The sequence below is a fragment of the Acomys russatus genome, chromosome 31 (genome assembly GCF_903995435.1).
Source record: "Acomys russatus chromosome 31, mAcoRus1.1, whole genome shotgun sequence".
In the NCBI taxonomy this organism is placed as follows: domain Eukaryota; kingdom Metazoa; phylum Chordata; class Mammalia; order Rodentia; family Muridae; genus Acomys; species Acomys russatus.
In genome coordinates, this window is record NC_067167.1 from 32,714,013 (window position 1) to 32,834,721 (window position 120,709).

General features: G+C 40.3%; 3 protein-coding genes across 3 annotated transcripts; 1 reads left to right on the forward strand and 2 right to left on the reverse strand.

Annotated features, from left to right (window-relative positions):
- Positions 1–21,262: 21,262 nt before the first annotated feature.
- Positions 21,263–31,100, reverse strand: Glipr1l2 (GLIPR1 like 2). The gene is made up of 4 exons (XM_051139666.1): positions 30,867–31,100; positions 24,352–24,603; positions 22,460–22,563; positions 21,263–21,356 (listed from the first exon to the last, which is right to left on the reverse strand). The coding sequence occupies exons 1-4, from the start codon at positions 31,098–31,100 to the stop codon at positions 21,263–21,265; spliced, it is 684 nt and encodes a 227-aa protein (XP_050995623.1).
- A 5,312-nt stretch (positions 31,101–36,412) lies between these two features.
- Glipr1l1 (GLIPR1 like 1) lies at positions 36,413–45,220 on the reverse strand. Its single transcript, XM_051139707.1, has 5 exons — positions 45,026–45,220; positions 41,740–41,982; positions 38,075–38,175; positions 37,244–37,329; positions 36,413–36,495 (listed from the first exon to the last, which is right to left on the reverse strand). Exons 1-5 carry the CDS (start codon positions 45,218–45,220, stop codon positions 36,413–36,415), a joined length of 708 nt encoding a protein of 235 aa, XP_050995664.1.
- Positions 45,221–49,060: 3,840 nt separating this feature from the next.
- On the forward strand, positions 49,061–86,851 carry Caps2 (calcyphosine 2). The gene is made up of 15 exons (XM_051139708.1): positions 49,061–49,105; positions 54,080–54,139; positions 55,582–55,755; positions 57,941–58,063; positions 60,370–60,437; positions 66,577–66,696; positions 71,153–71,227; positions 72,132–72,227; positions 72,310–72,403; positions 75,995–76,113; positions 76,966–77,045; positions 79,121–79,275; positions 83,128–83,253; positions 85,839–85,935; positions 86,588–86,851. The coding sequence occupies exons 1-15, from the start codon at positions 49,061–49,063 to the stop codon at positions 86,761–86,763; spliced, it is 1,608 nt and encodes a 535-aa protein (XP_050995665.1). The 3' UTR covers positions 86,764–86,851.
- The last annotated feature ends 33,858 nt before the right edge of the window (positions 86,852–120,709 follow it).

A 120,709-nucleotide genomic window follows, 5' to 3' on the forward strand; every position in this document is an offset into this window, starting at 1 on the left:
TTACAAACATGTCATACCAGTATCTTCACTGCTGTCACTCTTAGTGGTGTAAGTAGGAACCAGTAGTCTCTGAAGAAATCCCTGTATGGCAATGCCTACCATGCCTAGTGTCTGATCCACGGGGCAGAGCCTAGGGACCAGGAGAGCCCTGGGTGAGAGGGGTCCATACAGTGCAGAGCACAGGTGGGTTGGCCATCCAACTGGTCTGTGGAGGATGGGTTCCCAGTCCCCAGAGACTGGCTACATACCTGCCAGTGAGCTGCATCTGCACTCTATATCTTGGACTCTGTATCTGGAACTGAACTGTGGGTGGTGAAGTGCCAGCATCTGGATATGGTGGCCAAGGAGAGAAGCCAGGAGAACAGGTAGATCTGACCTCAGATCACCTTGCTAGTCCACAGAAAGCCCCATGGGCCACTGGCCCAGGTCAGGGTCTCCAAAGCCCAACACAGCCTGTGGGGCTGTACTTGCACTCTCTTGGACTGAATTGTGGGTTACAGAGCACCAATGGCAGTGCCAGCTGGCCCAGCAGGGGATCAGAGTATGGATCTGGTATAGATCTGACTTCAGATCACCCTGCCAGTCCATGTAGGGACCCAGGGCCCATGACGGGGGTTGGGGGTGGGTATGAGGTGACTGTGGTCATGTTCTCTGGCTACAGTGTGTTATCTGCACTCTCTAGCAGAGTAAACTGAAGTCCTAGAGCCCCAGTGGCTGAGGGCGGGTCTCTAAAACCCAGCCAAAGACAGATAGTACCTACACTATCTCAGACTGAACCTTGGGTTACAGAGCACCAGCACCAGCCTCTGCTGACCCAGTGGGGAGCACAGTGTGTGGAGCAAAGTCACCCAGAGATGAAACCAGGCCACCTGCCTGATATAGGGAAGGGTTCTCTGATCCCCACAGGTGAGGGGTCTCAAATTAGAGACACTCACCAACGAACTGCTCTCAACACCAGAAGGACACCAGAAACTACCTCCCAACATCAGAGACAGCAAGATGACTAAAGTCCAGCATAAAAACATAACAAAAGCCAGAATAATATGGTGTCTCCAGAACCCAGTTATCCCAAGTAATTCAACCCTGGGAATGCAAACACATTGAAGCACAAGAAAGTGACCTTAAATCCTTAGTAATGAAGATGATAATGAAGGAAATCAAATCTGTAAACAAATATAAGAAGCAGCAGCTAAACAGATTGGTGACCTTAGAGAGGCCATGACAGAAGCCTATAGAGAGGAAACGAAGAAAGTATTGGAAGAAAACCAGGAAATGCAAACAATCACATGAAGGAAATTAATAAAATAGTTCAAGATCTGAAGATAAAAATGGAAACAATGATAAAAGCATAGACAGAAAGCTGGGAATGAGAGAATTTAGAGAAGAAAAAAGGAAATGCAGAGGTAAGATTCACTAACAGAATTCAAGAGATGGAGGAAAGAATCTCAGGTGTAGAAGATACAATAGAAAAATTTGATGCAACCATCGAAGAAAATGTTAAGTCTGAAAAATACCTGACACAAAACACTCAAAAAATCAAGGACACCATGAAAAAAATGAAACCTAAGGATAATAGGAATTGAGGAAAGAGAGGACTCCTGGCTCCAAGGCTCAGAAAATAATTTCAACAAAATCATAAAAGAAAATTTCCCCAATTTTAAGGAGATGCATATAAACATACAAGAGGCCTACAGAACACCAAATAGAATAGAAAATCCTCTCGCCACATAATAATCAAAACACAAAATGTACAGAACAAAGAAAAAATATTAAAAGTGGCAAAGGAAAAAGGCTAAGTAACATATAATGGCAAACCTATCAGAATTACACCCAACTTCTCCGCAAAGACCATAAAAGCCAGAAGGACCTGGGCAGAGGTCTTACAAACCCTAAGAGACCACAGATGCCAGGCCAGACTACTATATCCAGCTGAACTTTCAAAAGCCATAGATGTAGAAAACAAGATATTCCATGACAAACACGAATTCAAACAGTACCTACCCATAAATCCAGCTCTACAGAAGTTACTAGAAAGAAAACTCCAACCCAAAGTGACAAACTACAACCAGGATAACACAGGAAATAGATAACTTCACTGTAGAAAACCATAACCAGACAAACATTCAACTACAACCAACATCAAAATCAAGGAATTTAATAGCCACAGGTCATTAATATCTCTCAACATCAATGGTTTCAACTCTCCAATAAAAAGATACAGACTAACAGAATGGATGCATAAATAAGACCCAACATTCTTCTGCATTCAAGAAACACATCTCAGCCACAGTGATAGACATTACCTCAGGGTAAAAGGCTTGAAAAAGGTATTCCAAACAAATGGACACAAGAAACAAGCTAGTATAGCTATTCTAGTATCTAATAAAATAGACTTTCAACCAAAATTAACCAAAAGAGATAAGAAAGGACAATTCATGCTTATCAAAGGAAAATTCAACCAAGATGATATCACGGTTCTGAACATTTACGCCCCTAATACAAGGGCACCTATATTTGTAAAAGAAACATTAATAAAGCTTAAACCACACATTAATCCCCACACATCAATAGTGGGAGACTCCAACACCCCACTTTCACCAAAGGATAGGTCAATGAAACAGAAGCTAAACTGAGAAATAACGACACTAACCAGTGTCATGAATCAAAAGGATCTAACAGATATCTACAGAACTTTTCACCCAAACACGAAAGATTATACTTTCTTCTCAGCACCTCATTGACCATCACAAAGCAAGCCTCAACAGATACAAGAAGTCTGAAATAATACCTTGTATCCTATCAGACAACCATGGACTAAAGCTGGACTTTAACAACAACAGAAATAACAAAAATTCTACACATACATGGAAACTGAACAATTCTCTACTCAATGACAACTGGATCAAGGATAAATAAAGAAATTAGGGACTTGCTAAAATTCAATGAAAATGAAGGTATAACATACCCAAATTTATGGGACACATTTAAAGCAGTGCTAAGAGGAAAGTTCTTAGGACTAAGTGCCTTCATAGAGAGATTGGAAACATCTCATATAGGCAACTTAATGACACATCTGGAAGCGCTAGGAAAAAGAAAGCAGAAACACCCAAGAAGATTAGATGGCTGGAAATAATCAAACTCGGGGCTGAAATCAATAAATTAGAAACAAAGATAAAAATTCAAAAAAATCAACAAAAGCAAGAGTTGGTTCTTTGGGAAAATCAACAAGACAGACAACCCATTAGCCAAATTAACTAAAAGGCAGAGAGACATTATCAAAATCAACACAATCAGAAATGAAAAGGGAGACATAACAAAAGACATTGAAGAAATACAAAGAATCATTAGGTCCTACTCCAAAAGCCTATATGCCACAAAATTTGAAAATCCAAAGGAAAAGGCAATTTTCTTGACGGATTCCACTTGCCGAGGTTGGATCAAGATCAGATAAACAAATTAAATTGTCCTATTTCTCCTACAGAAATAGAGCAGTCATCCCAATCAAAACAAAGCCCAGGGCCAGATGGTTTCAGTGCAGATTTCTACCATACCTTCAAAGAAGAGCTAATATCAATACTCTTCAAACTACTTCACAAAACAGAAATGGATGGAATATTACCAAACTCATTCTATGAGGCTACAGTCACCTTGATGCCTCAACCTTACAACAACCCAACAAAGAATTTCAGACCAATTTCTCTTATGAACAGTGATGCAAAAATACTCAATAAAATACTCACAAACTGAATCCAAGAACACACCAAAGATATCATTTACCATGACCAAGTAGGATTCATTCTAAGCATGCAGGGATGGTTCGATATACAGAAATCCATCAATGCAATCCACTATATAAACAAACTGAAAGAAAAAAACCCCACAAGATCATCTCCTTAGATACCAAAAAAAAGCATTTGACAAAATCCAATATCCATTCATGTTTAAAATCTTGGAGAAAGCAGGGATACAAAGCACATACCTAAACATAATGAAGGCTATATACATATAGCAAACCAATAGCCAACATCAAATTAAATGAAGAGAAACTCAAGGAAATTTCACTAAAATGAGGGACTAGGCAAGGCTGCCCTCTCTCTCAATATCTCTTTAATATAGTACTTGAAGTTCTAGCCAGAGCAGTAAGATAACAAAAGAAGATCAAGGGATCCACACAGGAAAGGAAATCAAATTATCCCTATATGATAGTGTACATAAGTGCCGCCCAAAATTCCAGCACACAACTCCTACAGCTGATAAACACCTTCAGTAAAGTGGCTGGATACAAAATCAATTTAAAAATCAATAGCCCTCTTGTTTAAAAATGACAATCATGCTGAGAAAGAAATTAGGGAAATTATACCCTTCATGATGGCCACAAGTAATATAAAGTAGCTTGGTGTAACTCTAACCAAGCAAGTGAAAGACTTGTATTAAAAAAAAAAAAATTCAAATCTCTGAAGAAGGAAATTGAAGATGATATCAGAAGATGGAAAGATCTCCCTTGTTCATGGGTCAGGAGAGTTAACATAGTAAAAATGGCAATCTTACTAAAAGCAATTTACAGATTCAATGCAATCTCTATCAAAATACCTATATATATTTTTAAAGACCTTGAAAGATCAATTCTCAACTTTATATGGAAAAAACAAACCCAGAATAGCTGAAACAATGCTGTACAATAAAAGATCCTCCATAGGAATCTCCATTCCTGATCTCAAGCTGTACTATAGAGCAACAGTAATTAAAACAGCATGGTACTGGCACAGCAATAGGCTGGTTGATCAATGGAATAGAATGGAAGATCTAGACGTAAATCCACACACCTATGGATACTTGATTTTTAACAAAGCAGCTAAATCTATACAATGGAAAAAGGATAGCATCTTCAACAATGGTGCTGGTCTAACTGGATGTGTACATGTAGAAAAATGCAAGTAGATCCATATATTTCACCATGCATAAAACTCAAGTCCAAGTGGACTAAAGACCTCAACATAAGACCAGAGACACTAAATCTGTTAGAAGAAAAAGTGGGGAAGAGCCTGGAACTCATTGGCAGAGGAGACAACTTCCTGAACAGAACTCCAACAGTCCTGGCTCTAAGGTCAATAATTAATAAATGGGACCTCATGAGGCTGAGAAGCTTCTGTAAGGCAGGAGACACTGTTAACAGAACAAAGGACAGCCCACAGACTGGGAAAAGATCTTCATCAGCCCTATATATGACAAAGGACTAATATCCAAAATATTTAAAGAGCTCAAGAAATTAAACACCACCAAACCAAACAACCCAATTAAGAAATGGGGCTCAGAATTAAACAGAATTCTCATCAGAGGAATATCGGATGGCTGAGCAACATTTAAAGAAATGCTCAACATCCTTAGTCATCAGAGAAATGGAAATCAAAATGACTCTGAGATTCTATCTTACACCCATTAGAATTGCTAAGATAAAAAACTCAAGTGACAGCACATGCTGGCAAGGATGTGGAAAAAGGGGAACACTCCTTTACTGCTGATGGAAGTGCAAACTTGTACAACCACTTTGGAAATCAATCTGGTGCTTTCCCAGAAAACTGGGAATAGGGCTTCCTCAGGACTCAACTATACCACTCCTTGGAATATACCCAGAAGATGCTCCACCACACAACAAGGACATATGCTCAACCATGTTCATAGCAGCCTTATTTGTAATAGCCAGAATCTGGAAACAACCTAGATATCCCTCAGTTGAAGAATGGATAAAAAATTGTGGTACATTTACACTATGGAATACTACTCAGCTATTAAAAACAAGGAAATCCTGACATTTGCAGGCAAGTGGATGGAACTAAAAATTATCATTCTGAGTGCGTTAACCCAGACCCAGAAAGACATACATGGTATATACTCACTTATAATTGGATACTAGCCTAACATAGATGTCCTCTGAGAGTCATCACTCAGCAGGGGATTGGGACAGATGCTGGGACTTGCTACTGGGAGTCTAGGTGAAAGGGGTATGGGAGAATAGGGAGATGGAAGGACCCAGAGGGTTCAGGAGCCCCAAAAGGTGACCATCAAGGCTGGCGGATCTGGACCCAGGGGGGCCTGCACAAACTACTGTATCAACCAAGGACAAAGCATGCAGTAAATTTAAACCCCCTATTCAGATCTAGCCAATGAACAGTGCATTCTCCACAGTTGTGTAGAGAGCAGGGACTGACTCTGACATGAACTCTGATGCCCCATATTTGACCACTTCCCCTTGGTGGGGAGGCCTGGTGACACTCAGAGGAAGGGGAAACAGGCTACCAGGATGAGACATGATAGACTGTGATCCTATGGTGGGGGAGGAGGTCCCCTTCTGTCACAGGCCTAGAGGAGGGGAATAGGGAGAAAGAGGGAGGGAGGGGGGAATGGGAAGATACAAGTGAGGGGATAACAATCAGGGTGAAACCTGAATAAGTTATTTAAATTTAAAAAAAGAAAAAAAAAATCCCTATCACCTAATGAGTGCCCCTCTTCTACAGGTGCATGTGGGCCATATGCAAATACACACACAGTTTAGAGAGCTTGGAGAGATGGCTACACGGTTAATACTAGTGGCTGCTCTTTTAGAGGGACCTGGGTTTAATTCCCAGCAACCACATGGTAGCTTACACAACTGTCTGTAACCCACTTCCAGGGGATCTGATGCTGTCCTTGGCACACATGTGGTACACATACGTACATGCAGGCAAAATAGCTATACACATTAAATTAAATTATAAATGAAGTAAAAACAAATTTGGAGCATTTGGGAGGCAGAGGTAGGCAGATCTCTGTGAGTTTCTTATGATGTGGTGCCCCTCTCCCCCACCATAAAAATTTTTTGTTGCCACTTCATCACTGTAAGTTTACTACTTTTATGAATTCTGATGTACATATACAGATGCAGGCTGTCTGCTATGCAGCGCCATGAAAGGGTCATTCAACCCCCAAAGGGGTCGAGAACCATTACTGTACACCAATCTCCTCGATAAAAGTAGACGGCAAAATTCTCAGCAACGTGCTGTCAAATCAAATTCCGTAAAAATATCAAAAAGGAATGTAGCATGATCAAGTTGGTTTCATTTCAGGGATGCAAGAATGGCTCAACACAGTCCATCACGTCAACCAAGTGGACACCGTCCAGTCTCCATGGACACAGAAAAGGCGTCTGTCACAATCCAACATTCGTTTATGATAAAATCCATGGACCAGTTAGACAGAAAGATCAATACCCTAACATAATAAAGGCTATACATAATAAATGTGTCGCCAGAATTGTACTGAATGTGGGGCCAAGTCACTTGGAATACACACTAATTATTTTTCAAAGGTGCCATCTGCTTCTGTGGAGCTTGCAGGACATGCCATGTTAAATCGCTAACAAACAGGACTGACTTTAGAAGGGTTGTATAAGCAGTTGAACCGGGGCACACCTGAAACAATGACAATCTTCAAAGTACAGGTCGGCTCATTTTCACCTTCACCCTTTTGAAGTTGTCTTCAAAAGGGAGAGAAAGTATGTTCGTCGTACAAAAACTTATTATTTGCTGTGGCTAAATGACACGTCACTTTTCTCAGCTCAGAAGCCCAGAGACTGCCGAGAGCAATCTAGAACAAGTAAAGCAGTAATAAGAGACCATCAACAGCCAGGCACCATGGTGCACATCTGTGATCTCAGCACTGGGGGAGGCAGAGGCGAGTTCTGTGAATTCGAGGCCAGCCTGGTCAACAAAGTGAGTCCAGCACAGCCAGGGCTGCAAGGAGAAATTTTGTCTCAAAAAACTAAAGGAAAAAAAATACCATCAGCAGTTTAGGCTCTCCTAGTATCCTTGTTTCATTCTTAGCAGCACATGGCTTTTCCACTCACACTTTTTAATCTCATGGTCACCTGACTCACTGCAGCATACAAAGGAAGGAAAGAATAGTGCTTATCAGAGTAGAGATACAACAGGGAGTGTCTACTTTGCACGGTGTGTGGAAAAACAAATTCCTTGCCAAAAAATTATTCAGAGAGATGGCTGGCATTTTGAACCAAACCCCCTATTATATAGGTTGAGTTTTGACCCCCTGTCCTAGATTGCTTGTTGATGCCGTGATAAACACTATGACCAAAAGGCAACCTGGGTAAGGAAATCCTGATTTCATCATGGAGCTTACAGTCCATCACCCAGGGAAGATGAGGGAGAGACCTAGAGGCTCCAACTGAAACAGAGACTGAAGAAAAATGCTGCTTGCTACCATCTTGCTAAACTTGCCTTCCTGTAAAGCCAGGACCACCTGCCAATGGGTGGGCCTGCCTCCACCCCCACCCCCACCAATCATTAAATAAGATAAAGCCTCAAGGACATGCATACAGGCCAATCTGGTGAGGGCAATTCCTCAGTTGCAGTTCCCTCTTTCCAGGTGTCTCTAATTCGTGTCAACTGGACAAAACCAACAGACGTAACTTACAAAAAGGTGAAATCCTGATTTCTTCTAGTTCAGGATGAGGAGGATCCTTGCAGGTGCAGTCAAGTTAAAAGGGGGCCATTTGGGTTGCCTTGCCCAATGTAACTGCTGCCCTTAGAAGGAGTCCAGACACAGAGAGCGTGAGCCATATGTAAACAAACCGGAGGAAAGGGTCACAGGAAGACGGAGGCAGAGACTGGGCTTATTTACCAGAACTCATGTAACTTCTGCGGCCAGCTCAAGAGTCACGGAAGCATCCATGCCCTCAGTGGCTTTGGAAGGAACACAGGTCTGGCCAAGACCTGGATTTTAGGGTTCCATCCTCCAAAAATGTGAGCAAATACATTTGTTGTTAGTCATCTAGTCTGCTGTACTTTGGTACGTTGGTTTTAGTAAATAAATATGGTAGCTAGTTCTGATTTGGAGGGTGAGGGTATTACTTCCTTGTGCCAGCACATAGCTCAGGATCTACTTTGAGAAAAGGTTTTCTTGGGTGCCACTTGGGGGGGTTTATAAAGCAAAGCAACACAAAAAGACCATTGCTGTACCTCTATGGTCTCATCATCGAAGGGACGGTCCAGAGATCATTAACAACTCAGCGTTGAAGTTTATATGATGAGACAATGTTTTCTCATTGATCTGCAAAAGTATTTTCTTGCTTTTAAGCTACATAAATTGCTTGATAGATCTGATCACATTAAAACTGAAATTATAGTCTACTTTTAAAAGGACAGTTAATAATTCCTAGATGCTTAAAAATGCTGATTTTTAATAGCTTTTTAGTATTTAAATGAGATGAATTGTCATGCACAGGCAACTTGACTGTTAACATACGAACTATCATCAAATACAACTTATAGGAACTATAAAATTGTTAACATACAGTCCTCGCTAGAATGCATCATATCAAGGGAAGAGGGGAGAATTTAAGAGTCTGGGAAAAATACTTTACATACGCCTTTAATCTCAGCGCTTGGGAGGCAGAGGCAGGCGGATTTCTGTGAGTTCGAGGCCAGCCTGGTCTGCAAAGTGAGTCCAGGACAGTCAAGGCTACACAGAGAACCCTTGTCTCAGAAAACAAAACAAAAACAAAACACCAAAAGTAAACCCAACAACCATGAAAGAAAAGAGGTTCCAGGCAGAGAAGAAAAGTACAGTTCCCACAGAGGGAAGAAGAGATGGCTGGCAGGGAGGCAGGGCAGTGGTGGAGCGCTTGCTTACTTTCCTGCATCTGATGGCATAGAAATTAACTGAATAAATAAGGAGCTAGATTCCTGAACTGGAGAGCTGCACTGAGATTTGCTGACTTTCACTATTTACAGTATGGATTAACTATAATCCCAAATAAAATCACATCCATTCAAAGCCAGTGTGGTTTTCTAAGGTCCTTGGAAGTGAACTACTCTGCCTTAAAAAGAAAAATCGGATGGAATAAAAAGTCAGCAGCCCCTTTTGAATCCACTAAAGAACCCAGGCAGGACCGGGCAAGGGACTGAAAACTTACCGGGCGACTAGAGAGCAGCCTCTGCCTCGGAAAGCTGTAACCGGAACTGATGAACTGCTAGAGGCTCGAAGGTGACTAAACCTCCACATCCGCAGCGCTCTCGAGATTGGGCCGATCGTTAGTGAGTCACAGGCTGGGAGAGGCTTACAGGGCCCTGTCCCTCCAGGCTTACTATGAGCTACTACTAGTGGATTCTAGGGAAGAGGCAGCCTCTGGTTTTAGTTGTTTATATACTGGGGCTTGGGGAGAAGGGGGAAATAGGGATGCAAACCCACTAGGATTCAGTGGACAGTTCCAAACTCGTGATCACAGGGGGGACCCTGGATAAACAGAGGGTTACAAAACAGAACGAAAGGCCATGAACATGAGGAAGGGATTTGTAGGGAAGAGGGTGAGTTAAAACTGATGGTGGGAGGGAGATAGGAAAAGGCTGAGGGTGAGAGATACCAGAATGCTATCTATATACATTTAGAAAATTGTCCAAGAATACAATAAAAAATTAAAACAACCAGCCTTCCGGGAACCCAATCAAGGGAGCCAGGGGCCTTGCTTTTTTTTTTTTTTTTTTCTCCTAATCTCCAGGAACTCTGCCAGATCCTAGTTGTAAATACCGCAGGAAAATCCCTAGGCTTCTCAGGTAGGGGAGCAGTCCCGTGAAATGGCCCTGAGAGCACCTTCATTTAACAAGGTCTTCTCTCAGCAGAGGCTATAGAATAAATCTAAACTCCTACACCTCAGGATCAGAACTCAGCTGGACTCACTGAGGGAAATACCCTATTCTGAGGCCTCTTCCCTGCCAACCGCCCCCCACCCCCTCCCATCCCCCACCCCCACCCCCGCGACGTGCCCAAGGGCAAAGGAGGGCCGAAAAGCACTGAAGTTCACAGTCCAAAGACGTCAACCTGAGTCTATGTCCTAGGGCTACACCGCCTTTTCCCTTCCTCATCAAGGAGGACTGAAGTTCCCGGAAACAGTCATATCTGCCTTGACACTTCTGTGTATTTTATAGCCCTCCAGAGCCCGATTTGCGTCAGAGTAGCTTTAGTCCCCTTATTAGGCATTTGTCATCAACCCCTGTACTGGGCTTACAAATATCTTTGTAATTATTAGATACACCATTTAGAGTGTGTTAATTTAGCAGATGTTAAAATTCTTGTGTGTGTGTGGGGGGGGGGGCCGGGTGTGGTGGCACACGCCTTTGATCCTAGCACTACTGAGAGGCAGAGGCAGGCGGATCGCTGTGAGTTCGAGGTCAGCCTGGTTTACAAAGTGACTCCAGGACAGCCAAGGCTACACAGAGAAACCCGGTCTCGAAAAACAAAACCAAAAGACAATAACAAAAAATTTTCTTGTGGAGGACATAAACAATATCCACCCTCCTTCTCAAGACTCAAGGACAGACCAAAGTATTAGTTCCCCCAAAGCTCACTCTGGGGGACTGATGAGGTTATTGTGCTTCCTTATAAAGCACGGGTGACAGGGTTACTTACTAGAGTGTAGGGACTGTCCCTGCAAATGCCACAACATAACTCTTTATCAAGGAAGGATGACCTTCCCTAGCTGCATGGATGGAGCCTCTCCATCCCCTAACCTCTAGCCCTTTCCAGAGGCCTTGCACAACTAGGACAAGGTTACCTCGTACACCAGGTGGTCGGGAGCGACTGGATACGCAGCTGAGTCTCCTGATCCTCCTCACCCCTCTGTGAAGAGATGCAAGCCGGTACAGCTCCACTCCTCAAAATGGCGGTTGTTTAGCCAGGAGGATAGTCCTGTACAATGTCCAGCCTCTCTGCCCTTTCCTCGTCTTCCTTCGTTTTCCTGGCCTCCTCTTCCACAAGGTCCCCAGAGGGCGGTGACATAGATGTCTGTCTATCCTCATCTAAATCCAATGAGGGAATGAACCTTGTGCCCTTCCGTTGTGGCTTTACCTCACAGCTGTTAGCAAGTTAGGGGGTGGGGGTGTGTTTACTACAAAACAAAATGTGAGGAAAAGAATGAAAACCAGAAACAGAATTTTTCCCAAATGGGCACCGGCTGCGGGAATAAACGATGCAGTAATAACATGGCCTTCAGTACTGAACAGAAACGTGGCAACCGTAGTAGCTGCTTCTCCACGGAAACCTATGACTTCCCTGGCTATTGATTTCCAGTTCCCTGCGCTAGGTACCAGATTGATTTTCCCCCGTGTGAAGTTGTCCTTAAACCCAACCAGAACTGTGGGTCTATGCATAAGCACTTATGTGCTTGGCACTTTCAGTGTGAGGTATACGGGACCTCTTAATTCTCCCCAGCATCTTTAGTAAAAATTCAGCCACGACAAGAGCTGGCTGACAGGGAGGGGACACTTGGGGCCCAGCCCTCGCTTTGTTTCTCCAAGCACGGCAGACAAAGCATGCAATGCCTTTAGCAAAAGAGTCTTAAACATCCAGTTCTGGAATACAACTAACAACTGCGGCAAAAAACCTGTACTGTTTCAGCGTCCTCTGTAACCAACAACCCCACGGAGAGTAACTTGCACTGAGATTACCAGTCATAGTTAGGGTGACTATTGCTTTGGAGAAACACTGTGACCGAAAGAGACTTGAGGAGGGCAAGGGTTTTACTTACGGTTCCATATTCCATATCACAGTTCATCATTAAAAGAAGTCAGAGCAGGAACCCAAACAGGGCAGGAACCAGGAAACAGGAGCTGATGCAGAGGCCACAGAGGAGTGCTGCTTCCTGGCTTAGTCCCTCTAGGCTTGCTCAGCCCAGCCTGCTTTCTTAGGGAACCCAGCCATCAGCCTAGTGGTAGCACCACCCACAGTGGGATGGGCCCTCCCCCTTCAATCACTAATTAAGAAAATGCCCAACAGCTGGACCTCACAGAGGTATATTTCCAATTGAGGGTCCAACCTCTTCTCAGCTGACTCAAGCTTGAATCATGTTGACATAAAACCCAGCTGGCATAGCAATCAATCTTCTCGTGGCTTCTAGGAGCACCTGTTTTTTTTTTTTTTTTTGGCTACTCTTTAGTGTTTGCAAGTGCAGGCTACTGCAAACTCTCCCCAGATACCTTGATGGTTATCACTTGTGTCTTTCCCAACCATACCAGGAATTTCACAGCAACACCTTTGCCCCCACACTTGCTGCCTCCGGTGCACTGGCCTGTCTCTTAACCAAGTGTCCAAATCAGTAAAATGCTCCATGTTTAGCGTTATGCTGCGCCATCTGTAAGAAGACGTTTAGACAGAGGCTGGGCAGAACAGCCCTGTGCCGCCTCAAAATGAATAGTGGGAGTGTGGAAATAATCCTTGGTGAGGCACTTTAGAGTCCACTGGTCCCTGGAAATGTCAGGTTATTGAAGAAGATTTCCCTTTCTCTGTGTTAAAGGTATGTAGGACCCGAGGAGAGCCTTCGACTGCTTCCAGGATTCTCCCTTCCTCAGCTCCCTGACTCCTCCCATAGGGTTCCAGGGTTCGGTGTCCCAGGAAGGGTCCCTGCTGTAAAGGACAGTATGCAAATCCCTCCACTTCTTCACTATTGTCCCATTTCCCTGCCAAGTCAGAGGCCAAGACCTGAGACTCCGACCTGAGATCCACTTCTGGCTGCAATTCCCCCATCGCGCCTCCAGTTTGCTTTTCTTACTGCACACAGCAGCATCCAGGCTGCCGCCTTTGCAGCTGCTTGCTGATATTTTTTGCCCCTGATGTGCTACTTTCAGGTCTGGTAGTGCCTGCTTTTAGACCTTTGGTTGTTATGCTAACCACATTATGTTATCCAGGGCAGACCTCACCCACCCATCGCTAAGGTACCATTCCATCCCTGGAAGACTGCCACCCTGAGGTTTCCCCGAGAGACTGCTCCTGCCCAGATGGCTTGACTGTAGTGACATTTCTTACTACTCCCTGCCCTGTTCATGTCTCAAGCACTACCCCCACAAGTCTGACAGGGGTCAATCACCACATCAAAATGTCCTCTGCAATTATCCCCCCAAATCAACTTCACTTCATTTGTTGAAGAGGGAGTGAATTCTCCCACTTAGGGACAACAGCACTGCTCTGCTCAAACTCATCCTTAGCTTTGTCATATCCTGCCAGCTGTGCCAAGTGTTGCTAACGCTCTTTCCCAGAGGGGGACTTAAGCAATGCCTACCTCTCTTCCTTAGGTGCCAAGGACAAACCAAGGCAAAATGCCCCCAGCTTCACTTGGAGGGAGCTGACGAATTTATTGGGCTTGCTTACAGAGGGGTTACTTAGTAGTGTATGGGGACTCCCCCCAGTCCCAAGAAAAAGGCCACCACAGAAGTGTACCTTTCTTTCTCTGAGCCTAGACATGTGTTGGAGCGTTCCTTCACGAAGTCTTCTACAGACACTTGCTAGAGATTACATGGGCCGGCGGTATCTCAGTACACTCTAGAGTATCAGGATGCAGGATGGAATGCACAGCACTTTAAGGCTTGAACCAAATGTTTGCTTATTCCCCCCACGACAAATTTCCAGGCCAGGCAAGGATACTTAACTAAAGTGCGTCCTTCAACTCCATACCACGGAAACACACACACAAAAAAGGTTAATTCTCCCAGACATCTCTGGGTTTTGCATTGTCAATCTCATGGGCTCACTGAAGATATTAAACTCTAGTTTGTTTAATAAAAAGGAAAGTTAGAAACTAAGTGTCCCAGAACAAGAGGTATAAGAGCTTGCAGGGAGCTAGAGCTGACACTTAGCACGTACTTGTGAAAGAAAATTCAAGGACATGAGATACCAGGTGGTGATGTGAAAGGCACTACCAAGTAATTTATTATTGTGCAGAATAACCAGTGTCCTGAAGGCTATAGGACACTCCAATTCAAATTCTCTGAGACAAAACAACTTGGCCAAATGTGGAGATTAAAAATGGGGTCAAAAAGAATTGATAAGTCTAAATGCATCAAAGTGTACAGAGATGAAGATGTTGTTAATCCTGGTTTAGCTCAGCCACTCACATGCCAAAGCCAGATGTCTCACCTCAAATGCAGAGAACAATGACAGCTCCACACAATGGTTCTGAGGATTAAACAATCATATGGAGGCATCTTGGGAGGCTACCAAGTAGAACACAAACATGCACTAGTAACAGTCAATTCAGCCACCAGAGAGAACCATCTCACTTCCTACCCAACCCTTTTTCCTAGGATGCTGGGTAGAAGTGGATAACTTTATAACAGAAAACACATCGATTTCTACAATTTAGATCTCCTGAAAAACAAAGGAAACAAAGCCAACAATAAAATCCTAGAAACTTAGGTCAAAGAAGGTAGTCTAGGCTGGTAGTTCTTTTGTTTGTTTGTTGTTGTTTTTGTGTAATTATCATTTGCCTGATTACAGGACAAGCTTTTAATATAATGCTAGTCATATAAAAAATGACTACAATGGATAAGAACAGATTTGATGACATTTTATATTTTTTGCCAGGCTAAAATTTTATTCAATTAATTTATTAATATTAACATTCATATGAAAACTTATTTTTCCCACAAGTGTGTAAAGTTCTACTAAACATACTGCGTAATTATAAGTAATAACTTGAAATGTACTTTTTATATAAATGTGGAAGGAGCTATAGCACTCATTTACAATGAATTACTTTTGCATTTATTGAACCTACATGACAAAATTTTCAGAAAGTTTTTGAAGAACTACTGACCATGAAGTGAAAATTATACATTTCTCTTCTGATCAGTGGGACTAGTATCAAGTAAACTACTTCACAAATACATATAAATACAGACAATATCTGATGTGTTGATATCACATAGAAAATACAACTAGTCACTATAATAGTAATATTAAAAACAAGCTAATGCCTATCAAATGGGTATTCTAAACTTGGAATGGTCCTAAGCATCTTGCATGAATAATTTCATCTAACTTAACACTTCAGATAATTATTAACTCATATAAAAACTCTACACAGAAAAATAGACCATAAATATTCCCTCTTTTTATCAGATACCGTAATGAAATCTTAAGACAATTTTTGTTGGTGGTGCTGTTCCTATTATCGGCTCTCTGTGTCTTTTAAGAGCTTAAATATTTTCATTACAATAAAAGCTTTTTTATTCCTAGTCAGTTTTGTTTCCTAATTTAAGTTGGTTAAATAAGTATAGAAAAAATAAAAAATATTATAATTGAGGTTTATACAGCACTCTATTTTCCAGTGTTTTGGGATTTCTTTTCCTATTGGGCTTTGGCTTGTTTTGGGTTATCCTCATAGTCTTCTCCTTCCTCATCCACCTCTGTTTCCTCATCTTCCGTTTTCATTTCCTCCTCTGCTGAAAACCTTTTACTCTCATATAGCATCTGTTTTTCCGCTAAGATATCTGGGAATCGAGACTGTATTATCAGAACGATGACAACACACAGCGCAAAGGATGCTATTCTCAGTAAAAAGATAAATAAGCACAGTGGGTCACACACAAGTGGGCGGGGTGTTTCCCAAGGTGGGTACCAGAAGTGGTAATCTGTAAGTGAAGAAGAAATTGAAGAAAGCTATATTTCATGTGAAATGGTGAACTTGTTTAACAAATAAAAGACAACAATACATACATGTGGCTTGGTCACGATCTGCATTACCTAGAAAGAAAAATAAAGACTACTAAATATATACACTCTTTTTTCTACTTCTATAAGAATTTTCCCGAAGTTAATGCTACCATTTGTCATGTTCACAGAATCTAAGGAAGCAGTTTTCAGTCTGTGGGCTGTGGCTTGTTTGGGGTTGCCTATCAGATAGCCTGCATATCAGATACCTACATTACAACTCATAGCAGTAGCAAAATTACAGTTATGAAGTAGCAACAAAATACTTTTATGGCTGTGGACCACCACCGTAAAGGAATTTTAGTCCAGCCACGTGGCTGCTCTGGCAAGGGATCACACTCAAAGACCTCCTAGGTCTGTGTGCTCCAGCTGGAAGGCAGACACGCCCTGGATTACGGTATGACCTGGCTGGAATTCAGACATGCCCTTAGTACACATTTTAATCCCTCACAATGAAGGTAAGGTTAGTTTGTAGAAGGAAGCAGCCATTTTGAAAGGACGAGCTAACTGCAGGCGTGGGGGGCGGGGGCAGACAAAGTAACAAGTCAGAGAAAAAATTGACAGAATGAGTCAGAGATAGGACACACCCAACTTTCAGAAGAACACTGTGGGAAAGAGAGGCTACTTTAGAGAAGAGAGAAAGAAAAAGGGGTGCGTATGTATGACATTTTAACAGACAGGTTGCTGAGAGAACAAGCTAAACACAGGTGAAGACAGAACGAGCCAGGGAACGAGATGGAACCAGAAGATTACAACAGGTTGCCAAGGTTAGTAGGAGGCCAAGCAACAATCCAGGCAGAAGCAAAGAAGCTGGACTGAATCAGTCAGTTTGGAAGATTAGACTGTATGGGAGTGTGAAGCTTCCAGGCCTGGGTCTAGGGAGAGTTAGACCAGAGAAAGAAATGCTCTGGGCTCATTCTAAGGTGTGTATTCACACAGTTTGGGTGCGACTCTCACGCCTTCATCAGAGGAAATAAAAGACTACACAGCACAGCGTGAGGAGCTGTATTAAAGGGTCACAGCATTAGGAAGACTGAGAAGCACTGCTCTAAGGCATGACGGTCTTTGATGTCCTGCTCCAGTTCGTAGCCACGCATCAGTACCCAATACTCCTCTTTAGTAAAAGTCAGCCTGGCTGGCTAGAGAAATGTAAGACTAAGCAGATGTGAATTCTAGTGCTGATGGCATCTCCAAAGCACTGTGTCACCTTAGCTGAGTCAGCCACTTCTACACTCTAGCGATCCCTCCCACTCTCGCAATGGAGAGCGCCAGTCTAGCGATCCCTCCCACTCTCGCAATGGAGGGCGCCACTCTAGCGATCCCTCCCACTCTCGCAATGGAGAGCGCCATCTTTCTCCACTTATACTGCTCCAAATTACTACGGACTCACTTGTTTCATTGAGGTTCGTTTTCATTTCAGAGACAGCAAGGTTAAGCCTACCACCTGGGTTTCACTGGTTTTAGGTTTTTTTTTTTTTTCCAATGAGATAATTACATTTGAAAGTAGACAATCCTCGTCTGCTTAACTGGGTGGAGAGGGTCAGACAATCCTTTTTCTCCTTTTATTGAAAATAGATTCTTTCCTCACATAATATACCCAGATTACTGTCTCTCCCCTCACCCCCCCCCGGTCCGCGCCCCCCCGCCCCTCCTCCCGGTTCCTTCCCACCTTCCCCCCCACCTGGATCCACTTCCTTTCCAAGCCAATCATTCTGGACTTCCACTAAGAGGATAAGTGAGTAGACAATGTATGGGAAACACAACTCTGTTGTGGGTTTTGCCTCGCATTATCTCTTTGGTGAAACTTAGAATTTATTTGTTAGGGTCCTTGGAGACGGAACTGAACTCTGTTGTACCTTTGATGTCACTGTAGTGTTTTGTACTTTATACTTTATGTGCTGAGTCCGTCTCTAGAGGATGTGTAGCTCTCTTGCTGAGGCATGTGTATTTATTGATCCTTAAGCAGAAGCAGGACTGTCACAGAGCATTCTTTTTCAGCATGTTTCTTCACTTACCACCAGTAGTTTTTGCTTATTACATTGTTCATTTATATTTGTTTATCTGCATTTGAAGAAAAGATTTATGTATGTTTATATATGATATATGTGCATGCACGCATGCGCATGCCTGTGGAGACTAGGGGTTGTGTCTCATGAGCTAGCTGTCCACTGAGTCTTCTCTCCAGCCCATGTCTGTCAGCTTTTAAACCTTATTTTTGGCTCCTGGATATAAAGGATATGAAAATATGAATCTATATCTTTCTTCTCCCATTTTATTAATTGCATGATTTTTATATTTTATTATTTTTTGATAATTTCATGTATGTATGCTATGTGTTAATTAGATTTTTCTTCTATTATTTATCTATCATCTATCTATCTATCTATCTACCATCTATCTATTTTTGTTTTTCAAAACATGGTTTCTCTGTTTAACAGCCATGCATGTCCTTGAACTCACTTTGTTGACCAGGCTGGACTTGAACACGGAGATCCATCCACCTCTGCCTCCTGAGTGCTGGAACTGAAGGCATGCACCCCAAGCTTGGCTAAATTATGTCATTGTTTATCATGCTAAAATTTCTTGTTACATTTTTCCTGGTTGCAGAGGAATTTTAATCCTGCAACATGGCTACTCTGGCAAAGGATCACGTTCAAAGATCTTCTAGGTCTGTGTTATCTAGCTATGACGACACACCTGTAATCCCCCTGGCTGGAATACAGACACACCTTTAGTACACACCTTTAATCCCACACCCTGAAGGTAAAGTGACCTTGTAGAAGGAAGCAGTCAAGTTTGAAACTGGTATCTAATTGAAGTGCAGACAAAGTGATGGATCAGAGAAAGATTTGAACGAAGGAGTCAGAGATAGGACACATAAAACTCAGCACAAGAACAGACAGGAAACGGAGGCATCTTAAGAGCAGCCTCGTGTGAGTGCAGTTCAGTTGAATCCAGTGAGTGCAGTTGAGCTGAGTTCATGCAGTTTGCTTAGTTCAATTCAGTTCTGGTCTGTCAGCTGAGTTCCATCAATGCAATGGTGTCAAGTTTGGTTGAGTTCAATTTAGAGGCAGTTTTTACTGTGACAGTTTTACAGAGACAGGTTATAGAGAGAACAAGGTAGGCACAGATGAAAGCGGAAGGAGCCAGAGGGGCGAAGGAGCCAGAAGATTAGAACAAATTGCCAGAGTTAGTTTGAGGTCAACCAAAGCAATTCAGTGAGAAGCTGAGAGAAGCCTGTTTGAATCAGGCAGCTTGGATAGGAGTTTGGGCCAGAGCAGCTGAGTCGAACCAGCCGGCCAGCCAGAGAGAACTAGAAAGTGTGAGCTCATTCAGTTAGCCTCCAAGACAATAACTACATCTGGTGAATAGTGTTACTTTTACACTTGGTAATAATAACTTGCTCAGATTATCTTTTCAGTCTATTAATTAGGATGCGATTCCTAAAAACATCTTTCATTTCAGCTTCTTCCCTTCCCATATTTTTGGTGAAAGTCATCTTCACGAGTTTGTTGGAAAAGTACTCATGTGAACTATGTATCAACAATTCCTGCATGCTCCCCAATAAGAACTGTTCGTCTAGAATACAAAGTTTGGCTTCAATTCCTTTAAATATATTGAGAGTTGAAAATAAAAGCATCCCTGTGATATGTTCAAGGCATGTATGGAATACCTGCAGCTGTGGGCTGCAGAGGAAGGGCCAGGGTAGCTCTGTATTCCAACTGAAGGGGCCAGTTACTGATTCTAAGTAGAATGAAACATTAACTATGTATGTAGTTATTAGTGAAAGAAGTACTGAAAGTCCCATACAGAGCAGTATCAGTCATTGTAGATGAGTTGAACAGAACATAAAGAAGTTTTTAAAATCCAAAGAAAAAGCAGAGAAAAGGAAATAGGAAAAGCAAATAAGCAGAAAACAAAGTGGAAGACTTAAGCATAAGCACCTGAGTCACCATGTTCCTCATTGGCAGTCTGAGCACGCCGTACAGCAGCAGGCTCCCTGCATTGTGATTCAGGAGAACTGAAGTACGGCAAAATGAGCATGCACTCAACACAAAGTGCCACACGGAAATGGTCCCCCAGTGGTTTTTAGTTACACTCAACACAAAGTGCCACACGGAAATGGTCCCCCAGTGGTTTTTAGCTAGTGTTTTTTTTTTTTTTAATTTTTTGTTTTCCCACAAAAGTAAAATGTGCTTGGAGTTTATTTCTCATGGCATTCTTCTAAATGCTGTATATTCCAGCTGTAGTTATGGCTTTGGACTATAAGTTCTTATATTTGGAAGAAGTAAAAGAAAAATTAATTGGATATACTTCTACATTTTTCTCTGAATACATACTACTAAGTATTACTAAGATAATACTAAGTATTATCTCCCCAGGGATGGAGAACAAAAAGAAAAGATTTCTTAAATACTCCTTTTTCTTTTTATGGGTATGTTGGGTACATTCTTTGCTTTAAAGAAGCCATTGTCAAACTGGGCACTATTTAGGGAGTTGGCTGTGAAGCTCTTTCACAGAAATAACTGTTAGTTCTTTTGTTTTTCTTAATTTGCAATTCTTGTATTTTCTTGGGTGAGTGTTAGGACCATGGAGAGCCAAGAAGGTTTTGCAGCGTGTAAGCACCTACAGGCGACACTGCTTTGGTAGTACAGTGACAGCGTCAGAGTCAGAGCCAGTAAGTTGTGCGTCAAGCTCTCTGCTCTCTTCCTGTCCTATGTCTTACAGGTTTATTTCACTTACTGCATAGGAAGTCTGTGCATTTGTCCTTAGCGCTACACCGAGTACATGACGGCCCCGCTTGATAAGGCCTCCTTGTCAGGGTTCCTCTAGAAAAAAGCAGGGAGTAAGGAGAGAATCAGTTTTTATGTTACACAGTGTGAATTAAATGTATGTTAGTTATATTGTTAATTTATGTTAATTAAACATTGTTGTTTCCATGTTTAACTATTTTAAGATGGTTCAGTTAAGAAAATTCATTTATTTTCTCTTACCTAGGAGAAAACAACCAGTAAACAATGAGATTGATTCATAAACCTTCCTTCCTTCCTTCCTTCCTTCCTTCCTTCCTTCCTTCCTTCCTTCCTTCCTTCTTCCCTCCCCCTCTCTCTCCCTCCCTTCCTCCCCCTCTCCCTCCCTTGCTTCTTGCTTTTCTCTCTTTTTTTCCTCTTTGCCCTCCCTAGTTTAGTCCCAGGGAGTATTCTGTGATGTTAGGAGGCAGTCAAGTCTTTGTTTCTGTTTAAGATGTTCGTTAGAATATTTCCCACCTATTTGGAAGTTATAGTCCTGTTACTACTAGTGTTATGTGACTTAGGACTTCCAGCAGGCCAGCAGGAGGTGGCTAGTTGCCGTGAGTGACAGATGCTCAAGTACAACGAAAATAATCACCTGGTGCATAAGTAGAGGGAACTCAAGCTCCCAGTGGGTAGACTGACTTGAAGACTTTCAAAGCGCTTTTCCAGCTCTGATGTTAATGGACTCTTGTATGGCTTATATTAGTCCACACAGCCATCTTGTGGCTAGTTTCAGTGTACTTCATGTTACAAGACTGATGTATTTCTAAAACATTCTTACTACATAAATTTCAACATAGCTTGGGTTTTAAAACTTGTATTAGAAATCTGAGAATACACTACTTTGGAAAATAGCTGAAGGCCTGGAGCAGCTCCTCCATTATTATAAATTACTCAACGCCAACTTCCTCCCTATGCGTGGTAACCATTAGAGAGCTTGTAAGTAAAGCAAATTTACTCAAAGTGTGACTGACCCCATATGAAATTTAAAATATGCCATTATGAAGTCATTTATTAATAGCATGTATTTAAAGTTTTTAGAGTTGGGAAAGATTTCAAAAACATTACAAGTTAGGAAAACTTAAAGTTGGAGTAGTCTCATCTTATTTCATATATTTTGTTACTTTAAAATCACTCACCCTGGCGCATAGTTGCATATGAAGAGTGCTGCATATCTGATATTTCCAACGCTTGAACAGGGAGTTACAGCACAACCAACTTTGTAGGAGCTGTCCCAAACAAGCTGAAAGCAGGTCAAAGGTCAAGCTTATTCAGAAGTCCGTGGGTTATAAATACTGCATTCCATTCAGACAGAATCTTTAAGCAAGAAATTCAGGGACTATCAAAAACCGTCTCAGACACAGGTAGGGCCCTGTCATGAGTTTAGGAAGCATTTCCAGAGCTGTGTTTAGGTGAAGACTGCCATAGTGTCACATCCTAGGAAAGAGCTGAAGAGCCTGACCCAGCACAATGCTCTCAGCCAGTGCAAGTCACACCTGAAAAGGTGATTAGATTAGAAGGTTGTAGGAAGGAAAATTAGAGAGAGAAGAGGAAGAGTGGAGGTTTCTAGTGGAAGGGAGAAAAGAGGAACAACAGGGCTACAGATGGGAAGCCAGCAAGATGACAGTGTAAACAAAGGCACCAGTGGCTCTCTTTCCTTTTATAGGGGAAGTTGGATCAGGAAATGAAACAAAGTATTGGCCTTTTCATTAGAAAAGACCAGGAAGAGATCTGCTCTCTATAACAGAAAAAACAGACCCTGAATTGAGGGGTGGGGAGTGGGGAGACCACCAGGAATAAAGAGAGGCACTTCAGAAATTCCCTTTGTGATCTCAATGTTAGTAACTAGTAAGGAATAGATACAAAACTCCGGCCAGGAAGTGGTGGCGCACACCTTTAATCCCAGCACTCAGGAGGCAAAGGTGGGCGGATTTCTGTGAGTTTGAGGTCAACCTGGTCTACAGAGCAAGTTCCAGGACAGTCAGAGCTTTATAAAAGAAACTCTGTCTTGGAGAAAACCAAAATGACAACAGAAATATGAGGGTGGATCAACTTGCCTAGTAATATGTATAAGGCTCTGGGGCCAATTCCTACACCTGCAAAAACAGCACAATAAAATAGAGTTGAAGCAAAGTCTAGCAGGTCCAATATAGGGAACAAGTATGGCTTGCTGGCTTGAATTACAGAGCAGAAAACAGTGCAGCAACAGGAAAAGGATTAAAATTATATGAAGAAGTTTAGCCTTCCTATCAGTAAGGAAGAAGGAGAGACTGATTTAAAAAAAAAGAGCTGATCAAAAACTCTTTAAACAAATCATTTGCTAGAAAAAAACAAAGTAGAATTAAAGCAACGGATACATTTCAAAATTATGCTTTACAGGAAATATAAGCTGACCGAAAAAAAAAAATCAAGTTATGTTTTTCATAAACTCAACCTCATTCAAAATCTCTTTGACGCCTGACGTAAATATTTATTGAAGAAATTAAGTAGAGCCATGTTGTTTTGAGACTATGTGGGTAGAAGACAAGATCTCTGTTTTTGGTATAGTATGAGCTACTGAAGTTACTATGTGAAATCATAAAGGCGAGCACACAAAATAAAAGGTGGCTGATTTCCTGGAGGGGAAGGTGGGCCTTGGAGTGCTGGCATGAGTCATGGAAATAACACTAGAAATTGACCCATTAGCCACATAGCCTGCCCCCTGATGTGTGGGGAATTAGGACGCCTTTCAAGTTTGCTCACAGTCCATGACTTGTAAGGCATTTTCTTTAAAAGAGCCTTTTCTCCATTTTTCCAGTGCACTAGTTTCGGAACAGCCCCCTTGGTCTTGAGGGTATGAAGACGATGACAATTTCTTGTATGATTCACATAATGGATGGGTTGGTGGATGTTTAAAGGCTCAGAGAAGATTAAATTTTTTTTTTTATTGTATTGAGGGAGTAATTTTATCACTTGAGCTTATACATTTAAAACAGAATAGGTAAAGCAATTAAGTCTACTAATTTAATAATCATATTAAAAATTCAGATACCTGAATATAGTGAGAACAGTCATCATCATCAACGCAAGTGTCATTTTGAAAATTATAACTTTTCCTTTCTTCATGCCAACTTGTGATAGCACCACTCGTAGTAAATTCATTTTCAGGACCAACCCACATGTTTTCACCAATACCATTAAATATGGGATGGGCTTCATGCACTTTATCTAAATGAGTGTTACGTTGATACAAACACTTTTTCCCCCAGGCTCTAGCAGTACGCGATAAAGCTACATCCCATGTCTGAAAATAAACACACACAAAACAGAGAGAACAAAATAATTAAAAACAATGTCTTAGTGCTACACTTTATTCTCCTGGTGCTTACTCTCTTAGGGAGAGCTAGACCCACTTTGTATTATTAGTTCTTTCTGAGCAACATTTGTAGGTAAAACTTTTTTCACATCATCAAAGACAACTACTTCTTAGGACAAAAGCCACCTGTTTGTAACTGACACATTCAAGTGGAAGCTTAACGACTCCTTGTAGTACTCTTTCATATGGCTTTACAGCAGTCAACACAAAGACTCCCAGCTGGCCAAAGCCCAGGGAATAAATGATTATGTAGTGCTCAGTGCCAAATACACCATCAGTACCACACCTTTTCACTCCCAAGACTCAGCAACACAAAGATGCTAAGAGCCAGAGATGGGGAAAGACTGCTGTGGAATAATAATATCTCCTGGACATGATAGTATCTTTGTAGTGATAAAACTCATAGCAGCTGGGGTTGGTAGCACAACACACACACACACACACACATGAGATCCATCCAGCCGACACTTCAGCACAGAGAAAGGAGAGGTTCATGAGGCCCCACACCTAATTGAGGAGCCACTGGCAGTCACTGGCCACGGAGGTTGGGAAAGTCAGTTTTCTGAAGTGAGGTTGCTCACAGTAAGTTGCCCCTGCTTTGGTAGGTGACTCCCTATATTCTTGGGCTTAATTTAATCCAATGGGTTAGAAGAAAGAGGAGAGAATCGTTGTGAAGAAAAGAGGAGTGCGTGTGTGCGTGTGTGCGTGTGTGTGTGTGCATGTGTTGTGTGCATGTGCATGTGTGTGCGTGCACGAGTGTATGTGCGCGCGAGTGTGCGCGTGTGTGTGCGTGTCCATGTGTGTGTACATGTGTGTGTGCACGTGTGCATGTGCGTGTGTGCATGTGTGTTTCCCAAGAGGCATTTGAGGGAAGAAGGGGTGGACATGATTTAAGTACATTGTATTCATGTATGAAATTACCAGAGAACACATTTTAAAGTTTGCTTATTACATTTTTCTTACTATACACATCTTTTATTTCATGAGTGCTTTCTATATTTCAACACTATGTCCAGTGACATTTAGAAATAGGATCAGCAAGTCAAGGGGTAATAAGCCTGTCAATTAGGTGTTAGATTCCTCTCTAAACAAATTGTGTTATTTTGTTCTCATACAAACAAAGAATGACAAAAGTTGCCATAAGCAGATAAAAATGAAACACACGAGAAAACAATTACAATTCATATCACAAAATAAGGAATGATTTTCCATATACAAAAGTGAAATGAATATTTAAAAAGCACTAAAAAAGTTTTAAGAAATAGGTAAAGGACAATTAACAGACATTTATTTACAAAAAATAACGAACCTTACTCATGGTGAAAGAATAAAATTAAAACCACTCTCAGAAACTGTCTCACCCCTGAAACCCCAAAAGTGTAGCAGCACTTTTCCTGCACAGTCTCCAGAGCGTCACTGGCTGGGCTGCAGTTTATACTGCTGGACGCGTGAAGCCACATCACGGTTCCAAATGCCGTACCAGCTAAAAATACCATCAAAAGACGGAGACAAAAGAAGTCACTGGACAATACAGGAGGTAAACTTTAAACCCCTTCCCAGATCTAGCCAATGGTCAGAATATTCTCCACAGTTGAGTGGAGAGTGTGATATGACTTTCTCACGTACTATGGTGCCTCACATTTGACCATGTCCCCTGGAGGGGGAGACCTGGTGGCACTCAGAGGAAGGACAGCAGGTAGCCAAGAAGAGACTTGATACCCTATGAGAATATATAGGGGGAGGTGATCCCCCTCAGGAACAGTCATAGGGGAGGGGAATAATGGGAAAAGGGGGGGGGGGAGGAATGGGAGGATACAAGGGATGGGATAAACATTGAGATGTAACAAGAATTAATAAAAAAAATTTAAAAAAAAACAAAAACAAAAACTAACAAACAAAAAAAAGAAGTCACTGGAAAGCAACTCCACGGCACTGAATCAGAATAGAAAATACAGAGAAAAGGGAAATATAAATGAAAGAGAACAGCTATGGATAAAGAGAAAGCCAAACACATACTCTGTACGATGAAGGCATGACTAAGGCCGTAGTAGAGGCAGCTTTCCCTGGTGAAGAATTTCAGGTTCACCAATAGACATAAACACACAGATTCAAACGGAACAGGGTCTGGGGAGGACAGGAACAAACACATATGTAGAAGCAGCTCAAACTACAGAGCAGCGAGGGAAAGAAGAAACAGTAATCCCAAGGGGCCTCACACCAGTACCTCTCAGAATCGTCGATACGACTTTATTTTAGAATACAGACCACTGCACTCTTAAGCTGGCTTCTGGATTCAGGAGAATCAGGGGCGGGCCTGAAAGCTTTGATTTCTAACCAGTTCACTGGCAGTTGCAATGTTTTAGTCTAGGGCCTATACTTCAGCCATCTGTTAGGTCGGCGAATAGCTGGAGAGTCAAAAGCAACAGAGGAACCAGTGCTGGGGGCAGAGATGGGGACTTCTGGGGCTTGCTGGCTACCAGCACAGCAGAATAAACTTCGAGCTCAGTGAGAGATGCTGCTGTCTCAATAGATTAGGGCTGAGAGCATCAGAGGAGGGCACTGGATGACCTCATTTGGCCTTTATATACATGCAAATAAATGCACACAAACACACACATACACACACCTGCACATATATATATATGTATATATATATATATACACACACACAAACATGCAAATAGCACATGAAGGCTATCTCGGATATAGAAATATGAAACTTATTATTCATACCCTGATTGAGAAAACTATTAAAGGGTGATTTTTTTTTTTTTTCCGAGACAGGGATTCTCTGTGTAGCTTTGGCTGTCCTAGACTTGCTTTGTAGACCAGGCTGGCCTCGAACTCACAGCGATCCACCTGCCTCTGCCTCCCGAGTGCTGGGATTAAAGGCGTGCGCCACCACGCCTGGCCTAAAGGATGAATTTTTAAGTGCAAGGAAATTTAGAAATGATTTGAGTAAAATAGGATGCCACAAAATTAGCATGTGCAATTATGTGCATTTCTATACATTAACAATCTGAATGAAAAGTTAGGCAAATAATTCCACCATGATAACATTAAAAAAAAAAAAGAAACTTTATCCAAACTGGCCTTTTTTTTTTTTTAAACTACAGAATGTTGTTAAAGAAAATCAAAGAAGACACTTGATTAGTGTTTGGTATCTACAGGCAGGAACTGGGGGACAATATTAAAATGCCCTCACCACACAAAATATTCAGTAAAGCAGTGTGACTCCCACCAGAAGCAATTCTGATAGACTCTTAAGGGACATTAAATATAATAATAATAATAATAATAATAATAATAATAATAATAATAATAATAATAATAATAACAATAATAATAATAACAATAATAATAATAATAATATTAAAAGTCCCAGAAAGATAACAAACCCAGAGGGCTTACCAGACTGTAGAATGAGATAAAGAACTCAGAAATAAATTCCTGCACACACAGGAAACAGACTGTCAAGACCACTTAATTGACAAATACTGGTACTTTAAACCATGCTTTGGGAAAACTGGATACCCACACACAAAAGAATAAAATCAGGCCCTTATGTTATACCGTATCCAAAAATTAGACACTAATAGTTCAAAGACCTAATTGGAAGACCCAAAATTATGTTTCCCCCCTCAGAAAATGTAGAGGACTGACAGGCAACCCACACAAGAAGAGGACGCATCTGTACTCTCTCCTCTCTTCTACCCACCTCCCCACTGTCCTCCCTGCTCACACAGTTCTAGTCTTCCTCCTCCTCCTCCTCCCCCCTCTTCCTCTCCCCCTTTCTGGTTGAGGGGGATAAAGGAAAGCATTGGAAAGGGGAAAAGGAACAGAAAAGAAGAAGAAGAAGAGGAGGAGGAGGAGGAGGAGGAGGAGGAGGAGGAGAAGAAGAAGAAGAAGAAGAAGAAGAAGAAGAAGAAGAAGAAAGAAAATACTAATAAAACTCACACCAACTTTTACTCAGAAACAAGTACATTCAGGGTAGAGTCTTCAGCTACACCTAGAATGTATCAGCATCTCAAATGTTAAATTACATGGTGTGAGTGTACAAGTCTGGTGTTTTCTATTCTTTTAATTGAAATATTCTCTGTTTCAGAGATCACAAATAGAGATCACGCCAGCAATGACTGTTTACTCATCTTTGCTTGCTTGTTCGAGACAGGGTTTCTCTGTGTAGCCATGGCTGTCCTGGACTCACTTTGTAGACCAGGTTGGCCTCGAACTCACAGAGATCCGCCTGCCTCTGCCTCCCATGTGTTTACTCATTTTTAAGAGGAAGGACAATTCGAATTTGCTGAAGCAGCAATAAGGAGCAGGAAATACAAACCACTGGCTGGGAACAAGATACCTTCAGCAAATAGGACTGTGTGAAAGAATACTGACTACATAAGACATAGGAAAGTGAACAAGAAACAGATGACTAATCAAATCAGCATTTCAAAAATTAGCATGAGGCCCTACAAGATGGCTCTGCTAGTGGAGATGACCTGACCACTTGAGTTCTAGCTTTGGAGGCCACAGGGCAGGATGGAACCAACTATGTAAGTGGTGCTCTGACTGGCTGCTCTTGTGTGTGTGTGTGTGTGTGTGTGTGTGTGTGTGTGTGTGTGTTTGCATGTACACACATCCAAAGTTTTTTAAATGTAATAAGAATTTTAAAAATTAACATTAAAACAAAATCTCATTTTGTGATTAATTTAGCAAATGATTGAAAATACCCAAGCCAGTGAAGAAGTAGAAATAGGACACTGCTATTTGCTGAATATGCCATAGTCTTTGACAATAGTAACTGCTACATTTCAATTTTTTTTAAACATCATACCTTTAGTGTCCTACTCTAGAACTTTTTATGAAGAGACTAATGCTGAAGACAGGAAAGACATATTTCTAGGGACAGCAGTCTAAGTAATTTACAACGTAAATTGAAAGTGCTTAATTGGCTAATAAGGAAAGTTATTTACCTGCTGGATTTTTGCAATCATTTTAAAATGACAATCAGAAAATCATGATTTTTTTTTTTAAGAAAATGACAATCATGAAATCTCTGTATCAATAGAGAAATAGTTGATGTCAAGTGAAAACAGAAAAAAAAGTATGATGGTGAGAGTTAAGACTTTCAAAGAGAAAAATGAGGGTTTGTACTAAGGTGAAGGAGTCTCAAGATTCTCCTTCCAGACTTCCCTTGACTTCTCAATCCTTGTGACTTCAATGAAAAGAATTCAAAGACAGCCAGTTTGTGTAGCAAAGAAGAGAGAGAGAGCTGATGCCTGTGTTCAAGGGGGAAAGGCAGGCAAAAGCCAGAGGAACCATGTGTCAATCTACCTGTAGGCAGGCTTTATTTACTCTAGTCTGTAGAACAAACAGCTTTCCTAAGGGGTATTTTCCTCCCAGACGTAGGCCCATTGAAACTGACAGTGGGGAGTTATATAGGCTCCTTCCTTTGCTATCATGTGTCTTCTTGGAATTAAGTTTAGATAACCAATTAATGACCTTTTGGGCAGTTCAGGAGTATACATGAAGGGGAATTCCTCTCACAAGTAGTTAAGAGTCCTGCAGTCCTTGGCTTTAGAAGCTGCTGGTTTTGTGCAGTCTCCCAGCCCCAGTGCCTTCTGTTCCTGGTAATGTTCAACTAGCTAACTAACAAAGGGCCTAAGACAAACCCTTGGGAGCAAAATTCAACGCAGGCATAAAAACAAATAAAACTCTGAGAAACAAAACAAAGCAACCACCATAACAAAACAAAACAAAACCCTTAATAATCAAGTTTTTTTTTTAAGAGGCAGAATTAATGTGAAAACATTTACAACGGAAAAAAAATTCAGTATTTTGAACAAAATAGAATCTGACCCTGAGCGTCTCACTTTCTACTAATTCACATTCGAGGATTCTCTCTTTGTTCAGTATTGCTTCTTGATTGATCATGGATAAGGTAGCATCGATTCTTAATGTTTGAAAACAAAATTAAAAAACAGTTGCATTAAAATAAAATTTCTAAGTTGGCATCCCTTAAAAATTTGTACCCCCGGGGACAACCTCAACTTCTTCCACACTTGGTCCTATGCAAAACCACGGAACTGATCAGTATCAGAGAGGCAGTGGTTACGTATGTTATTTAAAAGTATTTCGCTTTGGAGAAGCGGCCTAGGCGGTGGGAGGTCTGGGCAACAGCTTTCCGGCCTCACCATGAAGCGCAGGTTAGCTCCTGCAGGGAAGACGGAGCCTCGGAGACTATTATGGAGAGTCACATACTCATTGATAAAGTCTACATCCTCTTCCTGCGGCAGAACTTTGGCAAATAAACCACAGCCCATCAGTAGAAGCCACAGCTCACACAGACACAGCTTCATTACACCCCCTAGTGTCAGGGGATGCAACTGAGCACACCACACCGTGGGAAGAGGCAGGCGAGCCTTCATGGTCACCCACCGAGGACAAGCCAGTGCACATGCGCCAGCCTTCCCCACCCCACCCCTTCCTGTCTACGGGTCGGCAGAGGCCCCTAAGTGGGAAGACATGGAGGGACGAGAAGTGGGCGGCGAGGAGAAATATATTAATGTCCGCTGAGAGAACAAAGGCAGGCTGCTTTTTCTCAAGGCTAACTGAGCGCCATCTAGAGTCGATTCCTGACACTGAAGGGCGTGGCATCATTTACGGATCAAGCATCAGTTCGCTGTACAAGTGTTGAAGGATTAACAAATCTGAGAAACCGGGCAAGGGTTTTTTGCTGGCTCACTTTTATTTGTTTATTTCTATCTATTGAGTCGTGAGAGTTTTTATTGCTCTCTCTGGTAGGGACAGAACATTCTCATTAAGATTTATTCAAAAATATCTAAATGTTGTTAAAAATTATCTTTGATTCGTTTGATGAAAAGCAGTTAAGACTACACAAGATGCTTTGAGTTGTGCATTAATGCAATGGAGAACTAAACAGATACGAAGTCAGAAAATAGTCTTTTATTTAGTATTTAAAGATATATTCTGAATAAAAATAACAATCACAGTATTCTTGGAAGAATGAGACCCAGCACGAGTAGCTGGCATGCTCTGTGCTGAGTTGCTCTTTCAGTCAGGTGATCTGTCAATAAAACACAGTGATTAAAAGTTCAATTTAATTTAAAAAAGAAAAAAAAAACCTAAAATACTTGTATATGTCCTCCCATGAATAATTTATGCAATTTTAATGAAAGAAGAAAAACTGCATAAAATTAAAAAAAACCAATTTGTTTTTCTGGGTTTTTAGTTCTTTTATTTATTTTTTATTTTTATTTTTATTTTTTCATTTTTTTGAGACAGGGTTTCTCTATTTGTCCTGGACTCTAGACCAGGCTGGCCTCGAACTCACTGAGATCCGCCTGTCTCTGCCTCCCAAGTGCTGGGATTAAAGGCATGCACGCGCCCGGCTGTTTTTCCTGGGCTTTAAAATGAGCTAATCAATTTAGAAAAGACTCTTGAACTTAAGAAAACAAAAACCTTCAAGCCTTATGGATTTAAAATCTTTGCAGTGCTGCCTATCAATAGTGTCTGCCAATATGTATTTCTAGAATGCCTCTTGTGTTAGAGGCATACATATCTAAAATAGGTAAAACTATAAAACCCAAACCAAAAACTTTCTTTTGGTTTTCTTCCATGTTTGATGCAGCGCAGTTTGCGTTGTGTTCAGCCGGTGTTTGATGCTTGCGCACTTTGCGTTGTGTTCAGTTAGTGTTTGATGCTTGCGCACTTTGCGTTGTGTTCATCTAGTGTTTGATGGTTGCGCAATTTGCATTGTGTTCAGTAGTGTTTGATACTTGCGCACTTTGCGTTGTATTCAGCAGGTGTTTGATGCTTGCGCACTTTGCGTTGTGTTTCATTAGTGTTTGACACTTGCTCACTTTGCGTTGTTGTGTTTAGCTAGTGTTTGACACTTGCGCAATTTGTGTTGCGTTCAATTAGTGTTTGATGCTTGCGCACTTTGCGTTGTGTTCAGTAGTGTTTGATGCTTGCGCACTTTGCGTTGTGTTTCATTAGTGTTTGACACTTGCGCACTTTGCGTTGTTGTGTTTAGCTAGTGTTTGACACTTGCGCAATTTGTGTTGCGTTCAATTAGTGTTTGACGCTTGCGCACTTTGCGTTGTGTTCAGTAGTGTTTGATGCTTGCGCACTTTGTGTTGTATTCAGCAGGTGTTTGATGCTTGCGCACTTTGCGTTGTGTTCCATTAGTGTTTGACACTTGCGCACTTTGCGTTGTTTTCAGCTGGTGTTGAAGCTTGCGCAGTTTGCGTTGTGTTTAGCTAGTGTTTGACGCTTGCGCAGTTCGCGTTGTGTTCATCTAGTGTTTGATGCTTGCGCACTTTGCGTTGTATTCAGTTAGTGTTTGATGCTTGTACAGTTTGCGTTGTGTTCAGTAGTGTTTGATGCTTGCGCAGTTTGCGTTGTGTTCATCTAGTGTTTGATGGTTGCGCAATTTGCGTTGTTGTCAGCTGGTGTTGAAGCTTGCGTAGTTTGTGTTGAGTTTAGCTATTGTTTGATGGTTGCGCAGTTTGCGTTGTGTTTAGCTAGTGTTTGGCGCAAGCACTTTGCGTTGTATTCAGTTAGTGTTTGATGCTTGCGCTGTTTGCGTTGTGTTCAGCCGGTGTTTGACGCTTGCGCACTTTGCGTTGTTTTCAGCTGGTGTTGAAGCTTGTGCATTTTGCATTGTGTTCAGCTAGTGTTTGATGCTTGCGCATTTTGCGTTGTGTTCAGCTAGTGTTTGACGCTTGCGTACTTTGTGTTGTGTGTAGTTGGTGTTTGATCCTTGCGCACTTTGTGTTGTGTTCGCATCACCGTGTGTCATTTGTCATCTCTGATTCCTTTAATCACCTCTCAAGTTAGGTTGTCTGACTCTAACACCAAAATATTTAAGCATTACCCATATTCCTATCTTTTTAAAGCAGAAATAAACCAAAATAAAAAGTTTACTAATAATGGCTGACCAGAAGAGAAGGAAAAGAACACATGCCAGAAGTCACAGGGCTTAGATGAATTATACTTACAGACCAAACAGCTAAAAACCAGAGCATCACGTAGTCATTAAAGAAATTAATTCGGTAACTAACACATATATAACACGAACAAGGCAGCTTTATAGAGATTGTCCCCCAAATAGTAAAAGAAATAAATTATCCACATTCTAAACATTGAAACCTCAATTTCAAAACCAAAAACAAAAAAGACACCAATTTTCAACCTCTTTTGTAGCTGTTATAACCTGGAAGCCAAAGTCATTTAAAGAAGAATGAAAATGGAAAAGTATATGGCAATCATAACTCCTAAACTAAATGCAAAAAATTATAAAGGAAATGTTCATAAGTGAGGAAACTTTGTGACCAAAATTGGATTTGTCATTGAGAAGAAATGATTCAGTGTTGAATCATTGGCCAGCACAACTCTTAACATCTTTACATTTTTACAGTGTGGTTGTGTTTTATTAGATATTCTTTGAAATAGTTTATAGCATTAATATATCAATGTTGGGAAAAAACCTTTTATTTTTTTATTTTTTATTTTTTGAAAAAACCTTTTAAATTAAACATCCATTTGAATTTAAATCTTAGAAAAAAAAAGAGTACTTCTTTCAGCCTACAGCAAGGCCAAATTAAAAACAATGTTTATAATGTTGAAATACTTTTCTCTTCAGTCATGAACAAGACGAAGTTGCCTGCCATTACAGCACAAGTTTAGCAGTGTCGGAAGATGAGTTGTCTATTTCTATCAGCGAAATGAATAATGGATATAAAGATCGGAAATATGACCAAAAGTCACACTGATTTCTACAAGTAACAGGACTGTTGTAGATAATTCAAGTGAATGTGTAAGATATTAGAAAGGGATAAATTTGGTGACTGACTCAGAGGACAAGTAGGGTAGAACATAAGCACACATACTGTTTTAGATCAGAAAAAATAAGAAATATAATTCAAAATGTTTATAATGGCAGCATGTCCATTTCAGCAAAGAATCTGTTTTAAAATGCAGCACTGCTCCTGTGAGCACTTCAAAACTTAGCTAAAAGCCTAAAAAACTTCAAATCACTGTTTTCAATAAAGATAGCCCATGTGATGATATTTTATTTCCAAATTTATCATTTTTAAAGATTTTATTTTCAAGTATGTTTCATGTTCACGTCTGCGTGTGGGTTTGTGCACACGAGCACAGGTAGTCTCAGAAGACGGAAGAGAATCTGGGTCCTCTGAAAGAAGCAGGTCACACTTTTACCCAATGTGCTACCTCCCCAGCCTTCAATTTATAACCTCATATTAATTTGAAGTGAACATACAAAGTCCAATTTATCTCTAAATTATATGCGATGAACGGGGTTTCTCTAAAATGAATTTGCAAGACCAAAGGGGTAAGAAAAATCGAGTAATTTGGAAAAAGACAAAGATGGAGGAACATCTTTCCATCAGACATCAAACCTTAGTACCTTCTCTGCCAGCGCATTGCATGGCACAGTGTTATGTAACTCACCAACAGAGAGTGCATATTATGAACACCAAAAGACAGGCTTGGACTGTCACAGACGCAGATCTATGGCGACATGCATATTGCAGTTTGAAGGAAGGAGTTTAATATTTGGGGGTGTTGATAATGGAGCTTAGCATTGATTTCAAAGAAAGGAGAACAAAACATGTGGTTGAGAGAGAGGAGGCAGCAGCCCTGTGGTGCTGGGATTTTAGTAATATGGTTTGGAAACAGATTTTTCCTTGTCTTTAATAATTAATAATAAAAAGTCTGAGCCAGGTGGTTAAATGGCATATACCTTTCATCCCAGCACTTGGGAGGCAGAGGCAGGTGGATCTCTGTGAGTTCGAGCTCAGCCTGGATTACAGAGTGAGTTCTAGGACAGCCAGGGCTGTTAAACAGAGCATCCCTGTGTCAACCTCCCCAGCCCCCCACAAAATATTTTCTTTGTATAAAGCAGTAATATATACATATATAAAATATACATGTATATATAGTATATATACTTTATGTATACTACATGGGTTAAGTTGTACTGGTTTAGAAACTAACATAAGTTGAATAAGTTGTTCTTGGCTGCATAGTTAGAGGTCAGCCTGTCACTGTGTGTGTGTGTGTGTGTGTGTGTGTGTGTGTGTTTAATGAAACATAAGCAGAAAAGGAAACAATCAAGTGAAGAAGCACCCTTCAGAATGGGAGAGAAATCTTTGCCAGCTATACAGTAGATAAATATCTAGACTATTTAAAAAGCAATAGCAAGCAGCAAACAAAAACCCCCCCAAAAAAAAAAATCAATACAAAGGTAACCCAACAACAAATTGATATAAGCCTGAGTGGAGAACTCTCAAAGAAAATACAGAGGGTTAAAAATACTCCTAATATTCAACACAATTCGCTACCATTAACTACTTTGAAATTCCATTTTACCACAGCCAGAATGGCTATCACTAGGAAATCCAATGATGACAAACGCTGGAGAAAACGTTACTTCTCTCAGTTGGCATAGTGTCAACCTGCTTTCTAAATATTTATGTTTACACCCACAGGGAGATGATGGCCTCCGCCTTAGCTTCAGAAGCTTCTCCTGTGTGATAGAGAGAGAGAGTGATAGAGAGAGAAGAAAATCCTGGCTGCACCAGGTGAGGAAAATAAGCAATAGATGAGTTCTCAGCTGTCAACAGGGCACTTATAGCATACACCCCAAGGGGCAGCACCACTGTGGAAAGGTGGGGTGGAAAGAACGTAAGAGCTAGAAGATGGAGCGATGTGCGATGTCAGTTTTTGGATAAAACACAGCTATCGCGGTCATGAGCTCCCAGCAGCTATGTAGGCCTATAATGGGTCCACGAAAGAGTAAGCTTTCTAACAGTCAAGTACCATGGAGGAAGGACTCAAGGGGCCCTATCCCTCACCCCTGCTTTCCGGTGATAGGCTCAGGGAATGGGGATGTCACCACCTCCCACTGCGTACATGCTGATGGCCTTCCCAGGCTTCAGTGGGCATTTCTAATCCAAATGGCTCACAAAACTGTAAGTCACGTGTGTGAGGAAGAAACTGGTAGGAATGAGGGCAGTTTGATAGGGAAGAAAAGGAAAATGTATGTGTGTGTTGGGGGAGGGGGGTAAATCAGAATGGGTTGCATAGAAGTATGAAACTGTCAAACAGCAAAAATAATAAGAAAGCTGATGATAGAAAAGAAACGTTTTTTTTAAAGTCATAATTAATTTGTCCAGGGACAGACTGACATTTACTTCTGCATGAGTCACTGTCTTAGTAATAACAAGTAAATGACAGTGCTTAGAAGTGTATGCAAATAAGCATCCCAATTAACAGCTTGAGCAGAGCAGAAAACCAGATCACAGTTGTATTTAATTTCTTTTTGTCTTCTTACTTGAAAGGAAAAATGTCAGGGAATGGGGGAATAATCTGAGCTAAATATATTTGTATATAATTTATGATAAATGGTTTATATTCTTATAGAAATAATCAAGTCATCTAGAAATTTAAAACAGAGGGGGGCCACGTTTTAAAATATAATGGAATTATTATGTCTAATATTATTTTTTCCTCTTTTGCTTACGGCAGAGATTGTCCATGCAGTCATCTTTCCCACACATAGAGCAAGGCTTTCCTTTTGTGTAAGGGTTCACGTCTTTATAATTTCCTCTGAAAAAACAGAAAATACTCATTAACCAATGTTGCTATTTAAAACTTTTTTTTATTGATGCCTATGCAAGATGTTTCTGTTTTTCAGTAAAGGCATGAATGTTAGAAAGAAAGAAAAAAAAAAACCAATGCATGCTGTTCGATAGATGGTTTATTTCCTATATGCCAAGAAACCATTAAACATTTTCTTTTTAAATGTTATTTTCATTATTTAACTTCTTTTAAATTTAAAATTATTTATTTATTTATTTATTTATTAACATTAAAACATTAGAATATTGTGTGACTGTACAAGTGTGTAATCCCAGCACTTGAGAAGCAGAGACAGGTGGATCTTTGTTCTATATATAAAGAGTTTTGGGCCAGCCACAGATACATGATGAGACCCTATTTAAAAAAAAAAAAGGAAACAAACAAAAAACCCAAATAATTGATGATGATGATGATGATGGAAAAACAAAGAATATAACTACATCATTTCCCCTTCCTCTTTCTTCCTTGAGCCCCTCCTAACCCCCCTTGCTCTCTCTCAAATTTATAGCTTTTGTTTTAAATTGTTATTGCTACACACAATTATGTAGACTAGGCTGGCCTGGAACTCACAGAGATCCAACTACCTCTGCCTCTCCAGTGCTGGCATTAACAGTGTGCTCTATCATGCCCAGCTTTGTCAACATTTGTTAACAGCAGCTATTTCAACTTAGAACATTTTTTTTTTTTTGCTTGTTTTAGCAAATTAACTTACGCTGGCGAATAATTACACACAAATAGTCCCGCTGAGTTGCCAAGGAGATGAGGACAATTTGCAACTGCACAACCAACTTTCAGTGATTTGGCCCAAACTACCTATAAGAAAAGGAATTTAAAAATATTAAAACAATCCATGTAAGCAATTAGTTATAAGAACATATATAATCTTAATCAAGCTGCAAATATATATATATTTCTAACATCTAACACATTAAGTTATATTTTGTTAAGGCTGCTGTCATACGGGACAAATGGGGTTTCTTCAGAAATAATTATCATAACCCAAAAGGATAACTTAATAAATGTATCATAATATAATATATTGTTGGAATAATAATTTCTTCTAGATAACTTAGGAAACATATTTTAATTCTCTCCGTGGTCATACTACAAGAAACATCAAACTCAGACTAGGACTGAAAACAATAATTTACTTTTTTTTCTTAGGAAAAGAGCTGATGCTAAATTGATTGTCCATTTTAAAGTTTGCAGCTTTAAAAACATTCATATCTTTTTCAAGTCACAAGAACATGTGGTTTATTTAGAAGGTCAATGGCAAAAATGTCACTTTTTAATATTCTTTGAGCTCCAAGGAAAATGAACTTTTCTTGAGCTAATTTCAAAAGAAGAAGCCTTGTATGGAAAAATGAGCCATGAGAGCTAAAGCTACAATGAACATTTCAAGTTCTTTACATCAACGATAGGACAGAACGTTTCCTATTCTCTAAATGAAAAGAGAAAGGGATATTTCATTTATCCCTCTTGTAAATGAAATTATCTAAGGAAAAAAAATTGATCAAACAGATTTTCTAACAAAATGAATCAAGCTATTTCACAAATTTTGATACCAATTACTTTTTTCTCATGATTGAAATACAGCTGTAATCCATCATTTTGCTGAACATATTTGAGTGGATCTTCGGCTGCTTGAGAGATAGCAGTTCAGGAACAGGCATGGTGACCCGAGGACTAAGACGTGAGCTTACTCCTTACCATGTGTCCGGCTCCGAGCAGCAGATCAAGTCTGAGCTAGTTTCTCATTTGATAAAACCAAGGTTAGGCTGGTTATTAAAGGACCCTTTTCATTTTCAATATGAAAAGCTACTTAACAAACGCAAGTGTTTATATTTTCAAGAAGTAGTTAGAGTCCGGTTTATTAATACCTGTACCTCAAAGTCCCATCGTTTGCTCAGTGTGTCTCTGTGGTATGTGTGCTGCTCATGTGTACATGCATGTACATGGGTTTCTGCATGCATGCAGGCCAGAAGTGGATGTCAGGTCACTGCTTCATTGTTTTCCATCACATTCTCTGGACACTAAGTCTCCCATTGAACCTACTTTAGGCTCTCTGTCTAGAGAGCCTAAGGGACTTTTTGATCTCTGACACGATTCCCCTCATCTCTGCCAGTGCTGGGGTTATAGTCACACATGGCCATGCCCAGGTTTTTCTGTGGGTTCCGGGGACTCAAGTTAAGGTCCTTATGAGTGCGCATCAAAGTGCGCTTAGATATTGACCCACCTCCCCAGCCCAGCTAAGTGTATTTAAGCTGTGATATTTTTATGTTTGAGGGTGATAACAGTATATACCTTTTAAAGTGCGGTCCTCTCATGAAATGGACTAGATCTAACTTTTTTTTTTACTTGCGTTGAATGCAAGTTTAACATGACATAAGTAAATGACAAAAGCAAGCCTTTTTTTTTTAATTAAATCTCACTTTCTTTTAAGAAAATAAACATCTATAAATAAACATTATACAGTTGTTGAGCTAGTAAGAAGGATGGATTTGCTTCTAGCTATTTAATATATTTTATCAGAGATTCAGTGAAGAAGAAACCTTCCAGGGTCCATGTTGTTATTCCATTTAAGTTTATGTGTCAGTGATGAACACCTCCCCCCTGCCCCCTCCCCCCGCCCTGCATGTCCCACATCCAGTGCCTTGACTTATTTTTGGCCACCCCTGTGTATGGAATTCCAGTTTCATGTTCTGGCTTGGACAAACACTAGGTGCTTTCAACCTACAGCCTGCTCTGGTATTATATTCTAATCTCCCTACTTAGTCAGATCCTACACATCTTGCTAGAGGGACCTGGAGGGTTAATCTGCCTAATTCTCCCTCCCACGCACCTTTCTTAACCGGAGATCTACCCCTAAACTTGTGGCTTGGACCAGGACTCACATCCTGCAAGTCAGGCCAACCCATGTGGACATTTGACACCATGGCAACTAAGACATATCCAGCCTTAGGCCCAACCTTTTCCTGCCCATATCAGATACCTGCCTCACAGAAGTTGAAGATAAGTACCTATTGCTGAAGACACAATGCGCTTCAGGCACAGGGCCAGGATGATCCAAGCTGGATCTGTTTTGACGGCCTCTTTGCTAAGGACCAGCTTCCATGGTGTGAAAAGGTGCCAGTAAGCTTCCAGAGAGGCAAGCAACCAATAGTCAAATCCAGCTATGATGCCTATGAACCATGAAAACGACTAGCATGGCACTACATCCCTAAGGGTACAATAGTGACATTTGTAACTTGGCAGTAACCAACGGTTCTCCAATTGAACTAAAGCCTCTGTCAGCAAGTGTGAAATCATGCTTGGTACTGGAAACCTAGCCAACCATGTAGAAAGCGAAGTCATGGATCTTGGAGGAGAACCTACATCTGACACTCTACAAAAGCAGCACGATTCTTACCTGCTTAAAGTCTAAATACTCATCCCAATAGCCACAGAAAAGTATAGGTCTTACCCTTCATCTGAAGAAAGAGGGCACGAACAGACACACCAGCAAGAAAGTGAGGGAATCACTGGGCTTCAACTCTAGACTAAGACATGCGGGTGACTAAGGAACACTAAGAGGAGGATCTGGAGTGGTTAGCCCCCAAGTCACATACACACGAGTAACATTACAGAGACTGACCACAGGCTGTATTTATGTATTTAGGAACATGTATATGTGTATACATATGAAAGAACAATTAAAGAGACAGAGGTCATAAATTTGAGAGACAGCGAGCCAGGGTACAGACGTGCTGGATGGAAGGAAGGGATGGAGGAATATGATGCAATTATATTTTAATTTCAAAGAGAAAAAGAAAACTAAATCAAATTAGTGAGACACTAGCATATGGAAGAAGTAATAAAGTTATCAAGTTGATCACAGGGGGGAAAAATTCCATTAACGTCACAGAGGCGTCAAACTGCCGTGATTCTAAACATACTTCCCACATTGGAAGCTGCCACTAGGAAGAGAGCACTGTAAGAGACAGCGACCGATATTTGTCGAATGGGTTTTAATCTATAGATTTAACATACAGATTTAATCTATAGATAAAGCTCCAGGTGCCATAGCACAAGGAATGTGAAGGCCAGAGCACCTTATGTAGCTTATGTAAAGCTGATCAGGACCGGAAAGAAGCAAAAGCAACCACAGGTGGGGAAGATACAAGGATGAGGCACAGTGGATTTCCTGTTGTAAGTAATGTAAAGAAAATGACAGCTGAGTAACATTGTCAAAGATTTGAAAATCTAAATTCAGTACATGGAACACCCAATAAGATGGAGGTCTATTACTTTTTTTAAATGGGTGTAAAAGAAAATACTAAAAAGGTTATCTTGGAACGAAAATGAATGCAGCTAATTAATAACCCAGTAAATACGTACCTGTGTATAATGGCCACATGTTTTAGAACAGGTCTTATTGTCAAAATCATAATCTTTACTTTCATTATACCAGGCATAAACAACTTGTCTTGGTACAGTGTTTATTCCACCTAAATATATATTTTCTCCAAGATAGTCATAACCACTGATACAACCGTAGCGTTTGCCAGTGCAGGGATTATGGGAAAAAAGGCACCGTTTAGCCCATGTCCTGGCCACTTCTGCTAATGCTTTGTCCCAACTCTGAAAAAATAGAAAAACATTCAACTGATTAGTATATATTTACTTACGATAAAACCATTTTAATAAATGTAATAAATTAAATTTCAGCTAATTTTAGCCCTTTCAGTAAAGATATCATTTTAAAAATTTTTGTATTTGTTGTCTTGTCTTAGCTGTTTTCTTATTACAACCAAATACCTGACAGAAGCTGCTAAAAGAAGAAATTACTTTGAGATCACTATTCCAGGACATGGTCACTTGGCACCATGTTTCTGGACCTATCATGAAGCAAGCATCAGAAGGTTCTTCACAGTGAACCGGAAGCAATAAAAAGTGGACACAGAAAGTGTCCAGGGCAGGGCCCAATGGCCCTCTCCAACCTCGCCTCTCTAAAGATTAACAATGTACGAGTGTAAGAATATAGAATAACAAAGCCTTCAACTTCTTGCAATAATTTTTTCTATTTTTCTGCTGCCTCAACTTCTTCTTTTTCTTCTTCTTCTTCTTCTTCTTCTTCTTCTTCTTCTTCTTCTTCTTCTTCTTCTTCTTTCTTCCTCCTCCTCCTCCTCTTCTTCCTCCTCCTTTTTATAATGACTACCCACTTTTCTACCTAGCTGTCCTGGTTAGTTTTTGGTCAACTTGATACAAGCTAAATTTATCCAAAGAGAGGAAGCTCAAATGATGAAACACATCCATTGATTGCCTGTGGAAAGTCTGTAGGCCGTTTTCTGCACTGATGACCTGATTTCCCCTCACGAAGGACTCTAAAGTATATGGTAAATTAAACCCTTTCCTCCCTATGTTGCTTTTGGTAATGGTGATTCTCAAGGCAATAAAAACCAAATGAAGACCCTGGGCATCACATGTGCCTTAGTTCCTCAAAGGCTTCCTTCCTATTCAGAATTCATTCTAAGCACTGTCTTCCAGCTAGTTGGAGTGACACCCATTGTCACTGCCTCCTTTGCTCTCCATCTGCATTGCCCATATCAGCACCCCCTCTGAAAAACCTTTTCTCATGCTCTCTTGATCTAAATGAGCTCTTCCACCGAAGTTTCTCTACATCAAAGTCAGCGATGGAGCTAGACCATGTTTCAGTGGCCCTTGACATCCTTCGAATGTTAATTACATTTGCTTCTATGGTATTTCCCAAACTGCCATGTCTTAGACATGGAATATTTGCCTGGCTCTGAGACAAAATGCTGTATCTATGCGAATTAATAGGGGGAATCATATGAGATGCAGATACAAGACAAAACACACACACACACACACACACACACACACACACCTGACTTAAGCATCTTTAGGGTTGACGTCTGTAGGAGGACACCTGGTGTTGGCTTTCCTAGCTCCACCCATGATCATCATCCTTTCTGCCATTGCTTTCTTTATCCTTGACCCTCTGTTATGTGCAACAGATTTGTACAGTCATCAGATTTGCTTGTGGGCATGTTTGTGGGGGCATTTTCTTGGTTGTGACTGATGCAGAAGGGCCTTGACCTCTGTGGGTGGTACCCTTCCTTGGAAATTGGGCCCGGAACATATAATAAAGGGAGGTGACCAGGCCAGGAAGGCCAGGAAGGCCAGGAAGGCCAGGAAGGAAGTAACCTCTCCTCCTCCCAGGAAGTAGTGGTCCTTCATAGTCTCTACTTTAGTTCCTGCTTCCAGGTTCCCACTTTGAGTTCCTGCCTTGGCTTCCTGCCCATGAATCACTGTAACTGCAAACCAAACAAGCCTTTCCTCCTCTAATTTGTCTTTGGTCAGACTTTTATCGCAACAGAGATGTAAAGCAAAGCATGGTGTGATTGCCATGTTCCAGGTTACAGGCCACTGAGCTCCAGAAGGTAAAATCTCAGGGACGCCAACCATCGTCCTCAACCTTTGCAACTGCCTCCCACCTCAAAGTGATGTCACGTTCAGGCCTTCAACTTCTTGATGAATTGTTCTCAAACACGTGTCCCAAGCCTTTTTATGCCCGTAAGTAGTAAAACCTATGATAGATCACTCAACACCTATCAGAAAGGAAACTCCTTTGGAGCGCAGAAGCCACCCCAGGAGAATAACAGACTTTCATTTCTTCTCAGTGGTTTGAGTGGAGAAGATATACATGGCAGAGTGCCAAAATTAAAATCATGCTTCCATTTTCTAACAGTCAGACCATGAGTGCTTCGAGCCTCACCAATACTCTATGAGGTTTTGTACAAACATTTAGCACACGATTTCTTTTTTCTTTTCTTTTTTATTAATTCGTTCATATTACATCTCAATTGTTATCCCATCCCTTGTATCCTCCCATTCCTCCCTCCCTCCCGCTTTGCCCCTACTCCCCTCCCCTATGACTGTGACTGAGGGGGGCCTCCTCCCCCTGTATATGAAGAGCACAATTTCTAATAGCCCAATTGGCCAGTCTCAGAAAGGATAGGCGGAGTAGAAATGTACCGTTTTCCAAAATAGCCAAAGAGTCTTCTTCTTCTTCTTCTTCTTCTTCTTCTTCTTCTTCTTCTTCTTCTTCTTCTTCTTCTTCTTCTTCTTCTTCTTCTTGTTCTCAAGACAGGGTTTCTATGTGTAGTCTTAGCTGCCCTGGACTTGCTTTGTAGACCAGGCTGGCCTTGAACTCACAGCGATCTGCCTGCCTCTGCCTCCCAAGTGCTGGCATTAAAGGAGTGTGGCACCATGCCCGGCCGAAATCACCACCACCACCACCACCTCCTCCTCTTCTTCTTCTTTTAATTTTAATTTTCTTAATTTATTCAGATTATATCTAAATTGTTATCCCATCACTTGTATCCTCCCACTTTCACCCTATTCCCCGCCCCCGCCCAGGTCTAAGACCAAGGGAAATCTCTACTTTTTACCCATCCCGATATACCATGATTTCTATCTACCATGCACAATGGCCCACGAGGTAAGAGCCAAGTAATCGTCTGTTCCGTGTTATAAAAGGATTCCAGGGCGATTGTTTCTACTACACCTTAAAAACAAAGTCTGGTCTTGTAAATCTTATTACACCTCCCTCTCCTGCTTACACTTATTGTTCTGGACAGCACCCCAGTTTCTTTCTCACCAGAGAATTCATATCCGCTGCCGTGGGGTTGACCTTGCCTCTCAGTTCATTATGGTGGTCGACGAACTCACGGATAAATTTTGGATTATTGATAGATGGCACCTTCGGAATTTCATCCGCTGCCTTGGAAAGTCTACAGGCTGCCAAACACAGAGTTAGTATCCAGAGACAACTAAGTTTCTTCTTCAGGGCCATGGGGAGACGCGCAGGAAATCCCTAGTGAATATGCCTGAACAAGGATTACACTCAACAGTGGCTCTGCTTTGTTAATAGGCCAGGGTTCTGTTCTGGCAGACTACGGCACTGGGGGCAGTGTTGCCATGGAGACTGCTGCGTCTGCAGCGACTGCTGCTCTCCAGTCCTGAGCTACTAAGCCTTAACTTCTCCAGAAAGCCTGAGGCGCCCTCTGGTGTACAGCTCTAAGCATCCGACCCCGACTAGCTTTCTGAAGAGCTTTTTTTTTTTTTTTTTTTTTTTTTTTTTTTTTTTTTTTAAAAGAGGAAAGGGTTTATTTGTTATAGGCTTCCACACCATAGTCCATCATTGAAAGAAGTCAGGACAGGAATTCAAACAGGACAGGAACCTGGAGTCAGGAGCTAATGTAAAGGCCATGGGTGATGCTACTTACAGGCATATTCATCATGGCTTTCTTAGCCTGCTTTCTTATAGAACTCAGGACCACCAGCCCAGGGATGGCACACCCTCAGTGGGCTAGGCCCTTAATCACCAATCGCCAATTAAGAACATGCCCTTCAGGTTTGACTGGAGCCTGCTTTTTTTTTTTTTTTTTTTTTTTCCTTCTCACTCTCTCATTTTAAAAGAATTATTTATTATCTATACTGTGTTCTACTTGCATGCACACCTACACTCCAGAAAAAGGCACCAGATCTCATTATAGATGGTTGTGAGCCACCACGTGGTTGCTGGGAATTGAACTCAGGACCTTTGGAAGAGCAGGCAGTGCTCTCAATCGCTGAGCCATCTCTCCAGCCCCTTTTCCTTCTCTCTCTCTCTCTCTCTCTCTCTCTCTCTCTCTCTCTCTCTCATATAATATATCCTGACTACAGTCCCCCCCATCCAATACTTCTAGTTCTCACACCTCCACTTTTCCCAGTATCCATATCCCCTTCAGTTTCCCTTCAGAAAACAGCAGGCCTCCAATAGACAACTAACAAATGCAACAACAAAACAAGATACAGGAAGACAAGGCCAACAGCCTCATATGAAATCTGGACAAGGCAACCCCGTAGGAGGAAAAGAGTCCCAAGAGTAGGCAAAAGAGGCAGAGACATGTATACTTCCGCTGGTAGGAGTCCCACAAAACCACCCAGCTATCAGCCATAACATACACATACAGGACCTAAAGCCGACCCAATGCGGACCCTGTGCTTGCCACGTCAGTGTCTGTGAGCCCATACGAGCCCTGCTTAGTTGATTCAGTGGGCCATATTCTCCCAGTGTCCACCGTCTCCTCAGCTTCCTACAATCTTTTCTTCCTTTTTTTTTCCTGCAAGGTTCATGAAGCCTTGAGGGGAGGGACATAACGGGTGATTTCCAGTCCCTACTCTCTCTGTGTAATGTCTGCATGTGGATCTCTGTAACTGAAGAAAGTCTCTCTGAAAGTGACTGCACAAGACATTGATCTAGAGTATAGCAGAATATTATTAGGAATAATTTCATTGATAGCCTCTCTCTCTCTCTCTCTCTCTCTCTCTCTCTCTCTCTCTCTCTCCCTCCCTCCTTTCTCCCCCAAGTCATGTTTAGATCTATCATAGATCTCTGAGCCTGATATTATTGAGTCATTTCAGACTTTCTCAATTAAGGTTCCTTTATCTCAAATGATTCCAGCCTGTGTCAAGTACACATCAACACACCGGCATACCCATCCATATTGAAAGTTTGAACAGCTTGATCTTTTGCAGATAACCACAGTTGTTATGAGTTCATGTGTACAACAGCTATCCTGTTTCCAGATGACAGCATTTCACAGATATTCTCTCCTCCTCTGCCTGTTGGATTCCTTTTTTTTTTTTTTTTTTTTTTAATTTGCGTATCTGACATTACATTGGTGAAGATACCACCAGCTGTTATTGGAGTCGAATTTTACAAATATCTTAAGCTAGCCTTATCCTTTTATGGCTAGGCAGTTATAGTCCAAAGAGGCTGCAGACATAGTTAAGATTTTGGTGGGAAATTGGCAGTAGGGGTACAGGATGTTTCTCCTCAAATATCAAACTGGACTCAGGACATAAGATAGTTGCTCTGTGAAAGAACATTTAAAGGAATTCCATTAAATGAATGACCCACCAAAAGCCGAGGAGACGCTTGCTTGCTGTGAGCTAGTCCCTTCCTCTCTGTGCCAGGGTTTAGTTCACAGGCTTTAGCTGGGCTAGGGAGGCTGCCACCTAAAGTAGAAGTCCTTTAGACAATGGAGTGAGTTTGCAAGTGGAAGGGGGACCTGCGGGGTGGAAAGATGGCAGACAGAGCCTAGAGTGGAAGGTGGCAGGGAAGACCTAAAGGCTGGGCGCTGAAGTCTCTTTTACTACTAAGGAAGCTGCAATGGGCGGCTGAGAGGCTTAGTGAACTAGCACTAGTTGCCTAGCAACCGGAGAGGCTGGTAGAAACTGTTGTGTTTGCTGGGAACTGTCCCTTGAGAAGCCTACAGGAAGCTCTCAGAGGGAAGCTCTTGGTGGAATCACCCTGACTTTATATCCCTTCCAGCCCTTCTGCTCCCTGTTTGGGCTGTATGGAGGTAACACTGTCAGGGCAAGTCAACTTGGCTTGCTTCCTAGCCTGGCCTTGAGTCCTGGAAGACGGTGACGGTGGATTTCTTTTCGATCACTGCAGGTATTGTGAAGTATGATTTTAATTGAATCAGGAACGACTTTGTGTTCAGTTTCAGATCCGTTATGGCCATGGATTCAAGATGGACTTGGTGTCTGTCCCTCATAGAATTTAAGCACTGAACTGTATTTATTAATCTTTCCCCCCTTTCTTGTTTGTGAACTAGATTAGATCCTTCTATCCTTTCCTTTCCCTTGTGTTCTTTGTATCAACAAGTTAAAAGTCACTGATATACGAACCAGGAGAGAAACAATAACAACTGGAGTTGGAAATGGTCATTGTTAAGAAACAAGGAGGGGATGAAGTGGTGACTCAGGGGTTAACAGCACCCAAGACATTAGTCAGCGATAGAACTGCTCAGCACTATGTACTTGCAGTGGTTGAGTGGGCCAGGACCCATTCAGACCTGCTCTTGACCCTCTTGCCATCCCTCACTAGCTTTTTAAAGCTCTGTATTTCAGCACAAGTACGGTCCTTGGCCTTTAAGCCAAAGCTCTGTATATTTATACTTGAATCACCAAACTTAGGTTTTAGGAATTGTTTAGTTCTCTAGCAAATTGCTTCTTGATGCCTCTGTTTTCTGGTCAAGAGTGGATTCTTGGAAAGAGATCTAGAGCCATGCATGAATTAAGGGCCTGCAATAAATGGCACACAGTTATGCAAAGTGAAACTCATTTTTTTTTTCTGGGTCTCAGCTTGGGCAGTGAGAACTCAGAAGCTTGGACCACTTTAGCTTTTGAGGTCCTGTCCAAAATGTTAGATTCTCTATTTGGAGAGCAATTGCTAATCCTGTAGACTCCAGTGTGCCCCTTATAGCAACCTTTCCCTTTCAAGACCCTCTGTAATCTCTGAATGACTCACTTTTATGCTGTGTAATTCTGAGTTAACTCATGTCTGATATACTGAATTCTCTCATTTTCTAGGCTTTCTGCTACACCCTGAGATATAAAGTGAGCACCAACAGGAGTCATTAATTTTGTGCGTGTACAGTTTTACTGAGGAATATCTGGTGCTATTTGGTGCTGCGAATACCTTACCCGATTGTTTCCAGAAAGGCTTGTATGTTGGCACTGTGATTGCCACAGTGAAATGAATCTACCATGGGTATACTCCAACTGTATATGGACATGTTTGATGTACTAATTTGTCTATTGACTAAATAAGTGTTTCTTAGGGATCTATGTTATAGGAATGGCAGTAAATACCAGCCTTTGTGGTTACAATTTCTGGATTAAGGTGAGGGATTTTTAGAGGGGAAGTATCTGGGGTGATGTGGGAAGAATGAAAACGGTGAGGTGCAAGGGAACTGGGTGGGGTTAGGTCATGCTAGGCATGGAAAAATAGTGACAGCTGCCACTGTGAAATGTTACCTCATTCCATCAGGAGGAGAAGGTGCTAATATTCAATTTATTTTTTTATACATTATAAATGCTGGACTCAGAGAGATTACATTCTTTCTCCAACTTCAGTTATTGGAACTCAGCAAAAATCAGATTTTAATATTAGTTTATCTAACTGAAGCTGACATTGCCGTCCTATCTTAAAACAAACAAAAATTTAAAATAATCTCCAGTGCAGTAAAAGAAAAGACAAGGGGGAATGAACTTTAAATGTGGGGAGGGGGAGTCTTTACGACCCTCATGGGTGACCACCCTTACCAGACCCATCAACCTGGAGGCAAGAAGGCATTTCGGCTCAACATGACTCTCCAGCCAATGTTGTTTCAAACTTTGGAAGGCTGACCCTGAGTGGTTTATTTTAGGCATATTTAAGCTCAATACAATTTGGTGAAAACGATACTGGTAATGATGAAATCAATCCCATGTGCACAACAAAGCACACACAAATCTCTTTGGGGAACAAAGTAAGCTAAAAACGGATCGGATCTGGGTATGCTGAAACTCTTCATAAGATCCAAAAGATGGGCTCTGTAGATTGACTGAGAAATGCGGATTTACTATTGACTGAGAAAAACAAACAGATGACAGGAGTCTGGAGGAGGGTCCAGTGCCAGAAAAGTGTAGCCACACAGATAGCACAAGGGTCACCAGGCTAGAAAGCACATCAACTCCAGCTCCAGGGTCCTGGGCAGAAAATAGGTGTAGCATTCCTTCCCTTGAAGACACAGCCTTGTGTAGTGAACATTTCAGATGGCCTCTGGTGAAAGTCTGTGAGCACGAAGGCCTGCTTCTCCCACACTTTAAGGAAAACTATATTCATGGCAACATAAATATAGTCAAAATATAGTCAATATAGTCAAAATAAAGATATATAAAACTTTGAGTACAGATAGTCACTTGGTTTGACAAGCAATTTTTTAAAAAAAAATTACAGAATTACTAATTATACTGTCTGGTCTATATATACTACACACACACACACACACACACACACACACACACACACACACACACACACACACACACGGTTTCTCTGTGTAGCCTTGGCTGCCCTGAAACTTACTCTGTAGACCCTTGAACTCAGGGATCTTCCTGCCTCTGCATCCAGAGTTCTGGGATTAAAGGAGTGTTCTATCACCACTCAGTTTAGAATATTTTCCATTAGTCTACCTTGACAGTATCAAGACCCATAGTGGCTTGAGAACCCGTTATAAAGAACAGGAAACTCATGTGGCAGAGAAGACAGGCAGACTATTATTAGTGTCCCAGCTTTACTGTAAAACTGCAGCAAAGACTGAGTGGCTTTAAATAATACAATTGTATTATAATCTTATATTCATGGAGGTCAGTGCACAAATTTAGTCTGCAATTGCTAGAAACAAGCTGCCAGCAAGCCTGGTTCCTTTTAGAGGCCCCAGGGGAAGATTTGTTCCATGTCTCTTGTGCATCCTAGAAATTGTTCCTACCCTTTTCCATCTTTGCTGGCAGCTGCGCAGCATCTGTGTTCCTCTCAGATGTGTGATTCCACCTTCCCACCTTCCTTCTCTTACCCAGATCTTCCTGGCTCCTTCTTCTAAGGGTCTCTTCTAAGAATCCAGTGAGCCCAATAGATTAACTTTACCATCTCAAAATTTTAATTTAATCCCACCTGAAATATTCCTTTTGCGATGAAGAAGACATGTCCACACGGCCTAGATATTAAGCTATAGATCTTTTGGGGGCACACAGGCCATGAAGTGTTTTGGGCATATATGCCATGAAGTATTTGTATCAACAACACTTGATAATAGTTTATAAAGTCAAAATGCTTTCTTATTAGCCACAGCCATTAAACACAATGACTTCTTTCTAGGAAAACTACTGTGTGTGGATTACTTAAAATTATAATAAGAATGACCATTTTGCATTTGTTTTATCTTCTTAAAAGCACAGCAAATTGCATACATCTGAATGGAGTTAGAGATCAAAGGAATGGCTGCATCTAGGAGCCAAACTCGGCTATTTTCTCGGGGAAAGAATTCACTACAAGTACGTTAGCCCGAGAATTTTCTTCTTAATAGAATGAATGATTCCTTCAATTGCTTCCAGTATCCATGTGCTTACAGAAAATATAAGAGAAAGAAGAAAATATTAAGGAAGAGGAAAATATCATTTCCTTTATAGTGTTGCCCTTATAACATGCTAGTGGATTTATGTTTAATTGTTGCACCATTGTAAACTGTATATTTAATCACTTAGCCTATAAGCATTTTATATAGTAAAAGCTCTTAAAGGGGTGTTAGTGGTCATATAAAATATAGTGTAGTTTATATACAAAGAAGATTTTAAAAGATCATGAACTAAACTTTCTCTAAATTGTATACTGTTTACTTAAAATGAATTTTCAATGACCTAATACTTTTGGTTTTATTTATTTTGTACTCATAACCTGCTTAGCATAATGTTACGTACTCAAGACCCAACATTAAATGAAATAAAGACTTAGCTCAAGAAAACTCGGGTTTTACAGGTGAGATTCATATTCCAAAAGTGTTAAGTTCAGCTAAGGCTACGTATTTAGAGGACAGCCATGGATGTTTAAAGCAGAGACAACGGCAAAATGTAGGTCGAAACAGAAGGTTCCGGTGAAAATGATGTCTTCTGAAGGGCGGAAAGGCAAAGAAGTGAATGGCACTAATGACGGCTGCAGGCTCAAGCTGCAGAGCCACGGGTGACACAGCAGCCACCAACGTGCTGTGTTTGTATTGAAATCCGAATTAAAGTGTTTGCAGAGCAAGTCTTATGTTTTTATGTTTATGTAGAAAGTGCATCTGGGTTTGTGTTATGAGCAGCCTTCTTCTCAACTCTCAAGACACTGCTGTGTTTCATGGAGCAGCTAAATGCTCTCTCTCTCTCTCTCTCTCTCTCTCTCTCTCTCTCTCTCTCTCTCTCTCTGGGATTTTATAGTGATATTTATTTATTTATTTAGACTTTCATACATGAGCACCATATTTATATTATTTCCTACTCCCTCCTTTCCCTCCAACTCCTCCTAAGCACCCCAAATTCCCCCTCACATGGCCCCTCACTCCTTCATTATTATAATATATATATGTATATTTGTATATATATATGTAATTTATAAATACAATTTGCTGAGTTCCTTAAGTGGCACTGGTTAACTTATCAGGGGCTTGTCCCTGGAGGAGAGGGCTCTCTCTCTCTCTCTCTCTCTCTCTCTCTCTCTCTCTCTCTCTCTCTCTCTCTCTCTCTCTCTCTCTCTCCACCCCCCTTGCAGTCACTAATTGCCTGTAGCCCTTAATGTAGAGGTGGGGCCTTGTAAAGTTTCCTCCATCCCCAGTGGATGTCTACTGATACTATTCTGCAGGTCTTGTTTAAATAATCGTCTCATTGGGCTCAGTGTCCCTGAGGTGGATCTATGGTACAGGAGGCATCCCAGTCCCCTGCTACTCCTCCTGCCTGCTCTATCCTCATTATTGTTTGAAGGCACATCTTCTGAAGCTGGCTGAGGGCTGGGACAGCGATGGCTATCTGCCTCAGTTGTCATGTTTTCTGTGTCCTAATCACAGTGAGGAGGGTTTGGGAGGTGCATTTTCTATGGAGTTTGCTAAAAAAAAAAAAAAAAAGATTGTATTTATTCTGTTCAGTCATGATTGTCTCTTAATGGATAAGGCACACGATTCTGGTTTTGTTTTATTTATTTGTTTGTTTTAATTAAAGCAAGGATGGACTTCTAGATCATGGGCGGTCCGGAATCCCTACCTACCTATGTAAGCAAATCTCTTACGTATTTACTGAATATGCTGAACAGGCAAACATTTGATACTTTCATTACATATATATAGTTTTAAAAGTATATACGTAATGCTTTTATTAGTTAAAACTACAAATGTATGTATATATACATATATGTGTGTATACATATATAATTATGTATGTTGTTTGATTGTGAACTACAGAAAAACCTGCATAGAGAAAGCCTGGATATTACTGTGCTAGAATTAAAAAGCATCTTCGATATGATAGTAGGAATATGGATAATTTATGTTGTCCTTATTTTATTTACTTCTGTTCTCACATTTTCCTAGAAAAGACAAATTCTTTCTTTAGAAAATTCATTTTGTCTTTTTAAGATTCAAACTGACTTTAAAAGGATACATAATGTCATAAACTGTACAGACTTAGGAATTCTGTATAAATCAGGGTTAGTATAACCACCCTAAAAACATATATTAAAGAAATGTACCACATTCATTTTGTGACTGACATAGTAAGTTATCTAACAGTAACTATACCTGTATTTTAAAGTGTTATGTTGAAAAATATGAAAATGGAATTACTATTTTTATATTTATATATTTTATATTATTAAAGTTTTCTTTTTTACTTAGAGTATGCATTGTATGCTATTGTGAGCACTGATGACAAGCAGCTGCCGCTCCGACCCAGGCTTTACGTGCTTTCAGGGAGTCTGAACTACAGTTCTGCCCAGCAAACGCCTTGCTCATTGAGGCACCTCCTCATTCTCATCTCTGTTCTGAGCATTATTTACTTAATCACAAATTTTTACAATTTTATCATTATTATTTTTCATATTATATTTACCATTTTATTATCATCATATTAATAACAGATGCATTTAATAATCAATATGAAAAGTTACTGAATATTTATCAAAAACTACAGTGCTTCCTGCTATGCAGTGGCAGCCAACACACCATTAGCTTTACCGTGATTTTGTATAGATAATGTATTTGATAATGATTTCTCTGTTATTACAGACTCACTTAAACTTTTATGAGCTGCATAGATTATTTCTTTCAGGGTCCCACCACTTGATCTTGGAAGCCTTGTTGATTCTGATGAGGAGGTAATTTTGAGTTTATAGTTAATATAATAAATATTTGACAGCAGCGGCACCTGTGAGCACGCACTCACTACCATTCCATTTCATTTTTCAGGATAATTTGTCACCAGCACCACGTGGTGCAGTGCATGTTGATCTCAACCCGCCACAGTTACCTTCTGGCCTGGGTTGGGTTGTGCCATGCCAAAGACCAGATGCCCAACATCACCAAAATGAAGTGGTCAGTATGTATTTCCATGTTGGAGTGTATATCATTAGAGCTGCTCTTGGCTTACATTTTTGCTGATTGTTCTATGATCCACTCGGTTTTCACAGGGTGCATATAAAAATTTCCAACAATGGTGCTGATGAAATACTTTTATAGTTTTTGAATACTGAGATGACATTTTAAACACTTCCTGTAAAGTCAGCAAATTACTGGTGTATCTAAGTACACCTGCACTTAGGAATTAAAAAAAAATTGTAACATCGGAGATTATATCATATTATTTAAAGGACAGAAGTTTGATTTCTGAGAAATTAGTTCAGACTTTAAGCTCCTAAAATACCACAGAGGAAAATAGTTAATTAAACTTAATAAAACAATAACAGTAAAAATAATAATACACCTCAATCTGTATGTTACAAGGGCTATTGCCCTAAATTTGGCTCAGCCTTCTTTTCTGTTATATTTGGACATCCTCAACATTCTCCAAGGGTTAGGCTGGCATTTATATTTTTCCTTTTGCCGGATCTATGCCTATATAAGTCACAACAAATGTTCACTGACACTACTATCTCTTGCTACCCTGGAAATTTGACAAGGAACCACAAAACACAAGGGAGGAAAATACAGTGATGTTCTAGAAGGTGGCAGCCAGTGCTTCTTAGCATCACTAATCCTCTACAACTGTTTTGGCCAGAGAAGAAAAGACTTACATAAGACATCCAAGGAAAAAAAACCACTTGATATAAAAAATTTCAAGTTATTTTAATATGAGACCTTCAGCAGAGAAAACAGTAAAGGATTACAGATCAATTCTTTTTATTTTCATATGTATAATATAATAATATATAACACACACACACACACACACACACACACACACACACACATATTTATGACAGGGTTTCTCTATGTAGCCCTGCCTGTCCTGGAACTTGATTTGTAGACCAGGCTGGCCTCGAACTCACAGAGACACACCTGCCTCTGCCTCCCAAGTGCTGGGATTAAAGGTGTGTGCCACCACGCCCAGCTCATTCTGCTCAACTCTGTCCGCTTTCATCAATGCTCTCTTAGGGAAATGTTTAAATGACCCTTCAGGTTGGAACATGGAGTATGGTAGTCTTCCTTAGAGCTAAGCACTAAGGTAAATAGTAAGCCTGACAATGTCAACAAGGAAAACACTGCTTGAAAAAAAAAAATGCTTATCTGGTGGACAGCATACCTTTTGTTTTATCTCTAGGAGCAGGACATAATACCTGAAGATTTACCAGCACCAACAGGCAAATTTAAGCTAAAATACCAGCAGTATGCAACTGAAATGAAAGAGGGATACAAACAGTACACTCAGAGAAATGCAGAAAAGGCAAAAGCAGCCAGCACGCACGAGGCTTCAAGAAATGAGATAAATGAAAAGGTAGCACGTGGGCTGCTGTGAAGTATTAATGAACTTTAGCATTAACAGTACATGTGCCTTAGAAATATTCTTTTTTGCTGCGTATTGTAGAAAGTATAACACTTAATATTTATTTCAATAAGCTGGGGCTCCTTATATTATTTTACTTATATCAAGTAGATTATTTTTCATGACAAACCCAAAGCTCTATTTTCAGTATCTTTCATATGGTAAACTTTATTCCTTATATGTGTATAACCCTTTTCATTTAATTGATAGCAATGGAATGAATATATATATATATATATATGCACACATGCATATATAATATATAATGTATATGTATAATGTGTGTATACACACAAACACACACATTCTTCATATAGCTGTCATAAATTCTGCTGGGCTATAGTCTAAGTTCTAGAGTTGAAAAGGGCTTTAAACCTCACAGTGGTCTATTGTAATACTGTCCCTGCTTCTGTGTTCTTGTCTCATTTGGGTAGTCTTTTTGGTAATCTTACAAACTGCTGACTTATTGTAACTTAATAAGTTAGAAATAAATACTAATACGGCACTAATTCACCATTATAGAATATTAGGCATAGTAAGTTCCACTTACCCTTTGTGGAAAGTTCAGAGCAAAGTGATTTTGTTCGTTTGTTTGTAGACAGGGTCTCACCATGTAGACCAGGCTGTCCTGGAACTTGCTCTGTAGACCAGGCTGGCCTCGAACTCAGAGATATGCCTGCCTCTGCATCCTAAGTGCTGGGATTATAGGTGTGTGTCACCAGGCCTGGCTGCAAAATAATTTTCAACTTAAACATAATGTTCCTTTAGCATATTTTTTACATCAATTTCTTTAATTTGCCTCAGCATTGGCTAGACAGTTTCTTGGTGTCCATTTAAACAAGTCATTATTTAGGAAAAATGGAATATTAGGAGGTAAGTAAATTAAACACTTTCTCCTTCACGGGTTTCCAAGCAGCAGTTACTTTTCAGGCATGGGGCCGCAGCCATGAGGTGCTGGTCCTCAAGGAACAAATCTCATGTTAGGAGATGCAGGCAACAAATCATAAGCAATATGCAATAATATGTCACGTAGCAGTGAAAGGTCATGAAGTCAGGGCAGAATTTGATGACAGTATCAAAGGAAGATGGACAGTGAGGGAAAAAAAATCCCAGAGAAGAATCTCTTGAAATCTGTCGTCTCCCTGACTAGCTGCTATCCTGTTAGGGTTGTTTGTTAGGTAAGGAATCCTACTCACATTTATAAGACATTTCAGTGTTTATCTTTTTGAAATCCCAAAGAATCTCTTAGGACTTCTGAACATACCTTCATATACAATAGAGCTTGGCTGGTCCACCACTGCTTCATAGACTGACCTGCCTGGGGCAGTGACATTGAATGAAGAGAGGCGAACACAAGGAAAACACAAGCAGAAAAGCTGGACTCTCAATGGAAAAACCACAGCAGCCCAGAAGCTCAGCCTGTTTATTATATCAAGTCAAACAGGGAGGCATGGTCTCTCCTTCAGATAAACAAGGAGCCAGGGCTATTGTACGCTGCTGAAGGAGGAGGCAGCTTTAGCTAATCTACAGAGCAGTCTCTGTAGGGGATCAGCCTCCAGGCTATAAACACGGGAGGTGAAAGCTATGGTGGACATTTCCTGCACACAATCCTGACATTTTTACATGGATAAGGAGAGATGGCTTTGCCGTCTTCCTGAGCCCAGCCTGGGGCAGGCTTTGAGACCTCCCCCGGGGCTGAGGCATTGGTCCTTGACATGTAGGGCCCATGTCAACGGCACACGTTCACTCAGGACTTCATACCACATGAGGAGACCTCTCCTCCCTACAGGACAAAGCCACATTTATTAAAATCTTAAGGACTCAACATGTACAATGGGAATTATGACCCTTTCTGTCTTTTACTTAATGTGTACTGTATATCAGTTAGTTTTATAGGCATTAAGAATATATCATCTCATTTATTATGTTTTGATATAGTATCGACTGTTATTCCACAGTTTATGACTAAAACGAGGCTCAAAAAGATCATCTAACTGAACAAAGAAAGACCTGCATTCCAAGACAGGCTTAATTCTCCAACGGCCTTTGAGATAGTGGCTATCTATTCCCTGGCTTTGTTAGAGGCAGGTACTGTGAATCTGGGCCTGCTGGTCCATTTATTGCCTTCATTGTGCATTGTCATCAGGGTGAAGTAGCCAGTGCGGGTGACCTTATGACCTTGGACAGGAAAGCCCTCTTACAGCAAGGTTATGCGGATAGCCCTTACCATAGACGGAGCAGCACAAGGAAATCAGATGCGGTAAGCCACCAGCAGCTGCGTTCATTGGCTAAGTCATTAAAGCTCTCGCCCTCCAAGGTTTTACAGCTGTGATCGAATAAGGAATTAGAAAACTGAATTGGGACTAGAATACATACTCATTGATATCTAATTTAGATGGAGACCTTAGTTTTTGCAAATGATTTACTTGTGTTAGGCTTATGTCCTGAGGAAAAGTTGTTTTAAATCATTGAATCTGTGAAAATTTAGTTTACTCAATGTATTAATTGGCCATTGTGTTAGTGTGGTTTGAATTTGACACTGCTTTCTTGCCACAGGAATAAGCCTAATGTTTTGGTTTACTTCTGAGATTATGTTTTCATTACATTTCTCCCTTCACCTTTCTCCCTCCAAAACCCTTCTCTGGTGTCCTGTAGTAAAGGGAGGAAATGCTGCTTAAAGGCAGGGTCCTCTGGTCCTCCATAACTGCCAAAGGCTTAACACTTTAGACACCCTGTAGAGACTGATAAAACACCAGCATGGTAACTCATAACCTGGAAAGCTGTAATTTAGATGGCTGAAATAATACTAAAGCACTATGTTTTCCCCAGCTGCGTAGCTGTTATGAGGCAGCAGTTTTCACTGTTCCTAATGGTACGACCCTTTAACACAGCTCATGTTGCGGTGACCTCCACACCCCCAACCATAAAACTTTTTGTTGCTACTTCAAATATGTAGTTTTTGCTACTTTTTTTGTATAAATGATTTTTAAAATTTAATTAATTTATTCATATTACATCTCAATTGTTACTCCATCCCTTGTATTCTCCCATTCCTCCCTCCCTCCCACTTACACCTTATTCCCCTCCCCTATGACTGTGACTGAGGGGGACCTCCTCCCCCTGTATATGATCACACGAACTCTGGGGCCGCATATTTGACCACGCCCCCTTGATGGGGAGGCCCGGTGGCACTCAGAGGAAGGATAGCAGGCTTCCATGTTTTGCTAGGCAGTATCTGCTATGCGACCTTAAGGGTTGGGACTCACAGGTTGAAATCCGCTGATTTTAGGGGGGGAAACCACCAAGATACAGTTATTCTTTCGCTGTCACCCAGAATCAGTTTGCAATGTATTTCGTAGTGGGATGGGGAGACTGATTGTTTTTTTCTTTTTTTTTGTGGGTGTGAATCTGTTACAGTTCTTGCGGTAGAACCACACAGGCAATTTTCTGTGCCCGTTGTCCAGGTAGTGTGCTCAGTGGAATAAGGTTGTCATAAAAATAACAAAAGTGTATGTGTGTGTGTGTGTGTGTGTGTGTGTGTGTGTGTGTGTGTGTGATAAGCAGCCGAGTCTGACTAGCATTGTCCGTGCGTGTACGGGTGTGGGGCAACCGACTGCAGCATAATAAAGCTACAGATGGCCACATCTTCAAAGAAGGGCTCTTTTCCCCCAGCAACTATGAACTACCAGTAGCTTCTCAGCAAGGGCCTGGAGTGCATCTCCCTCAACTGTATCTTGGTCTTGTATAGGTCTCGTGCAGGTATCTCTTATTGCCCTGGGTTTGTGAGTATAGTCGTCACCCTATGTCCATAAGGAAGTATTTATGAAGGTAGTTTAGTAAAACCAGTAATCAAGAAAAATTATTATTATTAATTCATTATGTGCAGGGGAGAGATGGTCACTTTTAACTATGATTTGAGCTTTTAAAAACATCTAATTAACTGATTAATGTTAATTAACTAATTAATTAATTTATTTGAGTGTGTATGTTTGTGGCCATGCACATGGCACAGTGAGCATCTCACAGTGAGGAACAACTTGCAGGAATCAGGTCTCGCTTTTCATCATGAGAGTCCAAGGGATTGAACTCAGGTCACCAGGCTTGACAGTGGGTACCTTCTCCTGCCGAGCCATCTCATCAGCTTTCTTTAAGTTTTTGACGAAAATTGAATGATTTTGATTGTGTTTGTGTTTTCTATGGTGACTCGTTTAGACTAAATTCTTTTTGTGTGTGCGTGTGTGTTGGTGCTGAGGGTCTTCCCTGCGGCAAGTTGAGACAGGGTTTGCCGGATGTGCCTCTAGCAGGCTCATAAAAAGGGCCACCATCTTCTCCTTCATTCTGACTGTGAAACACAGGCAGCTTGTTAGAAAAATGTCATGATGTTTATTGAAATTTAAGTGCATTCATTTTTAGGGAATGGGAGCTTAAGATTTAATAATTGGCATTTGACATACTATCAGTAGTAGGCTATACGTAGGGAGAAAATTGGAAAACTTATATTTTATGATGTGCAGGAAATGTTCTGCTTTATGGGTAATGAAGTTGTTTTTCATTTTATCTTCTCAGGAAACTGTGGCTTTAGCGAAGAAGAAACGGACGGTCACAGAGCAAATGATGATAGACCACTTAGCCAGGTGAGCGCTGAAAACTCAGCACACGCCTCTGCTCTGAAACTGACCACTAAATATCCTCTTCATGCGAAACACCCACATGCTGTCAATCAATGCGAGGTTGCTAGTAGTTTCCAAACTTTCTGTTCACTGCACCTTTGCTATTTTAGTGAGTTTAATTATTGTTGTTGTTGTTGGTATTATTATTATTATTATTATTATTATTATTATTATTATTATTATTACTACTACTACAAAGCTTTCTGAGATTAGAAATACTTGAAAGTTAAACCTAGGAAGATGGTTCAGTCTGTGAAGTGCTTGCCGTGTAAGTAGGAAGACCTGATTTAAAACCTCAAAACCAATGTGAAAAAGCCAGGCATGGTAGCAGGTGCCTGTGATTTCATTGCTGGCTAGAGACAGGTAGATCCTTGGGGCTTGTTTGTCAGCCAGCCCAGCTTGCTTGGTGAGCTCTAGGCCACTGAGAGATTCTGCCTCAAAAAACTAGGGCGATGGCTCCAAAGGTTGACCTCTGGAGTCCAGTCACATGTGTATACACCTGAACACACATACGTACCTACATTATATTCACAGGTAGTCAGGCATGCATGAGCGTGTGTGTGTGTGTGCACGTGCATGCGCGCGCACACACACACACACACACACACACACACACACACACACACACACACACACAAGTTCTTATTGTCTTGGGAAGCATTTTTATTTAAATGATTGAATAATTATTTCCTGACAACTCAGTGAACATTTCAGTTATATACACATTAGAAGACAGCATTTTAAAATTTCATTCATGGGTTGATAGATTGCTTCATAAGGAGATGTATGTTCTTTTGCGCACCACAGAATCTTTCAGAGTTACCTTCTGTTCTGAGTTGTTTTTCACATGACATTGGCTGTTTGTCACAGTACTTGTAGAAAACTTGGCTTTCAAAGATGTCACATCATTTGACAGGGTTAGTAAGATATCTTGTTGAAACTAGGACCTACCTTGAGCCAGTTGCTATGGTTTCCAAATGGTGAAGAGCATCATATCTTTCCATTAGAAGTGAATATCCCACAGACTCATTGTGGTTCCCAAGGTGACTTGTGTAGCACAGAGAACTGTGAAACCAATCGTCAATAATTTATAAGTCCCACAGATAACTGTATAAAACAGTACGTGAAGTGATAAATTGTAGTGTGACAACTAAACCATGGAGGAAAAAACATTTAGTTTGGTGGCCGTCCACATCTGATTAGCACATTACTATTTTCCTTCTCTCGTTCTGTGTTTGGTTTTGGAGACTGACCCTGTAGCTGTCTGTGTGCTGTGTACAAGCCAGCAAGTTCTCTGAAGTCACTGTCTGCAAAGTGTCTTTTTATCCTGGTAAGAAAAGTGGTGACAACACATCACGTGATAAAGTGGCTTCTCAGCTCTCATCTTTTTGGCCCACCAGCAATTTCTGTCTCATTTGAGAACTTTCATCCTTTTGAAGCAACTTTCTCCCGTCATTAAATGTGGTAAATTAATTCCATATCTCCTACATACTTGCCTCCTGATTTCAAGCATGTTCCATATTTTGATGCACCTTTAATCTTCAAGATTTTGGTTTCTCTTTTTTTCTAATGTAAGTTTTCTCACATGACCAAATCTGCTTCAATTTTTCTCCATGGCAATTCCATTTTAAAAATTATTTAGTCCTCAAGTCTTGGTCAAATGCTTTTGACCCATTTCTTTTTTCTTTTTTTCAACTCCAGTATCCACTTTGTCAGCAAAGACTCAGTTCTAACAAAATAACTGTATTTCTTCTATTGCTGCTCTTCTTGTTGCTGACATTCCCATCTTGTGGATAGTTTCTTTCAGTCCACACTGGATTTCACTGAGTCTCTGTTAACCTCTCACCAGTTTATTCTCCATTCACTCACTAGAGTGACACTATTGAAAGACAATCAAATCATCTGTCAATTCCCTATCTCAATCCAAGGAAATTCAATAAAGCTTAGGTATCAGTTAGATGAAATGTCAAAATTTAGTAGCTAAAAGTAGATTTTGCCCATGTGTCTTTAAGGCAGCTGCCCAGGCTTGGCTGATCAGGTATTGCTTTTTACTTATTTAGATGAGTTATAAAGGAACTAAAGAAATGATGCCAATTCTGAGCATACCTTAAAAATCTGCATGTATTTCCATTTGTGTTTGTAGTGTGTGTGTGTGTGTGTGTGTGTGTTTTCCAACTCTAAAGAACACTGCCTGGGTCATCAACTAGCCTCCAGAAAAAGATTCCTCTATGAAATGAAGCTGGGCTACTTAGGCAGGGCATCAGCAGATTTTTCAAGCACCTTATATTTGCCTGACTTAGTTCAACGAAGAACAGCAGAGCCATCACAGCACGCATATGAATCAGAGGTGCTGATAAACCATGGCTACTGTTTAAGCTGTTGGGTCCCACCTTTGATCTGTTCCCCGGTAGGATGCTACTCTTTGCCCCTCTGTCTTCCTTCTCTCCGGTGTTCCATGTGCATCAGCTTGCTACCTTTTGAGAACATACCAGGTCCCCTTCTTGCCTCTGTTCCTCTGCATTATTTTCTCCTATGTTTAGATGGCCTTTCCCCTGGAAATATATGCTGCGGTGCACTAATTTTACTCCATACTTTTATTTGGAAGTCACACTGGTGCAGCTTGCTGTGAACACCGTGCTGCTTAGGGTACTATTGCTCATTTGAAAGAGAATGACCAAACAAGTTGGGGAGGAAAGGGTTCTGGTTTTTGATTTTGTTTTATTTTGCTTTTGCTTTATGTGTCCACATCACTGTTCATCACTGAAGCAACTCAGGACAGAAACTCAAGCAGAGCAGGAACCTGGAGTCAGGAGCTGATGCAGAGGCCATGGAGGAATGCTTTGTGCTGACTTGCTCCTCATGGCTTGCTCAGCCTGCTTTTTTGTAGAACCCAGGGCCACCAGCACATGGATGACCCCACCCACAGTGGGCTGGGGCCTCCCCCATCAATCATTAATTAAGAAAATGCTCTATATGTTTGCTTGAAGCTGAATCTTACAGATGCATTTTCCCAGCAGAGACTCCCTCCTCTCTGATGCCTCTGTCTTGTGTCAACCTGACACAAAACTAGCCAGCATAGTGACCTAATAAGTACTTGATAAATCCTTGCTCATGACTTCAAATCTATCCACTATTTCTTCTTCTATAGCAATCACCAATGTGTAGTTTACTTTGTAGTTTCCTACTTTATTCTTGATCTGTTTTCCTCTTTGGAGCATGTGCTTCCCAAGGGCAGGGCACTTTAGGAGCCTTCTCACCGCACTGTTACATCCCTGTGGCCTAGTGTAGTGTCTGTACAACATACACTCACTGTCTTGACTCACGAATGAATGAAAACCAGAAAAGGGAACTTAATGGGAAGCAGTATTTCGAAGGTGGGTTGAGGAGGGATGGTAGGAAAGCCTACTGCTAAGATAACTCTGAGGTAAATGCAAACCAAGTCCACAGTTCTACACCTGCATCCCACACATGGACTAATCTCCTTTCATACTGTAGTGGTGTTAGGGATCTTTCTGGCTAACGGCCTCAAAAACGGCTTTTTAGTTCCGCTGATATTTCCAAATCTGATGTGTCTGCTACATCTATTTCTATTGTGCCTGAACCTAGGCCCTTGCTCTCCTCTACCTAGTCCATTATAGTACCTCTGATGGGTGGTTATGCCTCTATATTGATTCACATTTCACAGTAATATATATGCAGTAAAGTAGGAACTGGGAAGTATAGGCTCAGCAATTGAACTTCTCCATAAAATGGATGGTAGACATTTCTATCACTATTTAATCTTCACAAAAGTTATTTGAGAGAATGTATTAATCATTTATATTGCCACTGTGACCAAGGAAACTTACAGAAGAAAGAGTTTATTGGGATTGTGCAGGCAAGCATGACACTGGAGTAGAAGCTGAGAGCTTATGTACTTATCCCCAAATGGGAAGCAGAAACAATCAAGAGGAGTAGACAGCTGGAAAGAATCAAATTCAGGGCTGAAGTCAACAAATTAGAAACAAAGAGAACAATTCAAATAATAATGAAATCAAGAACTGGTTCTTTTAGAAAATCAACAAGATAGGAAAAAACCTTGGCTAAACTAACAAAAAAGCAGAGAGATACGACGCAAGTCAACAAAATCAAAAATGAGAAGGGAGACAAAACAAAAGACACAGAGGAAATCAACAGAATCCTTAGGTCTTACGTCAAAGGCCTATATGACACAAAAATTTAAAATCTAAAGGAAACGAACAATTTTCTTGATAGATTCCACTTACCAAAATTGAATCAAGATAAAGTAAACAAATTAAATAGTCCTCTATATCCCCTATGGAAATAGAAGCAGCCATCAAAAGTTTCCCAACCAAAACAAAGCCCAGGGCCAGATGGATTCAGTACAGAATTCTACCAGACCGTCAAAGAAGAGCTAATACCAATACTCCTCAAACTACTCCACAACATAGAAACAGAAGGAACATTATCAAACTCATTCTATAAGGCCACAGTCACCTTGATACCTAAACCACAGAAAGACTCAACAAAGAAAGAGAATTTCAGACCAATTTCCCTTGTGAATATTGATGCAATAATTCCATATTTTACAGACCACAAGGTGCACCTGACCATAAGTCACATCCAGTTGTTAGAGCAGTAAAACAAGAAAAACAGTGAAAACAGCAATCAGACCATAAGGCACACCCTAATTCTTTCCCCCACTTTTTTTTTGGGGGGGGCGGGGAAAGTGCATATTATGGTTTTAAAAATATGCTACTCAATAAAATACATGCAAACTGAATTCAAGAACACATAAATACCATCCACCATGACCAAGTAGGCTTGATCCCAGGCATGCAGGGATGGTTCAATATATGGAAATCCCTCAATTAATCCACCATACAAACAAACTGAAAGAAAAAATCCACACAATCATCTCCTTAGATGCCAAAAAAAAAAAAAAAAGCACTTGACAAAATCCAACGTCCATTCATGTTAAAAGTCTTGGGGAGATCAGGGATACAAGGCACGTACCTAAACATAGTACAGACAATATACAGCAACCCTATAGCCAACATCAAACTAAATGGAGAGAAACTTAAAGCAATCTCACTGAAATCAGGGACAAGATAAGGCTTCAATGCTTCTTCAACTTGACTTTTGAAACAGTTTCTCACGGAACCTGGAGCTCACAAAGTAGATCAGCTAGCTGCCCAGTGATATCCAGAGTTCTTTTTGCCTCCATCTCCTCCAGCTCTGGGGCTAAAGGTACACGCTACCACTCCCAGCTTCTGTGCACTTCTAGTGATCTAAACTCAATTCTTCATATCTGTGATGTAAGCATGTTACTGAGGCATCTCCCCAGACCCCTCTATTTTTTTTTCTTGAAATCATGTCCTGTTTCTCGATGCTTCCCCATCCAAGTTCTGCTAATGTGTTTATCGCTTTACACTCTTGCAATAGCTAGTCTGGTTGTCAACTTGACATACCAGAAAGAAGAAACCACACCATTGAAGAATTATCTCTACCAGATTGGCCTGTGGGCATGTCAATGGGGCATCTTCTTGATTGTTAATCAATGTCAGAGGGCCTAGCTCTCTGTGGTGGTTGGTACCACCCTTAGGCAAGAGTCCTGGCTTGCAGCTGAACCTGAGCCTGGGAGAAAGCTAGAAAGCAGACTTCTTGTTGGCTTCTGCCTTAAGCTCCTTCTTTGATTCCTTCCAATGATGAACTGTAAAGTGTAAGATGAAATAAACCCTTTCCTCCCCAAGTTAGCTTTGGTCAAGCTTATACAGATACAGAAAGCAATTTAGACCAAGTCTCTTTTTAACCATCATTCCTCCCCATGTTATCAGAAACCAGCAAAAGATCTGTTTGAAGAGTGCTAAGAGAAAGACACAAAGCTCTTACTTGCCATTGTAATTTCTAGTTGTTTTACAAATAAATGTATTCACTTTTTATGGGCAGTATTTTAAATAATTAAATGCACTTATATATGACAAACATTATTGTGACAACAGCACAAGTTGCCATCTGGTGTTTGGCATTTTCCAACTGCTCGAAAATAAATGAGCACATATTTTGTCATGCTAGACACCAGACTTTGTGTCCTCCTGCTCAGGGCTGTCATCAGCGATCCAGAACAAGACCTAAACACCACAAAACAAGAAAGTTCTCATATCCCTCCAGACTCAAAGAGGGCGCCACTTCGAGTTAGGAGACGAACTCTGCATGAAACAAAGTAAGAAAAGCTTAATGATGTGTTGTTAAAATATATTTCTACACCTTCCTAAATAAATTTTCATTAAAAAAAAAAAACTATGTAAAGAGAAGTGAAAGTTTTGGGATTTCAAATCTCAGTGCTGCCTCCTTGAATTTTTTTCTTCTGCCTTCTTTCCATTTTTCTTACATTCATAATTTAGAAGGGAAGTTGCATTTTTTTCAGGATAACATATATGAAAGTGAGTAATAAAGCAATTTAGACATCTCTGCTTGAAGATGGTAAAATGCCTGGCTAAATCAGATTTATGTAATATATGAAGAATTAATCTGCAGAGGAAAAGCCCTTTATTCCAGACACAGCCTGCCTCTTAAGTAGTCCACTTCTTTCTAGAGCCATAGGTGGGTAACCGCACTGCTGACACATGGGTTTTGGAGTCAGATCCTAACTATTGCTGTTGATGGTAACTTTTCTGGTCCTTTGGCATAGCCTGCTGAACTTCTTCAATAGGTTCACTGACAAGTGACATTAAGTCTCAGGTTTAATAGGAAACCTATTGTGCACAGCAGCTCTTCTGTGTTTTAAGACTGCTATAAATCTTCATCTTACCTTTTTTTGTGTGTGTGTCTCATTCTTAACACTGATTGTTCCCTCCATTTAAATATTTGAGGGGCAGTGCGGTAGATTCCCATTGTTACAGTAACACCGCACGACAAACAGTATTTTAGAACAGCACAAACATATCCACATGGCAAGAAGCTGCAATTCTTTATCTAGAAATTTTAGAAAAGAATTCGTGTTCTTCCATTTCAAAGCTTCCTTCATCACTTTGACACTCCATTGTAGATAAAACATTCTCTCTCTCTCTCTCTCTCTCTCTCTCTCTCTCTCTCTCTCTCTCTCTCTCTCTCTCACACACACACACACACACACACAGAGTTGTATTGAGTCTGCGTGAGTAACCCTGATAACCTCCCTATGGTTAACATCATCAACCTAATCACAGATTCCACGTTTCTTTCATTACGTATGATTAACATATGCACATGTTCTAAGCATTAAACTATGGCATTTTGGGGAGCATCATTTTTCTATTGTATATGTAATATGCATTCTATATATTTAATATATCTACTGTATATTTAAGTGGTTTCCCTTAAAGTAAACTGAAGTGAGACATGCTTCCAAACAATGCACACATTTTAAGTTACAATATTGGAGTCGTGACAAACAGATCACACTCATGTGTCCAACTCCCACATGGAGAAACCACACATGAGCAGCACCCCATGAACACCCCCTGTGCTGCCTCCAGACTCTTATGCACTTCTTTGCTGTGTCATGTTAGGTTCTATATCCTACTAGCATAGATTAAAATGGTTGGGTAGGGCTTTACAAAAGAGAAAATGAAAAATGTCTGTACGGCTTGTTAAATTCAAAAATGTATTATGTGGATATGTATATCTGTGGGTGAGTATGTGAACTTGAATGTCAGTGCCTGTGTGGGTCAGGGAGATTGGGTCCCCCTGAGGCTGCAGTCACACATAGTTATGAGTGACCTGGCATGGATGCAAGGGATCAGACTTGGTCCTCTGTAAGGACAGTGCATGGTCTTAACAGCTGATCCATCTTCCCAGCCCTTTGTCTAGTTTCTTTCCTTTTCCTCAATACTGTCTTTCTGTCTGTATTTCTTCTGCTTTATCATAATCACCATCATCCATTCAGTGCAATGCTTGTAAAGACTTAATGAAGTGTGCCCGGTGTCTTTCCCTCGGCATTATATTTAGGAGTGTCTTTCATGTTGTCATTTGTAGTTGTTTCCCCCACTGCGGTCCATTATTCCATTATATGAATATACCACAACTTAAAAGGCACAGATGCTTCACATGCCTGCTGACTTATGACTTATAAATTCCGTGAACTCTCATGTGCATACCCTGTGGTAAGCACACGTACTCCCTCATGCTGAGTGAATAATTAGACTTCCTAGACTATGTACTATGCCCTCGTTCAGCTCTACAAGATACTTGCAAATAGTAACCCCAGTAGCAGGATGAGTGGTCCAATTGCCATACTTCTTTGCCAGGACCTGATGTTGCCCATCTTTTTTGTTGTGTTTCTCCTGCTGGATGTGTGTTGGTGATTTTACTTTGCATTTCACTGGAGGCTGATGACGGTGATTAGTTTTCACGTGTGTGTTGTTCATCCAGACGTCCTCATGTGAAGTTTGACTGATTTACCAATCTATTCTTACACTGTATGTGTCCTTTGTATCTTCTTCTAAGAAATCTGAGCCTACTTGAAAGAAAATATCACCCTGCGTTTCACATTTCACTGTGCTGCATGTCAAATTGTCCTAACTGTGCGGACCATTTGTACCCTGTTTTTCAGTCTCATCTGTTTTCTTGCTCCTGTATTGCTTCATAACAAATACATACAACTTGGCTAAAGCCATTCCATTTCCGGGGGTTATTGATTAGGATTTTAGGTCCATGGTTTCCCACTCTTTTGTTTTCCCTTGAGGGGGAAGAAGAAACCCTGTTTCATAAGTTGGCAGCAAGTTTAGCACGTATAGAGCAGCCCCCTTCCCCGCCCCCCCCCCCCCGTCTCTTTTAGTTTGTCTGGAGGCAGCTTCTTGCAGACATACACATTTCACTCTTGTAATGAACTTTGTAAGTTTCTCATTAGTAGAAAGAATCAGTCAGTCTGTGTAACTCTAGCGCCAAACTCCTATCCTATTATCGCTGCGTGCCTAAACCATGCTCTCTACCAATGTTGTCAATGACAAAATCCAACTTTGGTATTCGTTGTGCTTAATTATTCTTTTTGAATGGGTTCAGAACTTACATATAGAAGCATTTGTGCTACTTACTGGACACCTGAAACACAGTGTGGCTCTCTGCATTTCAAAAAATAGAAATATATATTTACTTATGTCCTTTTGTGATGACTCCAGGCTCCCTGATGCAAGTACATCAAGCCTTCCAGCTTTGCTCACCACTAAGAAATAAGAAACTATGATGCTTAGAGCAAGGTTGTTTTCCAGATCTGTCATGTATTCATATGGCTGCAAGCAGCTACTTATCATGTCTTCCATGATAAATGTATTTATTAAATGGGGTTAGTAGTGCTTACCTCACAGTTTTATTGCAAGCATCAAACAAACCCATGCATATTAAAGAGATTTAATAGTGACTAGTGTCTACAAAGTCCTCAGTAAATGATAGTTGGTATTGCTGCTGCTATTTTCCTAGCATTTAAAGTCATTTCAGGGACATAGTGAATGTTCAGTGGCTGCATTAGTCCAGTGGATTACATTGAATTGAGATGATGAAGTCTTCATGGTTCTTCTCGTTGGGTTAGCAGGCTGTTGTTTCCTATCTCCAGCTTCCTTTCTATGGAGCCCAGACATTACAGAGGAAACTCTTTACCTGTTTTCAACAACTGCTGCCCACATGCATATGATACCATTGCCATTTGATTATTCCTATAGTTTCATAAACCCATATGAACAGTAATGATATTTCATTGACTCATATCTTAAGATAAAGGACATCATTAAGTATAAGGTATCAAAGAGTGTGCATTTGAGCTTTGCTTCATATTTTAAAGACTTTCAGGAGCATTTAGAAGGTCAGCAGTGCTCTCTACAGACTATGAAGGTATACATATATAATATACTATATATATGTATATTAGATATATCCCAGAGCTTGAGCTTGGTTCATTCATCCAGCATTCCTTTCCACCATTGTTTCAGTAAGGAATAGCATTAGCCGTCTGTGATGGGACGCCTGACTGACAGGAATCAATGTATTAGGATTTGTTTTCCTGTGTAACTGGTTGATTGGAAGTAGGCATATGTTGCTTTTGGTCCTAAGGCTTAGTGATGCACTGGGCTGTAGCAGCTTCTGTCACCATAATCCCCTTAATGTTCATAGGCAGGAAACTGCCCACCCTCCCTTCGCATCAGGACAAGAATCTTTCCTGTGAGATTATTGGCAAAAGTGCTTTTGTTGGTCATCATGGCAAGCACCAAGAAACCAAGGGCTATTCTGGAGAAAAGCAAAAGAACTGGGTAAGGAGGGGCCTTTGAGCTGATATGCAGGCTCAGCTCTGCAACTCCAGCACATGCCATCTTAAACTATATAGAAAGTGTACAGTGGAAAAGGAAAAGACAGGAAATAGGAGAAGGCAGGTCTTCTCAGGCAGCCCTGTCACATGCTGCTGTGCTCTGTTCAGAATGCACCTCTATGGCACCTTGTCCCTATAGGTGCGGGAACAAAGGGCTTCTGTAGTACAGACTGTGGCTCAGGGTACTATGTCTTTTGTGTCCTTATATATTCATGATCTGAATTTTAATTTCCATCTTTAATCTGTGCCATTTCAAAATATTGTCATAGCCCTTTGGCGCACTTGTCATTTATATCAATTGCAATCTCTCTGAAACAATTACTTACAAAATGTATTTTGACAGGATAAGAACCAACTCTACATTAACAGAGAATGACCTTTCTCGGAAGGTAGAATTTGATGGGAGGGTCTTATCAAGGTAATTGTCATTTTATTTAATTTTTTTACTTCTATGATGATAATAATATATTATTTTCTTTCATAGAAATGTCAAGACTAGATAAATTCATACCAACACTGAAAATGTGAAATTCTGGGTTATAGGTAAAAGCTATTATCGTTATAGAAAATAGGACAATGTAGGACAAGCATTTTAACTGAGTGTCTTAAAAAATCAATCTTAAAAGTCTTTTGGAAAGATTGGATCAATTTGTATATTAATAATAGAATTTCTAATTTATTTAGAAGTTCATCTTTATGTCCGATGGTTAATTTGGTTTTCTTTCTTTTTTTTTTTTTAATTTTAATTTTAATTTTTTTATTTTTTATTTTTTATTTTTTATTTTTTTATTAATTTATTCTTGTTACATCTCAATGTTTATCCCATCCCTTGTATCCTCCCATTCCTCCCCCCCCCCATTTTCCCATTATTCCCCTCCCCTATGACTGTTCCTGAGGGGGATTACCTCCCCCTGTATATTCTCATAGGGTATCAAGTCTCTTCTTGGCTACTTGCTGTTAATTTGGTTTTAATAGTTTGAGTTAGCAGATTACTGATAGAGCCAATGACTAGGAAGACAGCTTTAAACTGTTTTACCTCAATTTTGTAAACTTTGTAAGCTCAGCATTTTAAAGGCCTCTGCCTTATCTTAAGTCTCTGTGCTGTGACAAAGCTGGACGCTCTTTACTGTTAAGCTTATGTCTTCCTTATCCAAATCTAAATCAGTTGGGGATTCTTTCACCTGAATCTGCCTGACCCCCAACTCGCTGCCACATATTCAAGGGAGTTAAGTTATTGCCACTGGAGAGGTATGGTCTTAGTTTATTACTCAGCTAAAACATCTCCGCATTTAAAAATCATCAGCATCCTCTTGGTTTTTTAGGAATGGGCGTGACGCTTGCAGGGAGCTGGTTGGCTTCTTCTTTACCCACGACCAGTCCCTAACTGTGTATGAATATCGAACATTTGGGAAAAACAGGTATGCTCAGACACTGTCAGAATGCTAACGAGTTGCTTTCAGGAGGAACTGAGTGATTTCATCTTTGTTGTTTAACTTCTAGGACAAATGTGCTTCCTTTTATTAAGAAAGACATTTATAGTCACCAGTGTGGAAGAAGAAAAGGAAAGCAATACCAACTTGGTGACTTCTATATTGTAAGTGTGTGTGTGCTGGCACTATACAGTGAGAGTGTGTGTGTGTGTGTGTGTGCGTGTGCGTGTGTGTGTGTGTTAGCACTATACTGTAAGTGTTTGTGTGTGTGCTGGCACTATGTGTGTGTGTATGTGCATGTGTGTGCTGGCACTATACTGTAAGTGTCTGTGTATGTGCTGGTACTATTCTGTAAGTGTGTGTGTGCTGGCACTATACTGTATGTGTGTGCATGTATGCTTGTGTGTGTGCTGGCACTGTACTTTAAGTGTGTGTGTTGACACTATACTGTAAGTGTGTGTGTGTGTGTGTGCTGACACTATATTGTAACTGTGTGTGTGTGTGTGTGTGATGGCACTTAAATGCCATGTGATGTGCTATGTGCCTATCTCTAGTGTGGAGTAAGGGCCATGGGTCCAGTTTATTTTCCTGATCAGAGACATTTGTGTGAATAGTGAATGGTTGATAAATCCTAATCATTTGAATCTTAATCACAGTAATTATTTTCCATAAACACACATACACTTTTTTTCAAGACAGGATTTCTCTGTGTAGCCTTGGCTGTCCTGGACTTACTTTGTAGACCAGGCTGGCCTTAAGCTTACAGCGATCTGCCTGCCTCTGCCTCCCGAGTGCTGGGATTAAAGGCTGGGGCCACCACGCCCGGCCGACACACACTTTTTAAAATGGAGACTGTTGCCAAGAGATCTTGTCTCCAGGTACTTTTGTAGCTCTCTGCACAAGGCCTGCTCTAGATAAGTGGCTACTTCAGGGGCACTGGGAGCAATGCTCCACCTAAGGAGGTCCTGGACTTTTCTGTGTAGAGTGCCACTGTCCTCTGGAGCTGTGACTGTGCTAGCCCATCTTTTGTGACTCTCCCCCGTGTCCTGAATTTTTAAATCACTAATTTGCACATGGAAACATTCTCTGTACCAATCCTGCATGTAATGCTTGTTTAGCTTCCCATTCTAAAGACAGAGTACCGAATGGGTTAGAACCATCCTTTGCTCTGTGGCTCTTGGGGCACAATGGACATCAGTTAGGTAGGAGCCACACTGGACAAACAGGGCACCCAGTTCTACGAGCTGTAGGAATTCCTGGAGAAAGTGACACGTGAGCTTAACTAAGGACTAGGGGAGGGTCCAGGACAGGCTCGGAGGTGGAGAAGAGCACGTGTAAGGGGCAAAGGCAAGAAAGGACACACATTAGCTGGAGCAGCGAGAGTAGGCCAGTCTGGTCAGAACATGGACATGAAATGAGTATGAAAGAGAAGTGGACTCGGGCTGCAGAGGTAGCTCGGCTGGCAGGGTTTAATCTTGCAAGCAGGAGGACCCGGGACCAAAGTTCAGAAACCATGTAAAAACTCAGGACTCAGCGGCACACACTTGTGATCCCAGCACTGGCACGACAGTGACAGGTCAATCTTTGGCTTACTGGCTGTACACAGCTTAGTCTGCTTGGTGAGTTCTGGACCAAAGAGAGACCAGGTCTCATTGAAAAAAAAAAAAAGGTGGACAGTCAATATGGTGTGCTTACCTAAGGGTGTCCTCTGATCCACACACCGACACCTATACTCCTCCCCAACTAAATAAAAAAAGTAGCCTTAATATAGTAGGGAGACACTGAAAAGAGGACGTGGGTGCAATGGAGAGGCTACATGAACAGATTTGTAACTTAGAAATGTCTCTCTGACGTCAACGTATGGAATGGTCTGAAGACCAGGCACACAAGGCGTGGATTGAATGGACTTTAATCTAGGAGAAAACTCACCTCACCTTGACAAGGAGGGACAATGGCTACAAAGGTAGTTAGAAAACAAATCCTTAGGAGATGCAGCCGCTAAGGTGTGATGGCCAAGTTGGGAAAGGGCAAAGGAGGCGGAAATGTTAGACACCTTAATCTTGGGCTAAATGCTCCATGCCCATGACATTCATACATGTCTCTTGATGTCTAGAGAAAGTCAGCCCAGACTCCTTTTGTGCAATGCAAGGACTGGAGCTTCTTCATCTGTTGTGCTTACTGCCTATTGAAGATGACAGTTGTTACTACAAGTTCGGAGCTGCTGCTGTTGCAGTTCAGCGCAGTTGCTGATGTGCCCTGACTCTCCCCTCTCACTGAACCAAATGTGGGATTCACTTCCTTCTATATCTCAGGATAGTGAGGAAGAGAGAAAGGAGAAAGAGAAGAGGCAGGAAGGGAGGGAGGGAGGGAGGGAGGCTGGCATCATGCATACATGTGATAGTCTGTGTTTACAATATACATTTTGAAAATTTATCTCAGTAGGTTTATACATGCAGAATTTGTTGAGTGCTGCCTCTCCATTGATATTTACCTTTCACAGAGTACTTGGCCATAAAGCTAGAAATAGATAACTAGTTTTCAAAAGAATTTATATCCATCTCAAAGGGACGAGAAGGTGCCTATATCACAGTTACTGCTTTTCTAAACTATTCCAATAAGATGGGGGAGGGGTCACCCTTATGCTCTATCGGAAGAACGAAGCCTTTTACTGAGCTTGCATTTCTCTATACATTGGTCACATGTATGTGAGCAATTCTGAAATTAGAATAGTAATTCTCTGGTTTGTATTAAGAATTTGGTAAGAATTTTGTCATCGAAACGTTGGTGCTCGAACCATGTTAAAATTTGGTTTTGTAGTCTCACGATCTTCCATCAACAAGCCACATGAAAGACTCATCAGTCTACCATATTTTCCCAGTCTACATGAGCTCGCTATTATTACTATTATTATTGTTGTTATTTTGTTCTGTTGCTGTGATAAAAAGCGGGGGGGGGGGGAAGGTTTATCTGGTGCACAACTCCAGGGACAGTCATCATCACAGGGAAGTCAAGGGGTCAGGAACCTGAAGCGACCTGCTACGTCACATCCACAGCCAAGAGCAGAGAGCAATGAAGTAATAATGTATACACACTGGGGCTCAGCTTGCTTTCTCCATGGTTAGACATCCCAGGATGCCCTGTCCAGGGACTCATACCACCCACAGGGCATGTGTCTTCCCATCTCAATGTTATAAAAACAGCAGCCCACCCCAACCCCGTGTCATGCTCACTGGACAGTGCCACACTGAGACTCCTTTACCAGGCGATTTGCATTGTGTCCTGCTGACCACACGCAGGGATTGCACACGTTTGGTGGAGCTCGTGCTATAATTTCTGTGGCTCTTACCTGGTATGTGAACTCTCTTTTATCCAATGGACTATTGTTTTTCTTTTTCTCCCGAGACAGGGTTTCTCTGTGTAATAGCTCTGGCTGTCCTGGAACCAGCTCTGTTGTCCAGGCTGGCGTCGAACTCATAGAGGTCCACCTGCCTCCAACTCCCAAGTGCAGGGATTAAAGGTGTGCGCCACCACCGCCTGGCCACATATAGGAGTATACTGTATTAGTTTTTTGAGGGGGGGGACTTAGTTCATTTTTTAAATAGAATAAGCTGCATGTAGTCCTAAATATTCCTCAACTATACTACAATTTGGTCGCTACTAGAATGTCTCAAGCTAAGTGTCTTCAAGCAGAACGAGTTGCATTTTATTTCTGCATGCCTTCCCGTGTTAGAACATTTGCCTGTTCGTTTCCTCAGGGTGCCACTTTGACATTTTTGACCTGTGATCATCCGAGCCTTCCAAAGAGCATAAAAGAAAATACATTACTTAGACTTCGAATTACAAATATTGATCAAATAACTTTGGATTCTCTGAAGTAAGTCAAATGCATATGTCGTTTTGAAAATCAGTGATGGCACTATAGTTTGTTTCTCAAAAAGAGTTTCTAGCACAAAGTGTTTCACACTTTAGAAGGTTTATATTTTATAAGCAATAGCTGCATATATCTATCTACGTTATGTTCTGTACTATAATCAAGCTCACTTCATATTTTGGAACAGTTTTGTCAATTAAAAATTGTTCTATTTTATAATAGAGATAATTTATTATTTTTTCCTTTTATTTTTATTAAATGATATTAAATTGGGGCCTTAACAGATAGTTTATCAGTCCAGTATATAACTGTTTACTACGCTGTTGGTCTGATGTCATTTATAACACAAAAAGCCTTGGTTCCTATCGCCATGCTATTTATTGGTTGACTATGTGGTGAAAAAATGCTATGAATAAATATTATATTAAGACTTTTTTAAATAACAGAAATACACATTCTTCTTGTTGGATGTTTCTCAACACTAAATGTTACTAAAATGGTAATAATTGATGTATGTGCATTAGGGAACGTAGTCTACAGTCTAGCTGTGAGAATACTTATTTATTAGTGCATTTTCAGGTCTTTAGAAGTATTTTTACAGCTTATACTTTGCAAGCTAAAGCTGCTTTTAAGTTTAACAGTTATAGCTAAGTATTTAAAAGCATTAAAGCAGTTACAATAATTAATACTTCAAAGATTGTGGCTCTTTTATAGCTCTGGACTTAATTTTCCATGGCATCAAAAGCATATGCAGAGGTGGAAATTGCTCTAGCATGGACTCTTCCACAGCTGGTGAGAGCATCTTTGAGTCCGGAGTGGGGAAGCACAGCTTAGGGTATCCATTCTCACTTACAGAACTGCCTCTGTGGGACATGAGGAAGAAGATGCAGCCAGTCAGGAGGCCCAAGATCAGGTGGTGCTGCAGGCCATTCAGGGTATGTAGGCTGTGTTAATCTATTCTCTCAAATTCTATTCGTAGTTTTCAACTATTTTTCTTGTCATCACTTAAAACAGTATTTTGATATTTCCGAGTTGTATAGACTTTTGTTTGTAAACTTTTAAAGAACACGCACATATTATATATAATGTTTTAGGGGGTTTAAGAGATAACTAAGCCCGTAAAAAAGCTTACTGCTACTTCAGCAGACTCGAGTTTGGTTCACAACACCCACATCACATTAGCTCACAACCCTCTGTGTCTCCACCTCCAGGGCATCTGGTGCCCTCTTTTGGCCTCTATGAGCATCCATAATCATTTACCCCCACATACATGCAGAAAATATATATATATATAAATAATTGATAAAATAAATCTCAAGACACAAATATATACATGAATAATAAAATAACTTTTAAGACTATTTTCAAGATTTTTCTGTTTTAATGGTACTAAGTAGAAATGTGTGGATTTTAACAGTAATTTTAGAAACCTTAGATATTTAATATTAGATAATGTGGGTTTAATTATAAGCTAAATAGAATATGAAATTGAATTTAAAAAATGTAAAGTCTATTAATTTATTTGTATGTGTGTGTTTGTGTGTGTATGTGTGTTTGTGTGTGTGGACGTGTGATATAGCACATGGGTGAAGTAAGATGAGGACTTGCAGGAGTCAGGTTTTTCCTGCAACTCAAACTCAGGTCATCAGGGTTGGTGGCAGGTACCTTTCCCCACTGACCCATCTCTATGGGCCATGATAGCTATATATCTGTATATCATATCTACAGCTCTCAATATATTCACACACTACACACACACACACACACACACACACACACACACACACACACAGACACACATATATTCACATGAAGGCTCACACTGTAGCTCAGGTGAATCACTGGCCTGGAACTCAGGGCAATCCTCTAACCTACATCTCCAGAGTCTAGGATTACGGGCATGAACCACCATATACTTGTTTTCTGCCTCAGAAGTCGTCCTGAAGGGACTCCTGGCTTACTGCCTGGCTGATATGTCTCCAGTTCACGTCCTATTGACTGTGTTGTGATGTCTTTGACCAGATCCTGCTGTTCAGTAGACATGCACCTTTGTGGAGCTCCTTCGCCATTCTTTCTTTACCTCTCATTGAGGGTAATGTCCCTTTAACTTCCCCTGGGAAGCCAGAGGGAACAAAGGAGATATAGGTAGCCTTAGAATACTAAAACATTTTTTACAAATTTCATCTATAACCAGTGCAGTCTATCAGCTGTAACAAACAATTCCTTAGTCTAGAAGAGGTTTCTTAGTCTAGAAAGGAGAAAGGTATAAGACATTTCATTGCAGAAGTCAATATATACTTCTAGATTTTTGACGAACCCTGAGATACAATTTAGAATAAGACATTTGCATTAAGAGAAGCTGACTTGATGGTGAGATGAGACTGGTGCTGCCCTTGTCAATAGATCTTTTTTCTTCCTGTTCTGTCATAGCCAACATGATCTTGTCACCACTGAAGCCAGTATTTATATTCTCTTTCTAACACATTCATTGTAATATGATGCAGACAACATTAAATGAGATACTTGTGCAACATGGAGCATTTAGGAGCCAGAGGATGCAACCGCTAAGAATTTAAACTATGTAAAACATGTTGAACTGATGTATTTTTCTGTTTGTGTGTATGATTTGCCTGGCATCCATTTTGTAATGCAGTTAGTGAAAGTAAAGAAATAAGAAAGAGAGTGAAGATGGGGTAGTTAGACGGGAGGTCTAGACAAGAGACAGTAAGATTTTATTTGTAACATCCAGAGGAACATTATTTCCCTGTATGTGCAATGTAGCGCTTTCACCACACAGCGGCGCTATAGCCCTGACATATAAGGAAGACACGGCTGTGGCTGACATTGACTCCACTCTCCAAGTCTTTGCCAGTTGAATATGTGTTTTCATTGACTTCTCACGTCTCTTATTTCCATGATTATAAACTTATTTTCTCAAAAGAGAAACAACTGCAGTTTGATGCTTCGCGCACCGAGGCAATTAGCCCCCATGTCTCTTTTTATTAAACAGATAAACTAAGAGAACAGCTACACAAGAGAGGTGTTCGTGTTTTGACTGGATTGGGAAAATATTTTCAACAATTGGACAAGGAAGGGAACGGGCTTTTAGAAAAGGCAGATTTTCAGCAAGTTCTGAGAACCTTTCACTTAGAAGTGTCTGAACAGGTACGTATCACATGCCATTTTCTGTTGTGGGTGTATTCTCGCATGGCCTTGCTCACTTTTCTAATGAAATTTTATTTTTTAATGCCCTGCAATCAGCATTAAAGCCACCAGGGAACAGGTCCCATTGATTTTTTTTTTTAAAAAATTGCCATTTATTCCTTTATCATGTATCCATGAAGTGTCTAATATCCAGGCATGCACTAAACTCTGAGATGACACACTTACCACTCTCATAATCTTTAAAATGGAAGAAAGTCACTGAATTAATACATGCATCAAATGAAGAGTGCGTTGGAAACGTGTGGTGGAAGCCAGTGGCAAGCCAAGCGTCAGGAGGAGAGGGAGGACCATGACCAGCTTCCCTGAGGAGAATGCATTCAGGTTGGGCTTTGAATGATGAGGAAGAACTGGGCAAGGGTAGAGAGGAACAGTATCACACACTTGATGGTCCATGAAGACAGGGGGTGGGGTAGTGTGGGTGGGGGCATGGCCAGACAACAGTCATTTTGTGGAAAGGAGAAACATGTGGCAGGCACGTACTGTGGCTCTTCCCAAAGCCGCAGGGACTCAATTTCTGTACATCCCCTACTCTGATGTGAAGGATCCCACACTAGATCTGTATGTTCTAGACGCTTCACCATCCCCCCCCCCCCCCCGCCCCCCCCCCGCCCCCCCCCCCCCCCCCGTCTATGCCACAGTTTTCTTTACAGGAGGAGCTCTGCCATCTGATCTCTGACCCTTTCTATATCAACTTGGAGTTTATTTTCGTCATGGCACTTTGCCTCTGTCTGCGAGTAAAATGGCAAGTCCTATCCGGATGGGGACCAGGGTGGCTCTGTTTCCTCCTCTTTCCTTAGCTCCTTGAACTGAAACTGGCACAGCAAACATGGAACCAGTAGCACATAGCTTGAGAAAGTAGACAGAAGGGGCGGGGGTGGGGCTAAGCCTGGTACATGAAAGCCTTGTATACTATACTCCGAAGCTTTGCTTGCGCTGTAAACACGCACCAGTGACTTGGATCACGTGCATCGTGTACAGCGTTCTTTTGCACTTTTCTCTTTTGCTGAAAAAAAAAAAAAAGTCTTGTCATATGATATAAATATGTTTCTAAAATTTGGGTCCACGTAATAGTGTAACCACTTAGCTGTGTGATCATATACACATGCTTTGACTTTTCTTATTGATAGGTTCTGCGCAAGCAATTCTGACATGATTGCTATATTTGCGATGGCATGGGCGCTCAAATCAAAAAATTGCATGGGAATTTGCTTTATCAGCTGTAAAATTCTGTGTCGATGTGACATCGCATTTCATGGTTGGGACATAATTCTCCTTTGCTGTGTTGTGATGATGGCATTTAAGCTTGTGGCCTGTCTAGTGAGAACAGACCAGAGGCCATCCACCTTCACATCTCTCTTTCATAGATGAACAAAAGACAACACAACAGAAAATTCGAATGCCATGCTATATATTGTTAAACAAACAAATAGCCCACAACAGATAGAGGGCTAGTGTTCAGATAATCTACACCATGAAGTGTGGGATAGTATTGTATTTTTTCAGTGCTGTGCATTTGTTTACAGAATGTTTGTAACTAACCAATAGGACTAATTATCTAAGACTTCTGTTTTAGTTACTTTTCTAGTGCTGTGACAAAACTTCATGAAAAGCAATTTATAAACAAAAGCATTGAAACAAGAGGGTCTTAGTTCCCCAGGGGGTTAGAGACCAGGGCCACCATGGTATGGAGTATGACAGCAGGCATGCAGGAATGTCACCCAAAAACAGAGATCCTATACGTTGACACAACAACCATAAAGCAGAGTGTGAGAGCTAATTGCGAATGTCATGGCCTTTTGAAACCTCAGAGCCCAACTCGAGCGACATCCCTTGTCCAACAAGGCTACATTTCCTAATCCTTCCCAAACAGCTCCACCAATTGGGACCAAGCACTGAAATATATATCTATGGGGACTATTCTCATTCAAATTATCATAATTACTTAGAAAGATAACACAAGGACGTAAGCTTCATCCTTTCTCATGTATTTTATCATAAACTTAGTTTATTAATTATTTTTTATGGTGCTTGGAATTGGTCCCAGGGTCTCATACATGCAAAGTAAGTATTCTACCTTTGATATACATGTCTAGACATCTCATATATTTCAATTAATGTGTTTTGCTTCTCTTTATATCACCCATGTAATATATATGCCCATGCAAGCATAAGTACATGCAAGGAGACATGAGAATAAAATATCAGAATCACCAACCTGGGTCTTATTGTGGAAGTAGAACATGTTTGTGAAAAGACATAGTCATTCCGTCTGATTTTAAATAAACGGTGATATGCTCCACAAAAAGCCAAGTTTATAGAGAAATACTATCAATAAAGTTAAAATTCTCAACCAAGTTAGTTTCTGTTCTGAACCATATGTAGACACAGTCATATGAATTTTTTTTTGCCACATACATTGCATTACTTAATTCTTGAAAATACTTATCCAGTGCCTTCAGAAGTTCTTTTAAGTCTGGTATTTTTTAAGTGAACACACTTGTCTCCTGCCCATTATATCCATGATTTGTAAAAGTTAAACTTAGGTCCACTTTTAACTCAACTACACACACACACACACACACACACACACACACACACACACATATCCTTTGTAATGTATGAGACATTTTGATGTGCAGATACAGTATAGATCACTGGCTGCTGAGGAGAGGCAGGGTAATTTGAATCTTAGTTTTTAAAATTAGTTTTACTTGAAAAAGCTAGGAAATAGAAAAGAATAAACTTTGAGTACTTATTTGCCACGATGGGTACTTACGCTCTCATTTAAAGGTAACATCTTGATAGAAGCATTAAAAGCATACCTATCTGAATGTCAATAAAGAAAAGCTATGATTTCTTTTGTTATCAAGAACATTGAACAGCAGAGTGTATTAAATAACACCTTAGTCAAAGAAGCACACGGAAACGGCAGTGAATACGCCGACAGAAGGTGGCTAGTTAGAGTTACACCATTTAGTGTAAATTTGCCAATAGGTTGTAAGTATCCAGAACGTCTATGCTCCCAAGATCAGAAGAAACCTCGTTAGCAGTCTCAGCGTTAGTAGCATTTCAAAACCTGACCAGACGTTCAAATTGTCACAGTTAGAATACAATTACAAGCAGAAAAATGTTCAAAACTGAGTCCACAACACTGATTATTACTTTATATAAAAAGGCATTGAGCTGCAATGTATAGAAAGAAAGGAGTAGATTGATGAGATGACATACATTTTCATTTGGTTACGAGGATGGCTTTTTATATATTGCACAGCTTGGTGAATATAGCCAGGAATAACATACTGTGTGTTCAAAAACAGCTAAGACTGATTTCAAATATTATTACTACAAAGTATTAAATGTTAGAGATGATAGAGATGGTTTTAGTCTGGCTTGATATTTTTGCAACATGTATGTGTATTGAGATATCATGTTATGCTCCCAACATATACTATTTATTATTAATCGGTTAGGAAAATGTAGATCAGTGGTTGAATGTCACCTGGAACGCAGAGGAACTCGGTTCAATCCTCTGTATTTTTTCCCCTCAAAAAACAAAAAACAAATAACCTTTAAAAGATATACTGTGATTTATTTCTCCTTCATAACAGGCCCTGAATTTCATTTAAGCACTCACTCCAGAATTCCTTGCACTATTGTTTTACTCGGTTTATCTGCACTTTTCTGAATTTTCTTACTAAGTAGCTCACCTTGTCCAGGGCAACAGAATAGGACTCTGACACTGTGACTCACATAGTTTAAAGATGTAATGGCAATTCCTGTGGGAATTTCTAGGACTTTGAGTCTTCCTGGCTAATTCTGCAAGGCAGCAGCCATGGCGAGAACAAGGTTGACTATGGAGAATTCAAACGTGCCATTTTTGGTGAAATGAATGAATACAGAAAATCATTTGTTCGCAAGGTAACTGTTAACTGATCTCAAACTATTACTTTTACTGGACTGCTAGATTCTTTGTTTAGCACCTTTAATGGGTTGTTAATTAAACCATTTTATATCATTTTAGCTGTAATGCACACTGGGCTTGGTAAGACTTAAAGTAAGTAAGCTTATTTACTATAGGTTTGTACAAATCTACCCAGAATAAAACAAAATCAGTCTCTCTCTCTCTCTCTCTCTCTCTCTCTCTCTCTCTCTCTCTCTCTCTCTCTCTCTCCTATCTGCCTCCCTCTATACATATCTGGCATATATTTTAGAAAAGATTGCATTAAAGAAAACAAAACTCCAAATTGAAGTATCTTTATAAATATTTAGCTTTTGTAAATTACTAGATATCTAACTATATCGTTGTGTGGAATCCTCAGCTTCATTTGCTGTCCCACAGAGCTAGTGGGAAGATGGCATGTGATTACTTCATTCTTAGCATCACATCCAGTGTCAGTTCTCAACATGCATTTCTTTAAGACGATGACTGAAAGTCTTTCCATGCTTCTTATGATATGCATGCTCATTGCTAAAACGAAGACAACAAAGGTTATATTAAGTTGGAGTTAGAGTCCTGGGGCTGGAGAGATGAATCACTGGGTAAAATGGTTCTCACATAAGTGTAAGAACCTGAGTTCCGGGCTGGAGAGATGGCTCAGAGGATAAGAGCACTGTCTGCTTTTCCAAAGGTCCTGAGTTCAGTTCCCAGCAACCACATGGTGGCTCACAACCATCTGTAATGAGATCTGGTGCCCTCTTCTGGCCTGCAGGCAAAGCACTGTATATGTAATAAATAAATAAATATTAAAAAAAAAAAAAAAAAAAAAGAACCTGAGTTCCAACTCTCAGTTCCCGTGTAAACCCAGACTTGGTAACACATGCCTGTAATTCCAGTGCTCTTATGGCAGGGTGAGGGGCACAGATAATGGCCTCTCTGCACATCACAGTTCATCAGCCCGAATATGCATTAGCTAAGAACAAAGGGACCCTGTCTCAAACAAGGTGGGATGTGAGGACTGACATCTTGAATGTTTGTGCTGCACACACTCACACACACGCATGTACGTTACACATACATACACACACACCACGTACACACAGATCCCTAATTTTAAAAAATAATAATAGAGATTAATTCAGTTCTCGTAGACATGCTTAGAGTATAATTTTGAGTGATATAGTTTTTCTTTTGCGTATGTATTTAATACAATATGCATATGTATCTCATATTTATAAGAGCTATTCTGTGTAGAGCAGGATAAGTAATTATAACTGGTGTAAGTTTCAGGTGGAAAAAAAAATTACAGCTCTTTACCATTACTGACCAAGAGATACATTAAAAACTTTACGTAAAGCAAACTTACCACCCATCTATAGCTTTGCACTTAATTGTTCTTTACGTGCCATGATGGTGAGTTTGAGTATCGGAGTAGCAGTTGAATTATTGTCTAGTGCACAAATCTTGACACTTAGAATAAAAGACCAAAGTGACAAATAAAATAAGACAAAAGAATATAAGAAAGGAAGGAATGAAGGAAGGAAAGAAACAAAGAAGTGGGAAAAGAGTTAAATTGACAGACTGACCTATCATTTTTAAAAATAATTTAAAGAATAGAGGTCCAAGAAGGGTGGGCATATATGGTTTCCTCTGAGGCCTCTCTCTGTGTTGTGCAGGTGGCTCTTTCCCTGTTAGCCTGTGGCTAAACCTTTGTGCATTGTGTTGTCCTTTTAAAAACAATACTAGTCACCCAGGACTGGGGCCTACCCTGACGACTGCTTTACCTTAGTTACTTCCTTAAGGAGCCCACCTCCACATACAGTCCTATCCTGGGACACCACGTATTAGCATTCAGCAGAATAATTGGGGCACAGTTGAATCCAGAGCAGGTCAATATTGCTGTGAGTTAAATATTGTGAATAAACAAAGATGCTTCTGGTTTTGATTGCTGGCAAGCAGAGGCTCCACACACTCTTTGGATAGGCTGGTGAGTCTGTGTATCTTCCTTGCTTAGTATTTCTGATATGCAAGTTGCATTGAGTTGGGAGAACAGTAATGGAGCCAATAAGGAATCGAAAACGCAGTGTTACATTTTAAGACATAAGCATTTCATCTGTTCATTGATGCTAGTGATACAGAGTTTGCAGTTTCACTTTTTGATCTAAAACAACAACCACAACCACAAAATAACAACAAAACAACAACAATACAACCTGAAAACAACTTCCCAGCTCTTCATTTTGTTCATTTGCCAATGTCACGAATCCTGGGGCTAAAAGTAACCAAGGGCTTTGAACTGACTCTTCAGTTCCCAGGAAATCCAAGGCAGGGCAGTGGGGACTGATCCCTTTGTGCAGGTCAGGATGCCAGACAGTGAACACATGAAACGCTTGAATGAGGGTTTCCTAGTGTTTGTCTTATTCTCTTTCCTCCTGTGTATATGAGGCTTTTTCAAGCACCTGTTTAGCTCCTTCAAAATGTCTTAGTTATAGTTTGTAAATAATTGACTGCAAAAAAGCTTCTCATGTCCAATGATTTCACAGAAAGAAACACTGTCTTTCTTTAGGCCTTCATGAAATTGGATTTCAACAAAACTGGTATGGTGTCTGTTATAGACATAAGAAAGTGTTACTGTGCGAAGAAGCACCCACGTGTGATTACAGGTAACTATCACATGTCAAATGCTTTTGATTTTTCCATGCTCATTAATAAAAGCACCTTCTTTAAATTACACCAAAGCATCAGCTGAAAGGAAGGAAATAAATTTTGTTTGCGTCAATAGCTTGAGAGCCATTTCTTCCCCAGGAGTTGGAGTTACAGGCCGCTGTGAGCCACGAAATGTGGATGCTGGGGTCGGGTCTGCTGGAAGAGCAGAAAATACTCTTGATTGCTGAACCATCTTTCCAGTGCCCTGACTTAAAAATATTTTAAAAGTTCATTTTAAAGGTCATAGATGATCCACTGCCATTTTTTACTTTGTTAATACATACTTTTGTCTATTTTATTTTGGATATTATTTGACCACTTTCTGTAGCTTTTTCTCCTTGAACCCTTTTACTATTAATTTTTTCTATGTTCTGTCCTAAAAGCTTGAGAATAAATCAATGTATGAGGGAAAGAGAGGAATAGTGATCAAGAGGCAGATGTGAGACAAATTAATTCTGGTTAATGCCTAAATAAATTGGAGGGAAGTTTGGCACGCAATTTTAAATTACTGAAATTATTTCATAAGATGAATAAGTAACCCTTTATCATCATCTGTCATTTTGCTGAACTTTTATGGAAAATATTTCACTGTTAGTCTTCTTTCCGCAGGGCATTCAACAGAGGAGGAAATCAAATCGTCTTTTTTAGAGACATTAAAAGACACCTGCAGCAAGTCTGATGAAGTTTCATACGGCGAGTTTGAAGATTACTATGAAGGCCTGAGCGTGGGGATAGCAGATGATGAAGATTTTGTTAGCATCTTGCGTACCCCATGGGGCATTTAGTTTTTGATGATGGACGTTCTCATCAGAACCAAGCGTTTTATAGGAAAGATGAGTTTTATAGAAAATACTATCAACTTGTAATATATTGTTCTAGGATTCTTTTTTTTTTCTTCTTCTTTTTTTTAAAGTTGAGTCTGGAAAGACCTAGTTGGAAATAGATATATGTTTGTGAACACACGTGCATGCCTTTCTGTCTGTATGTTTATAGAGACAGGCCTTTTTGCTTATTCTTTATCTTTGTATTTTAAAAGTAGTTAAAACGTTAGCCTCAATAGAAGAGTAACATCTTCACTAAGCTATATGATACACACACAGAGACACGCACACACACAGAGACACGCACATACATATATGTGAGAGTATATAGTAATCAAATTTCCCATCCTTTCTCTAGAATATATTTGCCACCATTCTCAATTTAGTGAGTTGGGGTTGAGATCAAAGCTGAAGAAGTTCGTGCCACACGTTCAAACCATATACAGACATTGAAGTATATGTAAAAACAATGTAAAAATCAGCATGATTATAGATGTCTCCCATGCATTATATTTTGGGTGGTTGGTGTTACCCTTTGGTGTTCATTTAAAGAGACTTGTCATATATTTAACTGTCATTATCAGCATACAAGTGTTATTCATAGTTAACAATAAGATGTAGAAAAATCTTGTAATGTATAGATATTCCCTTAGATTCTTAAATGAAGAATTTGAAGATAACTCAATGATTTTTCTACAAAATGTAAAAACATATTTTGTGTCACAAAATGAAGAAGTGGTATTATAAGCACCTCTTTTTGGCATAATAAACAACCAGAACAATTTCTTCTAAATATACTGTAGTCAATGGCTTCCCATCCTACACTCGTTTTTTCTCAATTGCATTCTTCACTTTTCCCTGGATGGAATGTATTGAGTGTTGGAATTATCAATGTGTGACTTTTAAATTGCTGATAGTTTCTTATCTATATTATTAATGCTAATTAACACATGCTAGGGAAAAGAACATAGAAAGGATGCCAGCTGAGAAACTTACCAATGAGAGGTGTAAGCTTTTCATGGTTAGTTTTTTAATGTTTTCCTTTTTCTTATTCCTTCCTTCCTTCCATTCCTCCCTCTCTCCTCCCTCCCTACCCCCTCCCTCCTTCGTTCCTGTCTGCCAGTCTGTCTTTCTTATGTTAATTATAGCCGCTGATGCAGTAAATCATTCTGATTTTGCTTACCTTCACTGCCAACATTCTTCTTAGAACTTGGCATAGTAAGACGTTATTTAGTATACAGTTTAGTAGAAGAGCATTTGAAGGAAGTGACGTTTTCAAACAACCACAGCACCAACAATTGGTGTTTCCTATTCCCAATAGTCTTTAGGATTCTGAAATGCCTTTTAAATAGCTTTAAAATGGTTTACATTGTAAATTCGGTTGCATGCGTTGGGTAGGAATGGATTTATAATTAGGTAGATATTTGCCAGTTACTTGCTTGATGTGGTATAGAATCATTCTCTCCGTTCACTGTAACAACTACTTCATTGAGAAGTAGGTATTGATTGTACTGTCTCTTTCCAGGAAAACGGGGATATAATCTAGGGCTTTCAGATTGTACTTTAATGGAAAGAATAGACATCCACAGGACAGGAGCTACAGGACGTTAATAACCCCAGACATCCACAGGACAGAGGAGCTACAGGATGTTAATAACCCCAGACATCCATAGGACAGAGGAGCTACAGGACGTTGATATTACCAGCATTACAGGATAGAGACAAGAGACAAGAGCACTCTGGGTAGGCAGCTTAGCCCTAGAGAGAAACCCTGTCCTAATAGAGGAAGACAACTGATATCTCACTCTGGTCTCTGCATGGGTGTATTTCACACACTCACATGTCAGCTTCACACACATAAACACCACACACACACACACACACACACACACACCAATAAACTCTGCATGTCAGATGAACTGTGCTTATGGCTACCATTCAATGAATCCGTCACTTAAATTTGGTGAATAATGATATCCATGTAATTGCTGAGGGCTCTGAGATATTCTAGATCATTCTTACGCTGCCAGTATCTACTCAGTCTCAGGTACTATCATGTGTTACTTTTGAATCTGTCTCTTTACTTATCTTCAGTAGTCATGCTTACACTTATGACTTTTCATATACAGGTTCACATGTGTTACTCTATTGTATGTTCACACACTTACCACCCCTCACATATATTCATGTGTGTTGCTCCACATTGACTGTGCCTCTTTTTTTTTCTTCTTCTTCTTCTTCTTCTTTCTTCTCTTTTCTTCTTCTTCTTTTCCTTCTTCTTCTTCTTCTTCTTCTTCTTCTTCTTCTTTCTCTCTTCTTTCTTCTTCTTCTCTTCTTTTTTTTTTGACACAGGGTTTCTTTGTGTAGCCTTGGTTGCCCTGGACTCACTTTGTAGATCAGGCTGGCCTCACACTCACAGAGATTTGCCTGCCTCTGCCCCCTCCCCCCAAGTGCTGGGATTAAAGGCATGCGCCACCACACCCACCTGCCTCTTCCAATTTTAACCCGAGACACACATTGCTGTTGGGGGTGACTTTTTTTTCCCTATATCGGGCATTAAAACCTCATGTATGTTAATTAAGCACTCTACCACTGAGCCATATGCCCTAAGCCTCTTGGAGGGACATTTTAAAAATGTATATCACTTTCTGAATAAAATTCATCCTCAGCATCTCATATGTTTCAGAAAAGTTTGGGCTCTTGACTCTAATTCATAAACTATAAATGATGTGCTTCTCTTGAGTTCACTTTCTTATATTCAGGGCATTTCATTTTTCATGTTCTTTACAGCTCGATACCCCAATGCTCCGTTACTGGCTTCCAAAATGGTCGCCTCCACCCAGCAGATCTAAATTCACCTATTCTGCGCTTCTAGTACCCACCTCAAAAATGATCCCATCTACACGGCCAAAGATGACGCAGTTTTATTTTGAGATCCCCGAGGGACACAACGTATGCCAGTGATATAATATTTACTACTCCACACTATAATGCCACTTTTCTTACGTGTTTTCCCCCGGATGGGGAAAGCCTTTGAATGTAGCAACCATACGCGCCTCTCACTCTGCGATCCTGAGGTCTGGTCAAGGGTCTTACATGGGATACGTGTTATGGCCACCTTATCGGGCTGCGTATGTGACTTACTGAGCAGCGATAGCTGGGGTTCTTGCATTTGAACACGTTTGGCTTAAACAAAAAACTTTAGCAAAAACCATGGAAGAAGTCTAGACGTGTTTTTTAGTGCTAGCTCCAAATTGCAAACCCAGTATATTTACAATACAGGATGAACTGTTTTATTTAATCAAGAATGATGTCTAATTCTATTTCCTAGTGATCACAGTATTGTGACTATAATAAAAGTGATATCTTATGTATCTAAAAATTGATGAAAGTAGAATATAAACGTGTCTTTTTAAACGAGAAAATGGTAGATATCCTGGTACAACTGTGCATGCCTGTAATCCCAGCACAGAGAAGGAAGAGATAGGAGGGCCAGGAGTCCATTAGCCTTTGCCGCACAGTGAGTTTGTGACCAATCTGGAACAGATGAGGCCTGTCTCAGAAACCATACATAAATAAACAGTGAGCATGTAAAGTGGGCGACAAAGCTTTACTTCTCATGGACCACTATGTTCACTTACAGGGAACTCAGAATAGCTTGAACAGACTGTAAAAAGGTTTTCCTCTGTGATGGAGGTCTCCATCCAAGGACAACCTGACACGGCCCTTGCTGGGTTTGCCTTTTCCTTTTATCTTGTTAGGATTTGAATTCTGAGGCATGCCTAAATGAACTTAGATGTGAAATGAAATGCTCCTCCCCGTCTACTTTGCAGCAGCACACCGGATTTCCTGGAATCGGTGGATGACATTAAAGTCAGTCTGAAGCAGATGAGTGCATCCCAGGGAACTTACTCTGTGTCACTTGTGCAGGCTCCACACTTACCCAGCAGCTGAAAGGCCTCTTAGAGACAAACTCTTTAGGAAATATGTGTCATCAAGAAAATACGATTTTGAGAAAGCATTCAGACGATGGCTCCATCAAGGAAAAGTATGTAGCTACATTAATATTTTAATATAACTGACATTGTAGAAAGAGGACAGGCCTAGCAACGTCTGAATACTGATCTCAAACTTAAGCTCTTCTCCAAATTACCTGCATGTGTTTGGGAAGGGATGTACAGACACGGGATGTACCGATTGGAGAAATCCAGCTATCCAAGAGAGAGGCAGATGTGAGTGCAGAGAGTGCTCACAGCAGGTCAGCATGCAGAGCTTACTCCTACTTACTTGTTTGGTTTCCCCTTCCCTGCCTGAAATAATTGACTAATTAAAACCCTTTTATTGCTCATTTCTTGATTATTCCAAATGAAGTTACACGAGCTACTCCCTTAAATAGATATTAAGGTAGAGATAACTTCTGACTGCTTCCTTCTGAGTCTAACACAAATCTCATGAGAATAGTATTTAGTTTTTACCCTTTAGCAGAACCCATGAAGGAAAAGTAAATCAAAATAATTGTTGTTCAGTTCAAGAGCAGTAGAATAAAAACAGGGATTAATCTGTTTGAAGCTGTTTTTATTCATATTAGTTGTAAGATAATAGTGATTATGGTGGTGGTGGTGGTGAGGGTTTTCTCATTTTTTGTGGTTGTAGGTGTGTGTGTGTGTGTGTGTGTATGTGTGCACATGTGTAATCAAATTACTTGGAGATGGATTTATAAATATGTGTGCGTGTGGATTATGGATGGGAAAACCTGCCCACTGTCGGTGACTGCATTCCCTAGGCAGAGGATCTTGACTGTATATGAGAAGAGAGGGAAAGCTGAGCACTAGCACGTATACCTCGCTTGCTCCTTTCTGACCATGAATATAATCTGACAAGGTGTGCCAAGTTCCCATAGATGTGAATTCTCTGCCATGAGGGACTATCACCTTCGTACTAGAATAAACCATTTCTCCCTTAAGTCACTTGTGCCAAGGCCATTTTATCACAGCAACATCCAAGAAACTAAGACAGAAATCGGAACTGAGAGTAGTAGGAGCCTTGCTATGAAAAACCTGACTGTGTGCTTCATAGGCGATTTGAACTGTTTAATGGCTGGGACAGAAAAGCACTGAATGTTGGAAACTTGATGGGGACTTAGGAGGAAAGAAAGCCGAGAGGAAAAAGAAATACCGTGAAGCCAGGAACAAAGACTCTCATCAGGAGCCGGACTAGGAGCTATTCACGTGGCACCTGGCCCATGTGTCTGTCTGCATTCTTTCTGTGTCCTCAGTGAAAACCTGCCCACTGTGGGTGGTGACAGGGCAAAGATTTTATAAGAGTGGATAAAAGGAGCTGAGCGCCAGCATGCGCACACAGGCATTGCTCTCTTGCTTACTGTGAGTGCATGCGATGTGGCCAGCTGCTTCAGGCAAGGCGACTTGCTCACCGTGATGGATTGTAACCTGGAACTGTGAGCCAAATAAGCCTTTTTTTTCTACCTTAAGTAGCTTTTTTCAGAGCATTTTATCACAGCAACCAAAAAGAAGCAAGACAAGTAGAAATAATTTGCATCTAAGGACACTATCTGCAGTGTTGGCAGTATCTTTGATATGCAAATTAAGACCATAAATGATCGTAAATCCTGTAGTGGATTAGGCTTTCCAAAAATCACTGCAACTGAACTGGTCAGCCTTTGGACGCTTAAACTTGATTTCACACTGGAGGGGGGGTCTACACCCCCTCGCCTCAAGTCTGAGTGACTAGGAAACTGCTCGTGTGAGTGTCCCATGCAAAAGCAGTTTGCCTTCTGATATTTTCTGGGGTACCCACGCTACCATAAGAAGTCTGGAAGCTCTAAACTGGAGTGATTGCAGGGCTGCCTTTGCTTGACAGTTAGCACTGAGTACCTAGCTGCTAGCTACCAATGATCATGCAGGACGTGGAAGGGAAAGCCTGGGCTAACTGCAGTCCCGATCACAAGATCCTCTCACTGTATTCTCATGAAGATCTGAAGAGTCACCCAGGGAGTCTTTCCCTGTTCTTGATTTATTTCTTTGTGAGAAAATAAACTGATAGGCTAATGCTGCTAAACTATAAATTTATTTCCTATATCAATACTAAGTAGCCAAAAAAAAAAAAAAAAAAAAAAAAAAAAGCTCATCATAAGAACATGAATGAAGTGAATATATTAAGAACCACTTTTTAAATTTTCAGCTGGGCGTGGTGGCTCACACCTTTAATCCCAGCACTCGGGAGGCAGAGCCAGGCAGATTGCTGTGAGTTCGAGGCCAGCCTGGTCTACAAAATGAGTCCAGGACAGCCAAGGCTACACAGAGAAACCCTGTCTCGAAAAACCAATCAACCAAAAAAATTTTTTCCAAATATTTATGGACTTTTAATTAATTTGATCCAAAGTTCACAAAATCTCTTTGATTCCTTACAGACAGGAAATAAGCAGGATTATAGTTTTGTGGGAGAATGTGATTTGATGGAATGACAAACATAAAATTCTTTAAACTGTGCATCTAGCCATGTAGCAAAAGCCTTGCTCACTGGACATTTGACACACAGCAGTAAATCTCTACATTATGCTGCTTCTGAGAATAAGTGAGTTTACTTACAATGAACCTACATTAAGGATCCACATTTTTTTGTTAAGTTTTGTCAACTCTTAACAAATATTCTGATGACCTTTGCTCACTTGGCAAGATGAACTATGGAGCCATTAATTTATATTTCTTGCTCTAAGATATAGTCAAGGATAAGATGAGTTATAGCACTGACTGAAGAAGTCAGGTAAATGTTTGTCGATGTTATTACCTCCAAGTCAGAAGCAGATACTACACAAAGGAAAAACTAAATTTTAACTGTCAGTGAACTGCAACTGACTGCAAATCTGAATCCCGCTCCTTGTGTGTGTGTGTGTTTGTACACATGTGTGAATGTGTGTATGTGACTATGTGTATGTGTGTGAGCATGTATGTGTGCATGTGACCCTGTGTGTGAATGTGTGTATATGTGAGGCTGTGTGTATGTGCACATGTCAGTATATGTGTATGTGTGAATGTATGTGTGTGTGAATGTGTATGTGACTGTGTGTTTGAATGTGTGTGTGTATGTGACTCTGTTTGTGAATGTGTATATATGTGCATGTGTCAGTGTGTATATGTGTGTGACTGTGTGTGTATGACTGTGTGTGTGTCAGTGTATATATGTGTGTCAATGTGTGTGCATGTGACAGTGTGTATGTGTATGACACTGTGTGTGTGAATGCATGTATGTGTGAGTGAACGTGTGTGTGTATGTGACTCTGTGTGTGTGTGTGTGTGTGTGTGTGTGTGTGTGTGTATGTAGGCATATGAGTCTGTGTGTTTGTGCTCTTTGAATAGGAACTAATGGATATAGATCTGTCACAGGATAGGAAAATTTTGATAGTTTCTCCTAAGACAAGAAGAAAAACTTTGTGATCCTGAAAGACGTGGTCTCACATCCTGTTCCCTGGAGGCAGATTGCCAGGGAGAGCACAGGCTCTCAGAAGAAATATCTGGGTAGAAGCTGCAGCCAGCTGTCAAGTCCCAGATATGACTTCCAGGTGTCAGGCTTTATCAGGTAATCTAACTGATAAATAGTTGGGTAATTGTTCATCTGGTGCATACATTTGAGTGGGATTATGGGCAGACCATGTTCCAGGTTCAAGAAATACCACTGTGAGCCACAGACACAAGGCCCCCTGCTTCAGATAGTGGAAGGAGCCAGTGAACAAATAAATGAATATGATAATTTTAGTTGAGCCCTCTGAAGAGGAGACAAAGTAAACAGTGTGGGCAGAGTCTGACTGAGGAAGCCTTGAGGAGATAAAATTCTCCTTAGCCTAAATCAGGCAAACGAGAAGAAAAAGCACATTCTAGGCCAAAGAAACTGTGGCTAAACAAAACCCTGAAGTGGAGATGAGCTTGGGGTGTCCAAGGGAACAACAAACATGATGCTCCTGAAAAAGAAATGTTTCCTTCTGCCCCTCTCCTGTGTGCATGCATACTGTGTGTGTGTGTGTGTGCACGCACACGCATGTACATGTGTGTGTGTGTGCACATGTGTGTGTGTGTTTGAATAGGAACTTATGCATAGGGACAGAGATAGGTCAGGAGGAGGCAAGGGTTGAGCAAACAATCATGCTAGGAGAAGAGATTGGATTGATAGTCTAAATTGGAAGATTGACAGAGCGATGTCATGATTTGATTCTCCCCTCCAGGCAGACACTGAAAACTGGCACATGCGTGGATTTCACTTGAGGGGCAGGAGACATACTCAGAGGTAACTTTCACAGTTACTGAGAACTTCAGTTCTCGGGTTTATGTGAATTGGAAGGATAAGGCTGTTGGAAATGGTGAGGAGTGATTGGATCTGTGATGTCATTTGGAGACCGTGTACCTGTAGGTGGACTATGGAGACTGGGGCATAGAGAGGAAGTGAGCATGCACTTGACTGAGCAACTGAGTGGGTAGCAAAGCTATTTACTAAGAACGGGGGTGGGCGGAGGGGTAGACTAGGGAGGAAACAGGCTTAGATGAAAATGTGTGAATGTTCGTTGTATCATAATTAAAAACTTTTTATCAAGTATCTCCATGACAATATCAAGTGGGCCATCGGATTTGTTTGTAAACAGGAAGTACAAATGTAGGGAGTCAGGAGTGGGCAATATAGAATCAGTTGCCAATGAACAGTGAGCATTTGAAATATTGAGATTCTTATGAATTATCCAAGAACGTGGTATAGACGTGAAACTCAATGATTAAAAATGGTGGCCAAGGTATGAGCCTTAGATACTGCACAGGTTTGGTAAGAAATGGAGAGTATTGTACTAATTTGCTTTCTGCTGCTGGGTTAAAATAATGAACAAAAGCAATTTATCACACTAATCATTTGTCATCATGAAGGTAAGAGAAGGATATTGGAGGTTTTATTCCTGTTCTTAATGTTATTGATTTGAGACAGGGTCTCTAACTGAACCTGAAGCCAGGCTGGCAACTAGCAATCCTCTTCAACCCTCCTGTCTTTGCTGCCTAGTCCTTTAGAGTGCTGCGGTTGCACACACATGTGTGGCTACTCTCAGCTTTTTATATAGGTCTGGAGATTCGAACTCATGTCTTTGTGCTTGCTTACAAATGCGCCTACTTATCAAATCACCTTCTTAGCTCTTACTGCATTAATATTCATGGCAAAGATTCCATTAAAACAAAATTGATCTTGATTACTGAGATTTTGGTATCTAGTTTTGTGTCTGAGACAGGAGTGCCTACCACATTACTCCAGCACTACCACAGTTTGTAATCCCGGCAGTGGATAGGGGCACAGCCCAGACCCCAGTGATTTCAAGGAATAAAGGGACAGGAAGAAGAAAGAAGAGTGACTGTTGACTTTGGAGCTTTTAATTTTTTAAGCTCTTGGGTGTAGTGCTTCAAATCATAGTGTCGGCACTTATTTGCCATCAAGATGTTTGTGGTTGGAAAGCTTTAAAAATCTGGTTCTCCTACTTCATTAGAAATGCTTTCTGTGTCTACTCCAGTGGCTTGTCTACCACAGACACTGGAAGGAGGTCAAGAGTGCTATTGTGCAGAATACCATGCTTGGCCTGGTCACAATAACAAGTCTTAGGTCTCTGTTATGGAGAAGAGCTTTTCCTTAGACATTAAAGCAATGGAATGAGATGAAATACTAAGTTCTTGAGGTATATTAGGTATTTGGAAAGGCATAGTTATGCAAACATTGCATCATGATAATGCTACTTTCGGAAGTGCTATTTTGACACATTTAATCCCAGGCTCTCAGAAGGTGACTGCAGTTGCCTTGATAGAAATAAACAAGTGGAAATAAACTCATTCTAATACGTATACACACATATGTACAGAAAGAAGACTGCGTGAAGGTAGGGAAAGGGCGGAACACTACAGACGGAAGGGGCTGTAAATTCCCTGAGCACGATAGACATGGCTCTGGGAGGCCTGGTCCTTCCTTAATTCCTCTTCCTTGTTAAAAACCCTTAGATTACATTCCTAAAGTTAGCCACCAAAGTCTATTCACTTATTTGGCCACTTCCTCCTGAGGCCCTAGCTATCAAAATATTAAGGTCCAACAATTAAAAGTTCCCCTCAGCTCACCTAATTAACATGCCTAGTTAAAATTAAACACCTCATTCTAACACAGGGGTTTCCCTTTTTACCTTTATAAACTGCCATTTGCCTGTGGGCCGTGCCTGCCTCCTCTCTATGCAGAGGCAGTCCTTTGTCCTCCAGGACAAATATCCCTTCCCATTTTTCCTTGTTCCCTTCTTCCTTCTCCCTCATCCTCTTTCCTTGCCCTGCCCTTTGTCCCTCTGGTCTCAGGGGTGTCGTGCTGAACACCCATCCCTGGTGCCTTCAAGGATGGCCAAGGAGAGAGGCCGGGCCTGATCCTTCCCTCAGTTCTCTCAGAAGAGCCAGTCACACAGAGGCTTCCCTTCTGACTTCCAGCCTCCAGAGCTAAGTGTCCAGTGTTTAACACATGCAGTTTGTGGTCGCTCAATAAACCTCCCTAACAAATGAGTTCAAGTCTGTCTGTCCCTTGGTCCTTATGCTCTTTCTAGTTCCCTAACTTTGTACAACACAACAGTCCTTACCGAGGCGAGAAGTTCCTCCTCCTGACTCCAGAGGACTCCTCACTAGAGAAGCTCCCAGCCCTTCCATTTTCAGTGTTAACATGATGGCCCAAAGCCTGGATTCCTCATCTCCAAGACCGCTTTTTTATTCCTCAAAGCCACCTCCAATTTCCTGCCATTTCCATCTGTGTACTCATTAGCCAACTCAAGGATAAATACTTAACAGAAATATTTGGGATAATCCACTGAAATATGTCTCTTTTGTAGCTCCTTCCCTGAGTAATTTTAACAGAATATACTCCCATAGAATATGTTTTTCATCTCACAATCACAGTTTGTCTTTGATAAAACAAAACAAAAAAACAAAACAAAACAAAACAAAAAAACACAACAAGGTTCCTAGGGCACTGTGAAATTACTGTGGGAGTGTCTGGAAACTTCAACTCACAGAAATTCAAAACATTTCAATAGCCTGGCTTAAGTTCTTCTGATAAGTTTATAGCTTTACAGTTTTAAAGACATTGAGTCATTTACATTCAGCAACATAATTAAAGGCTAAATAAAATATTAATGTTTTTACTGCATGAAACATAATCAACACTCAGTATTTCACATAGCTATATATTTTCATGTGTGTGGCAAGAGCAACTTCAGACTCTTTCAAGAATATAATATATTCAATTACATTATAAGAATTACAATATAATATACACTCACCGTGTTGCAAATAGGCGTCTTGAACTCGTTCTTTCTTTTAACTGATATTTTGTGTCCTTTGATCTGCATCTGCACACTGACCCCGTGGGCGCCTGTCACCACAGTCACAAGCTCCTTGGAGCCTGCATCTTCCTGAAGGCTGTGTGCATATGTGTGTGAACAGTAAACAAAACATAGAAAAGACAGAACAAAAGAGCGGGTTAGGAATTGGCATCCATCCACAGATTCCAAAGACCAGATTCAGGCTAGAGAGTCAGCCACTGAGCCCTGGATAGGCCCCCACAGGTGCTGGTCACAGTTGTTTCCTTTTGCTCTCCTGTCCCTAGTCTGTGGCATTCAGTCCCGTAGGAGAGGCCTCCAGGCTCTGTTGGGCTGGACTGAAGGGGCCCCCGCAGCATCTGGGCTGTTTCTTGTTAGTAACCCAGTTTTGGCATCAGCCAATACCCTGCCTCCAGGAGGCCTGCTGGAACATAGCACTAAAATAAGGCTGTGGGGATTGCAATGATGCATGCTGCATGGTCCGCAGTTCTTGAGTCACTGGTATCTGATGACAGACATCTTAAAGTCAGAGCTGTAGGAAACTGGCATGCCTCAGCCTTTAATTGCTGTTTTGTTTTTGTTTTTTGTTGTTTTTTTTTTCCCACTTTTGGGTAAGAATTGGATATGGTTCTACACTGGCATTGATGGTGGAAGCTCTGAAATTTGGTTTGCTACTTACTTATTCTCCCATAACCGGACGTTTTGGTTTTCTCTGTTTGAGGCAGGGCCTTGCTATATTCAGGTGTCAGGGTGGCCTTCGATTCTCGGTTCTTTGGTCTCTCAAATGCTGGAATTAAATGGAAGTAAATGTGACACCAGGCCCAGCTACTTTCCCCATGTCTCTCATACTTTTGAAGTTTGGAGAGGTTGTAAATTTGAGCTTGAAATTTAAAGTTTTATTAGAATCTATGGTAAATGTTGAATTCACTTGATTCAACAAGATGCATTTTTTTCCATTTTTCTTTCTCACCTGTTATATTATCGTGTTTTTGTTTTGTTTTTTGAGACACGGTTTCTCTGTGTAGCCTTGGCTGTCCTGGACTAACTTTGTAGATTAGGCTGGCCTCGAACTCACAGTGATCTGTCTGCCTCTGCCTCCTGAGTGCTGGGATTAAAGGGATGAGCCACCACCACCTGGCATATTATTGTGTTGATTGTCAGCCTTGCTCCATTAATCAAATATTTTCTTCAGGTATCTTAAGATTAGATTTTAGTGGCCTATTACCAATAACTGTATTCTCTTATAATACATTTTTTATGTTTTTTCATATTTTCCTTCTACCCATCTTCTGTTTTATAAAACGAATATGTTTATGTATCATTCTACGATCACATGTTATACGTGTGTGTTTATTGCATGCACCAGGGTGACTTTATTTTTAGTGAAGTCAGAAGGATATTTCCCTGTTCACTTCCTCTGTTATCTTGGTAAGCATCTCTGTCTGATTCTTACACCTCAGATTAGCAATTGCATCTCCTGAGACAGGCTCTCCTTAGGATGCTGAGAGAAGTTATCTTAAAAACACACACACACATAAGCCACCCTGAAGAATATATGTGTGAGCATTCTATTTTGTGAAGTTTTTATTTCTGTATCATTTTCCAATTAAAATATCGAGTTCTACCTTATTAGGAGTCTCACGGGCATTTCTTGTGGTTGGTTAATTCCGAAGCTACGGATACGCAGTAATCCTAATTGGAAGGATTTAGCTCTAATTGCTTTTTATCCATAAGCAAGCTAATAGTTATTCCCATTTATTCCTCCATTTTACAAACATATACCGAATACTTATAGGTCAGACACTTTGTTACACAAATACAAATCCCACAGTCAATAGCTTCATGTCCCTGTGTGTCGAGGGTCATTAACAGGGCCCGAGGCCAGTTGTCTGGGAATTAGGCCTTTAATTGGTATTGGCTCTGTTCCCTGTTTTCCATATAATCTATGTACTCGACATTCTTTATGTGTGCACCAAAGACCCAAACAAAAACTGCAACTGCGTGGTGGGCAGACGGAGGCCGAGGAGGTGTCTACAGCAAAGGACGTCTGCCAGGGGACTCAGGACCTTTCTCCTGTGTTCTGCCCATACTTCTGGCCACACAATATATTGTTATCTGCCATCTACACTCCAACCACAGGAAGCAGTCATGGAAAAGAGTTAAGAGGCTGGCACACACACTAACATGGCAGATTAATTATTAACCGATACTTAAATTAAGGAGGAAAATAGAAAGCTCATTATTCAAAATGAATGCCAGGCATCGATTCACTGAACCTTAGAGCATGAGACAAGGTCTCTCCCAAATGTTAGCAAGCATCGTAGAGAGGTGGGGTCACCCTGGCTAGGCTTCAGGCTCGAAGGTAAATTAGAATGGTTTCTGATATTTGCCACCTTGTTTTGCTTTACACGATAGGCTGCGGTGTTGTGTGTACGATGACCTCACTCAACTAAGATGCTAACTGATAAGAAATCAAATTCTAATTATATTGTAAAGGTAGCCAGAAGAATATTTTAATAAAGCTGTGTTTGCTAAATAGCATAACGCATTGTCTGAAATAATATGCATATCCATGATGTTGGCCGGGGTTAGGAAGATCAGTTAGGAAGACCAACAGTTAGCTGTGGAACTCCTTTGTGTAAACTTCCAAGACTGGTTACCAGTTCTCTCTACAGAATCCCTCCCTTCAGTGAGATAGCACCAAAGAGTGAAAACTAGTAACATAGAGAACAAAACAGAACATGAAAAACATCAGTGGATGAAAGATCAAAAAGCCTGAGACACCAAAAGTTTTTCCATAATTAGAACAAATAGGAACCCAAATGCCTGTAAGGAGTGGGGCTCCTATAAAAATCCTGGCTTCCAGGATGCCTGGACCATGGGGTGAGGTGTTTGTTTGGCAGCCTGAGTGAATGAAACTCTATATACAAAGCAACTGAAACATCCCAGATTCCTTCCACCTACCCACACAATGGGAAACCACACTTCTCACCCCTGTCATAGTCAAAAGCAGACTTAATGTGAAGAAACTGATTCAAGAGTTCCTGCACCAGATCCTACAGCCGTAGTAGAAGACACAGGTGAATCTAGGAGTCAGGAACAGTGAGAACAAACAAAGTGTTAAACATTAACACTCACGATGGCTCTTCGCTTCCCTCGGACATAGGATCGATCCTAGACAGTCAGATTTCTACCTTCCTCTCACTAATGAATACCGAGGTCTGTCTGCCAATCAACTTCTTATTTTTATATGTTAAAGGGCAGTTGATAAGAATTTGACATTCGAGAAAAGAGTTGTGAGTGGGAGACAGAGACAGAGACAGAGAGACACAGAGAAAGACAGAAAAAAAAAAAAAAAAAAAAAAACACCGAGAAAAATGTATCAAAAAAAGATAGTGGAGCAGAAAAAGAGAGAAAGAAACAAAAACCCCCTGTGGTTAAAATTCTGAAGAAGAGAAGAGATAATCTGCTTTGGAATACCAATGAAGCAGCGATATAAAAGAACAGAAAAAGAAATAACAATGTGATGAACAGAAGCAGGTTTCCTTGAGCCTGTCTTGGTGCCGGAGATGCTGAGAAATAGTGTCAGAAGGTGTGTGGGCACAGACAGGCATAGGTCCTGGATGCAGAAGGGGCTGGGCAGTACAGAGGTGTGTGTGTGTGTGTGTGTGTGTCTGTGTGTGTGTACGTGCACGTGTGTGCATGCACGAATGTGTGCGTGCACATGTGTATGAGTGCATGAATGGGTGTGTGTATGTGTGTGAATGTGTGAATGTGTGTATTTGAGTATGTGTGTGGGTATGTATGTGTGTGTGTGTGCGCGTGTGCGTACGTGCACGCTTACCTGTTGGGAGCACTGCTGGTCTGGGGCAGACTTCACATGTTTCTCTGTGCCTCATCCTCTCAAAATAAGACACGGTATCATTACCATCTGGTGAGGGAACTGAACTGCGGGTCTTTGTCAGGGTAGAATCAGTTCAAGCCACCAAAGCTGCTGAAACTCTGCAGGATAGAAATAAAATTCCTACTACAAGGAAAGGCAGTGTTTGACGGAGGCTGCTCTCGAGTGCCAGCGTCAGTTGGCACTAAGATAGAGAAGTAGTAAATCTAGGGAAATTAATCAAGTTATTTTTTTCTTGCATAGAAATAGACTCTTACAGAAGGTGAAACTTCATTTTTGTTGTTGTTGTTGTTTTTAAGTCCAAGTCTATTTGTATTGGATACCAGAAGAGCTAAAGAACACAATATTTCATCACTCAGGAAGTAACCTAGATTAGTTGATGCAAATGCACAGATCCCAGGAGCAATGAATGGAACATCATTTCAGAAAAAAAAAAAAAAAAAAAAAAAAACCAAACCAAACCAACCCCCGCCCTAAGAAAGCCAAACAAAACAAAACAAAACCCCAGAACTATGAGTTTGGACCTCTGGCCTTTTCAACATTTTTGCATACATGAGTCTGTTACAGCAAGAAGTGACCTTGTGAACAGAGCTTCAGCTGAAAGTTTGCAATCTTCTACTGGCCTTTTCAAAATAAAGCTTTGTGTCTTCTTAACCTGGAAGTAAACATGTTATGCTTCATTGAGTTACTGAAAAATCTCCTGTTGGTTACCAAGCATCCGAAGATTAATGCGTCTGTGTTCTTTCACTGGACTGAGGTAGCTTCTAAACGCCTGGCTGGCTATTTTCCTCCTCAGTTGTTCACGGGGTTGGTTTCGATTGTTTTCAGGTGTGGAGTCCAGCACTTTCAAAGCAGCCACTGCAGTGGTTGAAGGGAGCTGTTGTGAGGAAGGTGGAATCCGGGCTGCGAAGAAGAGGGCAGCGGGAACTGAGTCTCAGCAGCAGTCCACCACAGGGACCAAAGAAGCATTGTCTCTGCAGCTTGCAAGTGGCAGTTTCTATGCATGCATCCATTTTAGAAATCTAGTTGGACTACATCTGGATTTAAAGACTGCTTATGATTTCTACATGATAAAGTGGGGGAGTAAGATGACGTTCTACCTAGTCCTCAGGTAGACAAGGACACGTGACAGAACACATTGCCTGAGCAGACCTGGCCCATCTTCACATTTTAAGCCATCAGATAGGCACATTATGGCCTTCCAAACAATTGAAAATAATTCCAATATTAGCAGTTTTTCTGGGTGAATAAAATTAGCTACTTGGGAAGCTGGGATTAATTCTTTTAATTAATTACATATCAAATGGATTTGCTAAGAACTGTAGCTTAGACAAGTGGAGTTTTTAGTCATTCCTATTTGAGCAGATTGAGAGAGTGCAGATGCTTCAGCAACAGGAAGCACAGATAAGCCTTGCGTCATTCCCCTCGGTCCCCTCCAGGACCCTCCCCATCTCAATTTTCAGCACAAAGAATATACAAATAAATAATAAGAACTTCTCCTTTTAATTTAATTCAAGTCCCATAAACTTGTTATAATATTAACATGTATGTGAATTTTATTATATAATATCAATTTATCAATGTCATATGATATTTTATAATGTCAACATAATAAAATCAACCTATATAATGTAATGGGAGTTAAGGTATAATCTGGTATAAACAGATTATCACTAAACCTGTTAGGGAATTAAGTAATATAATGGGAGTTAAGATATGGCATAAGTAGAGAGTAGCTATAATTGGTTGACTAATGTTTTGTGCATATGCAAAGATCTGTGCACAAGATTTTGTACATATATAAGTATAGGTTAATCATTAATTTTATTTTTATGTAAAATATATTTTCAACCATACTTTCTGTGTTTTAGAACTAAAATTTTAAAAGCAATTTTATTATTGATTAGTGCTAAGATTAGCTATAAAGTACAAGTGTAGTTCAGGCATATTTCTTACATAAATGTGTAGAATTCTAAGAATGATGATATGTGGACTTGATACATATAAAGTTCTTATGTAAAAATATATGTTTAAAAATGTTGACTTTTATCTAAACTATGAATCTTTAAAATGCTTGTATATGTATGTAAAACTATGTATCTATAAAGAATATATATATATATATATATATATATATATATATATATATATATATATATGTGAAAACAGTCTAGTCATTGAACACAGTCATAATTAATTATATTTTTGTACTGTATAAATCATTGATGATCTGGAGGTGCTAAGTAATAAACTATTGGATGTCCCTCACTAAAAATCAATTTAGTTTATAGAATTATATAATATACATATACACAATGATTTTTAAAGATCAGGATTTGACTCAAAAACTAGAAAATTTATCATTGTGAAGTAGGCAGTTGCTTTTTAGTACTCACTATGTTGTATAATCCTCAGCATTACCTAATTCCAAAACATTTCTAATTATGCTCTCAAAAAAAAATTAGAGAAACATCCACATTAGCAGCCTCTATCCTTCCCACATCCCATGTCAACCACTAATCTATTTAGACTTCTTCCACCAATACAATATTTGTTCAGCTTTAAAAACATGAACCTTTGTCTGCCTTTTCTAACACAACAGTGTATTCAATAGTCACATTTTATGTTTCTCTAAGGAGAACATTTTCGGAGTGATGATCAACAGTGACTAAGTAAAAAGATTAGTGGCAAATTGACAGAGATGGTTAGCGGGGCACAAAACAGACTCCTACATCTCCACAAGTCTGAAAGAAGCCACCAGATCCACAATGCCAGAAAAGGTAGGAAGCGTGGAAAGGCTGTGGAGGATTTCAGTGAACAGAAGACAGTAAGTTAAACTACGGAACAGAGACGGAGGAGTGCCCCTGCCCCCCCCGCCCCGCTCTGGGGCCAGAAGCCAAAGGGAAAGTAAAGTCTCATGAGGCAAAGGCAGCTGAGCTTGGAAAACACAGCCACAAACTGCACAAACCAAACACTAGCAAGCCCCGCACTGCCTGCCATCCCCATTGCTAACTCACTCTTCTTTTGGGATAAGAGAAAGACTCCACAAAGTACTCTTGCCAAGAAGAGAAGAAAAGGCGTGCAGAACAGTGCCTCTAAGCCATCATAGCTGCCCCCTGGCCTCTGAAGGCACTAGACCCAGAGAAGCAGAGAGCCTCTGAACACTCAAGTGAGATGATCTGAGGTGAAGCTCACGGAAGCAAGCGTTTGCAAGCTAGCTCCAGGCAAGCTGACAGGCAGGCCTGTACAGTGAGCTCTGCAGAGAGGAGCATGTGCAGCTGTAAAAGAAGTATGGCAGTTTTTGGCCATAAAGTGGATTAAGTAAAGGAATAGCAGGCAAATAGCAGAAGAAAGAGTGGATGGATTATAACACTCAGACAACAACAAAAATAAAGTACTAGCAGAAAATATAAAGTCTAGAGTTCATTATTATGTGATCAAACTCACAAACTATGGACATAGAAGAAGCTAAAGTCATAAAAATATATTCAATACAAATAGAGTTCAGATATTTTAAAATCTAAGAAAAGAGATTATCCAGATTCCAGAAGCATTTGAAATGCTGATCACAAGTGGTGTGTGACTGGCGCCACCATCTTGGATCTCCTCTTAATGCATTTCTTGATGCTGATCTGTGAATATTTCCTTAGAATTGTTTCTTAGCAGAGTTGCTGAGCCATCAGACATGTAACATTCTGATAGACTGTCAATGTGTTTTTCCAGAGTAGCTTCTCCAATTTTACAACTCCTACTAAACATGTAGGAAAATAGGTATTTTGTATAACTGCCAAGAGTTGATAGTTTCACTCCTTTTAATTCTTGCCAGCCTTATGAAACATAACCCACTTTAATTTGCCTTTTCCTTATTATGTGACAGGTTGAGCATTATATCTATCATCTATCTATCTATCTATCTATTTATTTATAGCTATCTATCTACATGTATCTATATCTCTGTCTATATCTATCTATCTATCTATCTATCTATCTATCTATCTATCTACTGATTACTTTCTGTATTGTCTTCATTGCAGGCTTATATTTTACTTTTTTTCCTACTGGATTTTAAAACATTGTCATTCAGAACTTAGTATCATTCTATTCCTTGGTCCAACCTGGAACTCACTATGTAGCCCTCACTGACCTAGAAGTTGCAGCAATCTTCTTACATTAGCTATCTGAGGACTGGCATTGTAGGCATGAACCACCATATCTGCAAGACTTTTTATTTTGGTGAAGTAAAATCTGTGAGTTCTGTTTCATTTGGCTTTGTGTTTTAATTGGTAAGTTCCTCAACATACTAATTTATATTTAATTTTCTATTTTGTATTATTAACTGACCTAAATTTTGTACACAGAGACAGGGAATAACAATATTCAACAATAATTGAATCATTTATTTATTCAAGTATTATTAACTCTATTGTCCACATATTCATTTTACTTTGCAACACAGTCTTCATCAAATTAAATTAAAATATAAATATGATGTGTTTATTGATTACTTATGAAGGCTAGTTATAGTATATTCTAACAAGTCATTTGTTACAGACTGACATGACATTTAAACACATGTTTATTTGGGCTAGGGATTCAGCTAAATGCTAGTCTCAGCCCCTCAGATCCTAAGTCCCCTCACAGCCCCCTAATACTGAAATAGAAAGCCTACAAGAAATGCTGTTGATAACTCAGTACATCTGAGAGAAAAAAATCAATAGGACAAAACAATAATAAAAATCAAATCCTGAATTAAAGCAAAGGCTTTTTTGTTGTTGTTGAGTTTCCTATGGCAACATGGACCCCAATCATTGAGAGTGAGGCCTTGAAGCTCATCTTTTCTAAGTGAGTATAAAGGTGACTTTTATTTACAACAAAGACAATAAATCACCGTTTCATCATGTGGTTTGATGCCGCACAATCTGCACAGTCTCCAGACCCTCTTTAATCTCCATTCCTTGGATATGGTCATTTCATCTGAAACTGTTATTCAACTCAACTGAACCATGACCAGCTCATATTTCTCCATCTTTTCTTAGAAGATTCTATAAAATACCTTGTCTACACCCACAAACTCACTAGCAAAGAATTTATGGCTGAGATTTCTCAATCTTGGAAGTTTGAAGTAGAGAGATGAACAAGACAGACTTGCTTCTCTTATTTGAGGCTGTTATACAGTGAGGAAAAAGATATTAAACCAATAATCCCCTAGCTAACCAGACAATAACATGTGTTGACTTTTATAAAGAGACTTCTAAGGGTATATAATTTAAACATTCTGAAATGAAAAGAAAATCAGGGTCTAGGGAGTTGGCCCCGTTTTTAAAGTACTTACTGTGAAAGCTCAAATATCTAAGTTCAGCTCCCATGGTCCCAGTAAAGGCTGGCCATGGCAGTGTGTGTCTGTAATCCCAGCACTAGGGAGGCAGTGATAGGCAGATCCCTTTGGTTTGCTGGCTGGCCAGTCTTGCTGAATCTGTGGGGAATGAGAGACTTTGCTTCAAAAGATAAAGTAGAGAACAACTGAGGAAAATAACAAACACAAATGCACACAAACGTCTCTCTCTCTCTCTCTCTCTGTGTGTGTGTGTGTGTGTGTGTGTGTGTGTGTGTGTTCCTATACACACATGTGCCAAAGATGCATCCATCCATACATGCAACTAACAATATCATAATGGAAAATTCTTCATGAGATGGCCAGCAGAGGAATGCAGGCACATTAAAAGTAGCGTGTAAAATTACTTCTGGCTATGTCAGTTCAAATGAAACCAACAAATACTGGGTTGTGGCGAGTCAAGGGTGAGGGACTGCAGATTTAACTCATGCACACACACACGCACACACACACACACACAATAACACAGTGGGTCCTTCGTGCTAAGAGAGCAGTAGCCGCAGCAGCAGCCGCGGCAGCGGTTTATTATTCTTCTCCCATAGTTCCAAAGAGCCTTCTTATAGGCAGCAAAACAGAAATCCTCCTCCCAGGTGAAATCCCTCAAGAGGTGATTGCACACAGGAGGACAAGTCTCGAGGATGGGAGGGGCGCGTTCTCAGAGCAGTAAACATGACTAGCTAACCAAGATAAACACAGACATGGAAGCTGCTAGAAACAGGACATGAACCAGCAAGACAGGCAGGCGGCCCAGTCAGGCCTGGTTCCTACACTGGGTTTACTTTTGGATTGCATTCCAATGGTTTCTAATGTTTATGCAAAATTTTCCAAGTCATAAGATGAAACCTCTGCCCCCAGGCACATTGTAAAGGACATCATCCTAACAAGGGATTCTGGGCCATGCTTGTGCTTGTCTGTGGAATGCAGTGTTACGGCATCTGAGACAAGAAGCAGATCAAGTTTCCAGGCTAAGGTTGTACGATTGGAGGTGGCATCAGGACAGCGAGAACACAGCACGTTAAGGGGACGCATGGAAGGTGCAGCTGTCCCATGTGGAAAGGTCTACCCAGTCATGTCAAATACAAAAACTGCTGTCTACCAACAAAAACTTACTGTGTTATGCATCAGCTTTTCAGGCAGAGAGGAAGTGGCTGCAGCATAAAAACAGAGAAGGAAAGCAATAAGAATCATGTGACTTGTCATATTTTCCAGCAACAGCTCCATCGCATGTAGTTCACGGACCTTTTAACTCGCTCTGCTGGGGCAAGAGTCTTCCAGGGCTTCATGCATTCACCTGGAATTACTGAGGAGCGACGTCCATTTTGTTTCCTTCAGCAGGGTGACTTTTTTTTTTTTTATATATATATTCTGGGACTAATATCTGGGTCAAAAGGAAATGGTGCCATTGTGAACCACCTGTACATAAGTTATTCCAGCTTTGACTCTCAGTTTCTGGATTTCACTATAGTCATCCATCTGGCAAGATAAATGAAAATCAAAATAATTGATTTTCTTTTTAGGATTCATTAATATTTTCTCCAATTGCCTCTTTCTTTGGTTTTGTTTTTCACCAAATTAGTGTTTAATGTTTTTTAAAAATGATTTAAAACACATTATGATCAAGAAGTCCCCAAAACACTTTTAGGTACTGCTACCTTATAGTCACTAGTGACCTTTAGAATTGGATAACTCCTAAAGCTTTTCTTCTGGAGTGTCAGCTGTGTGATTTGGTTTTTTTTTGTTTTTTTGGATTTTTGAGACAGGGTTTCTCCGTGTAGCCTTGGCCATCCTGGACTCACTTTGTAGACCAGGCTGGCCTCGAACTCACAGCGATCCACCTGCCTCTGCCTCCCGAGTGCTGGGATTAAAGGCGTGCGCCACCACACCCAGCTCCAGCTGTGTGATTTGTATCTTCAAGTTCTTCCTCAAGGAACGGTATAACATTGTTTACTCATGAGACATTCTAAGAAATGCTTAATAGCTTCTCTCTTAGCATCCAAGTGTCTACATCAAGTTCCACTATATTCTTAAACTACAAAAGAGCAGCTGTCTACAGGGACAGAATGTTGCCTGAATGTGCCAAGGATTTTCTTGTCTTACGACTTTAAACACTATAGTGGCCTTGTTTCTTATTCAAAAAGTCCTTGCTCTTGTCACTGTTACTTTAAACAATGATTCCTTCTTGGTCATTGTTTTAGTTAGATTTTCATTGCTGTGAAGAGACATGTCCATGGTAACTCATATAAATGAAAACATTTAAATTGGGCTGAAGTACAGTTTCAGAGGTTTAGGCTATTATTGTTATGTCAGGACACACGGAGGGCAGCAGGCAGACATGGTGTTGGAGGAGCTAAGAGTTTAACATCTTGAGCCACAGGCAGCAGGAGACTGTGTGCCACACTGGCTGTAACATAAGCAAGCATAGAGCACCTCAAATACACATACCCCCTTTCTCCAACAAGGCCACACCTCCCAACTGCCACACTCTAAGGCCAAGTATTCACACACACGGATTTACGGCAGCCGTACCTTTTCAACCTACCACAGTCATTATTAGTTCAGGTATCAATTTTACAAATTGCTTCTACCAACATTTAAAAGATGAAATTGCCAGTGGGTAGAATCTGTTTACTCTTTATATTCTACTGAAATCGTATTCGTTAGTGGCTGAGGGGAGCTTTCTGTCCTTATTTTAGTGGAAATGTTATGACAGTTAAATGCGATACGGAACCGTAATGTGTGGTGTGGTCTCTTTTCTTATGACCTCTCTCTGTCTCTCTGTCTCTCTGTCTCTGTCTCTCTGTCTCTGTCTTTCTCTGTCTCTCTGTCTCTTTCTCTGTCTGTCTGTCTGTCTCTCTCCCTATGTGCATATGTTGCCCAGAAAAGAACTGTAGTGAAAATTTTGGTTTCTTTAAAAACCCGGTTATGTTATGTGAATATGTTTTGTTTTAATCCCAAGTGTGGGATATGAGTCTGCTTCAGATTGTCCTCAGCGGCTAACTATAATTTGTCTCATGCTCTAGGAAGAGTGTGATTTTGCCAGCTGAGGATAGTTTATGTTTGGATTTCTGAGGACTCTTATAAATGACACAGCCCTGAGAGGCACTTGAGGCCCTCCAAAGAGGCAGCTGCTTGCCTACCTAGTGTTGGGGGTTGAAAAGGATCAGGGTGAAGAAGGGTGATGGATATAGGAACCCAATAAGCAGCCGATATACTGGGTTACAGAAAACTTTAAATCCCTTGGAGCTATAGCGACAGGCATTCATAAAACACTGAGGCTCCTGTCCACATGATTGCAAAGCAAGAGGCACTGACCACTGACCCATCTCTACAGGCCCAGAGTGAGCAGCCTGTGCTTTATTAAGCCTTTCAGAGGATGAAACCGTTGTTTGACTACAGCCTGTGAGGTTTTACGTGATTTGGATGCTGTATCATCCCCAGCTTCAACTCATTTGTCCATTTAGTTCCTTATCCTCCTAGGTGCTAGGATAGCAGCCATGCAGCACCAAGACTGACTACTACGTTTACATGTTTAAAGACGTTGCTGTGGTAGTTTTCATAATGACTCTACCAATGTGTATTTCTTGAAACAATTCTTTAAACATGCAATTCAGTAATCACCTAAGCAACAAAGCTATGTAATCTGTCAATTTTTGTGCACAGCTTAAAGCAAGTATTTTCTTGATATGGTTGTGAGAAACATACATTATGGAAGCTAGTGTCTCAACTTTACTGCTGGGTATGTATCCAAAAGAAATGAAATCACCATGTTGAAGATAAACACACACTTTTGTGATTTTTTTTTCAGCATTATCCATGGCAGCTAACAAATAGAAATGATGAACATAAGGCCCATGAGCTTAGGTGTTACAGCTCAGTGGCAGAGTTCTTGCCTAGTATGTGAAAGAACATGGGATTGACACCCAGAAGTTCAGAAACTGACGAAAAAAGGAAACAGTGGTGTATAAATACTTTGGGAAATGTTTGAACCCTGAAAAGAAATCACAAAATCCTGCCATTTAAAACATCATGGGTTGATTTGGAAGTCATTATGTCAAGTGAAATAAGTCGGGTACACAGAGGAGGGTCCATTGAGACCTTTGTCATATGTAGAATCTAAACATGATGATCTCTCAGAAGTTGAGGGTGGAATAGTTGTCACCAGCGGATGGGGAGAAGAACGGGCAGGTATAGATCAATAGGAGCTAACGCCCATACAACGTGGAGATCATGAGTAGCAGCAGCTGATTGCACAACTCAAAAAGCTAGAAAGGATCTTGGAAGTTGTACTTCAGATGATAAATATTTGAAGTAGTTGATAAGATAAACTGCTTTACACATCATATAATAAAAATATGTATTGAGCCGGGCATGGTGGCGCACGCCTTTAATCCCAGCACTCGGGAGGCAGAGGCAGGCGGATCGCTGTGAGTTCGAGGCCAGCCTGGTCTACAAAGTGAGTCCAGGATGGCCAAGGCTACACAGAGAAACCCTGTCTCGAAAAACAAAAACAAGCAAACAAACAAACAAAAAATACGTATTGAAAGTCCATATAGTACTCCATATGTACTATTTTAACCTCTGAGTTAAAAATAAATTTAATTAAAACAAACATTTGTTGAGGTCTGATATATCTTACCACTTACTGATGTCGACATATTGTAATTAATATTTTAATTAAAACAGAATCTCATCACTTTACCTTTCCTCTCCCAGTCCCTCTCATTTATCTTCTCTCAAACTCTTCCTATGTCCCCCCCCTCTAAAGTCAATAGAGTATTTTTCTATATGTGTCTACACAATACATATGTTATATACAGTCTGGATATTATATATATATATGTTATTATAAATACATACATACATACCCCCATCCCCACCATATATATATATATGTTTGCATTTATAGAAGTCAATAGTTGCCTGTAGTTCTTTGTCTAGGTGATAATTTTCCTCCTTCCAAATTAACATGTCAATTGTTACTGCCGTTGTTCCAGTCTCCAGCCATTTCAAGGAGAGAGTGTTTCCCAGGAGACTTCCTGATTTTCTGCCTCTTATAATTTTTCTGCCCGAACTGGGTGGTAGTGGCACACGCCTTTGGGTAGTGGCACACAGTACTTGGGAGGCAGATGTAGGCTCAATTTTAAAAAAAATTTATTCATATTACATGTCAATTTTTATCCATTTCCTTGTATCCTCCCGTTCCTTCTCCGTCCTGCTTTCACCCTATTCCCCTCCCCTATGTCTGTGACTGAGGGGGACCTCCTCCTGGTCTATATGATCGTAGGGTATCAAGTCTCTTCCTCTGAGGGCCACCGTGCCTCCCCACCAGGAACTTATTAACCGAGCGTATAGTCACTTATAACCCGAGTAACCTAAACAATAGTAAAAGAGGATTAAAGAATACAATAACAAAACCGTAAGGATATCAGTTCCAAGGAACGGTTCTCCTGGAGGAATTAGCAGGATTTCTTCTCCTGGAACCTGGAGCAACCAGAACCGGGAACCTCAGCAAGAGCCTGGAGCCCCGAAGCCTTCCCTCCAGCGGTTCTCTCTAGGAGCCTCTCCAAGTGGAGCAATGAATAGCCCAAACTATCCCGAGTCTCCAAAAGCCCCGCCTCTTGTTTCTGGCTCACCTTTTTACCTCCTCCCAGAGTCTGTTCTTGGCTCTTTTCAGCTGGCAACAATCAAGCTCCTGCATGAGGTGGTTTGCTTTCTAGTGGATTAACACCACCTGTTCTCACTTGGGATCATAACAAAAACAGGTTTGTTTCTCCTTCAGGCAGAGGCAGAAGGATTTCTCTGAGGTCAAGGTCAGCCTGGTCTACAAAGCAAGTCATGGCTACACAGACAAACCCTGCCTCAAAATTAAAAAAAAAAAAAAAAAAAAAAAAAAAGTAAACAATCCTTCTGTCTACTCCTTTGCAATGTTTCCCGAGCCACAGGTTCATGAGCTACGATGATGTTTATGTACCCCTTGGAGTTGGGTCTCCCCACGACCTGTTGATCTCTACAGTAAAACATAACTATTTTATTCCCAATTAAAAAAAAAGAACGTGGGCGCTCATGAGTTTTTTTGATCTCCCTCTCTCTCTCCCTCCCTCTCTCATATTTGGATCAAGAGAATTTGGGTAAAGGAGAAGAGTACAGACATCTCTGTCCTATTTTAGTGTTTATTTAGTGTGTGTTTATTAGCACAACTTCTCATAAAATACCATGAGGCAGTGCTCATATTTTCCTCACTTTATGGATGGAGCACTTAAAAGTCGGAGAGGTCAAGTGATATTTTCAAGTGTTTACAACTAAGGAGCGAGGGAGATATGAATAAAGAAAGAGTATATAAATCAAGAATATGCTTTAGACATCATGGTAAATTTTCTGTAATACTCATATTGTTTTCCTTTACCATAGTGGTTGGTTGTTTTCTTTTTTTAATTTCTGTTTTGGTTAAAATGTATTAATATTACTTCACAAATGAACCATTGGAATGTGCATTTTACTTATTTAGGTATACAATTAACTAATTTTTCCACATGTAAAAATCCTGTGTTTCTTCATTGTTGTATACAATTTTTGTTTTATTTCTATATACACGTTAGATAGTATATATTCATTAAAAAGCCGACTTTAAAGTTTTAGATTTAGCCTTTTATATTTACTTTCATCATTGCTTCATTCATTATCCTTTCTTCATCTGGGATCAATTTACTTATGCTTAAACTTTCTTTTTTTTTCCAGATGGATCTTCTGCTGGTTTTCTGTTCTGAGATTTTCTCAGGTTGACTGTATGTGTGTATATAAGCACATATGTGAATGATATTTCAGCTGCATAAAGACTTTTCGGCTTGCATTTATTTTCTTCTAATACTTTGAAGATGTCATTTCTATTTCCACAGCGTCTACTGTTTCTGTTTATAACCCAGCTGCTGGTCTTGCCGTGACTCACTGGAAAGGAGCATGTGGGCTTTGGCTACATTTGAATATTTTATCTGCCTGTTTTTAGCAGTTTCACACTGACACGCCTAGGTATAGTTACTGTTTTATTAATCCTGCTTTGGCTCCAGGAATACTTCCTGAATCTGTGATTTGATTTTTTTTTTCTTCCAGGTTGGGAACATTTCCAACGTCTATCTATTTCAAATACGCGTCTGTCTAATTGTTCTTGTCTTTTCCTTTTGGGGTCTTAGCATTGAGTCAGACCTTCTGCACGGTTCCGTATATCTCATATATTGTTTTCTTCATTTTAACCTTTTTCTCCGTGTGTATTTCAGCCTTGATATTTTCTACAGCTTGACAGATCTTCCGCTTCATTGATAATTTAACCATCTGCACATGATGTCCAGTTAAACTGTTGTAGGAAGGTATTAGACTGCCAGCTGAGACTGACAGTGACCAGAGAAATGCAAAGTGGATTGTGCTAATTATTTTTCATTTATTGGGTGTCTCATGTTGCAACAGCAGCTATCATAGTCCGCTCGTGTTGACTTATCAGTGGATGCTGAAACAAATAGGGTGCTGGGGGAAATAATTGTCACGATCTTAAAGAATACCATTAAACTATACTCCAGCAGGCAGTCTTACGCTCAAGTGTGTATGAGCTGCACAAGTTGGACTCTGTGGGTCATCAAAAAAATTTAAAAGAAGAAAAGAGGACATGGAGGTCATGGGAAGTGGGGTAGGGAGCTGAGGGTAGATCAGCAAGGAGTCAAAGGGAGTGGGATAAAAACATTGTATATAATTCTCATAATATAAATAGAATATTAGGATTAGAAAAGTGATGCCATGGGTAAATTATTAGTTATAGCTAAAATGTAGCTTACACAAAGTAGTTTGGTGGACACGTTAGCATTGCCAATAGTGGTCCATATGATACGACTCTTACATGGTTACAGAGCTGACGTAACACGAAAGATTGTATCACTTGCATAATATTCCCACTAAAAACATTTGATTGAATTTAAAAGTGTGGGAACAACAGGGAAAATTTATAACATGAGCTATATTGTGAAACGAACATTATGAGAAACAAATGGAGGTTAAGAAGTTTCATATATAAAGATAGCAGAGACAAAATTAACATAATTAATATTTGTTAGCCACTCAATTGGAAATAAGCATTGTTGCAAAAGTATGTGTGGGAAACTTCAGGATTTAATGTGCAGCTTTTTATTTTATTTAATAACATAATATTTTAACTACTGAGTTAATTTTGGTATTTACTGTGGCTATGCAGGAGAGTGCATTCATTCATAAGATGCATAGTGAAATATTAATGAATGAATATTTGAAGTCATCTACAACTTATTTTCAACAGATTTGGCACATGTATATATATGTGTGTATGTGTTCATACAAATGTGATTATATATATAAATCATACATGCTTAATATATACAATGGAGATTTGTTATCAGTGGTCAAATGTGTATAATCGAATAAAACGGTAGTATGACACTTTTCTATCATCTCAGTGGAGAAAATAAGTTATGCTTTTTATACCTATGTTATATTTCTTGCCATTAGACAGAAAGAATGTGAAATACATTCTGGAAAGAATTCCTTAAAATAACAGACAATGAATATTTGAAAATAAAAGAATCACTGTTACATAGCTCTGAAATACGAACATGTGGACAATTTCTCAACTATTTAACTAGAAAGAAAATCTAATTTGTCATGTATTAATCTAGAGTGACTAGGTTTGTTGACTGTGTGGGTTTTCATGTTTTCACAAGACGGCAGCAGAGCTGTCATAGAAAAGGTAGTGTATCAGTCAACAAACTATAGGTTTATTTGCCCTCGATGACTGGACTCCCTTTGTCTTGCTTTCATTTGAAGTAGTTTTGCTCCAGTAAAGTAATTTTTCCTCCTCAGGATGTGACTGAAGATGCTTATCTCACCAGCCCGAGAATAGGACTTCTGGGCTCTCTCTCTCTCTCTCTCTCTCTCTCTCTCTCTCTCTCTCTCTCTCTCTTTAATGGGTAGTGCGCGTTAGCTGCCTTGCTCTGCTTTTTTAGTCCAGTAATGCACAGAGATATTTCTGTATCATTTTCACTGTGTAATAGATTCTAGTATGATTCCCATGAGTTAGATTCTATGGAAACATTTTCCTTACTAAGAAAAAAGTGCATGTAAAATTAAAATGCCTTTTCTAACTCTGGGTGGAAGTGATGAGCCTTGATGTTTAATGATACTCTCTTGGAGCACACATCTCTAAGGCTTGGAAAAAATTACAATTAAGTCCTTTTTTTTCTTTCCTTCTTCTCCTGGAGAAAGAGGTCATTCTAAAATGATCTGATTATTGATTTCTAATAAATTTTTAGCATCTGTGATGCCATCCTAGCATACTTCACCCTCATATAGAATCTTCTACCCAAGTCCAATGCAAATTCCTAAACTTGCCTTTGCATTGTGAATTCTGTTGTCTAGGGAGGGATGGTAATCTAAGAGATATTTTTAAAATATGTATTAGTGTATGAGCATTGGCTTTATGCTAGTGTTTCCCCAGTCTACACTGTAGCTATTTCATAGGGTATGGGATGAAGCATAATGGGGAAACAGTTTAGGGGGGATGGACACCCCTGATTGGAGGGTGGTTGAGTTTTAGCACTGGTCCCTGTTCATAAGAAGCATATGATTAAGTTGTGAACAGCTGTTCCTCACAAGACCAACATTATTCAGGAATGGAAAGAATATGCTGGAATGAAGTCACACTTTCACTATTTGTAGTTTAATGCTACCTCCCCAAGAGGGTTCTTGTCTTCATTTTGACTTCACTTCATACCCTCTGTCTCATTAAACAGAATGACATCCCTCCCAAGATTCTGGGTGACTGGGGCAGGTATGAACTATGTGTCAGGACAGTCACTACATGACATTAACTCTGAGAACACTTGGATGGCGATGCAGGAAAAGAATGGAGATACTAGGAATCCAGAAAAAAAAAAAAAAGACAATAATCCTAATGTAAGAACTCATTCTGTATATTCAAAAATCAGAAATAATGCCACTGGGCCTGGAGCTTAAAACTGGGTTTAATGCAACAGGAGGCCACAAATATGACCAAGCTAGGATAAACTTCTTCTGAGGTCCTGTGCCTGGGCTCCTCATCCACAGAGCCGCCAGCAGTGATAACTCCACAGCTCTTGTTTTAATCCACAGGGCTTTGGGGTGATTTGTTATGCAACTGTAAACAGAACAGAACTTGAATCTGGAAGCATAAAGCTACTGTAATAAAACAAGACCTTTGCTGTTGGCCTTGGGGTCCAGTGGTAGTCTAAAGCTGAGAGAATGCAATGGAAATGGTGCATGAAAGCTGTAAAGGCATCGAGGAAGTATAGCAAAGGGCTTGAGCGAGAGTGAAGAGAATGCCATCACGGATTGATAAAGCAGTGTGAGCTCCACAGTGCCGCAGTCCACAGTGATGAGGGAAATGGGCAGGGACTCTTATAAACTCACAGGTCAGACAGGGGAAACAGGAGGGAGTGACAACTTGCTTCCTCTCGGCAGTTGCAATAAAATAAAAGAGAAGAAACATCAGGGAAGAAACCACAAAGGTTTTAGCAGAATTTTGAGAAATGGTATGAGACAGAACTTGCTGAATTGGAAATTAAAGCTGTTTCTTTTCTCAGTCTCTTCCAGGAAAAGAGAATCAAAGAAATGAAATCTAAGTAGGGCTGTGAGAGCCTCTAATAGAAGCTAGGAAAAGCTAGTCTGGCTTCTTAGACTCTCTCAGTCAGACAGAAGCCGTGTAAAGAATGTAGAGGTTTGCTGGGTAGACCTTCCCTCCTGGAACACAGTCACCCCTCAGCCTGTGGGGTGAACAGCCTTACTGGGGTCCCAAGGTGTAGCTACTCTTTAAAGGAAAGATACATGGATATGACTTTTATTTTTTTTTTAAATTTTAATGCTTTTATTAAAGGCATGTTACTGAAATTAATCTTTTTATTTCTCTTTTTAAAAATATTTCTATTAATTTATTCCTATTATTTCTAAATTGTTATCCCATCCCTTGTATCCTCCCATTTCTCCCTCCCTCCCTCCTGCTTTGTTCCTACTCCCCTCTCCTGACTGTGACTGTGGGGGACTCCTCCCCCTGTATATGCTCATAGGGTATCAACTCTCTTCTTGGTAGCCTGCTATCCTTCCTCTGAGTGCCACCAGGCCTCGCCATGCAGGGGACATGGTCAAATATGGTGCCATAGTTTGAGTAGGACCCGTGGGCCCAGATCTGCCCATCATATTTTTCTACTTGTAGGTTTTTAGGACCCTCTGGATCCTTCTATTTCCCTATTCTCCCATGCTTCTCTCACCTAGAGTCCAAATAGGATGTCCTCTCCTCTGCCCCAGTTTCCTGGTAAGTGAAGATTTTCATGGGACATGCCCCTTGGGCTAGTGTCCAGATATTAGCGAGTATATACCATTTGACCCTTTCTGTTTCTGAGTTAACTCACTCATTATGATCATTTCTAGTTCAATCCACTTGTCCACAAATTTTGGGAATTCCTTGTTTTTAATAGCTGAGTAGTATCCCATAGTGTAAATATACCACAGTTTATTTATCCATTCTTCTACTGAGGGAAACTAGGCTGTTTCCATGTTCTGGCAATTATGAATAAGGTTGCTATGAACATGGTTGAGCAAATTTTCTTGTTGTGTGCTGGAGCATCTTCTGGATATATTCCAAGGAGTGGAATAGCTGGGTCTTGAGGAAGCCTTATTCTCAGTTTTCTGAGATAGTGCCAGATAGATTTCCAAAGTGGCTGTACTAGTTTGCATTCCCACCAGCAATGAAGGAGTGTTCCTCTCTCTCCACATCCTTGCCAGCATACGGTGTCACTTGAGTTTTTGATCTTAGCCATTCTGGTGGGTATAAGATGGAATCTCAGAGTTGTTTTGATTTGCATTTCTCTGATGACTAAGGAGGTTGAGCATTTCTTTAAGTGTTTCTCAGCCATTTGATATTCCTCTGTTGAGAATTCTCTCTTTAGTTCTGAGTCCCATTTCTCAATTGGGTTATTTAGTTTGGTGGTGTTTAATTTCTTGAGTTCTTTATATATTTTGGATATTAGACCTTTGTCAGATGTAGGGTTGGTGAAGATCTTTTCCCAGTCTGTAGGCTGTTGCTTTGTTCTCTTGACAGTGTCCCCTGCCTTACAGAAGCTTCTCAACCTCATGAGGTCCCATTTATTAATTGTTGACCGTAAGGCCTGGGCTATTGGTGTTCTGTTCAGGACGTTGTCTCCTGTGCCAATGTGTTCCAGGCTCTTCCCCCACTTTTTCTTCTAACCAATTTAGTGTCTCTGGTTTTATGTTGAAGTCTTTGATCCACTTTGATCCACTTGGTGACAAATATGGGTCTAATGCATTTTTTTTAAACATATAGACATCCAGTTAGACCAGCACCATTTGTTGAAAATGCTATCCCTTTTCCATGGAATGGATTTGGCTTCTTTGTCAAAAATCAAGTGACCATATGTGTGTGGATTCATTTCTGGGGTTCGATTCGATTCCATTGGTCAACCATCCTATTGCTGTGTCAGTACCATGCTGTTTTAATTATGGTTGCTTTATAGTACAGCTTGTTATCAGGTATGAAGATTCCTCCATACAAGATTGTTTTAGTTATTCTGTTTTTTTTGTTTTTCCATATGAAGCTGAGAATTGAACTTTCAGTGTCTTTAAAAAATTTTGTAGGTATTTTGATAAGGAGTGCAGTGAATCTGTAAGACAGCCATTTTTACTATGTTAATTCTCCCCAACCATGAACAAGGGAGATCATTCCATTTTCTCATGTCATCTTTAATCTCTTTCTTCAGAGTTTTGAAAAATTTTCAAACAAGTTCTTCATTTGCTTGGTTAGAGTAACCCCTAGATATTTTATATTGCTTGTGGCTAACATGAAAGGTGTAGTTTTCCTAATTTCTTCCTCTGCATGATTGTCATAAGAAGGCTACTGATTTTTTTGAGTTAATTTTGTATCCAGCCAATTTGCTGTAGGTGTTCTTCAGCTGTAGGAGTTCTCTGGTGGAATTTTGGGGGGTCACTTATATACACTATCATATCATCTGCAAATAGGGATAATTTGACTTCTTTTCCCATTTGGATCTCCTTGATATCCTTTTGCTGTCTTATGGCTCTGGCTAGAACTTCGAGTACTGTATTGAAGAGATATGGAGAGAGTGGGCAGCCTTGCCTAGTTCCTGATTTTAGAAGAATTTCCTTGAGTATCTCTACATTTAATTGATTT

What these genes read in the sequence shown, in the direction of transcription:
- Glipr1l1 (XM_051139707.1), bottom strand. Translation starts at nt 45,220, where the DNA reads ATGGCCCTGAAGAAGAAACTTAGTTGTCTCTGGATACTAACTCTGTGT. An exon ending in CAGCGGATATGAATTCTCTG is followed by an intron (nt 41,983 to 45,025) that starts GTGAGAAAGAAA and finishes CTATTTTTTCAG; the next exon opens with AGTTGGGACAAAGCATTAGC. An exon ending in CATGTGGCCATTATACACAG is followed by an intron (nt 38,176 to 41,739) that starts GTACGTATTTAC and finishes CTTTTCTTATAG; the next exon opens with GTAGTTTGGGCCAAATCACT.
- Caps2 (XM_051139708.1), top strand. Translation starts at nt 49,061, where the DNA reads ATGGCAGTAAATACCAGCCTTTGTGGTTACAATTTCTGGATTAAG. An exon ending in GATGGGAGGGTCTTATCAAG is followed by an intron (nt 71,228 to 72,131) that starts GTAATTGTCATT and finishes TTGGTTTTTTAG; the next exon opens with GAATGGGCGTGACGCTTGCA. An exon ending in GCACCCACGTGTGATTACAG is followed by an intron (nt 85,936 to 86,587) that starts GTAACTATCACA and finishes TTCTTTCCGCAG; the next exon opens with GGCATTCAACAGAGGAGGAA.
- Glipr1l2 (XM_051139666.1), bottom strand. Translation starts at nt 31,100, where the DNA reads ATGAAGGCTCGCCTGCCTCTTCCCACGGTGTGGTGTGCTCAGTTGCAT. An exon ending in GAGCTAACCTGCGCTTCATG is followed by an intron (nt 24,604 to 30,866) that starts GTGAGGCCGGAA and finishes GTTTATTTTCAG; the next exon opens with ACATGGGATGTAGCTTTATC. An exon ending in ACTGTTCTCACTATATTCAG is followed by an intron (nt 22,564 to 24,351) that starts GTATCTGAATTT and finishes ACCTGCTTTCAG; the next exon opens with CTTGTTTGGGACAGCTCCTA.